The sequence below is a fragment of the Pelodiscus sinensis genome, chromosome 22, assembly GCF_049634645.1.
Source record: "Pelodiscus sinensis isolate JC-2024 chromosome 22, ASM4963464v1, whole genome shotgun sequence".
Lineage (NCBI taxonomy): Eukaryota > Metazoa > Chordata > Testudines > Trionychidae > Pelodiscus > Pelodiscus sinensis.
In genome coordinates this window covers 25,812,015-25,953,439 of record NC_134732.1, presented here as the reverse complement: position 1 = coordinate 25,953,439, position 141,425 = coordinate 25,812,015, and the positions used below count along the sequence as shown (strand labels likewise).

Below are 141,425 nucleotides of genomic sequence, written 5' to 3'. Positions count from 1 at the left end.
GCACACTCATCGTTCGGTCAAAGTCCAGAACACGCGTTTTTCTGGAAGGTTCTCTCAGTCTGAAAGAAAAGGCTAACGGGTTGACGCTGGCAAGGGCGAATGGTTTCTTGGCTTGCCAAGGATTTTCAGAGAGGTGTATGGTTTTTATATTCTTTTAAAGACGAAATTATAATATTTAAAGCTTCTTTTAGTTAAATATTTGAAATACACAATAAAAATATTTAATGTCAAATTTAAAAGCGGAGCGAGAACATCTGCACTGACAAGACAAGGAGTCCCCCAGTACACTGAGGCAGTAAGCGATGGACACGCCGCTTTCCCTGGTTTTAAATTTTGTACCTTTAGTGGCACAAACATTTGCAGAACAGCAGCACCTGTCCCGGGAGGCTGCCACAGGGATTCGCTAGCAGAAATACTGGCGCATCACAACACCTCCGTGCGGTAGGGTCAGTCCATGTTACTAGCACTGAAAGGGCCAGAGGCCGCGCTCATTCACACGGTGAAAAATCAGACCCAACTTTTTCGAAATTAACGGGACAACTAAGCGAGAGCAAATGCCAGCTCCTAGCTGTTACAGGGCTGGGCCGCGGTCATCCAGACGGTCTGCAGCCAATGGAACCCAGGCGGCCGGAGTCCTGCTGCCAACCGCGTCCCGGACTGGAGTGCAAATACAAAACTAGACACACTCGGGAAAGGGAACCACGCTCCAAACGTGTAACAGTGATGGAGCCGCCAGACTCCTGTGGAGTAACGCACTGTATCCGCTGCACACTAGATGAGGGCGGCACAGCCGGAAGTCAAACCTCTCTTGGAAACCGGCCTCTTCCTCCGAGCGCTCAGCTCACAAGTGCCCCTGGGCTGCCAGGGTCTGGCCTCGTGTGCACCGAGTGCTCGTGTTTTCACGGCTCCGCAGACAATCCGGCTCCAGGCAAAAGGTGCCTGCTCACAGATCTCGGGTTGCCAGGTGTCCGGTTTTCTACTGGACAGTCCGTTTTTGGGGCCTCTGTCAGTCCTGCTCTCCGCCGGCTGATTTGCTCCCCCGCCCCCACTTAGCTGGCCGGTTGGTTGATTCTCCCCAATTTCTCCTCCTGGTCTTCCCTGGCCAGTCCCTCCCCACCCCCGCCGCGAGCTCTGCCTCCTGCTCTGCCTCCTGCTGGCCAGTTCCTGCTCTTGCCCGGACAGCCCCACTGCACCCCTGCCAGCCCTGCGTCTGGCGGCCAGTTCTCCCCTCCTCCTCCTCCTCCTCCTCCTCCTCCTGAGCTCCCCTGGCCAGCTCCACCGCCCCCCCCTCGATATCCCGCGGCCAGTCCTGTTCTGGCCAAGCCCCCCCCCCACCAACCAGCCCTGCTTCCTGTCAGCCCCCCTATCTCCCTCAGCCAGCCCTGTTGCCCCCCCCCCCCGTTAGCTCTGTTTCCTGGCCCCCCCTCCTCCCGGCCAGCACTGCTCCCCTCCCGGCCGGTCCCTGCCCCCCTTCCGCCATGAAGCGTGTCCGGTATTTTTTTTAGGACTACCTGGTAACCCTACACAGACCACGTCAGCCTGGGTGTGTGGCACAGACGCCACGGGGCCGTTTCACTTTGGCAGTTTTAGGGTGGACAGAGACGCGGCACATACTGAGTGTAAAGAGCAAGTGAGCGCGTCGGCGGAGCCACCGACTTCCGGATGGGAGGGATTGGAAAGGCCTCGTCCTGGTCCCCCAGCAGCCCACGCACAGGGCTGTCTACCAGCGCCCAGCCTCGGCCTTGCCTCTGGCCCTGGGAGACCATTTCCCCAGCCTGAGGAAAAGCCCCCTTCCCTCCCCGGGCAGGAAGAGCAGGGAGCACCGCGAGGGGCAGAAGGCCCAGCTGGCCGAGTGCCCGCCCAGTGCTGCTGCGGGTGGGCTGTGCCGAATGTGACGGGCTGGGCCCGGAAAGGCTGGCTGGCAGACAAGTCCGGGGCAATCCCCTGGTGAGGGTAGGTGTCGGCAGGCCCAGGCCTTAGCCTTGTCCCGCTGTCCTTCTCCACAGGCAGGCCCCGCGCCTGGCTCTTGGTGTGGCTGTTTCCTGACTTCTCCAAGCTTATCTCGGCGCCTGGAGAAGGGCACCCGGCGACCACGACAGGCAAACGCTATTCCTGGTAAGAATCCCAGGCGAGCCACACCCGCCCATCACTGACCATCCTGGGTTAGCATTCGAGGGCCAAATGACTCGTAACCACTGACGGTCCTAGGATACGGCCTGGGGGAGGCAGGGTCCCAGGCGATGTGTGAAACTGGCTCGAGTCCTTCCCGGAGGGATGCAGCCAGGGAGCAGTGATGGGAAACCACTAGGCCCCTTAGTCTGGGCTCCACGAGGATCAATTCTCTCGCCAGCCCCATTCGGTATCCACATGTGGCCAGCAGATGACTCAGCCAGACAACAGCAGCCCCCCCTTGACTCTCTGCTCTGTGTGTCTTTCCCCAGACAGGACCGCACCACGGCCCCAGGGGGCCCAGCGCTCGGCTCGCGGAGAAACAGCTGCGGAAGCTGAGCTCTGGTGAGACAAAGGCAATGCTGGTGGGCAGAGGAAAGTGTTCGGAAGCGTTTCCAGCCATGCGGTGCAGGACGACAGCGTGCTCGGGTACCACAGCGAGGAGCACGGTACGGAACTCGGCACACGGGGCCGGCAGCTCTGAAGCAGATCTGCAGAGCTCGAGGGGTAAGAGTCTACGCACAAGCACAGAAGCAGCCCCACCCCACTCCCCCGACACACATTCCCCATCCTAGGCCGGCTTTCTGTTCCTGGTGTGCTGGCTGGCTTGGAGCAGAGCACCCGGAGTCCGTTGGCTGGAGGAGGCTTGCTGGAAGGTGGCACAGTGAGTGACAAGCATCTCTGGAAAGCCATGGGAAGGCAGCTCGCATGGGCTGAGGGCTATCGGGAGTTGCAGTGCCCCTGGCTTTCCATGCAGTCAGATTTCACCAGAGCCTCCCCAGCTACAAGTCACTGTTTCTGCTTCCAGACCTGAGTGAAGGCAGAAGGAGCAAAGGCTGGGGAAACCGAGGAAAGCAGTGACCCTTCTTAGGACTCCGGCAGATATTGGCGGGTGTGTTTGGCTCTCAGTCACTGGGCAGTCGGTCAATGGCAGATTAGGATTGCAACAAAGGGCACATCAGAAAGCCTCTGAGGATAGGACAAGAAGCAAGGGGCTTAAACTGCAGCAAGGGAGATTAAGGTTGGACATCAGGAAAAACTTCCTGCCTGTCAGGGTGGTGAAACACTGGAATAAGTTGCCCGGGGAGGCTGCGGAATCTCCATCCCTGGAGAGATCTAAGCGCAGGTTAGACGGACGCCTGGCAGGGATAGTCTAGACAGCGCTGGGTCCTGCCGTGAGGGCCAGTGACTGGACTCGATGCCTCGTGAGGTCCCTGCCAGTTCTAGTGTCCGTGATTCTCTGATGACACACTCGTGGAAAGGGAAACGTGCTACAACGTTTAACAGTGATTAAGTCACTAGTTTGGTGTCACTGAGCCCCTGACGGGAGCTCAAATTCAAAACTCGACACACTTATGATTCTATGATTCGTGTCTGTAAAATCAGAGACAATTTACCCCTCCCCCCCGTGTCTCCCAGGGGCGCACACACAGGCATATTTCTAGCAGCCATCACCCATCAGCGGATATAAACAGCCGGGCTACAATACCCCCAGATACGACACAGCCAAGTGACGCATGGCGGGAGGGGACGTGTCACTGAGCAGCCACAGCAAAGCCCCTCTCGTGGGCTCTGGTCAGCCTGCTGGCCCACGTGGCTCAGTGCCTCTCTCCTCTCCCCAGGCCCTGCGGGATGGGGCTTTGGGGTTTCCTGTCTGAGCGCCGTGGGAGGAGCAGGCCGGCCGTGCTGGACGCTGCAGCTTGCACTCTGCACCCTTCCCCCGGCATGTTCCCTGGAACGTCGTCTGGTCGCAGTCTGCGTGTAAAGAACCAAGCCTTGCCAGGCTGGGGCTTTTAACTGCAGAGCACCTAAAGAAATCCCCCACTGCCCCCAGAGCTGCACCGATACTGCATGCTCCCTCTTCTCCACACCTTCCCTGTCATCCATTGACTCCAGTCCCAACGACGGTGTCTTCCACTGTCTAAAGAGCCCTTCCTGTCCAAGAACTAAGCAAATTCCTAGCTGCTGTGGAAGAATGGCTGCCCTCTCCCCCTACCCCCTTTAAGAGCGGCAGGCTGCCTGCAAATCTCCAGGCTCTCAGAATCAGCCTTGCTAATGAGGCTGGAGAAAAGACGAAGAATGACCCAGGGACACTTTCTAACTGGCAAGGCCCCATGGCGATCCCCACCTTTGCCTAGTTTGGCTTGTGCCAGACTTGGAAAACACCTGAGGATGAAACTGTGCCAAATGAATACAGCCCTGCAAACCCCCCGCCGTCCCCGGACCCCTGCGGCTGTGCATGCAGATATCCGCCGCTCCTCTGAGCAGCTACAGATGCACGTGCAGTTACACATTTTGTATCTAGAACCATGGGCGTCCGGTAGCCTAGGTGGGGGAGGGTTTGCCTTCCCAAACTGCCAGCCATGGCCCCGCCCGCACTCCGCCCGCTATAGGTGTTCTGGGGTGGAGTGTTTGCTGCTCCCAGCACCCTGCCAGGGCGGGGAGGCTGGGGTAAGTGCACACCTGCCCTCTCCTCCCTGTGGGGGATGGGGAGGGGACAGGGCCTCCTCAGAAGGGGAGGGGCTAGAGGTGGGCCTGGGGGGCTTGCCTCCCCCATCCCTACCTTCACCAACAGCCCATGGCTAGAACCCTGAAAATTGTGGCTATCCGCTTTAGAGCCCTGGGTATCTGCACCCGCAGATGTCAGTGTGGATAGCCACTGCTCCTTTCACGGATGCTGTATCTGCCCACAGCGCTACTAATGGACAACGGAAAAGCACTGGGGAAGGGCTGGAATTGGTTGCATTTTGAATGGCTGACAATGTTAAAATAACGTTGGAAAGAGTTGAAGTGCCTGGGAGCAGAGCTAAGGCGGCTCGGTGTGGACGTTTGTCTCAGAGCCCATTTTGAACGAGAACCCGTTTGTGACGGGGACCCAAGTATGCAGCTGCTAGAAATGGCAGCAAATGCTTCTGAAGGAGAACTGCTAACGCGGCCCAGCAATGCGGCCTCATAGCTCAGCTCCCGGGACTGGCTGCTGCAGGCCTGCCAAGGATGTGCTGATTAAAGAACATTTTGCAACCTATAAACTCGGTGCAGTTTAAAAGAAGCCTTTTAACCTTGGAGGTCTTATTTTCATTACTAAGCGGTTGGGAAACACCTTGCTTTCCGCGGTTTGATCAGCTAATTAGAGCGCTGACAATATCTCAGGAGCTGCAGATACTCAATGCTTTTAATAATAACATCTGCTGACTTCCTTCGGGCCCTTTTAGAAGAAATTAGGCGCAGGTCTGCATGCCAAGGAAACCAGGGATGTCATGAATCTGCACCCTGCTGGGAACCGTACACGGGCTGCAGAGCTAGCTCTGCTAAGCTCCACGGTTGTCTCCCCCCAGAGGCGGCAGATTCCGTTGGAACGCCCGGTCGCCTTGCGAGAGAGGGATGCTCACCTGCTGTTACCATTCCCCTCGCTGAATGGAGCCTTCGTCCTGGACTTGCCACAAAGTGTTGCATGTGGCCCACCCGTGATCTGGCGCCCCAGAAAGATCCAGAAGCATCGAGCCAGGCGCTGGGAGGTTTTTCAACCACGTTTTCTGGCTGTGGGTGTTCGGCTTGTTAGGGAACGCGGAGGGGGTTTTGTGGGCGAGATACACCCGTTCGACCCTGCAGAAATGTACCTTGTGTCAAGGCAAAAGAACAGCGGTGGCAAAAGACCCAGGTCTTGGTCCTCTCACTCCGCAGGCCCCTCCCTTCCCGCTGTTTGCAGCTGTAGTGCAGAGTGCGTCACGTAGCTACTGCCCCCCCGCTCCTGCGGGATGGGCTAAGGCAGGCGCCGCGTCTGCCCTGCCCGTGCTGCCTGGGGCGGTGGGATCGCTGTCCATGTGGTACTGGGCTCCCCCTCCCACTCTGCTCTTGCCTTACTCCCCTGGGATCAGCTGCGCCCCTGGGGCAGGCCCATGTGCTCTTTGCAGGGGAGGGCCCTGCTGGTGGCCCACAGCTCGATAACCTGCTCCCTGGCTATGGGGCCGGGGCTCTTGGCAAGACAAGCCCCAGTCCCAGAGAGCTCTCCCAGCCTGCGGTGGGCCGGTGCCGGCGTTTCGATTCCGGGCTGAAAGGGGGCAGCCCGGAATACAGACTGGGGGTTCAAATAGCAGTAGAAACAGGCCGCGGCTTGGACAGTAAAATGGGGACTAACCCAGGCCAGGCCCGGCCCGTGAAGTGGCCCCCATCTGTCTGTAAGGTCACCCCCTTTCTCCCTCCACACCCGCCCCACCCCGCCTGTTGCTGCTTGTCCCCGCTTGCAGCTTGCTGGAGCCTGGCCCAGGCTTTCAGGTGCCACCAGCTATGAACAGTCATTAATTACAGGCAGTTGGTGCTTTATAACGAACGAGCAGACGTCCCAGCATTGCCCGGGTCCTTCAGTGCAAGGGGCTTGGGGGGAGGGTGGTGCAGGAGTCAGGGCAGGGCCTTGGGGATGTGTGTGGGGGCAGGGCAGGAGGCTGGGGGGTGAGGAGCTCAGGGTGGGGGGGGGCCCATCCTGCACAGGCCTTTTCTCTCTCCCCAGCCGCCAGGGGCCTTTTTCCTCTCCCCCTGCTGGTGCTGCAGCCAAGGGCTGGGAGGAGGGGGGGCTCTGTACCCGCGTGCTGGCAGGCAAGATGGAGCTCCAGCCCCGCTGCCCCCAGTGGCCACTCCCATATCACATCCCTCCGAACAGCAGCCCCTCCCTTTCCATGCTCTGGAAACTTTCCCTTTCCTGGGGCTTCCGGCTGTCCTGGCACAACCAAACCCCGACCTGGCTTCAAGCTGGGAGAAGAGGAAGCCGCCTGCCAGATTTGGTGGGCCTGGCTCTGAGCGTTTGGGAGGAGTTCTGCAGCCAGGCAGACTCTAAACTACAGCTCCAGATCACTCTTGGCTGACCCTTGCCCAGTGGACGGCGGTGCTCCGGCCGGCAGTGAGCTTCCAGCTGATTGGCTTCCCTGGCTCCCTGGTCTGACACGCCAGGGACCCAGCAGCTGGCCCCAAAGAGAAGAAATAACCAACAGCCCCGAGAACGGGTTAGAAGAGGCACAAACCCAGGGAAAAGAGCAAACGTCTTGTCACCTGCCATTGGACAGGGACGTGCTCCGCAGACCCGCGTCTCAGCTCCTTCCACGGACACAGTCTCAGGCGCACAGTGTGCCGACAGGCGTGGCCTCACGTGCCCCCAGCCTGTGTAGCTAGAGTGCGCGGTTACACAACACAAGCCCAGAGCCACATTGGGGCAGTAACAGCGTGGGGGGCTCGGCTCGCTGGGGTGATCGCTGGGACCTGCTTAGTGACGCCGCCTGTGCCACAGTGTGGACATTTCAAGGTGAAAATGAAACAAGGGGGGTGTCGTGTTCCTCCCCCGCCCAAATCGCTGTCACACTGTAACGAGCTTGGCCCAGCAATTAGTACTGCTGCCGCCGGCTCTGGTCACAGCGAGAGTCTGTCTGACAAAATGCTCCAATTGGCTGTGGCCACGGCCCGTGCAGCGCCTCGCGCACCAGGTCTGAGGGGGACCGCCGGGTGTGTGGGGGCGGGGGCTGTGCCGCTCTCCGCGTGTCCTGGCTTATTGCCGGGAGCAGCCGGGTTTGTGGTCACTGACTTTACCGGGGCTCCCACTGCCTCCTGCTGGCGACAGGCCCTGCGGACACCCCCGCAGGCCGGGCAAGGCCTTTCCTCTCAGGGCGTCAGCTTTACTGGGCCATCGCCCGCGGACACAAACCCAGCCCCGGCCGAGCCCCACAGCTTCTCAGCTGCAGCCACAGCCTGCTCCAGCCCCGGCCAGGCCTGGGAGTGTCCCTGCGCCAGGGACCAGTCCTCTTGCACCAAGCCCTGCTCTCCTAGAGCCCTCCAGCCCCATGCAGCCCCCAGCGCAGCCCCAGCCCCCCGCTGACACCCACATTTCACTCTTCAGATGCAGCATAAGAAAGGGGGAAGCAATTAGTCAAGTTGGATCTTTGGCCTTGCTGCCTGCACGCCGTGGGTCTGGCCCTGCTGTGGCTGCTCGCAGGGTCATTGCTAGCTATCTGCCATGGGCCGTGGGTTGCTGAGTGGTTTTCTATAGGCAGGTATTACAATCCTAGGGCCAGAATGGGTAAATAGAACAGGCCAGAGACTCGGCCTGCACAGTAGCAGATGTACAGTGCATGCAGCAGAGGTTTGCTAGGGAGGAGACGCAAACTCTCCCCCAGCAGCTATTCCATTTCATTGCCTGCCTCCCCCCTCGGCTCCTGCCCTTTGGGGTCCATTAGTAAAACAGGTCTAATTATGCAGTGATTGTTTCCAAAGGGTACAGCACGGCCGTGCTGGGTTTCTAGACATGCTCATGCGTGGTACTCGGTAGTAGAATTAGTTGGCTACCGTTGTTCAGAATGTTAACACACACATCGATATCATCTCATTCCTCCTTGGAAGCATTTGGCGTCACACATGTGGCATGCCTAGGCACATACAGCTAGCGCATCCCGTAGCTACTGCACAGCCAGACCGAGAGCTGTTGCTGGATGGGCATCGCCCCAGCAAGATGTGACCACACATCATTCGAAAAATGAAATCTGAGCAAATCGGGTGAGAGCGCCTCCTCTGTAAGGCCAGTTTGCCTCCCGCCCTCCTTTTCTCCCTCCCTCCCAATGAAATTCTTATGAAAAGTCCAGAGCTAAGAAAGTCACAGAAAAATGCAGGCCTCCTGCTGCAGAATGCAGAAGAAAATCCATTGGCAGCAGCACGGTGGGCCCACAGTCCCCAGCAGGAAAGCTGCCGACTCCACAGTGCTGCATCCCATTGCAATGGTAGGACGCAGCTGGAGAGACGTACATGCCCAGATAAGCTAAGGACAGCAAGCCGCGCGCTGTCCGAAAGGATGCTCGAGGCATCTAATGTGTCATGGGCAGCCACAGCCTATACTGCCCACGAGGTTCTGCAGGGCCGTGTACATTGTGCACAGAGGTCGCTGGGTTAGCCTGTTTCAGCAGAAACAACAAGGAATCCTGGGCGCCTTAAAGACTAACTAACTTATTTGGGCATCGGCTTTAACGGGCGGGAGGTGAGTTCCAACCCAGGAAAGGTGGCCCAGGATCCTGGTTGGACGTTGCTTTGTGTGCAATAAGTGTAACAAGTTGGAAATTAACTAAAACGATGCTCTAGTCACCTCTCTGTGTCGTTAGTGAGTTCATCAGTGTTTGCTGGGGCCAGCATTCTGAAAACTCCAGACTCTGGGACCAGAAACGCTGGGATGGATTAGTTCTAAACTTCATCACAGGCAGTTGCTTTTAACAGTCGCTCCCACAGGCAACAATCGCACGACACAAGTAAGTCTAGCAAAATAATGTTATAACAGTCAAAATCCCATCAAAAGGCATTTTGCTTTACCAAAGCCATACAGCAGCTCTTGCTTCCCCTGTGAGCCTTGGCCAAGGGACAGAGAAGACGACTCCGGGCACGTCTACACAGCAGGGCTAAAGTTGAATTAAGTTACGCAACATCAGCTCCCTCAATTGTGTAGCTGAAGTCGAAATAGCTTAACGCGGGGTTTGGTGCTGGCCACACAGCAGGAAGTCGAAGGAGGAACACTCTTCCTGCAACTTCTCCTACTCCTCATGGCACGAGGGTTACAGGAATCGGAGTAAGACGTCCGCCAACTTGACTTATTTTGAAATCATGCTGCTCCGTAGACGCGCATTTTATGATTTTGAAATAATGTCCGGTATTCCGAAAGCACGCAGCTGTGTGGCCAGACCTTCAGAGTAAACAATGCTGGGACTAGAAACGCTAAAGTCAAATACTAGAAAGCTCTAGGAAACAGCAGAGATGCAAGCAGTCACTTGGCCAGACCCTTCCCCAGACAGGACAACAGACGCAGAGCAAGGCTGCCCTTTTCTTTTTTCTCCCCCTCCCCCATTTTCATTTTAAAAATAATCCCCCTGCCCCAAATAACTGAGGACAATGGAAATATTTTCCCGAGGATTTCCAGTTAACCCGAAAGCCACGGTCTGCCAGAAACACGCGTCAGTGAAGCCGTAGGTGGGCTGCAACAAGCCTCCTGTGCAGGCCGCTGGATGAGGGAGCTCCCAGCGCCTGGCTTGCCCAGGTAGGCGGGATTTCTGCGCGGGAACGGCAGAGGATGAAACGGACGGTCTCCAGGCCGCTTGGGAAGGAGAGCTGCAGATCTGCCGTGGGTAAGGCCTTGCTGAGCAGCCCCTCTGGACTTGGGGCTGAAGCCCTCGTTATAGCAGCGAGCAATGCCCGACCGAGCCATACTTGCGCCCCGGGCAGTGGGCGCGGCGCATGCGCAGCTCCACCCCTGGGTGCGCGGCGCCTGATTGACATAAGGGGAGCTGCGCCCCAAGGCGAGAAGCACATGCACGGCCCTGCCTCCAGGCACCAACCTATGGGGGCGCCTGATTGAAGTGGAAAGGGCCGCCGCACGGCGTATGCATGGCCCCACACCCGGGCGCGCGGTGCCCCTTACCACTTCAATCAGGCATCCCCCATAGGTTGGCACCCCGGGCAGCTGCCCGGCTAGCCCCGCCTTAATCCGGCCCTGGCAGCGAGGGAGAGAAAAACTAAAGAAGGGTTTTGCTGATGGGCTTATGTGGCAACGGCTAAGTAAAGTATCGTAGCCTCATTCAATGCGTCCTCAGCACAACCTCTTAGGCTAGGTCCACATGCACCAAAGTTACCTAGTTTGACTTAATGTTAATGCAAAAAGCTCTCTTTGCTGTCCCAGGCTAACCGGGCCGCTAATGGCTAATTGAGATCAATACAATCAATTAATAATGATAATTACACTAGCTTCCACTGCAATAACACTGCAGCTTACAAAGCACTTCCTGGGGCCCAGCAAATCTTTTCTGACCAATCACTACTTAGAACCGAAGGGGCGGGGGGGCGCATTAGCAAACGGGAGTTCTCCGTAAAAGGCACTTTCCCCTTTCTCCCTGATGAAGGGGAACAGCCAGCAATGCTCCTATACAAATGGAGGGGGGAGCTTCAGCCCCCCTCCCCCAAATAGTGGCTGAGGGATGGGAGGCTCGGGGCTGAGGCAGTCCTGGGGGTGGGGCGTTGCACACCCCAGCCAGTCCCTCTCCCCGCCTGGTGATTCTGTCTCTTTTCTGTTTGGTTTCTGAGAAGCAATCCCATTCCAGGCACATTCAAACCCTGACCTGGCTTTAGGTCCGAAGAGGAACCTCTATACTGAATTTGGGGTTCTAGCTCTTACCGGTTAGGAGGGGCTCTTAACAAACAGATAGAGGGACAGACGGACAGACAGACAAACTCTCAACTATATAGTAGATTAATGAATCCCAGTCTGCTACAGTTACATCATTTGCATTGCTATGGAGCGCACCCGCGGAGAAGTTTTACCTTTTTGTGCACCATACTTGTTTTAAGTCTGTCCAGAGGGTCATGGTGGGTTTGGACTGAACCTCATTAAAATCAATGGACAATGGACCAGCCCCACATGGTACAAGCCTATAGCTAACGAGTCTCACGCTGCGGGGTGGCCAGCACTTCAAGTAGGCAGGCCAAAATCGTAATCAAAGTCACTCTGTGATAATTACCTTGGGTTTCTTTATTAACCATCGTCGCAAAGTTTCCTGTGGGACATTCCTCTGGGTGCGAGAGAGAGAGGAACCTGCATCATGACCAGTCATTCAGCACGAGAACAAGGAAAACGACAAAACAGCACAGACCCCACAGAGCATGTTGGTGGGAAGCAAGTAAAACAATGCCTGGCAAAGCAGCTGGATGAATTCTCATTTTAATTTAGATCCAACACTCATAAGTCAAACTACAAAGTGGTCCCATTTGGGGTAGTCTCACAGTTTTGGGTTTAATCAAGCAAAATTCTAGAGGTCAAATTTCACCTTGGGAAGAAGTATGTCATTAGACTTCCAAGATTTCTGGTGGAAATAAATATAACTTGAACCTGTGTTCTCTGGAGACTTACACCATGATTTGATTAGACTTTTTTCCCCCATGACATCTAGCCCATTTTATTAACTTCTGCTTTGCTTTTAAAGGAGGCATCTACTGTTATGCTTCTCTGAAGAAGCTCATAATGTTATAATTCAAGTGTCAGGACAGATTAGGTTAAGCGTACAGTATAATTCCCAAAGGAAAACAAACTTCAAAACATACTCTATTTGCCTTGTAACAGGTCATGGATTGCATGAGAGTTGAACGTGTAATTCTGTCGCCTAATGTGTTAAAGTTGGCATGAATTTTGTTCTGTATGCAAGGTGAGAAATTACTTAGCTAACAAAACATTTCGTTTCCCCCTCTTAGCGTTCTTTCTTTATGAGATTCTGAATGTGACATTTTCACAAAAAATCCCTGCACTTATTTGTGAAATATGTATATTAAAACCAAAACACATCAAATGGAAAGAAATCACAGATGGTTTTATTCACAACCAGTAGAATTAATGGCCTTCTCTACTCTTTATAAATATTGGAAGCAGATGAGTTCATTACTATTTCACTCTAATAAAGAAAACCTGCTTTATTTTGACAAGACATCTACTTATCTAGTGTTTCTTTTCAATAACAAACCTATTTTCTTTGAAAAATGAAAGAAAGGATGTGAATAAACAAAAATCTACCTGGCCGATTTGACAATTAAGTTTAAAAAATTAACTTCATTTCTGAAAATGGAATTGGAGGGATTTTGAAAATGAAGCTAATTTTCAAAATAGAAAGGTTTGAAATGTTTACTTTGTGGTTGTCTTAAATTTTTACATCTTTCAACAAAGCAAGCAGAAAAGTGAAAACATCTGAAAAGGCTTTTGAAAAGAAGAGAGTCAGCACTAGGCTGGATAAAACTGTGGGCTCCTTTATCTTTAAGAAATCTGCACACATGGAGTAGAGTTTAAGAGTTTTTTATTTTATTTTTTTAACTGTGCATTCAAACATTTCCTAGTTTTGTTATATTGGGTTTGTCAGATCTTCAAAGTACTGTTGGCAGCCTCTTTTGCAATGGAATAAAACATCTTACCCTAGGGAGGCAAAAGCTGAGTCATTTGTAACCCCAAACAACATTCACTGATGTGGTCATCTTGTTAGTCATGGAAATCCTGTGTTATTTCTATTTATGCTTCTTTCAACACTTATTAACTGAGAAGTGAGAGGGCTTTATATTAAACTGCTAAAGATGTTTTCCTCTCCAGGGCCATGACAATCCGTTAACTGGCTTATCAATCATTTCAGAGAGATGTGCTACAAAGGAAAATATCTGAATATGTCCCCAAGGCAAGTTAATTTTTAATACTGTTGGAAAAACAAACAGTTGTGAACAAACCAAACCGACCTATCAAATCCCCAAAGTGCATGTCCAGTCCTCCAGAGTTCTCGCTAAGTCTCTTGCATGTAGTTCCTTTTTTTTCTCTTCAAAATAAAGACCCTTTGGGGGTTAAAATTTGGGAGGCAGTGACATTTTCAAAGACAAATTGCAGCTCTCCGTGGTTTGAGTATTAAACAGAGCAGAAGTCTGCCACCAATGTTCAAATTCATTTATTACATTTCCTTAGAAAACAAGCCACAGAATCAAAGACAAATGCAAATAAACCAGATCAAGTTTCACTTTGCAACACTTGCTCCAGGTACCTATTTGTGCAAGCAGAATGCAAACAAGTATTTGTATACACTGGTGGCCATGCTGAAGATAAGGCCTGCATCCAAGTGAACGAGTAATTCATTATCACTATTGATTATAGGAACTGACAGCATTGCAGCATTGTGCCCTTGAGTCCATAGCGAGCTGTGGTATTTCGTGTGTGCGCCTGTGTGGGGTTTTTTTTTCTGGCAACTAGTATGAGGCTTGCCAAGTTCCAGATCCATCAGGAGTGGAATGTGAATGGAGTTCCGCCAGCCCTTCCCCTCCTGTCCAACCCCCTTAAGCAGCCACAGACGGAAATCGTCCCTGATGGGTCAGAGCAAAAGCACGTCTCTGACTCAAGCCACCGAGCTCTGGGGTCTGCTCCCCTGCGTCCCGGGGGGAGGAGTTTTACCGTCTGTCAAAGGAGGAAGGAATTGAGGAGGAGGGACTGAAACATCCCACAGAGAACAGCACTTCAGCTGCAGGGGGAAGATGATTCCAGGAGCAGAGATTTATGGAGCAAAAGGGCTTCTGTTTTTAGAACCCAAGACCATTCTGGGTGCTGGCGCTGGCGGGGAAGCGCGTGACAGGCCCTGGGGTTTTTCATCTCCAGTGTGGGATGTTCTGCAGCAGCCAGGAAAGCACCTTCTAGGGATGAGTGCTGCATCGCAAGGGGACGCTGTGATCTCCTACCCGGACACACCCAGTCAGCGCTTGTCTACTCTCTCTGCCACGCAAAGGAGGGAGGTGGCACCAGCCTGCCAAGTGACCCCCGGACGCAGCGAAAAGCCTAGAGGTGTCCCCCATCCCATGGAATAGAAGGGCAGGTCCTAACCACGGTCTGGTAGTTCCCTCTTTAGGAGCATACCCCGCAACGAGCCCAGTGGCAACAGGCTTTCTGACCGCGCCACGGGGCAGGTTCTGGGAAATACCAGGGAAAGGCAGACAGGCCTGGGTTGAAACTTCCCTCTTCTGGAAGGTTCAACAAAAATGGCAACATTTCGGACACGCTCTGTAGGGAAATGCAAAGAGCCGAGGGAGACTAGGAGAAGCCAGGAGAAAACGGGCCTTGGTCATTCTGGGGTCTTGCCTCACGAGCACGCGAGCAAAGCAGACACACAAAGAAGAGTCTGAATGAAAGCGACTTGCCCCCGGACTTGGAGACATTTCTGCCTGCTCCTTTCGCACTGACATTCTGTGGACTCTGCCCTTCCCTGGCCCAGAAATGCAGAACCTCCCCTGCCGAAGGGCTAGACCAGGGGTTCTTAAACCTTGAGACGGAGGATCACCAAACACGTCGACTCTCACCAAACAATCATTTCTTTTTATGAGGAACATCAGGGATTTTTTGTTGAGCAAAAAAGCCGAACAAACAGGGGGTCGGGTGAAAAGGGTCGGGGGGAAGTTATTGGGGGAAAAAAAAGTCACCCCTTTAAGGGCGGCCATTTTAAATTCTGCTGTTCCCGCGGCACACCGGTGCGCCCCAGAACAGTTTAAGAAACGCTGGACTAGAGCCAGGCCATTATGACTAGCAAGCGTGAATTGCCCAGAGGTGCCCTGATGTTTGCAGCCGTTACCTGGGCACAGGCAGGACTCAGGGTTAAGTGCATCATCCGGCTTGTGGGGGAAGGACTCACACATGGAACAGACTAATCCTGCTTTACGTCCCTTCCCCTCCATGCCCCCGCCTCCCACTGGCCTCCGCATGCCAGCAAGCGCCCGGGAGGCCCCACAGCCATTCTAAGATGAAGTTTCTTATTTTTTGGTGGGGAAATGTTGCTAATTTGAAAGGGGGGTTATAAAAGACGTCTGAGGAGACTCTCCCAGAGCCAGGACACCTGGTGGAATGCAGAGGACGCTAAATATCTGAGCTGGTGAGAGCGAGTGGGGTGGAAGAAGCCGCCAAGGGTCAGAACTTACCTGTCAGGCTGGGTGCAGCTAGAAGTAAATCTCTGGCCCGAGAGGCAAAGCTCCTTCTCCGGCGTGGCTGGAACGTTTCCTGCTCGACTCCGGGCAGCCTGTCCTGCCGGGCCCCCGGGGCTGGAGTTTAGCTGCTGCCCGCGCACAGACATCTGCCGAGCGTGCCCAGTCGCTGATGCCCGTCAGGTGGGCCGGAGCTGTTGAAAGGAGCGGGATTAAGCCCGTGATGCTCTCAGTTAATCTCTGCTGCCAGCCTCCAGCCTGGGCCCTTCCTCTGCTGCGGGAGGCTGACGGCCAAGGCAAGCTGTGAACATTTCCCGGGATGGAAACGGGCGGCGGGAGCCTGGCCCGGCAGATCACCCTGTGTCCCCTGGCATGGCCCTGGCACATTTCCCAGGCTGGACTCTGGGGCTCAGGGGAAGGCTCCAGTTGTTCTGAGGGTCTTGAGGGTGCTCCTAGTCCTCCCACTCCACCGGTCCCACCCCAGACAAGGCCGCTGTGCTGTCCCAGCATGGCGCGCCAGGGCCACTGTGGGGAGTAGTGTGCACTGGGGGGGGGGGTTCTTCCCTGGCAGGGGAGACTGTGGCCAGGGGACAGTGCTGGCCCTCGTAGACACTGCACCTGGGAGATGCCACCTGCAACCCACACTGCTGTGCTCATAGACTTTAAGGTCAGAAGGGACCATTATGATCATCTAGTCTGACCCCCTGCACAGCGCAGGCCACAGAATCTCACCCACCCACGGCTCACCTATAGCTCAGATACTGAAGTCCTCAAACGATGGTGTAAAGGCCCCAAGATGCAGAGAATCCTCCCGCAAGTGACCCGTGCCCCATGCCACAGAGGAAGGCGAAAAACCTCCAGGGTCTCTGCCAATTTACCCTGGAGGAAAATTCCTTCCCGACCCCAAATACGGCGACCAGCTAAACCCTGAGCATGTGGGCAAGACTCACCAGCCAGACACCCAGAAAGTTCTCTATAGTAACTCCTATCATCCCTCCATTGACCTATTCCCACTGATAGTGAAAGGTCAATTAATTGCCAAGATCATGTTACCTCATCAAACCATCCCCTTCATAAACCCATTGTTACGGGGTCCACAGGCCCACCCCGGCCTGGGCAGCCCCGTTGCCCCGGTTGCCGTCCCGGACGGTCCCAGTCTCCGTGACGCGGCGCCTGGTCAACCCTCCCTTCGTTCGCCCAGACGATCCCTCGAGCGAGGTGGTGAGGGGGGTCCGGGCCCTCCCTCTCTCCAGACCCCAGCCCAGGGCCCTCAGGCGGGGGCCCTCTCCCCCCCAACCTGGCTGATGGGGCACGGAGCCGCAACGCATCAGCCCTCGGGCTCCAGTACACCTGCCCTGGGCTGCTTCCTCACGCCCTCGCTCGTCCGCTCACCGGCCGGCTTGTCCCGCTGCCTCCTCGTGCCTCTCAGTCCCTTCCCCCGACGTCCTCCTCCTCGCCTCCCCCTCTGCCTCTGCCTCTGCTGGTTTTATACCTGGGGAGGTCGCCGCCCCCGCCCATCCAGAGCACCCACACCTGCGTTCACCCGCAGTTCCAGCTTCTCCTCCCCAGCTGTTTCCACTCACCCCCGGCGTCCTCCTTGCCTCCAGCAGCAGTGGGGAATAGGGCTGGCTGGGGGCGTCTGCGGGGCCGCCCGCCCCGAGGCTGGTAGGATGGCGTTCCTCCCCCGTTGCCCCTGCCGACCTTAGCACGGGGGGTCCTTCTCCCGCGGTGCTCGGGACCGCGTTCGTGGAGCTGCCGGCCAGGCGGCGCGTCCCGGCTACCCCGCCGACCGCGTCCCCGGTGGCGGCGGGACAAGCCGCGGCGCTCCTTTCTGCCCCGCGGGGGGGGCACCCTCGGTGCGGGGTTGCCTCACCCCGTCACCCCTCCCCCCGCTGCTCGGGGCCGCGCCGGCTAAACCGCCTGCCGAGCGGCGCGTCCCGGCTACCCCGCCGACCGCGTCCTTGGCAGCGGCGAGAAAAGCTGCTGGGGGGGGCACCTTTAGTGCGGGGTTGCCTCACCCCGTCACACCCATCTAGCTTAATCTTGAAGCCAGAAGGGTCTTTTGCCCCCGCTACTTCCCTTGGAAGGCTGTTCCAGAACTTCCCTCCCCTGACAGGTAAGTTCTTCACTCCTCTGATGGTTAGAAACCTTCGCCCAACTTCGAGTCTAAACTTCCTATTAACCAGCTTGTATCCGTTTGTGCTGCTGGCACCTGGGGAGAGACCCTCTGGCCATGCCCTGACCGCCCTGTGTCCAACTGTTCTCCTGGCTCTGCCTTGCAGCAGACCTCCCGCCCCACCCGTATGCATCTGCTGCGGGCGTCTCTGGAGTGACCCGGGGCTCCCCCTCCCTCTCTCGGCGTCAGCTGAACTCCCAGTCCCTTGTGGCCGGCGACTAGGCGTGAGCACCAGGTTCTGGGCACGTATCACCACGGCTACGGCCCAGCGTCACGCCCCCTGCGCCCTGGAACCCGCACCCCCAGGCAGCCCCGCGTCGGTCCCGGCTCTGGCACGGATCGCTCCAAACAACCTGGAACCCCGCACTCACCCCCTGCGAGCGGTCAGCTGGGCCGGAGGAGCCGCCTGCAGCCGCAGGGGACATGCCACGTGGTAAGTTACCCTCACCAGGCCGCAGAGCCACGGACGCTCGGGGGACACTTATGCCACCCTGCTCCCCACGAAATCCGACCAGCCCAGAGCGAGAGGGGAGACCTCTTCACGCCCATCGCTCCATACGCAGGTTCCTTGCAATGCTCAAGTCTCAGCAATGGGGCTGCTCCCACTCCCTTCGGGAGCCAACTGTCAAACGGCTCCCACCGTCGGAAACGTTTCCCCACCACCGCGTCCCTCGGGTGCGATCGAAGCCTTCCCCCCGGGCAGCAGGGACTCAGAAGAGCTGGGCCCTGCCCCACAGCTCAGGGCAGGGCCGTAGGTCAGCTAATGCTACAGCTCGGCATCTCTCCAGGGGGTCGCATTTGCAAAAGGCCCGGGAGCGCCGCCGCGCTAGTCACAGCACCTCTTGGCCGGCAGAGAGACTCACGTTCTGGCAGGGACTCACCTGCAGCCGCATGCAGCCTGGACTCCCCCCGTCTGTCCAGTCTCAAACAGGAAACACTGGCTCTGCGGGTGCCGTGTGGGTGCTGAAACGCTGCAGCGCTGTCCTCTGGGGCGAAGCAGCGACCAGGGGACTGGAGGGAGGCGGAAGGTTTGGACGTAGCGAATTCTTGCTGATTGAGCTTTCTGGAATGGCGACAAGTGAACCCACCCCAATGCACAGAACGCTCACTAGTGCTTTAATTTACACTTGTGTTGCACGCCCACCATACCGAGCAGGGTGCACTGCGCCATTTCAGCCACTAGAAATCTGCACCACGAGGCTGGCGCTTTCCCCATGGGACAGGTCATTGTAAACCGCAATAGTGTGAAGCCTGGAGCGTGTGGTACAGCAAAGGGGTTCAGTGCAGAATGGAGGGACGCACAGCACACCCACAGCGACACAGAGACCCTCCGTTGTTAGACTGTTTCAATGGCAAAGCCAAGCCCCAAAAAGTTTGGAAAGGCCAGATACATGCTTGCCCGGGCAACCTTCACTTGGCCCCTTCGGGCTTGGTCTATAATGCAGGTTTTAATTACAAGGACGTGAACGTCGCTACATTTTGTAATTAATGAAGAGACTGTGCACTGGAGTGTTCACCCAACACCCTGGCAACCAAATCCCACCGGGGTCTCCCAGGGACAGGAAGTATGTAGATGATTCATGTGACTCACCGATCTCCTGCGGGGTGGGAAAATTGTATGTCTTCTGTTCTGCTTTACCCGCATTCTGCCGTATATTGCATGTTACAGCCATCTCAGGTGATGACCCAACACGTTGTTCATTTAACACACACAAGGATGTACTTCTTCATACAACACACCGTCAACCTGTGGAACTCCTTGCCAGAGGATGTTGTGAGGACCAGGACTTTAACAGGATTCAACAAAGAGCTAGATAAATTCATGGAGGTTAGGTCCATCAATGGCTATTAGCCAGGATGGGTAGGAATGGTGTCCCTGGCCTGTGTTTGTCAGAGACTGGGAATGGGCGACAGGGGAGGGATCACGTGAGGATTCTGTTGTGTTCACTCCCTCTAGGGCACCTGGCACTGGCCACTGTGGGCAGACAGGACACTGGGCCGGATGGACCTTTGGTCTGACCCAGTCTGGCCGTTCTTATTTTAAGGAGGCTTTCGCTGCAGACTTCACAAAATGCAAAGGTGCCAATGTGAGATTTCTAAAGCTACAACACTCAACCCAAGGTTAAGAATCTGAACTGCTGTCCCAAACCAGAGAGGGACGCGCTGTGCAGCATGTTTTCAGAAGTCTTAAAACTGCAACACTCCAGTGCAGAAACTACCACATCTGAACCACCAACCACGAAAATCAGCCTTTGGCTGATGGCATTGGACACAGAGGATGAAAACGAACACGTGTCAGTCTGCACTGCTCTGAACCTGTCATCGGTCAGGACACATGTTCCCTGGAATGGTGGTTGCAGCATGAAGACAGGTACATCTTTAGCACATCTGGCAAGTATCTTGTGACACTGGCTAGGACAGAGCCAGAGCCATCCTTACCCCTAAGCAGAATATGCAGTTGCATAGGGCACCTGAAAATTTTGGGCACCACTGGGTCTTAATATCCTTTGCCCCCCCTTCACAGGCATTTGTCAACTTCAGATATATGCTGAGAGTTTCTGAATTTTCTATGTGAGTCAAAAGGACCTTAGTTTAACATTTATTTTAAAAATATTTCTTTAGGATGTTGCTGAAGATTATAAAATCACATCTCTAAAAAGTCATCCCTTCCCTCCCCCGCGGCCATCAGACACAGGGGGACCAACTTAATAGTACTGTGTTGGGCCCCGTCAATCCTAAGAATGGCCCCAGACAATGCCATGCAAATGCAGGATCTCACTTTCACCGATGAGCAAACAAGACATGGGCAGCACTATCTCCTTTAAATGTAAACAAACTTGTTTGTCTGAGTGATTGGCTGAACAAGTAGTAGGACGGAGTGGACTTGTAGGCTCTACAGTTTTACATTGTTTTATTTTAATGCAGGTTTTAGGTACATAATTCTACATTTGTAAGTGAACTTTTGCAATACAGAGACTGCACTAGAGTACTTGTAATGATGGGATTGAAAATACTATTTCTTTTGAGTTTTTTACAGTGCAAATATTTGTAATAAAATAAATACAAAATAGCACTGTACAATTTGTATTCTGTTGTAATAGAAATCAATATATTTGAAATGTAGAAAACTTCCAACATATTTAAATAAATGGTATTCTAGTCTTGTTTAACAGTATGATTGATCTCATGATTAAGAACAATTTTTAAATCATGCAATTAATCATGCTTCATTTTTAATTGCTTGACAGCCCTGGTCAGGATCTTGATTGCATGCCTGACTCAGAAGAAAGCAACTTTGACAATAGAGTTTCCCTTAAGAGAGTGCATGGGCATTTGTCCAGATGTCACTCAACGTCCCTTACAAGCCTCCTGGACAAATTCCTGGGTTTTCCCATGGGACCTCCCATCCTAGGAGTGATGTATCCCAGCACAATTAGCTTAAGAGACTAGCAGAATCGCTGCTTCCCAAGGCAGAGTCCCCCACCCTGTTAGTATAGCCTGTCGTCTTTGTTCCTAGATTTGTGGCTCAATATTGCCTCTCATTTTTCCATCCATGTGCGGAATCAATTTTACTATGGGCACCAATATTGAGGCGACGTGCAGAAAGGCAGGAATTTAAACAGGGGCCTAGCCCTGTGATCCTCACTTGAGCAGAAAGTTTTGCTTAACTAATGTGGGCAGCGTGTGGCCCGAGAGGTAAATACTTTCAAAAATCTATGATCAGCCGATTGAAACCTGGACTGTCACCTTCAGGCTGAACAAATTCAAAACCTCAGTCCACTCGCTGTCCAGCAACGTCCGGGTGGGCAGCGGGGCCTCCGCGGGCTGCACCAGCTCTCCCATCGAGCTGATCTGGCCCGTGGAGGCCTTGCTGCTCCTCCCACCTTAGGACAATCAGGGACCGGGGAGGTAGGAGGGGTAGCGCACAAAGTCTCCTCCCGCCTTGCCCCCGCCCTGCAAGGCGTGTGTGCTTAGAAGTGCTGCGCGCTCCTGGCAGGGTGGGAGGAGACTTCACGTGCCCCCTCCCCAGGGCCTGATTGACCTGTGGGTAGCGGGGGGGAGGGGGGAGCATGCAAAGTCTCCTCCCACCGCCACGGCCTGGGTGCCTAGAGGGAACACCCACTATTCAGAACAGCTGGTGGCTCTGCTGCGGGGGGGGGGGGGGGGCAAAGACTTCGTGCACTCCCCCTCCTCCAGATCAATCAGGAGCTGAGGGTGGGGAAGCATGGAAGTGTCCTGGCCCCGCCCCTTCCAGGGTGGCCCAGGGCCACTTCAAAAATTACTGTCCCCATTCCCCCCGGTGTAAAGTCAATTGTTCAATCTGTCAGTTTGAAAACAAAACCTCTGGAGTATAGTTGTGTAGTGAAGTGTCTCTACGTGGTATTGTAGTTGCAGGAAATCTGCAAACAAAATCCACATCCTTATGTACAAACTTTGTAGCTGAGACCTGCTAGCAATGCACGAAATCGGAAAATCAGAACCCCTATTAATCTTCTTTCAAGTGAGTTACAGACACAGTGCATATATTTGAAAGGAAATTTCTCTACTACTAAGCGGTACATACACCTCATATTAAAAATACATATTACATTTATATTCAAAAGGAGAAAATTACTTGCTTCTAACAGAATGGATTGTAAAACGACATGGAGCTTATAGAAATGCAGTCTTGTTACATTATCTCAGTGGGCTACTATTTCTACAAATTGAACTGATGTGCAACATTTGCCAACTTATTCAGCAAATTCATGGGAGTTTTTGCAGCAAGAGCAGGAGTTAGCGTACAATGGAGAACCCAAACAGACTAATGCCAAACTCCTTTACTTAGAAAGTGTTTTGTGCACAGTTTAAAAATTCAAAATCTAACAACATACGTACCCACAAAGATCAGGCTTTCACTGCAAAACTTCATAACCACTTTCTTTGGATGTGCAACTTGTTTATCTAGACTCTCTTGATGATTATCTACAGGTTGGTAGTCCTTAATTAGGTTCCAAGTGGAAACTTGCAACTATACAGAAAAGAACATCTTCAGTTGCTTTTAGTTCTTCAGCTTTTTTTAAAAACCCAAATTACGTGATTTTTAAAAAGCACGGACTTGTGCCATTAAATCACACAGAAAATAAGGGCTGGTTTGTTGGTTTTTTTGTTTTGAAGACGCAACAGTTGACCATTTAGACTATGTTGCAGGAGAACTCTTGATAGAGTGGATTGATTTAGTACAACTTTTTTGTTTCTTTAAAGAACTTGGTAACTACGCTAGGATGTGTACACTCAGGTCAGATGGCCTAAGATGTCGTCACCATGGAAACCACCAGCACAACTGGTTCTGTGTCTATCTCCACACAGACTGACCCATGCCTGGATTTTGTGGGAATTGAGGGTTCTTCCTCACTCTTAGGACTGGTCCTTCCTGGTCAGAGTTGAGCTCTGCTCCTAAGGACGTGAGAAGTTTCTTCCACTTCATATTTTAAACCCCCCCAAAAACCCACTAGTGAGAGCGAGCTGGTTAAAACAAACTTTTATTTAGTAAATTATATTAAGAATACAGACTAAGTTATCACACAATGAAACATCCCTTTGTAAAATACAGGAGGGGGATCTAAAATAAATATAAAAAGTCATAACATTCATCAGATTAATGCACAGTAAATTCACTTCCAATAGCCCAACAAACACGCAGCATCTTAAAAACATTTCACAACTGCATCAAAGGTTTTCTTTTCCACTTCTATGACAGGACAGTTAAAATTGTTGCTGTTAGGAAATCGTTCCACAAAAAAACAACCCAGACAGAATCAGCCAGTTTGGTTTCCCTGTCTCAAACGAACAGATTAAACCGAGCAGCACTGCATTTCCCCTGGGGACGACTGTTATGGCTCAGGATTACCAGTGCTGGAGCCTGTCCCGGTAGCCACAGAGCACGCTTTACCTTCAAGGGGTTCTTCGAGCCTCAAAGGCTGAGGTAAGAGTTGGAGCAGCAGTGTGAACACACCCTCCTCTGCAGGTGGAATTCAGCCCTGTGCGAAGGAACCAGGGAAAATCTAGGTATCGCTTATGCCCCACTTAAGCTGTTTTGAGGACATATAGGCCTATAGCTGGCCCTCAGCACAGGGTAGATTCTACCCTACACGCCCGATGTGAAACTTGTAACCGGGACGGTAAACCCTGGAGGAGTCCGTGTGGGGCACAGGGCCCGCCTCACTCCGTGGGAAGCAGGAAGTACTTTGCTCAGCTCCACGGGATGAGACTCCACCAGCAAAGCTCCTCACGGCCGCTGAACTTTTTTTGAAGGGGCAAAGCCGAAGGCAGGAGGCAGCCATCGTGTGGAGCTGTTTGCCCTCCGCTCTGCGGGGCTCAGCAAGAGGGACCGGCCACACCAGTCCCGTCAGATTCAACAATGGCTTTGAAGTTATAAAAAAGTCATTTTTTATGGCTGTTACTCTTCAGCTGGTTTAATGGCCCCCCGCCCCCACGGAGCCCCAGTCAGGACCTTGCTGCTGAGAAGCACGCCCCTGCTCCGAGGAAGCAGCCAGCTGGGCTGGACACAGCTCCCCTCGCCTGGGGCCACTCAGCAGGAGATGCAGGTCCTCAGTGTAATTCGCCCAAGGCGGAGTGTGCAGGTGCAGGCCAGGGGAGGCCAGGGCAGAAAGAGGCTGAAGGGAGCGGGGGGCAGGTGGAGGCAAACAAGTCTCTGCCTGATGAGACCAGCTCGGCCTTCTGCCTCCATGTCTGGCTTTGAGGAACGAGGAGACTGGGGAAAAGTCAAACAAACGCCGCACCACAGGGCTCGGATCTCCAGCCACGAGGGCCTGACCCCCAGCGCGCTGCTCCCGACAAGGGCCGAAGCAGCCACAGGAGGCCTAGGAGCAGACGAATTCCACGTGCAATGGGGGAAGGGATCAGTTCACCGGCCACACTGGCTGTAACGACAATGTCCCGGGCTACCTTCCTCTGGCTAAAACCCTTCCCTCTATGGCTACCAACGGGGTTCACAACCTGGCCCAGGCACCACCCGAACACGTTACCTGCCCTTTGCAACGGGACCATCTCTGGGAAGGACGCCTGTGACTGACAGCCCCCCCCCACCCCCCGTCTTTCCCAGCCCCGGCTCCTTGGCAGGGCCAGGAGACTTCAGGGTTATCTGCCAAATCCATTTCTTCTTTTCCCAGTGGCAGCTGCCCGCTCCTCAGCATCTCGGGAGTGATGAAGACAAAGTCGTTACAGGCAGGAGGACCCAGCCCTTCTGTTTTACATCCATTTACCCCCTCTCCTCTCCAGACCACTGGCCAGGGCCCCCGCAGGCTCCGAGCAGGGTGGTGGACACGCACCCCCCGCTGGGGCTGGGCGCTTGCGCTTTGCAGGGGGAAATCCAGGGCCACTAGGAACCGGGGACAGCCCTGCATGGAGGCATTTGGAATTAGAACATTACTGCTCAGTCATGAAAATCTGCCTACTGGAATACCGACGCGATGCCTGCAGGCCTCAGACGGGGAAAGCGCTAGCCAAGGAGCGCCAAAGGCAGGCGCTTGCAGCACTGCCAAGCCACACCGTGACCACAATCCCTGCTCCCGGCTCTCACGCCGCGCCCGCTTGTCCAAGGAAACACGCACAGCCGCGCGGGCAGCGCACAGGCGGCTCCCACCCGCCAGCCTTCGCTCCTGACCCAGCAAACTCCACGTGGCCGCCACCCTCGGGCAGGTCCGCAGCTGTGACTGGTGAGCCGCACAGAAGCGCAAATGGGCAGGTCACAGGCTCTTTTGCAGCCTCTCTCCGCCAGGCTGCGGGGGTGGGGCCCGACTGTACAAATCCTTGCCCCCGTGAGACACCGAGTTGATGCCTGGAGCGAGCCAGGGCTCAGCGGATTGTCTCCCAAGGGGGCTGAGGAAACCGGCACGTCACTGTCACCACGAGCTCAGTGGTGCCCCGAGAGCGGAGCGCAACCGAGGCACCGCGAGCGACTCCGGCCCACGGGACAGCAGAACCTCCAGGGACACTGCAAAGCAGCCCCAGCATTTCAGCCGCGCCAAGGCAGGGCGGCTCCCACAGCGCCCTGTCACGCCGAACGCTGCAGCCTCTGGCCGGAATTCCGGAGGCCGCCAAGGGAAGGCCCAAGAAGCGACTGGCGGATTGAGAACCACAGAGACTGGCTGAGCGCCGCTGCTCATGGGCCTGCCGCCAGCAGCCTGTGCCGCCCTCTGGAGTCCATTGAGACAACGGCTCCCCGGACACCCTCCCCCATCACCTGGCGGATCGAGGTGGCAGAACCCTGGACCCTGCTCTAGCTGCCCTAGTGTGAAATCAGAACCCGCCAGTTCTCCAGCGTCAGAGGGTGGGGAGGGGCAGCTCTGACACTGGCCATCGCCCTGAGGCCAGGACACACATTGCCAAAACCTCGACCTTCCTCTCGGTACATCCCCAAAGCTGCCCTCGGCTGAGGCTGCTACAATGGGCAGTGGCAAGGCGGGAGACCCCAGAGATGGGCGGCAGCGTGGTGTGAACCTGCACAGAACGACCGGGCGGGCTGCGCTAGCTTCTGTGACACGCTCGTGGGCGGACGTCCCCACCATCAGGCGGGTCTTTGCAGAGCCAGGCGGTAAAAGCTGCCTTTGCTCTCCTGCAGCAGGAGGTAAGAACTAAAAGCCACTAAAAGAAAGGAGCATCTTCCGGGAGCCCCTCAGTGGAGGCCAAACATCCCGACCCTTTTCCAACCACAGACTCCAATCCTCCCAGCACGGCGCTGGGCTCTGTTCCTAAGGGACAGGCTGCTCTGGAGACTCACAGCGGGGACCAGGCTCTCCTCACAGTGCTCTGGGGCTTCCCCCCGCAACGTGGCGCAGTGCTTTGAAACCGGAAATGGGTCATTGGACAAGAACTATTTTACATCTGTACAAATATGAAACATACAAACCACCAGTACAAAATCTACTCGGAGTCAAGGTCCCGTTAGACTAGAGAACTCGGGAAAGTCAAAAGCAGTGCAAAGTGGGTCCGAGTAGCCCAAACCCAGAGCTACGAGACCAGTACTTCTGACTGTGGCCGTTGCATTGGAACGGGGTTAGCCAACCTGTCTTTTACAAGACCACAAGTTGCACACTAACACTTACTTCAAAGAAATACCGTTTCGCTGCCGCCACGGAGTTTTGTTCCACGGCAGACTGGAAAAGCAGCACAGAGCTCAGACGAATGCTTCTAAATCACTTATTACAGCAAGAGACTTCACCCTAAGACATGCACTTGACTCCGGAGTGAGCCAGGGATACCAACCGTAAGCATGCTGAGGTCAGGGTTTAATACAGGGGTGGGCAATAACACGGCGGAGGTCCGCCAGGCTCTCTCCGGGGGGCCACTGCTGCTCTATGTACCTGCATGGCCGTGGGTACCAGCGGCTGCGAATCACCACTCCTGGCCAATGGGAGTGGTGGGAAGCGGTATGGACTGGGACACTGTGTCCTGCAGCTCCCGTTGGCTGGGAACGGCGCCCTGCGGCCAACGGGAGCTGCGATTGCCCGTAGCTGCGGCCAGGCATGAAACATGGCGGTGACCAGCCAGGAGCTAACCCTGGCAGACTGGATCTTGCCAACCCCTGGCTTAATGCATCAGACGCTTGCCCAGAGGCTCTCTCTTGGCCTTGTCCTATAGAGTGAGGCTTTGGCACGTCGCTCCCTGCGTGCAGCCACGTGCAGGGACGGGCACACGGAGCTCGTCCTCTGGAGCAGCTAGCAGGGGCAAATGTTTGCAAATGGCCAAATAACTGGCAGGTTCCAATGCCCACGTCCTGGCAAAGCTGCTGGGGGCTGGGCGAAGTCAGGATGGTGCTGCAGAGGTCTGCCTGACCCACCATCCATACCCGGCCGGAGAGAGACCTGACACTTGCCACGGCCCTGTACTTCCAGGCAAAGCACATGCCACCTCTTTGGGCCGGGCAGAGGCGCTGCTGAGGTCTCGGTGCTCTTCGAGCGGCTCCCCCTTGCCAACGGCGTGGGGCGGATCCCACGTGGAACCGGGTGAGCCGTCCTGGACACTGGCCTGAAAGCAAGAACGAGCCCTGGAGGTCTGGGGTGCATGTGAGCACAGGGGAGCGGCCGGGGGTTTGCCAGCAGGGCTTGGCACACTAATCACAGAACTCTGAAAGGCCCCGGAGGGCCGACCTGACGGTTTTGTTGCCAAAGCAGAGAACCTGCCGTAGTCCGGGGGCAGCTGGGCCGTTCATCCCACGGAGGCTGGGGCTAGCGGCTGCCTCCTCAGCCTCGTGTCCGCAAGGTTCTGTCCTGAGCTGGGCTCCCGGCAGGGACCGAGGGCTCCCGGCTTGCGGCAGCCGGCACCCTGCGGCAGGGAGAAGCGTCAGTCGGACTCTGGGGCACTCCTGACCGGGTGGGGCGCCTGCAGAAAGGGGGAGCGCCGTCCGGCTCTCGGATCAACACGTACAAAAGGAGCGGGGGAAGCGCAGGACGGAAGGCAAGTGGTTAGAAAAGCGTCCTCTCTGCAGAGAAGGGCTCCAGTAACTGCTCCTGGGGGCTCGCCTCCCCTCAGTAGTATCCGTGCGCACGGGCCGCGTCTCCGGGGAGCCGGCCTGCCCTCGCTCCTCAGGACTGAGGCGTCGGCGGACAGCGGGTGGGGCTGGGGGGCAGCCTGGCCGCAGCGCTCTGCTCGGTCCGGAAGCTGTAGTCGTACTGGAGAGCAAGACAAGAAGAGACCAGCACAGGGTGACAACCATGCGGGGGAGCGGCCAAGGCTGCCGACGAGCACGGGGAGGCAGAGAGCAGCATGTGACCTCTGGCCTCAGACCCACTCGGTGCAGGGTAATATGGGGCCGCCCCTGCTGCAGCCCCCGAGCGACGTGCCCTGCAGCACCATGCAAGCCCCCCACCCCCACCCCTGCCCAGAGCTCCCCAGCCAGACCAGGGCTCTGCTCCCACCCGTGGGGGCCACCGGAGGACACTGCAAAGCAGCAGGCTAGTCTCCCCAATGCCACAGCAGCCCGTTGAGTGAGAGGAGCAGGGGGGTGTCCCAAGCCCGGCCGATTCTTCCACTTTTCCCCCTTAGAGCGGCCCTCCAGGCCTGTGCTAAGGTGACAGTCAGCGGGGGCCCTGGGGCGCCGCTCCGGCAGGAGCTGGCTGGGCTGCAGCAAAAGCCGGCAGGGAGCTATTGCGTGGGCGGGCGGGGACCCAGGGTGCAATCGGCAGGACCGGTAAGAGATGCTCAGTGACTTGCACCCCTGCAAGGAATAAAGCAAAAGAAGTTTTCAGGTGGTGGGAACAAAAGCTCTTCAGCATGTTGCAGCCCGGTGCATGGCCGAGCACCTGGCTGGCGCGGCCCGGAGCCAGCCGAAACACTCTCAGGGTTAGGGGGATGCAGGGAATTCCCTCCCGACGGAGCGGTGCCCTGCGCGGCGCTCCACTGGCCATGCCACAAAGCGGCGAGCGAGGAGAGGAATACGACTTCCATCTTCCAGCCGCACAAGCAGCCACAGCCCAGGCCTTTTCCTGAGCACAGGCGGCCGGTGGGACCCCGGACGCACCTCTGGCCTCAGTCCCCCAGCCTGCACTGATCCCAGCAAAGCCCTGAGCCTCACCACTGGCGGGGGAGCTGCACGCGCATGGCAACACTGCCATCTCGTGGTGAGCCGTGGCTCTCACACGCCCGACACGCAAATACCCTGCTCTTCCGTGGCATCGCTCAGCCCAGGCTCTGCAGGGACCTGCAGCGAATCAGGCCCCCGGAGCACCCGGGCAGGGCACGGGCATGGGCATGGGACTTCCCCAGTGCGAGCGAGGACTGGCTCCCCTCCCCCGGCCCTCGCTCGGACACCGGGGCCCGTCACACAGAGCAACCCAACGAGCTGCGGATGAAGAAGCCGCTGCTGAGTCCAGACACACGCCCCCTCTGCCTGGGCACCGCGGCCGGGGGACAGACGGGAGGGGAAAACGCCAATCACTGAAATGGTTCAGCGTCCCGTGCCACGCGCACGGCGGTAACCTCGGCCCTGCCCTGCAGAGCACACGCCGGCTCGCCCGACTGGGCCCTGGCGGCCAAAGCAGGTTTGATCCTGCTCCCTGGGCGCCCTGCTCTCACACGAGACAGCAGCACAGCGCCCGCCCTGCCCCAGGCAGCCCAGGGATAGCGCACGGCGGCTCGCTCCTCCTGCCTGGCTGATCGCATCGGCCTCCCGTGGCCCAGGCCGCGCTAGCAGCCGATCGCCTCGGGCCCCGTGCACAGGGCTGGCTCAATCACCAAAGGGCCTGTGCCCTTCCCGTTCTCCAGGCCTCCCCCCAGCCCTCAGCCCTGCCCGGAGCACGGCGCCTCCCCCCGCCAGCCCTGCCCGGAGCACGGCGCCTCCCCCCGCCAGCCCTGCCCGGAGCACAGCGCCTCCTCCCCCCCAGCCCTCAGCCCCGCCCGGAGCACGGCGCCTCCTCCCCCCCCAGCCCTCAGCCCTGCCAGGAGCACGGCGCCTCCTCCCCCCCAGCCCTCAGCCCCGCCCGGAGCACGGCGCCTCCTCCCAGCCCTGCCCGGAGCACGGCGCCTCCCACCCCCAGCCCCCAGCCCTGCCCGGAGCACGGCGCCTCCTCCCCCCCAGCCCTCAGCCCCGCCCGGAGCACGGCGCCTCCTCCCCCCCCAGCCCTCAGCCCTGCCAGGAGCACGGCGCCTCCTCCCCCCCAGCCCTCAGCCCCGCCCGGAGCACGGCGCCTCCTCCCAGCCCTGCCCGGAGCACGGCGCCTCCCACCCCCAGCCCCCAGCCCTGCCCGGAGCACGACGCCTCCCCCCCCAGCCCCCAGCCCCGCCCGGAGCACGACGCCTCCCCCCCCCAGCCCTCAGCCCCGCCCGGAGCACGGCGCCTCCTCCCCCCAGCCCTCAGCCCTGCCTGGAGCACGACGCCTCCTCCCCCCCCCAGCCCTCAGCCCTGCCCGGAGCACGGCGCCTCCTCCCCCCCCAGCCCTCAGCCCTGCCCGGAGCACGGCGCCTCCTCCCCCCCCAGCCCTCATCCCTGCCCGGAGCACGGCGCCTCCTCCCCCCCCAGCCCTCATCCCTGCCCGGAGCACGGCGCCTCCTCCCCCCCCAGCCCTCATCCCTGCCCGGAGCACGGCGCCTCCTCCCCCTCAGCCCTGCCCGGAGACGACGCCTCTTCCCCCCGAGCCCTCAGCCCTGCCCGGAGCACGGCGCCTCCTCCCCCCCCAGCCCTCAGCCCCGCCCGGAGCACGACGCCTCCTCCCCCCCCAGCCCTCAGCCCCGCCCGGAGCACGGCGCCTCCTCCCCCCCCAGCCCTCAGCCCCGCCCGGAGCACGGCGCCGCCTCCCCCCCAGCCCTCAGCCCCGCCCGGAGCACGGCGCCTCCTCCCCCCCCAGCCCTCAGCCCCGCCCGGAGCATGGCGCCTCCTCCCCCCCCAGCCCTCAGCCCTGCCCGGAGCACGCGCCTCCTCCCCCCCAGCCCTCAGCCCTGCCCGGAGCACGACGCCTCTTCCCTCCGAGCCCTCATCCCTGCCCGGAGCACGGCGCCTCCTCCCCCCCCAGCCCTCAGCCCTGCCCGGAGCACGGCGCCTCCTCCCCCCCAGCCCTCAGCCCTGCCCGGAGCACGGCGCCTCCTCCCCCCCAGCACTCAGCCCTGCCCGGAGCGTGGAACCCCTCCCCCCACCTCCCAGCATTGCCCGGACCGTGGGAACCCCCCTCCTCCCCAGCGCTGCCCGGAGCGTGTGGTGCATTGCTCCAGCAGCGATCTGAAGGGCCCTTTGCCCCGCAGCGGGCAGGCCGGCACATGTCTCCGGCCAGGCTGGACGCGAATCTGAGGTCAGGAGATTCCCAGCAGGTCCAAGAGAAGGGCCAGTCTTGGGAAAGGCCCCAGACCTTCATCCCCACGAATCCCCCTTCCCCTTCCTGGCATCAGCCAGGGCCGCGCTGTGACTTTTGTGGGCCCTAGGCAATTTTGCCGTCATAGGCCCCGTCCTCCATAAAAAAAAATATTAATTTTTTTTTCTGTTTTAGGCAAAATTTAATAGATTTTCGTGGGCCCTAAAAGTTTAATTTTTTTCTGATGTGAGAAAAAAATTCAAACATTTTCTTCGACCCTAAACGTTTTTTTTCTTCTGATTTTAAAAGAAATTAAAACATTTTCGTGGGCCCCTAGAAGTATCGTGGGCCCTGGGCCCTGTGCCTACTGTGCCGAACGGATAAGTCGGCCCTGCCCCCCGCGCACGGGGCGAGCCGGACGATTCGGCCCTCGTTGGCCACACGCTGCCCACCAGCCGCCAGCCACATGGGAATTTCCAGGCACTAGGCACCGCGCGTGTCTCAGGCCAGCGTTGCCGTGTGCTCCCCGCCCCGGGCACGCGGCCCTGCCCCGACGAGAGCCTGGCGCACGTGGCTGAGCCCTCCATGGGCCACGAGAAGCAAATGAAGGCATCTAGTCCCAGAGCAGCCCGGCCCCAATGACAGCCCTGCCCGCGGCGCCCAAGGGGGGAGACACTCAGAAGAGCCCCTCGGCCCAGGACTCGTGCTCGACCCACGTGGGTCGCTCCTGTGCGGAAGCGGGCCTGGCTTGTCCTGCCGCCTCAGGGCTCAGCTGGGCTGTTGCCGCCGTGCTGGGGGCCGAGACCCCGGGGTGACTCTGCGCCCCTTCCTCTTGGCCACCCCCCTGGGTCAGCTGCTCCTCTGGGCGGCGACCCGGCACAAGGAGTGCTCAGAACTGGGGCAACCGGTCACTGGAGGGCTGCCAAGGGGGCAAAGGGGCAGGAGGATCCATAGGGTCCGACTCCGTTCCAGCGGCACCTGCTGGGAGCCAGGTGATCCGAGCCTGGGGATGGGCACAAAGCTGGTGGGTCTTTGGCTCCTTCCCTCCAGTGCCACCAGCAATCGCACAGGCCAGGGTGCTGGAAGGACACGAGCCCTGGCCCAGAAAGCGAAGGACGCTCCCATCCCTCCCCTGCCTGTCTGCGCCCTGCACAGGTCTCTGGGAGGGGGCCGTTAACATCCCCGTGGCAACGCGGGCCAACGAGCCGGCCGCAGCGCAGCAGCAGGCCAGCCCCCCGAGGACAAAGCCGGGAGGCGACTGCCCGTGCACGGAGCCGCACAGCGCCCGCCGGGCTTTCGTGCCAGGCCACGGGAGGGGCGCGCAGGCTGGGCATGGACCCCTCCTTCCCACCAGCGATTTCGGTTGGACCCGGAGAGCTGCAGGGCCTGTGCGGGAGGCGTCTGACGGCGAACAGCCTTCGCCAGGCTAGAGGCGGATCCCGTACCCGGAGCTATTTTCATCTGGAATGTAAGCGCCTCAGGGCAGGGCTGCCTCTCCCGGGGACCAGCTGGTGTCCTGTGCATAAGGAAATAACCGCGTAGGCGTCCGGCAGGGACGACCTCTTTTCTGTGCCTCCATCCAACACATCAGGGCCCCAGCACCAACAGGCATTTGGGGGGCCACCGTCTTACCAGTATTTACTGCCGCTCCGATGACAGCAGTGGCAAGCCATCTCCTAGCTGCAATAAAAGTTCGCATCACTAGATGGTGCTCCGTGACCACTGATTACCTTGCGGCAAAGCCGGCTGCACGTTAACCTTTGCAGAAGGCAGCTGAAAAAAGGCGAAGGGAATCCAGGCAGTACCGGACTAAGGAAATTTGCTGCCTAGGCAACTGAGAAATGAGTGTTTAGATGCCAAAAACCGAAGTAACTCCTGCCTTATTCACCTTACAAAGGAAGTGATTTATGCCACGGCACACAGCGCCCACGTTCAAACCCAGTGTGTGCAAGGGAGGATGTGTCAAGGAGTCGTCTTCTCCACGAAAGCTTTTTAATTGGCAAACATGTCTTCATTAATTTTACCTCAATGTCGTGATGTCACAGCTAGCACTATCAGCCCCAAGCTAAATAAGCAATAAGCCTCATTTTTCAACACACAAACACATAAAGATGTCAGCTCAAACTGTTTACTAATTAACACTTAAAAAGACACAAATTAGATATGCGTGGCTAAGAGCAATTATAATCAAGACGAATTTCTCTAGTCATTTGGGAACTGAAAAAAATGCCTAATTGCTGGAACCAATGTTTTAAAAACTGAAATCATGCCAGTTAGCAAATATGTTCATTTAAAGAACATTTCAAGTGACTACACTCTGGAGAATTGACTACAAACAGGAGAACAAGGAAAATATTTCTGGAGAAAATTAAGATTTTAAACTCTTGCAGATTTACAACTTCTTCATTAAAATGTTTGCAAAGAGCAGCCTATGAAACCCTGCAGCAACTGACTGGTTAAATCAACGGCCCTCCCTGTCAATGCTAAGAGAATGATTAATGTCGGATGCTCACTTTACTAATTAGACTCTCCCCAGTCTTGTAGCTACACACGGCGTTGAAAGGGAGCGGTGCACCCTGCTCTGCAAAGGGCGAGGCGGCCAGCGGTCATGCGCTGCTGGTCGTTAGGCTGCGGGATGGGGGCGCAAGGCAATGCAGCTGATAAGCTGCTCTCCAGTCTGTGGTGCTCCAGGCATGAATGGGACCAGGCCACACGTGTCACTCTCCTGCACGCGATGGGTTGGGACACCCCTGCCTGGCTGTGTCATGCACCTGCATCACGGCACAGGGCACCTGCAGCGCATGACAAAGAAGCAGAAAATCCCGGCCTGGCGCGGAAGGAGGGGACAGAGCGTAGACTCTGCTGGGTGTCAGATCTGGACTGACCCCTGGCTCTGCCACTGCCTGCTGGCCGCCCTCGGACAAGTCGCTTCTCCCGTCCGCTGGCTTGTCTTCTCCACGTAGAGTGTAAGCTCCCTGGGGCAGGGACTGTCTCTACAGCGCACAGCACAATGGCAGCCTCCTCCCAGGGGAGGGGTCCTCTAGGGCTCTCGACAGCAGCGGGAAGGCTCGTGCGTAGCATCAAGGAGAAGGCTGTTATCACAGCCTGGAGAACGGCTGCTACAGCTGGCACATTCCACTCTAGAAAATGAATAATCATTCCTGAAATTCTTTGGGAATATTTCCGCCTGGCAGGCAGCTCCAGGGAAAATGCTCTCTTACTGCTGCTGGAAATCCAGCAGGTTTGCTGTAATGGAGCTATTGCTTGCAAGGGAAATAAAGCTACCCAGAAATTCGCAATATTTATATGCGCATCTCTTTGTATGCAGACAAGATGCTTCATCAAGGAATATGGGCTGCATAATTAAACTTTTCATTACTCTGAAACACATGCGGCCTGTGATGGGAGAAGGCTGTTGGGATGGAGAGATCCCCTGCATGGCAGCACAAAAGGAGAGCGACGGGCTGGCACGCTGAAACGGCTTTTGACCCCACGACTCTTTGGAACCCTGCTTCCGGGCCTGGAGGGCTCTCCCCCAGCCAAGTCTTGCACCGGGTGCTGGGGTTCAAATGCTGCTGCTGAAATCCAACATCTTCTGACTCTGCCACTCTGGCAAGATGGACAGAACCTAGCGGCGAAAGCTTCCCTGCCCGCTGCCCATCCTAGCGACAGAGGCTGGCAGCTCCGGCCCACGTCAGGTGCAGCTGCAGCACCTGGTGCTCGTCAGGCTTTGCACGGACCAAGCCGGCCTTGCACAAGTGGCTTTTGTGCCTCACGATTAGATGCTGTTTGGGGCAAAGTTTATCTCGGTGCAGCAGGCTCTGTGCACCACGGATATCCCATGTAGGCCCTCAGCCAGGGAAACGACACCCTCACGCTGCCACTGCTCACTAGGAAAGGCAAAATATACGCCGTCGCCTCACTCGAGGAGCTCTCTGCGCGCACGTGCCCTGGCAGAGCAGGTGGCTGAGGTGGGGCAGAGCTGCAGGGCGGAAAGGTCTGAGCTGCCTGGACACAGGCACGTTGCTAGGGACACTCTTAAGATATTCCATCGTCACATCGCCCGGCTGCTAAACCCTGCCGCAGGAGGGCACAGAAACATCACCAGTCTGGATGCAAGGCTCAAACCACAGAAACATCTGCCGGAAGATTTGTTAGCTCAGAGCGTCTTCCTTACTATGGAAATAAACACGAGAATTCCTAACGTGCCATAAAAGAGCTGAGCAATAAATCGCTGGCTTCTGTTGTAAAATCACCTCTAATCTGCATGTGACACTCCTCCCGTGCTTATGGCACCTGCAAATCAACCCCAAAGGCGCAGTCAGCTGAGGAGCTGGGGAGGCCACGACAGGTTCAGAAGTGTTGCTGCGCCACGCTGATTCCAGCCTTCGTTCCAGCCATCCTGCTGTCCAGGAGCCTGCTTGCTGGCAGCACAGCCAGGAAACCCCAAAGGAATGGGGTCTTACTGGCTCCATCTTACAGACAAATATCCCCTCAAAGGGAAGCTGCCTCTGCATATCCGAGTGCTTAATGCTGTGCAGTACGGGGCATGCACACACCAACACGCTGCTGCGGGACAGTGGCAGCTACACAATGCCGGAGGTGGGCAACACTCTGGTTTGCTTCCGGTCGCCCCTTCCTAAAATCTCACAGTAGTTGTTCCTAGTGGCAAGTTCCGTTCCCCATCACACTGAAAAATTAGGAAGCAGTTTACCTGGCCCTGCTTAATTGAACTCCGCGGGTTGCTGAAACGGAAAACACTCCCGCAACCAGCGCCCTGTTCAGGGACACGCGGCGCTTGTCAATACGCGAGAAGGGAATGTTAAGAAAGAGGGACGTCTAGGCGCAGATTTTGCCGTTGGAGCCAACGCTTAAAGCGTCTCCTGGCACAAATCACAAAAGGCATTTGCAATTTTGAGCTACCTTGTTCGGCTTAACTCACTGTTGATTTTATCCACCAGCAGCGACCCGGCCAAGCAATCTAAACTCTTCCCGCAAGGGAGGCACCTTGCAGCTACACGCGCACAGATCTGCCTGTGCTCAGAGTCCCATGGGGCCACTTACCTCCTTTTCAATTTCTGCCAGGGATTTGATCGTGATGCCCAAGAGATCAACTTGCTGCATCTGAAAAACAAACCCACAAGCACCCCACCCCAGAAACTTGTTTAGTTTTTAGAATAATTCAGCAGCTACATTCTCTGTCACTGGAGAGCCAGAGGCTTCGTCCCTAAAAGTGTGAGTCACCCCAAACCCTCCCGCCCGCACACAGGCAGTGACTGCAGAGCTTGCTTGTAACTAGGGTTCCTTGCCATGACTAACAGGGTTGTTTTGAAAAAAACAACCAATGGTCTGGGAGCACTTTATAGACGAGCAAAACATGTGGATGGGAGCATGAGCTTTCCTGGGCACAGCCTGCTGCTTCAGATGACCAGAGTTAGGAGTTTGGGATGTGAACACTCGAAATAAATAGAAGGAGGGGGGGGTGAGAAGAATAAAGGAGGGGGTAGGAGACAGAGCATCAGTAAGTATCTGGAGAATGGGTACTTAAACCTAAGCAGATAAACCTAAGTACCCATTCTCCAGATACTTACTGATGCTCTGTCTCCTACCCCCTCCTTTATTCTTCTCACCCCCCCCCCCCACTCCCCTCTCCTATTTATTTCGAGTGTTCACATCCCAAACTCATAACTCCGGTCATCTGAAGAAGTGGGCTGTGCCCATCCCATCGACATGTTTTGTTGGTCTATAAAGTGCTACCAGACCTTTGGTTGTTGTTTTCTGTAAGGGTCTGTCTACACTACCACCCTAGTTCGAACTAGGGTGGTTAATGTAGGCTACCGGAGTTGCAAATGAAGCCCGGGATTTGAATTTCGGAAGCCTAGTCCGAACTACCTAGTCCGTGCCGCGTGTAGCTGACATTTAAAAATGGTGGCACTAGCGGACATTTAAAAATGGCGGCGCCCAGCAAGATGCAAATGAAGCCCGGGAAATTCAAATCCCGGGCTTCATTTGCAACTCCGGTTGCCTACATTACCACCCTAGTTCGAACTAGGGTAGTAGTGTAGACATACCCCCACAGACTAACTCGGCTACCCCTGACGGGTTGTTTTAAACTAGCAAATCCGTCTGTCTTCCTGCCGCAGAATCACGTCTGTTGCCCCGGGGGTGACAAGCCAAGGAGTTTAGATGGCGCTGGTGACATTCGCCCGACCACACTGACCATATGGTGGCAACGGTGTCACAGGCTTAGCATGGCCTATGGGCTTTTTGCATTTCTCCTGGCAGCTGCAGGTTCCCGTTCTCTGGGAGCACCCGGGGAAGGGAGTAACGGGCACGAACGATCCCAGACAGACAGGAATGGCTGCAAAGCCATCCCACAGCATCTGCACTTTATCCAATCGCCAAGCTAAACAAAAACGGTGCCACGAACACCAGAGGCAGGACGTGACGAGCGAGAGGCAGCCGCCTTGTACACTGATGAAAGAGCTGTTGTTAGTGGCCCTGGACGGATGAAGGGAACGGTGATGGGATGTGGCATTTCGTGGCTCTGGGTTCCTGTCCTGAAGTGGCCCCAGGCAAGCGGTGCACCGACGTCTTTCAGTGGCACCTATTTTGGACCCTCTAAGCACGTCACAAACGCCACCGCCACGCTAGGGATGGACCAGCTCTCCGCCGAGCATCCCTGCAGATGCACCCGGGGCTGACCCGGACGTGCGCCCACTCCATTCCCAGATGCAGACACGGGCCAGTGCAGGGAGCGTGGGAAGCTTTCGCGGTCACTGCCTGTATCCAGGCAGCTGGGCCGGCCGGGCAGACCCTCCACGCACCCCGGCACTAACCTCACGTCAGAAACGGGCGGGCAGCATCCGGAACCGGGGCACACGGCCCCGCCCGGGCCAGCTTTGGCCTGGACAATCTCTGGCGCCAGAGGGAAACGGGAACACTGAAAACATTTTCTTAGCCATGTTTTTCTTGCCTGGACCCCGGCGGCGGCCCAGCTGTTGTGTCATTAGGCCACAACAACCTCTCTCAACTTTCTAGCCTGGGATTGGAAAACAGGACAGCACAGCCTGGCTCCCCAGAAACGGGAATCCTGCCAGCGTCGCCATGGCAACCTCACGAGGCTGGGTCAGCTCGTTACTTGCACTTCCTGTGCAAAACCCCCAGCATCCCTCGTGCTGCAGAGCCCCCGGAGGGTGCATGTGACGCACGGTCCCCGAGGCTCCGCCCGGCACGCGCTGCTGTAGGCGCAGGCCCAGCCCAGATTTCGATGGCGCTCAACCAGCGTGTCAGGTGGGTGTGCCGGCCTGGGCTCCCAGCTCTGACCAAGGGGTGGGTGCCGACTGGGCCCTTACCTGTGCTCAGGAGCAAGGGACACATTGCAAGGTGACGGGCTCCCACCCAAGAACTGGAACCCCTCTTTTTTAAACAAAGGACAGCAACGTGCTGGGTGGATCCGATATCCCCGGGCCATGGCCCCTGGGCAGTGCCTGGAGAGGCCTTTTCAGCCTTTATCGAACATTGGTGCAAGTCCCACTGCGGCTCGGCCCCGCGCTCTGTGCGTTATGAACAGCGGGGATGAAAAGACCTCTGCCTCTCTCTAGCGCCCAGTGTGTGCCTGCACCCCCAGGTCACTAGCATTGGCCTCCGTTCTGGGATCCGATAGGACAGCGCCACCTCCATGCAGGGAAGGGACAGGAGATTTAACGTGGCTTTGGCAAACCAGGTACCGGCTCATGTATAACACATACGGACAGAATGTGCCCCGCTCACCGCTCTGCTGGCAGTGCCAGAGGGTTCAGCTAAGAGAGGAACTGGCTTTTAGGAACCATCGGGCAAACCAACCCCCACAGGTCAAAGCAAAATGTTTTCAGGGCACCTCTAATCCCGGTGAGGGGCCAGCTCCAGTTCAGGACTATGCACCAATTACGTCCACCAGTTTCGCTGCCTTCCTTTGTGCACGAGGGTGAACTTTACCCTGCAGAATAACAACGGCCACTTACCCCATCAGGAGCACAGGCGAACTTGTCTGAGATCATAAAAGGCACTCCATCCATGGCTGAAAAACAGAGATGAACCGAGGGTTGAAATCTCACATTGACACTCTGGTGTCCAGTAACAACCCGCGCTTGCAAAGGCGTGCGAGCCGCATCAACACTGGGCAAGAGCATCAACCAAGCGGCAGCCAATCGCTCTCCCAATCGGACTGCCAGTTCGCAGCACAGGTATGTTCCTGTAACAGCCAGGATCATTCTGGCCCAGGGTCTAAGAATTTGCTCCCAGCTTGGTTGGGCTGCATCCGGAACCAGCCTCTCCAGAAAAGAGTGTCTGGAGTCCAGAAGAAATGCAGATGGCTGGAAAGGGCAGACTTCCATTTACCTCGTGCGTGTAACAGTTTGCATATAAACGGCTACGTAACAAGAGAGCCCCCAGCAGAACACAAGGAACTAAGATCCCACGGGCGTATTACCAGGAAGGGTTTGGAAAAGGCGACTGGAAATGTGTTTGCAACCCTTAGAAAACATCCTGCCACGAGAGATTAAATAGAATCTCCAGCTCTCCCGTCTGCCACTGCTGGAAACATTAGACAGTAAATAACCAACTGCAGCTGTAATGCACCAAACACCTAGTCCCCATGGGAAGCAGATGCCAGCGAAATCCCAGAGTATTCAACACCCGGGGGTGGCTAGCTGTGCAGAGTGCAGCCTTGAGTCATGGTGCCCTAGCTCTCTTGGGTGGCAGCGCAACCGTAGGAGTATGGGTGGGTTTTCCTATGCTTTAGCTCTTTTCTTTTAAATCCGAGTAAGGACCTTAGCTGCACTGTACCTGGCTTTGCAACCACAGAGAAAGCTCTGAAAGGCACTGGAGCTCAGGTGAGCAAGTGTATTTTTGGAATCTGCATCTTTCAGCAATTCCCATAACATTCTGAAAAGGGCACGTTTCCAAGTCTTCAGAGGGGTTATAAGTTCTCCACCCTGGTTATCTGGTTCAACCCAGCCTCTCAATTTGCAGCAGCAGTCAAAAGCAAGCAGAATGTTAGCAAACTAGGGATAGAGAGTAAGACAGAATAGCTGATTACCTCTGTATAAATCCATGGTGCACCCACACCTTGAATCCTGTGTACACAAGTGGTTGCTCTATCTCACAAAAGATATTGGCATTGGAAAAGGCTCAGAAAAGGGCAACAAAAATGATCCCATATAAAGAGAGATTAAAAAGATGGGGATTTTTCAGTTTAGCAAAGAGGAGACTAAGGGGAGATATGACAGAGGTCTATAAAATCATGACTGGTGTGGAAAAAGTGAATAAGGAAAAGTTATTTACTTGTTCCCATAATATAAGAACTAGGGGTCACCAAATGAAATTAATAGGTAGCAGGTTTAAAACAAACAAAATGAACGTTTTTCTTTAAGCAGTGCACAGTCAACCTGTGGAACTCCTTGCCAGGGGATGTTGTGAGGAACAGGACTTTAACAGGGTTCAACAAAGAACTAGATACATTCATGGAGGTTAGGTCCATCAATGGATATTAGCCAGGATGGGTAGGAACGGTGTCCCTGGCCTCTGTTTGTCAGAGGCTAGAAATGGATGACAGGGGAGGGATCACTTAAGAACATAAGAATGGCCGTCCCGGGTCAGACCAAAGGTCCATCTAGCCCAGTAGCCTGGCTGCCAACAGTGGCTAGTACCGGATGCCCCAGAGAGGGTGGACCGAAGACAATGATCAGCGATTTGTCTCCTGCCATCCTTCTCCAGCCTCTGACAGACAGAGGTCAGGGGCCCCACTTCTATCCCTTGGCTATTAGCCTTTAATGGACCTAACTTCCATGAAATTATCTAGCTTCTCTTTAAACTCTGTTATAGTTCTAGCCTTCACAGCCTCCTGTGGCAAGGAGTTCCACAGGTTGACTATGCGCTGTGTGAAGAAGAATTTTCTTTTATTAGTTCAAAACCTGCTACCCATTAATTTTCTTTGGTGTCCTCTAGTTCTTCTATTATGGGAACTAATCAATAACTTTTCTTTATCCGCCCTCTCCACACCACTCATGCTTTTATAGACCTCTATCATATCCCCCCTCAGTCTCCTCTTTTCTAAACTGAGAAGTCCCAGTCACTTTAACCTCTCTTCACATGGGACCCGTTCCAAACCCCTGATCATTTTAGTTGCCCTGTTCTGAACTCTTTCCAAGACCAAAATATGTTTTTTGAGGTGAGGAGACCACATCTGTTTCCCTGTTGTGTTCACTTCCTCTGGGGCACCTGGCATTGGCCACTGTCAGCAGACAGGACACTGGGCTTCATGGACCTTTGGTGTGACCCAGTCTGGCCGCTCTGATGTTCTCTATCAATTTCAGCTGTGAGAAAAAGCAGACGTGACCACGTCCCCAAAGCAAGCGTAAGGCTCGCAGTGGTGGCCTCTACCTTAACCCCAACCAGGTATTCTCCTGCAAAGCCGCAGCCCCTGGGCATGGGGCAGTGTGTGTAACTTCAGCCAACACGGACGAGTTCAGGTCGCTGCAGGAAGATTTTCATACACGGACCAGGGGCTTTATTTAAGTTTCTCTGACCGACTAGCCCAGGTGGAGGCCAGGTGTTCCAACAAACAGATGAGATACGGCAACAGAGCCATGCGGGTTCAGCACGCCCTACCCTGGCAGGAAGCCGCCTGGGCCAGCCAGACAACGGCTGTTGGTAAACAGATGAAAGAAATGACCCAGCTCTCGGCTGAAAGTCCCTCGAACACAGCAAAGCATCCCTAGAAATGTGTCGCTGGCCTCCCTCCGTCTTTGACACTGTCGTTATAAAACCCGCTGATACACAGCACAGAGCAACCCAGCAGCTGAAAGGGAGGGTGTGCCAAAGGCTCAGTAGCACAATTAGCATTCTCCTAAACAAACGAGCTTCAACAGAGCTGTAATTAAGCAGGCCTGTAATTAAGTATATGCCCTTTATCATAACGATCATGCTTAAAAATGGCACGCTGCATAGAAGTATGTTATTAATGCTGTAATCCCAAAGTGAAAGCAGCATACATAGGAATCAGCGTGTCAGACCCATCACTAGGCTGTTTGTAAAATACATTAAAGGGAAAAATCAGAAAACAATGAGCTCATTCAGCTGTTCTTTTTATAGGCAGGCACCAGAAGTCGAGGATTTGAAGCACTAACCGATTCAGGAGAGTTTAAACAAATAACGCACCGAGCTCTCCTGCACCAGTCCTGTTCGAGGGCAGGGAAGCTGGGGGAAGGTCAAGTGTTTTCTCCCCCACCAGCCCTGTACCCGTGTTTGGGGAAGGTGGGCCAGTCTGCATTGATTGCCACAGGGTTGGAGCCCTGCTGGACGCAGGCTGCTCTCCGACCAATCTCTGCTAAGAAAACAGCGGATACAGCGGGTAGCTTTCCCCTCGCTTCACGCCGGGACTCTTCTGTTCCCGGGCGTCTCCGCTGCGCTGGAGTCCTGAACTCACCCCGCCTGTTCATCTGGGCAGGCTGAACATCAACACACGAAGTGCAGGTGGGACCACGACTCTTCCAACCGGGACACCGTGCAAGAGCCATTTTAGATGCTGGTTTTTACACGGACGTTCCCCAAGCCCAGCCTTGTGAGTGGCTGTTACAATTTTGGGGCATAAGCCCAAATTTCCTCACTGGAATCGGAATCTCAATGGCCAACAGGACATTTGATATCGGGAGGTTTGATCCCACCCCAAGACTGAGTCCTGTTCCCTTAACGCTGCCCACATGGACATTTTGCGGGCGAGGATTTTGGCTGAGCATTTCCCCGGCACGCCCAGGGCAATACGGAAGACTACGTCCTCCCTAATAAAGCACAAGGACTGCAGGGAGGCGGGGAGGCTGCCAGGATGTGAGTGTGGAGCAGAGGGCAGTCAGCTGCCCCGACCCCCGGAGCACTGGCCTGGCCCCTAGGACTTGGCAGATGGAGTCGGTGGTTTCAGTATGTTTTCCACCCAAGCGGCAATCGCGAGACGTGGCGCATGGTCACGTTGCCACGTGGGGCCCGACTCTCCCCTGTCCTCCGACTGCCGACGGCCACCCTCCAGGAGGAGCCAGGCAGCACTGGGGCTGCTGTGCAGAGTCCGATGCCAGGGGAGCGGCAGACGCCGGCCCTCCAGGGTGGGGTTCTTTCAAATCACCATTAGCACCAACGCAATGCTCCTGGTGACTCACCAGGGTCCAATGGACGTCGATGTCAACGCTGCATGACGACCGAGCAGCCCACAGGCAGGGAACTCGGAGCTGCAGCTGCCATCCACTGGGGAGGGGCCGCGTCGGCCCCCAGCCCCGGGCGCGATTCTCTCAGGGCCGCAGGGGGAGAGCCGGGTCAGTCAGACTGACGTTCCAGGGAATCCCAAGTTCTGTGCCCGCTGCTCCAGCGCTGCACTGAAAAGAAGCGTAATCCCCAAGCTCCGAGTCCTTTCCCTGGTGCTTTGCCGAGCTCTTGGCAGGCTGTGAGGGGCCCGGGCCGCGCTCAGGGTCTGCATTCCGATGCCTCTTTTCAAAGCCATTAGCAACTCCTGGGCCAACGCTGCGCTCACTCGGCCAGAGGCTGCGCCAGTCTTTCGTACGGACGCACTGCGCTGCCCTCGACAGGGCCCAGCAACACCAGGAGTGGTGCTAGGGGCGGGGCAAGGAAACTCTTTCCAAAGCTAAACCCAGCGGATCACCATAGAAAGGGGCCCCCAAGTTGGCTGGTGGAAGCAGCATTCGCAGTGGCAGGTTCAGGGATCTAGCCGCCAAGTGTTCACAGGCAGTTTAAAAATGAAGGAACCACCGTGACCTTGCACTTGGCTAGTGCTCGTTACCTCTCGCTCCCAGGAAAGCTTTTCTGCTGCCCCCCACACTTGCCAGGGCTGCGTTAAGATGAAATGGAACAGTCATTAGGAAAAGGAAGGCTCCCACACCCGGACGGACGTGCTGTAGTTCTGCATGTGGCTCCTTCTGCCAAAAGTTTAATATTCAGGACATTAGGGATGTTAAAGGTGACCGGGTTCCCGGTTAGCCTCGCCCTCAATGGGCAATGCTTCCTGTTAACCAGTAGCCACAGGGCAAGGCCACGGGCAAGAGGCTGCTCCGGCCCTGCAGTGGGCCTGCCATGGACACGGGTGGCTGTGGCGGGGGCTGGGAGCTGGCGGGAGCCCCAGCACAGGGCTGGGGACAGAAGTTCCCCAGCCCGGGATCCTGCGTTAGTCAGTTACGCTAGGCAAACTGATTAACCGGGTTTCAACATCCCTCTGGGACACGCACGTGAGCAAAATTCCCCTCCCTCCCGCCTGGGCAAAAGACGGAGGCGTCTGTCCAGCACAGGCCTTGGGTAGGCCTGCATCTTCCTCCGGCTATCCGAGTTAGCCTGGAACCTGGCCGCTGGCACGACAGCCCTTTTACTGTTGCACGAGCAGCCTTGCTATGGATGATCGTCCCCGATCAGCAAAGTTCTTCCCAATTCTTGTTAAAAATTAATATTTTCCTTGGCTGTGTTTGCAGTCTCAGAGGTCACGGTCCACGGTGACAGGACCGACCCACCTCTCGCATTCCTCCTTGGCTGGCTGTTGCCGACGTTCCCCTAAAACAGTGTCCAAGAGAGCGACCAGCCAGCCGCTGAGGGGTTCATTCTAACTCAGACAGGCGAAGGGAAAACCTAAGAAGTTAGGGTATGTCTACACTACAAAGTTAGTTCGAACTAATGGACGTTAGTTCGAACTAACTTTAATAGGTGCTACACTAGCGCTCCGCTAGTTCGAATTTGAATCGAACTAGCGGAGCGCTTAGTTCGAACTAGGTAAACCTCATTTTACGAGGACTAACGCCTAGTTCGAACTAGCTAGTTCGAACTAAGGGCTGTGTAGCCCTTTAGTTCGAACTAGTGGGAGGCTAGCCCTCCCCAGCTTTCCCTGGTGGCCACTCTGGCCAACACCAGGGAAACTCTATGCCCCCCTCCCGGCCCCGGACCCCTTAAAGGAGCACGGGCTGGCTACGGTGCCCGTGCCAGGTGCAAGCCTGCCAGCACCCAGCTAGCAGACCCTGCACCTGGCACAGCACAGAGCCACCCACCCGATGCCCCCCAGCCCACTTCCTCTTGCCGGGACCAGGCTGGCGGCTCCCGGGAGTTTGCCCTGGACCGCAAGAGGCGGGCACCTTCCTGGGCTAGTGCGGACATCGTGGACCTCGTCCACGATCTCCGCACTAGGCACAGGAAAGTGGCCGTCTAGGGCAGGAGAGCTGCCAGCCTGGCCACCCAGGACCAGGTGTGCATGAAAATCAAGGGGGTCCACTGAGACCCCCGACACTGAGCCCTGAGCTTACAATGGCCGTACTGGGTCAGACCAAAGGTCCATCTAGCCCAGTAGCCTGTCTGCCAACAGCGGCCAACCCTAGGGACCCTGGAGGGGATGGACCGAAGACAATGACCAAGCCATTTGTCTCGTGCCATCCCTCTCCAGCCTTCCACAAACTTTGGGCAGGGACACCACTCCTACCCTCTGGCTAATAGGACTCCATGGACCCAACCTCCATCACTTTATCTCACTTCCCTTTAAACTCTGTTCTAGTTGTAGCCTTCACAGCCTCCTGCAGCAAGGAGTTCCACAGGTTAACTATTTGCTTTGTCAAGAACAACAACTTTCTCTTACTAGTTTCAAGCCTGCTACCCATTCCTTTCCTTTGGTGTCCTCTAGTCCTTCTTTATGGGAACTCATGGTGAACTTTTCTGAATGCACCCTCTCCACCCAACCCCTGCTTTTAGAGACCTCTATCCTGTCCCCCCTCCGTCTCCTCTTTTCTAAGCTGAACAGTCCCAGTCTCTGTAGCCTCTCTTCATCTGGGACCTGTTCCCAACCCCTGATCATGTTAGTTGCCCTCCCCTCTCCCAGCCTTTCTCTTCCGCTCTCCCACCTCCTTTTCCCAGTCTCCCCCAGTTTTTTTTCAATAAAGACAGAGTCAATGTTGGAAGAAACGTTATCTTTATTTTGTACATCAATAAGAAGGGGGGCTAAGGAAGGGTAAGTGGAAGGAGGTGAGGGAGGAATGGGGTACGAGCCCCCGATGGGGAGGACTGGGCTGGCTCTGCGGGCTTCTGGGGGTGGAAGTTCTCCTGCAGCCCCCCAATTCCCCCTCTCCCCAGATGGCAGCCTGCGGCAAGTGCAGCTGGGCTGATGGCCGAGTGGTGTGATGTGCCCAGTGTGGGCACTCAGGGCACTCCAAGCCAGAACTTCTTTGCAAGCGGGGCACCCCTTAGAACTGTGTGTCCGGGGTGGGGGTCGGGACCCTTTAAGCGCAGCCCTCGGCTAGCCTGAGACAGCATCTCCATGCTCTAAGTCCTCCTTTTATGCCCTGCCGGCACTGCTTCCGACCATCCTTAAGCCCTGTTCAGAGTCCACTCAATGTGGACTTGCTAGTTCGAACTAGCAAAATGCTAGTTCGAACTAGTTTTTAGTTCTAGACGCGTTAGTTCGAACTAGCTTAGTTCGAATTAACTAATTCGAACTAAGTTAGTTCGAACTAGCGCTGTAGTGTAGACGTACCCTTAGATCTAAGTGTCAGCAAATCTTGAGGACTGAACATCTAGGACTCTTGGAGAAACGGAATATTTCAGAGACAGGACAGATCTGAAACAGAGCTGAGTCTTGCACATTTCTGCTTCCACGTCTTCATGTCTACAACTGAGTATCACACCGCTGCACACAGCGGCGAGGGGCGTGCGAGGTGCTGCGGGGAAGCAGCATGTACGGGGGTGTCCCTAGGGAGCCATCAAGGGAAAGAACAAGAGAAAACGGGCTCTCCCAGGGCAAATACATCAGTCCCCCCGTTTTTCAGGAGGTGCCAGCAGCTCTTTAATGACTCTGGCTGGTCACAGACCTGTTCAGCTGGAGCATGGGCACCTCTGGAGCTTCCTACGGCTAAGGAGAAAGATGGCTCCCATAACGTAGGCCATGTCTTTGAGAAACCAAGACGAATGCTCTCCCTTGAGACTAACCAGGGAGCGAACTCTGGGCAGGCTGAACAGCCGAACAGCCAAGCTCAGCCTGCCAGAAACCCAACCCAGAAATCCTTATTTCTACCGATGCCGCCGGATGGTGTCAGCGCCACCGCTCCCTTTTCCACCCCTCGCCTCCTTCCCCCGGGGCTGGGTGCTGAGCTCCCATTTGACGCTCCCAGACTCGTGCAAAGATCTAGCGAACTCATGCCAAGGCAGCGACTGGCTGCAAGCCTTCCGGGGACGAGCCATTCTTGGCCAACTCACGGCTGCGTTACAGACCTCTCTCTCTCTCGGGAAAGCACCGCAGAATTCAGAGGCAAGAAATGAAGAGAGATCTGCTGAAAGCCCGTTCTAAAGTCCTACAAGACTGAATAGAGAATGGTGTTCTTCCTAGGGTTTGGAATTAGGGATGTAAAGGGTTAACCAGTTATCCCATAAGTATCACTTTTATCGGGTAAGCCCGGCTGGGCGGGAGCAGCCTCCCCACAACGCCAGACCAGGCCCACGTGCTGCAGCCCAGCCAGGCTCTCGTTTAACCAGTTAACTTTAACGGGATTTCACGTCCCTAGTTTAAACAAACATCCAATCGAAGGTGAATAAGCCCCCAGTAAAACCCACCTAACGCTGTCCTGGCAGGGCAGCATCTTCCAGGCCAGAGCTGTGTACACCCTATGCTATTTTCCACTCAGTTCCTCAGGGCGAGGCATGAGTCCTACAGAGATGCTCATGCTCGTCTCCATTATGTGCACAGTAACCACATGGATCCGAAATGCATCAATTTCAGTATCTAAACACTCGGCCTGCGCAAACCCGCGTGCTCAGTGACCGGAACCGTCTCTCTTCATCCACCAAAGATCCCAGCATTAGATGCCAGCAGTTAGTACATCTCCCCCCCCCCCCCCCCCCCCGCCGACACACCCGGCCTCGGAGTGCACCAGTGTCACACCACGCCGGGAAGGTGATTTCACCGCTGGCACGTGGGCCCCCTGCACTGGGCAGAGGCGGGCACTTTTCACAGACAGCAGACCTCTGAACGACTGTGCCAGAGCAATGGCTTTTGCTTCGTCCTCACCACACCTTGACTGGAACCAGTGAACCCATCCCCAGAGGTTTTTAAGACCAGGCCGGACTAAGGGTGTAAGCGACAAGCTGAGTCGCTACTTGACTACTCACTCTCCCCCCCCCCCACCTTGCTGCCTCTGTATCAGAGGCAGCAGTGGGGGTGGAGGGGGAGCAAGAGCTGGTGCTGGGGGGAGCCGGCTTAAAAGTTTCTTAATATGCTTACGCTGGACTGACGGCTGCCAGGGACAATCCAGGTTTCCTTGGTCCTGTCTCAGTGCAGGGGGCTGGACATGACGACTTCTCAAGGCCCCTTCCAGGCCTACACTGCACTGATTCTATGTCCTAGCAGCCACATGTACTCTGTATCCAGACACCATTTCCCTGGCTTGCCTAGTCTTTGCCTAGACGGATCTGACAGGCATCGGGACAGTATCTCCTCCCAGGAGAAATGGGGGGGAATCATCTAAGTCTCAAGGTTTTCCTTCTGACACTAGGAACTGTGAGGCCGAGAAACCCAAACCTCTCCTCCTAACATTACAAGCCAGGCCCCACTCCCGGTGGGAACCCAGTCTGGGAAAGGCACAGTCCCCTGGCACTGGGAAACGGAATTTGAAATGCAGGGAGAGAAACACGGGACAGTGGCTTCCTTCCCTCCGTACAACTAGGCCCACGGCATCGGTCTCACGTTCGGGAGGTGCCTGCGCCCTCTTCACATTAAAACTGAAAAAGCAAAAAGGCGTTTCTGAAAGACATTCCCCTGCTGCTGATTGCGTCGCCGGTGCAGCTCCTCCCGCAGGGCCCTAACTCAGCGAGCCCATTCACGGGCTTTGGAGAAAGGAGTTCGAGAGCGCAAAGTGAGAATTCCACTCCTAGAAAACCTGACGGAGCAAATTTCCCAGAGACCCTGCCCCGCCCCAAACAGGAAGGAGCAGATGCCGGAAGACGGGGCCAAAATGACACTCTCATTTCATGCAGAACAGTGAATTCATTTCTAACTGGCCTGATACGTCTCCAGGTGCAATTTGCTGTAAATTATTAAGATTGAATATTAACCTTTAAAGGGCATGTCACAAAACTAAATCCTATAAATACAACTTGTGAGCTCGCTTCTAAATTCTCTCTTTAATGTGAACCCTCCTCCCCCAACCCTGTCACCCGTTTTTGCCCGTTGTGCGATACATGCTGCCTTCTTCCTAATGCTGTAGATTCCAACTAAACTTCAGTTGTCAAATTAGTAATTCATCTTCTGAGAATAACTATATTTTTAGCAAAGCGACCAGATTTAAATACTCAGATCTGCCAATGCTACCCTAATTTAACCGCACTGACGAACTTTCATAGGCGGCATCAGCTTACATAATGAATTTCTAGATGACAAAGAACTTCAGACTGTAGTTGACTACACCACTCACTATAATAAGCACTTCTTCTTTTCCACAATGTGCACACACAAGAGGACTCTAAATAATAATTGCTGTGATTATCTTGAAAAATATGTGGCGATTAATAGCGATTATAAAAATCCGTACAATTGTTCACTGCAAGCACCAGCGATCAGAGGCCTCCTTACAATGGCCATTAATGAAGAACTTTAGAACAAAGAGCATCAAAACTCAAGCCAATCTTTGGACCATTTTAAAAACGAAGAAAATAGGATTTCAAAGATGTCCCATTTTAACTCTTTTTATGGGCCCTTTGTGAGAAGTTCTGAGACACCCTCGATATGGTGCACGTGTCATTGTGGTTCACAGCACCAAGTTCAACCTGTTATTTATGCAAATAATTAATTACTCTTGTATCCATCTAGCAGTTTGTCATGACACATTAATGACTTGATAGACTTCTATGAACTAGTGAACACAGAACAGCAGAGCGCTTTTATCGTCATTTAATTTAAAAACGATCCTGTGTGAAATTATCTAGTCGTGAGTGATGGAAGCATAAAGAACAGACTCAGCAAAGCTTCTTTTGGATCATTGCTTTATTAATGGTAACGTCAGGGAAATGAAAAATGCTAACATTGTCATATTTAGCTCCTGGGTATAGATGAATAGCTGCTTTAGTGCTTGGAGGGTTCCGTGTGCACACTGCAGTGAGCACTAATCCGTCACACCACTGTGGAGGGAGATGCAGCCACGGAAGAGTTGACGTACCCAGAGTCCCAAGCAAATAACAGCCACTTCTGCGCTGAAATTCTCACCCTAGGATTTGCGGTTTTGAATTTCTTGTATTTTTTTTTTTTTTTTGCATAACCTTTTACAAAGGAATTTTCAGTTGCTGATATTAAAAACCCCTTGCAAAAACATCCCTCCTTATTGCTTGAAAATTAAATATCACTAATCTAATAGAAAAAACAGCGAATATATTGCTGCCACTTGTAACGGCCAAGTTATCTTTGTTTCTAGAAACAGCCTGCTGCAGGAGTACAAAACTCTGGGAGCCCCTCCCCAGATGCGAAAGCCTCGTGCAGCATTTGTGTTTTACAAAGATGAGCATCTCGGAAAATAGCATCAAACAGTCTCATTCCAATGGCAAGGCTCCCCTGGTTAAAGAAAACTTTATTTTCAGCCAAACAACTACCAGAGGGAAATAAATCTTCATTGTTTGCCTCGGGAACTTGGGAATACGTAGGAAAAAGTTCACGATCAAAACAGGATGCTGGCAATTCAGGAGTTCAAATCTGGCAGCTCCCTGGACGAAGGAGCACACTCCATTGTGAAATTAAAAAAAAAAAAGACACCATGCTTTATTTGCAGACACCAAGGACAAATGCTAAAAGATACTGCCTCACTACCATTGAATACATTGCGCAAGTACTCTGGGGCAAGGACTTCCGTATGTCTGTACAGTGCCCCATGCAACGTGGCCTAGATCTTGGCTGCAGCCTCTTGGTGCTAGCCATACAAATAACCCGGCCCATGAACTGGAAACCTGGCTGCCAGCTGTCTGAGGATGGGATTTTCAATAGAGGTGAAGGGCCCAATGTACTCAAATCCCACTGCAATGCAAATGAGAGCCAGACACCCAACTCCCTGAAGCTCCTTTGCCACTCTCAGCCTCGTAGGGCGTGCGCAGGACTGAGCGACCAGGGCGATATGTCTGCTGCGACCATGCAGATGGCTTTCCCCTTGGAAGATCCTACTCTCTGTAAAGATGATTATTCATGAGAGGGTGATGATACGGGCTCAGGGCTGTGCAAGGGGACAGGACAGACTGCAGGGGACTCAGAAGAAGAGGAGAAGTGAGGGCTCCAGAGCAGAACAGGCTGGCTGCCGACAGACAGAAGCAGGGCGTGTGCGTGAAACTCGGCTTCTGCTAGAGGCAGCAGAGCTTGGACGAGCCAGGACACGCCAAAGCCATGCAGGAGTAACGCCTCGCTCCGGCGCCAGGCACGCACCCCCAGCTAGTCCTCGTGCTCAGGCCAGTGGCGCGGCGGCTGGGAGACCCAGTAACCTCCTGTGCTGCTAGCTGGAGAGGGAGGCGAAGCAAGTGTGAAGGCTAAAGGGGAGCTGGAGAAGGCAGCAGCTCAAGGGCCAAGTTCTGCTCTCAGGCGGCTGGCACAGGCCCACTTGATGTGCCAGGGGGGCTAGCGACTCTCCTCAGCAGGCAGGACATGGGGCCTCACCACACCTGCCAGGCTCTGGCAGCAAGGAAGCTGCACTTCAGCCTCCTCCTCCCTTGAGAACGCTCCTTAGACACCTTCCTCTGTCCTGTCCTGCAGTGCCTCGGAGCCGGGCAGGGCCACGAGTGCTCTCGACTGCCGCTGGGCTCCGTGGAACGGTCGTCATGCCCCAGGCCGGACTGCGCCCGCGCCACAGGCAGTTCTTCCGCAGGCGTCGGAGCACGAGGCTGTGCAGGGCGGGGGAAGGGGAGCAGGGGACACGTTCTCCGGCTCTGCCGTCCAGCACACGTGGCCGACGTGCACAGCTTCAGAAAACACCTGGTGTTTTCCATTAGCCCCCGTGGGTGGGAGCAAACCCTGCAGTGCAGATGGGGCCACAGCTGTGCTTTGCGAGTGGACTCGTGCTGCCTGCAGCTTTGCACCATTTGAAGGGACTCGGCGAGATCACTCCAGCGTGCCAGGCGGCTGCGGCCTGTTGAGGAAGGCCTGTGCAAGGCGCATGGCAACCCCTTCCCTCGGCACACGCCTGGAGAATGCCGTAGGGACGCAGCCAATGGGCTCCACAGACGTTCCCTGGGAGAACTAGTCGAATTTAATGGATGATGCGCCTCGTGGGGAAAGCACCATCTCTCTGCCCGTGACAAAGGAGGCCTGGCCCTTCCGCCCGGCTCTTCCGCCCGGCTCTTCCGCCCGGCCCGGCCCTTCCGCCCGGCCCTTCTGCCCGGCTCTTCCGCCCGGCCCTCCCACCCGGCCCTTCCGCCCGGCCCTTCCGCCCTGGAGAGGCACCGCTGAGGGCGTCTGCTCAGGGTGAATTGTTCAGACTCGGGCTCCTTACAGCCCCTGACTGGAGACCTTCCCAAACAGGCCACACACCAGTCACACAGAGCGCTGCAGCTGCCGGCCTTTTTCTTTTCAAGCTCCCAATCCAGCTCCTGCTTTCTCTTAGCAATTTCTTCATCTGCCTTCTCTCAGCAGCTTCCTTGGCTCGCTTCGGCTCCCTTTCAGCCACATCTCTGGCTAGTAACCATTCCAGTTCTGGTTTAGAGACCCTCTTCCTAAAGGCAATGCCTCTCCCCAAGCACAAATCCCTCAGAGAACTTTTGCCCAGACACTCATATAATCTCTGGCTCATCGCAGCGGCTCTTTAACCAACCAAACTCTCAACACCAAAAATCAAATTTAGACAGCATGGGGTCCTGATCCAAAGCTCAGCTGACCAAAATCTGTGGATCCTGCCGACTACGCCACTGACACGGACCGGGCCAGGTCTGAGCACAGCTGAGGGCATCCGCTCAGGGCGAATTGCTCAAATTCGGGGCTCTCTGTAGCTCCTAGACTGGAGACCTTCCTAAATAGGCCACACACCAGTCCCACAGAGCGTGTCAGCTGCCTGCCTGAAGCCTCACGAGCAAAACCCCTCCGACATCCCAGATGGCCCCGGGCCTCATACACAGGAGAGGGGTCTTAGAACCCAATCCCACCTTCCCCGAACAAGTTATGTCCGGTTCCAAGAAACCAGCCACAGTTCCCAGGTCAATTTACACTCTGGATCTTACCCACAAATCACGCCGAGCCAATCCTTTAGCATCTAACATCTAAAGGTTTATTACTACACGAAAGAGAAGCACGAGAGTGAGGTTGCTAAAGTATCCTACATTACATGCATCAAATCTCCCAGTTTCGATTCAGGCTTGCAGCACAGATGTTATAGCTGCTGGCTTAAAAGTCCTTGGTGCACATCCTATGCCAGGATGGGTCCATAGTTCTTCCTGGCTCGTGAATCCCTGCAAAGCTGCATCTGGGGTCAGGAGCAGATCTGGAGACCTCCATGGAGTCAGCCACATTCCATATTTATTCCTCCAAGGTTTCTTCCAAGCTGGCTAGAGTCACATGGCCAGTGGCCAGGTGTCTCTTTGGCCTCCAGAGATCTATTGTTTCCTGGAGACTTGCTCATTAGCATGTCCATAGGCAAACATTCCTGGCCCATTACTCAACCACATAGAGAGAAGCTTCCAGTCTCCATACAGAGTACATATTCATAACTCCACACGCAGACATTATGCAGATATATGAAGAGCAGATACAGAACCAGTAGAAAGTAAGCTTTTGTTTGACACCTCACATGGCTCCCTTTGTACCACTTTTGGGGCGAACACCCCCCCATGGGTGCAACAGTGACCTGGCTGCTCCCCTCAAAATCCAACGACACGACACTTCTCCATAACCTTTGTCTTTCGGAACAAAGTGGTAATTTCCAACACACTGAAAGCTTTGCTTCTCCTCCACGTGTCCTGGTCAGGATTCTGCTTTCAGCCAAGTTTCAGTGCTTTACTACACACATGGAAAAGACCGCAGCACGCCACGGGAAGCGATGAGAGAAATGGGGTGGGATTTCTGGACAGCAGAAATTATTGATAAAAATGGAAAAACACTTTCCAGAAACCTGCGGTAGATCACAAGGAGGACAGGAGTTTTTCGGCATGAGCCGCATTCTCTGTCTGATACTGTGAAGCCCCCTACCTCTGGATTTCTGCCCATGGTTTTCCAACATCAAGCCTAAGTAGTTACCCATGTGAGTTTTCCTGTGCTAAGGTGGACTTCCTCCCAGATGGACTGCCACCAGCATACATTTGCATATAATTAACAAGGGCAAAGCAGCAGCAACCGCTACCAAACACCTTGCTCATCATGAAGGCCTGTCATTGCCAGAGGCTGCGCTCGCTGATCGATGGGCTGAAAGAAAACGCCAGCACTCAGAAACAAAGAACAGTCCCCAACTGCTACGAAACTGACCCCAGTGTATTGTGGGCCGCCTCCCGCGTCTCTCCCAGGCAACAGAGCAGCCCTCCTGTAAATAATTTCCCAGCTCAGGAGAGGGGCAAAGACAAAGTTGCTCCCGAACCCAGTCGGCTTCCATGACATGACAAATAAGCTGCAGCCTCGCAGTGTCTCCAAGACATATTGTAGTTTGCTTTGCTGTTGGGGCCAGCCATCTGTGCCATTCCTGCAGAGGCTGCCTTCGCAGGCTGCTTGGAGAGGGCTAGCAAGAGTCCGTCCGTCCCCGAGCAGCTCCACAGCCCCCTGCAGTCATCAGTCAAACGGCCTAATGAGAGCAAGCGGAAGCAGCCCCGTCCCAAGGAGCATTGCGGGAGGGGAAGAGCTTGTGACCTGCGTGAGGAGCACAAGGACAGCCCCGTGCTTTGGAGAGCGGGCGGCGCAGGCGAGCTGCAAAGGGAGCGGAGGGTTTTCTCCAGGATGCCCGGGCTGGTCTTTGTTCTGGGCTATGTAAGGCAAAGCCGAGTGGCTGAGGTCCTGGCCCCAGCGCCGTGCTGCAGAGAGCTGAGGGTGGGCGCTCGGCTCCGGTGCAAGCGAGAGCAGCAGCAAGGGCAGCATCCTCACTGGCACAAGGTTCATATTGGACAGGGAAGGATCGGGGGAGTCCTGCCTCTAGAGCGCCTGGGACATGGTCTCCCTGCTGGGGATGGTAACGGGCAAGGGCCCGCGGGCTAGTCCAAGTACTTGTGCGTGGCCCAAATGGCCTCAGGAGAGCCAAGAATCTGGCCCCAGCATGCGAGCGGTGGAGAGAAGAGGGTCAAACGCAGACCTTGTGTCCTGACCTGTCGCGACGGGCGGGGCACTCAGACAGGGCGGGATCACTGCAGGTGTGGAGCCCCTGCATCAGCACCAGCCTGGTCAGCCCAGGGGCAAGCCGGGGGAGAAGGCACGAAACGAAGCAGCTTGCAGGCCCCAGCAGGGAAGAGACGCGTCCCCGGGGAGCGCGCTGCATGCTCGGATCCCCCCTCGCTAGCAAAGAGGGTGGCCAGGCCTCTTGTTAGAAGAACCTGGAACATCTCCCCAGCCACAGGGGAAATACCTGACTTGCCTGTTAGTCTCTCCTTTAATCCTAGTGCTGAATGCACTGCCGGGCCGGCTGCCCCAGGCACTGGCCAGAGACCCCTGAAAGCTCCGCACCAGGCTGCTGAGCTCAGCCTGTTCCTTCGTGTAAGCGTTGGACCTTCACCAACGCCCAGGCAGGCCAGTTCACCGGATAATGGCCGGCCGTGTGACCGCGGCAGAATGTGACCAAAAACGGGTCTTGCCTGGAGCCAGGCACGCTGCACTGGTGGTGGGTTTTCAGGTCTGTAGCCGGTCCCCAAATGAAAACTGCCCTGGCCGACTTCCCCTCTTCGAGACAATTTTGCGCTCCAGCAAGGAACAATCCTGCAACAAGCTCAGTGGAATCCCCATGGACGAACCTTCAGAGGAAGAACAAGAACCGTATCCACACATGAAGCAAAGCGCAATTTCCAATTCCGGCGCCATAAACCCACTGGTGGGTGCGTCCTTCACCTGAGGAACAACAGAGAACAGGAGCAGACAGCTCATGGGAGGCCACACGAAGGCTGAGACCTGCTTGGCAAACCAGACACTGGAGCTGCTGCAGATACTGGGGGCCTTGGTAGCTCCCCCCCCACGCCCGCACGAGTAGTTGTGCTGAGTGGAAGCCTTCGTGACTTCCGAAAGAAGGCTCAGTGTGCAGCGAGCACTGACAGCACGGGGTTTCACCTTTACAAAAAGGAGGTGGTGGGGTCTGTCCTGAGCTGGCTGCATTATTATTAAAACATTAAAATGCCTTAGAGCTGCTCTGTCTCGGGGTTGCACCGACGTGCTGCAGCGCGGGCAGTTCCGTCCAACTATCGGAAAAAGCAGCCCTGGCCTTGATTTTGTTAACACACAAAAGTGTTAAGTGCAGAATGGGGATAGCCACGCAGCCCCCACGCCAGGCGGCACCCGCCCCAGCAGCAGGCAGAGAGACGTCAAAGGGCAAGTGTTTGCCACGAAGACACTGATGTGATTCGTTTTTTAATAACTCCCCCTCCCCCGCGCCGAGCTGCAGTGACCTGGGGAAGTGTCAGGCTCTGGCAAGAGCCCCTCATCAGTTACACAGAGCAGGGGGCGCGGGGCGCATGGGCTGGCCCTCCGCAGAGACGGACGAGAAACGGCGGCTCAGCGGCCAGCCGCGCGAGCCTCTCCCAGAGCGGCAGGAAGCGGCGCCTTCCCCCCGAGCCTGACCCACCGGCCTGGGAGCTGGGGACGAGCGGGGCCTTTTCCAGCTACCACCAGCGAGCGGGAAGCGTAATGAGACCGAGACGCCTCGGAACTCGCTGGACGTGCACGTCTCTGTCGGCCCGCTTGGTCTGAGATCTGAACGCCGGTGATTCAGGGCGGGAGGAGGCAAAGGCCTCTCTCTCCATGAGCCGCGACAGAGCGCCTGGCCTTCGCGTTGCTTCCAGCCCCTCCGTTAGCCCTTGGGTCTTTGGTGCATTGGGGTACAGGCGCCTGCCAGGGGGGCGTGGCTTTCCCTCGGCTCTGACCGATACCGTGTAGCGCCTGGCTCAGCGGGACTCGCCTTTGAACCAGGGCGCCTCATCCAGCCAGATGAATTTGCAGGAGAGGAACCAAGGCCCAGGAGTAACCGTGGCCACACTTCAGTCGGACGCTGTCCCCACCACTGCGCGAGCCCCTTGTAGCCCCGCACGAAGCGCAGCGACGTACTGCCACTGGCGGGCTCCCTCCCACGTCCTCGCCCAGCGGAAGGCAGTGCGTGCGGGGGAGCGTTTTGCTTGGGCAGGGCTCCATTTTGGAGGCTGTCACCTATCGTGCACGTGATGTTCGGCGTTTATGGCACAGCAGGCTGGCGGGAGACGAGGGAGCGGCCCCCACTGGGACGCGTCACGCAGGCCTTCCACAAAGGTGAATGGGAGGAACAGCCACACCCGAATCTCCCTGAGCAGCGTGGGGGGCTGAACAATGCCTTGGCGGGAAGAACCCGGCCACAAAGTGAGCTGCCCCGTGACATCAGCAGAGCAGACCGGAGCGTTCCCACAGCTCTGGGCAGGCTCATCCCTGGGCCGGCACAGGCCTGGCCTGCCGTGCAGCAAGGGACCAGACCCTCTTCCCGGGAGAGCAGGAGTTTTATTCCTTCGCACGTCCCTCTGCCCCATCTCCAGCACGAAGGCCGCCTCGACCCGGAGACGGGCAAAAGTTCAGGCGAATCAGTTACCAGGCGTGAAGCCAAAGCTCCAAGGCCGGCCACCCCCTCTGTGCGATCCTGCGACCAGGGAGCAGCAAGCCCTCCGACTGCTCCGGAGAAGGAGGAAGTTCCAGCACCAAAGGATGCTCCACTGCAGAACGAGAGCAGCCACAGGGGTCCGGCAGCTGATTTCCCTGCCTCTCCCTGGGTGCGCAGGCCAAACAGCGAGGGGACTTTCCTGCTGTGCCCTGTGGCCTGCCTACCGGCTCCTTCGGTGCTCGTCCAACCCCCCAGGCCAGGGAAGGAAAAGCCTGAGGGGGAGAGAACAGAGCTGGGTGCCCCAAGCCACGGTGGGGCCCGGCCGCAGGGTGGCGAGTTCTGGGGCACAAGTGTCAGAGGAGGCCTAGAGGCTAGAAGTGGAGACAGGCCAGGCCAGCCCCAGACTGTCGGTTCCAGAACTTGGGCGTCCACACGCCCGTGAAGCAGCTAGGAACTTGCAAAGCACTCTGGGTAACAGACTTTAGCAGCGCGACCCCGCCCACCCAGCTGCTGCATTCGTGTTCAAATGTCTGTAACCACAGCGGCCGGTACAAGGGCCCCGAGAAAATCTCCGCCATTGGCCTGTGGCTGACAACGCAATCCCGCCGCGAGAGCCTGCACGCTGGAGCCAGCGCCACAGCGCGGCCAAGGGGACGCAGCCAACCCATGGCCAAGCAGCACTGGGCGCCTCAGGCCCAAGGGCAGAACGTCCCCAGCGAGTGCCCACGAGACACGGCTGCAGCGCAGGAGAGACGTCAGCAAGGCGGTACACAAGGGGCTGCAGAGACAGAGGGGGGCACCTTGCTTTGCAAGTAAACGGTGGATTTTGAATGGTCAGAGCCACCAGAGTGGGGGTGAGAACACGATGGCTTCTTGGGGATGTCGTCATCCTCCTCCACCCTGGGCCGCATTCGCCCACACGGGCACCAGGCCGTCCTGGGACCAACGATGCCTAATGGCCCAGCAAGCTGCACGCTGGAAGCTGGAGTTTTGAAAATATTTTCAGTTGTAAGTTTTCTGAGTCATTTAGAAGGGCCACATACTTCTAGCAGGTAAATGTCATTTGCATATGTAAATTATATCTGAAGACTCCACACCATTAATATGATTACTAATTATATAATAATAGTCACCAGTCTTCACACAGATCAAACTTACAGTTTTGTAGCTATTAGGGAAATTGTGCTTTGTAATTAAGATAATCCTCATTTCCAGATGCTAATTATCTATATAATAATTAGCCATTTTTGCTACTGCAAATTAAGGATTTGCATTCTTATTGGTAAAGGAGTTGCTTATCACTTAAAGGAAAGACACCCCAGAAATCCTCCCCGCCCCATTAAAGGTGAAGAGGTAACTCCATTTTTATCCGTCTCATTTGTGAATGCAAATCAACCTTGATGAATCAAGTCAGAGGGAAACGTGCCCGTCTCAGAGCATGGGTGGCTGCCGATTGCAGCCCTCCTACCCTCCGAGGAACAAGAACATTCACAGGCCACAAAAATCTCTCAGCCAGATGCAGCAATTCATCTCTCTGCTGCAAAAGCAACACTCAGGCCTAGCGCAGCTTTCGGGAGGGCCCTCCGGAGCCTCTTGGGGCCAGGCGGGCATTTGGCTTTCATTCCCTGGCCATGAAACAGGAGCGAGCTGCTGGCTAGGTAGGAAGAACAGAGCTGAAACAGCGCTTAAAGAAAACAGGGCCGCCGCCATCGCTTGTATTATTAAGTTTTCCGTGCTCACAACAGCAGTGAAAATAAGCTGGCACCTTCGCATGGTGACTAATGAGGTCTACCTGTGCGAGAACAGAAGGGCTGACAGCCAGCAAAGTCTACTTGGCAGGATCCAACCTGAGCTGCGATACATTCATCATCCGCTAAACCAATCCACCAATTCCACACCACCATTTGTCATTAATTATGCTAATCAGCAAACCATTACTCTCTGATGACACCAGAGCACTTATTAGCTAGTTATGGCTTTTCAAATGCACAGCTTATTGTGTATGCAAGGGCTGTGCATGCATTAGCCCACAGGGAAGGAATGTCCAATTATGAAAAGAAGAAATTTGCTATTATATTCTTCTAACAAACCAATTTAGTAATTACAAAAGTCTCTGAACTCAGAAGGGCTTTTTTTTTAAAAAATAGCAGAGTTTAGCAACTGAAACAAGAGAGTTCTGTTTGCAATAATTCTCTGAGAGATGGAAATAGAGAGACATTACTGAAATGAACAGATTTTGTTACTTATGCATAAGTCATTTCTGCACCCAAATTTTCAATGATCACAAAGCCTTAGAATATTTTAGAAAATGGTCTTGTGGCGGTCTGTTTTTTAAAAGTACCTAATTTAGTTCTATAAATATATTCTTGTTGCTATGAGCTGAACGAATTTGTGCACCGTTTTACAGTTTGTTCATAGTGGGTCCAGGATATTCAAACAGGGAGGTGGGAAAGTGGCATCCTCTGTGTCACGTATGGTTATATGAGAAACAATCATGCCCGCTAACCCCTAACACGCCCGGGAAATACAACATATGATGAGAGGCCTGAATGACCTTGCAGATGCCCTGTGTAGCGTACACCATAGGAATACATGGGAACGCACAGAAGCACCTTTTAAAAAGTGAGATCACTGCCAGATCCCTGAAAGAGTTACACAGATTCAGGAGACTATTTGAGGAACCAATTACAAATAACCAACAACAGAACCAACCCGGCTGGATTAGCCAATCCATTTACAGATTCTAACTTGTTTAGTTCGCCGTGAGAATCAGACCTCTAGTTTTAGAAGCTTAATATGTGTTAAGAGATCATTAATATCATCAGAGTAAATGGGCCTATTAAAACATCTTTAAGCAATATCTGCACATAAATCTCCCTAAACTATATTTAATGACTGTACTTAAGATACATTATATGCAAGTCTTAATGAGACATTAGATAGCATTTTAAAGATTAAAATTAGAGAATCCACATAAAGCCTGTCCACCCAATGTAGCCTTAAGCTATGCTGATGAAAAGCATTACTACCAAATTATTACTTCATTAGAACAAATATTTTCTAATCATTTCTGATTTATACCATTACTCCGATATATAATAGCTATATAGAAAACAATTTTCCAGTTGCAGGGGGGGAAGACATGAAATTTTAAGCCTTTTAATGGCTGAGTTAATTACTTGTCTTTTTTTAGTGAGTTAAAATAAGCACTCTTAAAGACCATTTCCTGTGTCCCTGATTTTCTAATTAAATTCTACAATCTACATTTTTTAAACATTTTGCTGTTTTGCTTTTCAAAGATTAGTCAGATTCTTTAAATCCAAGCATGATAACATGCTCAGCCTTTTTATAAATGTCTAAAGGTGACCGTTCAGGATTTCCTGCCCAAATTTGTCCTATGTAATAAAAAGCAGGCCGCAGAAAAACCCAATGCTGTTTAGCTCCCGCTGCCGGCTGACACCAGAAGTGAACGAGCACTCTGATGTAGAGCTGAGCATGCTACTTGATGTGGCTGTTTGTTCTGCTTTTAATTAACACAACCCACCTCCTCAACTTGTCAAATGAAGAAAAAACCAGCTACCCTCCGCCCAGCCAATGTCACTCTCATAAAACATGGTGATCAGAGCCACCAAAAGAAAAGCTTCACGTCCTGCCTGTGCGAGCGCAGGACAGACAGTGAAAATTAACGAGACAGCGGGGCAGAATCGGGCATTGTTCTTTGACAAACCTACTACAGCTGACAGCCGAGTAGGAAGGAGCGCGCTGTGCGCTCTGGCGCCACCGCTGCACCACTGGATACAGACGACAAGGCTGTAACGGGAAAGAGCGCCTTCCTGTGCACGGCCCACTTTCCATCAGCGAGGGGACAGCCTCCTGCCTTCCCTGCCGGCTGAGTGGGGGAAGACCGGGGCCCTTCTCCCATGCACCCCCGCCTCCCGCAAGAGCTGGCCCCAGAGAAAGGCAGCGACCATGCCACATGCCAGTGTCGCAGGTTCTGGGCTCTTTGCGATAATCTGACAGTTCAGTCAACATTAGACATGAATCCCAATAACCTCATCAGCAAGGGGTGTTGTGTGTGTGGTTTATTCTCCATAAACAGCTTCCAATTAGATACATGAAACCCAACCCCCTTTAATAAATGCTTTTCAATTATGAAATTATGCCACTGAGTGATCCGGATTACATTAATCAGGGGGAACACCGCCACTGACACCTCTCAGTCGGGCTCAGTGCATGACACTCAGATGACTGCATCTCCTAGCAAAAAGCCCCACACAATTTCACCACCCGAGTCATTAAAAGAATCCTTCTTTATTAGGCGAAATCTGTAGCAACAAGACTATTTTCATTTGTTCTGCCCAGATCTTCTATCCAGAAGAGAGAGAACATCTCACTGTATCAATTTAGCATTTTTAACCATGTGAATTATGCATTCTTCAGAAATAACAGCCTGGTTCTCTACACCAGAACTCCTTTTTATTAGTAGCACAGTAACGAACAATGAGCAATGTGTCCTATTATTCTTTGTCAAATCACAAAATGCTCCATTAAAGTAACTGTGCTGGTCAATGTAATATAGTAGATTAAATTCAACTTCTGTGCAAAAACCACTGTAAAACAGCATGATAAGAAGGCTATAAAAAATTTAATTTTACTCCAAACTCCATCACAAAAAAAAAAAATGGTGTGAAAAGTAATTTTGCATAATCAGTACACGCCATCTGGAACAATTAACTGATTTCTATAGAACTATGAGGATCAGTCATATCTGCTTATTAAAGATCAGAAATTATACAAGTAATAAATCCTTGAAAAAACTAAGCGTACTCCCGCCTGTCAACGCTATTTTAACTTCAAATACTGAAGAACGCCTGATAAGGCTGAAAAGAAGAGATTAATATATGCAAATTACATCCAGCATTTAAAATCCCCAACAACTGTCTCCGGTTTTCTGTCCCTTATTGCTGCCTTTATGTTTTATTCATACACCAACTCACCTGTCACTTCATAAGCTATAATATTATGGGGGTATTATTAAACAGCATAAAGCCGTACTTTAATTGGAAAGCTTCATTGCATTTTCCAATTATTTGGAGTAAATTAAAAGCAGATGCACATAGTTTAATAAGGAGTCTAATATCAGTTCCGGGAAATCAAAATTCATTGTCATTACTATGCTGTGATAGTTTTGCAAACTGTACTCAATTTCAGAGGTTTTCAAAAGAAAATCTGTCTATGCAATCTGTTAATTGTCATTCGGTTAATAACTGTTTAAATATCCAAACTACACAGCAGCTTCCGATTAAAAAAATTAAACTATGGTACTCATACAAGCAAAACAAATACACGGCTGCTTCACTCCTCCAGCAACTGGTACAAGATGGAACAGCCTGTCTGCATAGCAACAGGAGCTGCCGCGAGCACATCACCCAGGTATGCTGGCCCCTCGCTGACAGCAGAGTCCAGCTCAAGGTCTCTGTCCTAAGAGCCCAAGCGGCCTCCAAAGCACTGCTGGTCTCATTAACTGCGAGGCACTGGAAACACAGAACCGTTGGCCAAAGAGGTGGGCGTATGCAAGTTCAGGATCTGGAACTCGACTCCAGAAACAAGCAGGACAAAGGACTTTGTCGCCTTCTGAACATCATGCAACATCCTGCCTCTCCAAGTTCGCTTCCTTTCACACCCACCCCGCCACCTGGGGCAGTTCCTGCTCTTTCTGCGTGTCAACGCGTGGGAGGAGCTGGGACAGGAGTGAGATCAATCCCTGGCCAGCGAGAGAAGCAGACAGCCCCTGGCCTAACGGATATGGGCCTGGGGAAGGTAGTCGCGCACTCCCACCCAGGCGGCAGCTTCCGGCATTAGCAGAGACTCCACTCCGGAGAGAGACACCCAGGCAGCAGTGCGGGAGCAAAGCCGTTCGCTTTGCCTGTGGAAGCACACGCCATCCTCTACAGTTTCGTGGCTGACAAACAATAATCTTCTTTTTACACGGAATCGACTGGTTTGAAAAGCAGTCGGGAGGACACGGACTGTCGCGGCAAGCCACCCGCAGCAAGAGGGCTGATTTCAGGACACACGCACTCACTCTTACAATACTAGTCAATAGTCCCCGGGGGTAGGGGAGCCTTTTACACAGGACCTCTGCCTCCCCCAACAGCGGCTGGCTAGAAGCGTGCAGGTCTCTCTCCGAAAGGGTGGGAATGGCAACGGGTCCAAACGAAGGCGGACTTGAACCTCGGCCCTGAGAGGTGGTTTCAACAGAGCCCAACCCTGTGGCGAATGCCGCCACTGGCCTATTATTACGCACTCGCCGATTAAAGCGCAGCGCCACACACTTCAATCTGGTTCTGCGTCTTGTTTTTGGAGAGACACGTCAAGTTCAAAAGTGGGGATGACAAAATGCAGCACAGGGCCTTTCCTCTAGAGAGCGGCGCGCACTCACGTACCTGAACAGAAGAAGGTAAATGCAAAACAACTAGAAACTATGTTCAAAGATGAAGATAAAAGCAATTCTTGTGCAGTGATCCAAAAAATAGCATCTTTCTTTTTTCAAAATTACCTGTTTTAATACAGCAGACACACTGTGCCAAGTGAACCATTTAATTATCTGCAAAAATGATGAATCAAAACAATAGTTTGCAAAAATAAATGACTAACCTCTGATTAAAACGTCTGTCCTCATTACATGCACATAAAAGATACAATACCTTAAGCAAATGTATAATCGAGGAGACGTGGCAGTACCATGGCATGGATAACCTGACGTTTTATAAAAGGAAAAAAGCAGCCGGGGGGGGGGGGGGGGGAGGGCTGACATGTAATGAAATATTTAATATTCCGCTCTTTCTAAATCTGGAAAGCCAATCAAAAAGAAACGTTTTCATGTGGCGGGTACAGCGAGCTCCCAAATCCTCTGAGCCAACAGCAAGTCCAAAGGAGCTGAGAGCAAAGCCAACCCAGGCCGCACTGCTGGTAGGGAACGGCGTTCTACAACCGGACTGTTCAGGACAGGCTCTGTGGCCCTGCGGTGGCAAAGCCTTTCCGAGGCGTTTTGGGGAGAAAAGGCAGATGCCACACTCAGAGCCGTGTCACGGCGAGGGGCTGAGCCAAGTCGAACTCTGAGCCAGGGATGAAGGCATGTGGGAACCTGAGCTCTGGCAGCGACTCCATGGCTTATAGAGCTACTGAGCACCTCCTTCCTGCACGCCTGATGTCCACTCCAAATGTGCCCCACAGGCAAAGGGGGGCAGCTGTCCATCCATCCATCCATCCACCCACATTTTCAAGAGGCTGCACATCATTGGGGACCTGACAACTTCCACTGGGCTGATGAGAAGTTCTGACGGCTTCGAGCCAGCCTCATTCCCGTGCTAGTGCCAGGGTTGTTCTCAACACCGGATGCGTTCCCAGAGCCGGATAACTGCAACACACCTGGGAGAGGGAATTCCCAGCTACCAGGATCTCCGTTACCTGTGTGGAAAAGGAGCGTGGCATTTGTGCCATGAATCCGTTTGCTTTGACGGTTCCCCAGCTCAGAAATGCACCGCGTTCCCAAGGGCTTTGCTGCCTCCAGCTCTCTCCGTCACAGAGCGGTGTTGGGACGATCACACGCTCCTAAAACTCGTTTTATTCTCTTCCCTCCACAGAACTGAATCGAAGCTGCCGAAATTCTTCCTGCTTTAGACACTGGACGCCACCAGATCCCTGCAGCTCTTGCTCCGGAGTCTGAGTCTAGTTAGTAAGGGCAGGTCTTCACTGGTGGCTGGATCCACGGGTCAGCAATCGATCCAGCACAGGCTGATTTAGCGCAGTGTTTCTTAAACTGTGTTCCCTGAGCAAGTCGCAGGCAGGCCGCCACCTCCTCTCTGCTTTTGTTACTTTGTTTTCTGCTTTTCCTGGTGCCTGACGGAAGCCCGCTCGGGACACACGGCAATTAAGGGGGCTGCGACTGCATTTCTGCTGGACTCTCTCCCCCCCCCCCATTTTTTTTTTTTTTTTTGCTTGACAATTTTTTGTTGATACCCTAGGTGTTCCACATTGAACAGATATTACTGTTTGGTGTTCCATGCTCTCAAAAAGGTTAAGAAACTCTGATTCAGCGAGTCTAGGGGAGACACGACAAGCTGACTGCTGATCACTCCCCAACAGACGGAGGAGAGCGAGGGGAGAGGGGTTTTGACTGACCCAACGCGGTTTGGACCCCACAGGAAGTTGATCTAAGCTACGTCGATTTGAGTGATGCTCCTAACAGCTCAAACTGTGTGGCTTAGATCGACCTGTCGCGTGGCATAGACCTGCCTTGGTGGGGCGACAGCGTCTGTGTGGGGCTAAAGCGAGGCCACCAAGCCCCCCAGCTCAGGACAGCCTGAGAGAGAGATGGAGGAGGCAAGAGCTGGGTGAGCGCTTCACCGACTGCCCCCCATTCTCAGTAGAGCTGGGGGACAGCCCACAGCAAAGCCAGCCCCTCGCTCTGTCCCAAATGAGCTGCGAGCAGCCTGGGGTCCCCTCTATAGCGGAGCGCAAGGGAGGGGTAGCTGCAGGGAGCGCCCCGTTTCAGGCCCGCGTGGCCTTGGCACATGCGAGGGGCAGCTGGTGCCTGCTCTAACTCTCAGCGCTGGTGCAGTCTCTTATTTAGGCCCAGCAGAGCTCAGCTCGCCCTGGCCTCTGCCGTGCCCCTTCCGCCCGCACCCCAGGGCCGACTCTACCGGCTCTTCGAACGAGGACGTTTCTCGTGGGAGCCTCTGGTTGCTGCCAGGCCCCACGTGCTGGGCACCCAGGTCCTGCTAGCCTGGAGACTCCAGCCCCGAGAACCTCAGGGCACTTGGCGGGTGCTCCGGGTGAACGTGTCACCCCGTGGGCGGCTGGCCACGCCTTGCGGAGACTGTTGTTTTGTCCATTTGCCGCCAGTCCGTTGCTAATTGCGCAAGGTGAGCGGTGACTCGTTAGCTCTGCTCTATGGCGCGTCGGCCCACAGGCATCCATCCCCAAGAGGGCCCGCCCGGCACGGGCCTGAGGCTCGCTCTCTCAGAGGACGGTTTGCATCCCACGACTGCCGTGGGACGAGGAGGGTGCCGGAGAGGGCAGGAAACTCCAGGCCCTTAGGAGAACTAAGCTTTGCGGACACTTCTGGCAGAATTTGCTCTGCTCTCAACCACATGCGACGTCTCTGGAACGCAGGTGAGGACGCAGCAGTCAAAGGCATCACAGCAGCAAAAGGACCAAAGCTAGCTGGGGCGTGTGGGACTATCCCGCCTCCCAGAGGTGCTAGGAGAAGCTCCCTTCTGGACTTATCAGGCCTGACGCGAGCGGCACTCTTGCCAGCTGCATCTGGTCCTGGGGGAGTATTTCCTGTCTTCTCACAGGCTGCCCTGTCTCCTCGGGCACTTTACAGCGCGGTAACTTTCTGGCCAGGGGTGTGAAAACACACCCTCCCCCCAGCACACCTTTACAACCCTTGTGGAGGTGGTTTTGTGGCGCTCTCTGCTCCAGTGCTCCTTCCCTGGCCACACTCTAAGTTTAAAGCCCCACTCCAGCTGCACTTTAAACTCTGAAGTGGAGACAAAGCCTCAGCCAGAGAAACTGGCCAACCCACAAGCGAGCGGGCAAGCAAGCCAGAAACCGGGCCCAGCACAGACTGCCAGCACCCCTGCCCTGAGGCACGGCTCCGGCACTGGGCTCCTCTCAGATGGGTCACTGACGAGTGGTGTCAGGGCAAAAAACCAGCAAATTCTGCGACTCCCTTACGATGATCAGCGTGGCTTCACCTGTAGCTGGCTGGAGCCTGATGCATAAACCAGCCAGGCATGCAGAAAAGAGTTCTCTGCCTAACAAAAGGGTTCAGCCCTGCCGGAGCTGGAGTCATTCATTTCCTCAGACAACTGTGAAACAAACCTGTGGAATAACGACCCTCTTTTCAGGGATGTGACCGATTGATTCCATCTTGGCTCGGACCCACAGGACCACGTGTGGCCGAGACCTTCCGTCTTCAGTGAAAGCCCCCAGCTCACTTCCAAGCAAAGGGAACGCAAGCCCACCACGTATGCAAGAACAGAATTGGGCATTTTAGAAAACTGCTGCTCAATCCGGGCTTAGAAGCCAGAATGAAGGAAAACGTGGGGTTCAGAAAAATGAGGAACTATATTTAGTTGCAGCCCACTTCACATCCAGGTACCATCCTCAAGGTGGGTAAAAGGCTCCGAGTGTAAGTCTTGGTCTAGGCCACAAATACCTGGCATCCAGATTTGCTGTCACCTCCCAACTCTGCAGAACTCTGAATATCTAGTTACAGATCAACTTACTGAAAATAGTACTTTGCCCAAATACTGTCCATGCTGGCTCCATGGACGCTTTCAAGTGGATCTGTAACTAAATCACCCACCTGCAAACGCAGAATTCAGGAATGGGGGCAATTTCTTAACTATTTTTTTTTAAAGATTTATTTAGTAATTTCGTCTCTTACTTCCACTGTCAGCAGGCAATGCACTTCTGGATCCTGTGCGACGAATGCCATCACAGACCCCCACACATGGGTGCCACAGTGTCTTTGACTTAATCCATTTTAAAGGACATGCATGGAAATGTTTTAATTATTTAGGGTTGATTGCCAGCATGTGCTCTTTAGAGGCGGTCTGACCGACCATGTATCAAAGCGCGCTCTGCCTTTCCACAACCAGCAATTCTCAGATTTTAGCCTCCTAGAGCATCGTAAGATCCTAGAACCACAGAAAATCAGAGTGGAAGGGACCCCAGGAAATCATTTCATCCACCCCTCTGCTAAAGGCAGGACCAACCCCAACTCAATCATCCCAGCCAGGGCTTTGTCAGGCCGGGACTTCGACACCTCTAGGGATGGAGAATCCCCCCCCCCCCGCCCTAGGGAACCCAGCCCAGCGCTTCACCCGCCTCCTAGTGAAACAGTTTTTCCTACTATCCAAGCTAGACCTCCCCCACTGCAACTTAGGACCATTGCTCCTTGTTCTGCCATCCGTCACCACGGAGACCCCCTTTCTTCGAACCCCCTTTCAATCTCAGCTGTGTCCGAGGTGAATCAGCAGCAGCACGGTACCTGAAGGTTTCTTCTGCCGCCTCCCCCCAACCTCCAAGAGCAGGGTGCCACTCACTGAAACCAGCATTTTGGCCGAGAAAATCAACTACGGTGAGACACAGTCTGTGTGAACACAAATGCACCCAGGGGGACTCTGGCCACACGGGATGCCCATTCTGATGGCTCCGCCTCCCCTGTCAAACCGTCTTTGGTCGGCATGACAGCAGGTGCCCAAGCCCCAATGCTACAAAAGTGCTGGTGAACGAAGCTCCGTCTGGCACAGGGTGATGTACAAATCCAGCCTCCATAAGCGGCTATGGGGGAGCCAGGCACAGAGCTGTGTACACACTGAGCTTGTGTGAAATGGGATCCAGAAGCTACTGGCAGAGGGTTTTACTGACAATTGGATGCAGCCATTTCCCCAAGGGTGACATAAGAACGGCCGTTACTGGGTCAGACCAAAGGTCCATCTAGCCCAGTATCCTGTCTGCCAACAGCGGCCAGCACCAGGTGCCCCAGAGGGGGGGACCGAAGACAATGATCAAGTGATTTGTCTCCTGCCATCCCTCTCCAGCCTCTGACAAACAGAGGCCAGGGACACCATTCCTACCCCCTGGCTAATAGCCTTTTATGGATCTAACCTCCTCTTTAAACTCTGTTATCTAGCTTCTCTTTAAACTCTGTTATAGTCCTCGCTTTCACAGCCTCCTCTGGCAAGGAGTTCCACAGGTTGACTGTGTGCTGTGTGAAGAAAAACTTCCTTTGTTTGTTTTAAACTTGCTACCCATTAACTTCATTTGGTGTCCTCTAGTCCTTCTATTATGGGAAGAACTAATATATAACTTTTCTGTATTCACCCTCTCCACACCACTCATGATTTTATAGACCTCTATCATATCCCCCCTCAGCCTCCTCTTTTCCAAACTGAAAAGTCCCAGTTGCTTTAACCTTTCTTCATATGGGACCCGTTCCAAACCCCTAATCATTTTAGTTGCCCTTTTCTGAACCCTTTCTAAGGCCAAAATATCTTTTTTGAGGTGAGGAGAGACCACATCTGTACACAGTATTCAAGATGTGGGCGTACCATAGTTTAACACAGGGGCAGTAAGATATTCTGGGTCTTATTTTCTATCCGTTTTCAGAGAACTGTCCACGATAACTCCAAGATCTATTTCCTGATTTGTCGTAGCCAAATTAGCCCCCATCATACTATATGTATAGTTATTTTTTCCAATGTGCATTACTTTACACTTATCCACATTAAATTTCATTTGCCATTTTGTTGCCCAATCAGTCAGTTTGGTGAGATTTTTGAAGTTCTTCACAGTCTGCTTCTGTCTTGACTATTTTAAACAGTTTGGCATCATCCACAAACTTTACCACCTCGCTGCTTACCTCTTTCTCCAGATCATTTATGAATAAGTTGAAAAGGATTGGTCCCAGGAGTGACTCTTGGGGGACACCACTACTTACCCCTCTCCATTCTGAAAATTTACCATTTATTCCTACCCTTTGTTTCCTGTCTTTTAACCAGTTTTCCCCTGGCTGGATCAGCCGAGAGCACACTGGGATTACATGTGTGTGAATGCACACCACATTATTTCTCGGCCATCACAAATAATTGGCAGGCCAGCCTTTGGCTCCTGGCACACTCGGCGGGCAAGCTCCCACACTCGCCTCTGCTCCGGAGGGGCTGACCGGGTAGAAGAGGAGGCTTTAAAAGCCAGGCAATTTGTGCCGCGGGATGCCAAGCTCCTAGGCAGAAAGCATGGCGAGTCCTCTGCACAGCGGATCTCACCTGCCCCGCCTAAGGCCTCTCCCGGAGCAGGGAGCCGTCTTCCCGCGCCACGCCGGAGCGAGGGGGCTTTCTGTGACGCGTCACGTAATTCAAAAGGTTTATGTTTCAGTGACACATCCCCCAGGGGCATCAGCATATTGGCCTGAAACACACTGTTTATTAACTTCAGTGAGATAGCTCCAGTGGTATTAAAGCACAGCCAATTAGCACAAACTGCGGGAGTATTTGCACTCCTAAATCTCGTTCTTTCTGAAAGGGTTAAAGCTTATTATTAGCATATAATTTACAGGTCCTTTCTCCCAGGAAAGAAATAATGCACAGTAAATGCCACATTCATTTTAATAATACATGTTCCAGTCTGTGCCCAACATCTGCACAAAGGTAAAGCAGACAGATTTTTGTGACATGTCCCACTCTCCCATCCAAACACAGGCTCTTTGTTTCTTAAGTGACGGAAGGTTTAATCAAGAGAGCAGGCAATTCATCAATCGGAACAAGGCTGCTCGCACGGCCCTGACAGCACACACATGGTTTTATACGGAGAAAACCTGGCCACCTGTCAGCAGCACCTTTTACATCAGGATATACAAAGACGCCGGGCGATCAATCCGCCAGCCCTCCCCATTCATTTCTGCGTTTTCTTATTAGATTTCTCTTGATGCGAGATGTTGTTCTCGGTCTTTGCGGGGATAGATGGCGAGACCAGGCGCGCTGTGGCTGTTTGTACACTATCATACAAATTTATATGCTCTCACAGTGACTTATTTCTCCTCTCTTTGAGCACCATTATTATAAATAACTTTTCACCTCATCCAGGAATTTTCCCTGTATGCTATTATCGATGGCTGCGTGAGAGGGCTCTCTCTCTCTGTCCTTGTGGCTTTGATAAGCCACAGCAATATGCTCGGGGAGGCTGGGGTCTGAAATGAAGGCGATATGTAGTCACAACAACATCTTAATTAAATTGAAGGCCATGAGAAAGGGCTGTGCTGTAAAACACTGAGCAGCCTTTGCCGACGGGTCTGTCTGCATGAGGCGGCCATTCGAACACGTCTAATAAAACTCTCTCCGCTGTTTGGTGCCACGCTCCCCACAGCACGAGGCCCTTTGCAGATCCAGTCAAATCCCCCGGCAAGAAAACCCGGAGCCCCGGTCTGGGGGGAGAAAACCGCTGTGAGAAGAACAAGTGACTCCAGACAGAGGCCCTGATCCCGCACCAGAGCTCTGCGCAGGGAACCCCGAGCAGCCCGCGCCATATTTTTCCAACTTATTTATTGCTCTAATGTGCCATCAAAAATCCACTGTAGTTTATCCTACCACCTGGCGTTTAATTGCTGAGCCTGAGCGAAAATGCTCAAAGAGCAACTAACTAAATCAACCAACTAAACAGAGAACTTGCAGCTCTATCTGCCCCTTACGTCCAGATCTGCAGCCAGCGCTAGGCATGTGAATGAGCAGTCGACTAGCCAATTAACTGAGAAGCCTTGCTGCCTCTGTATTAGAGGCAGCAAGCGGGTGGGGGGGGAGGGGAGGGAGAAGAAGAAGAGCAGGAGCCAGCTTAAAAGAGGCTCGCCATGGGCAGGGGCTGCTTCATGGCAGCATCCCCTGTGTGGGGGGGATCCAAGCTCCCTGCAGACAGTGGCCGGAGCAGCCTCTCTCACCTCCTCCCCACCTCTAGCAGCCTCTATCCGGAGGAGCTGGGACCCCTGCAGACAAGGGCTGCTACCACCCTGCATTGCTGCCTCTGTCTCAGTGCAGGGTGACAGGCAGCCAGTCCATGAGGGGACCTGGTTTCTAAACCAGCTCCCGCCTGGGACCCCACACTGCTGCCTTGGGTACAGAGGCAGCAGCGCAGGGTGGCGGGGGGCTCTTCGACTGTGGGGCCGGAGCACACTGGCTGCCGGCCCTGCCCCTGCGAACTACCGAATAGCTGAGTAACTGCTAAGAATGTATGTGGTTAGACAACCAGTCTATTACCCCCTATCTAACATCCCTAGTCAGTTCATTATTACTGGAATAACGGCCAGATCCCATGTTGTTGTGCCAAATGTAGCAAACAGAATGTTAGGAACCATTAAAAAAGGGACAGAGAATAAGACAGAGAGTATCTTATTGCCTCTACATAAAACCACGGGACACCCACATCTTGAATACTGCGTACTGCGTACATCTCACAAAAGATATACTGGCATTGGAAAAGGTTCAGAGAAAGACAACAAAAATGATGAGGGGTTTGGAATGGGTCCCATATGAATAGAGATTAAAGAGACTGGGACTTTTCAGCTTAGAAAAGAGGAGACATGATAGGGGTCTATAAAATCATGACTGGTGTAGAAAAAGTGAATAAGGAAAAGTTATTTATTTGTTTCCATAATATAAGAACTAGGGGTCACCAAATGAAATAGGCAGCAGGTTTAAAACAAACAAAAGGAATGTTTTTCTTTAAGCAGTGCACAGTCAACCTGTGGAACTCCTTGCCAGGGGATGTTGTGAAGACCAGGACTTTAACAGGATTCAACAAAGAACTAGATAAATTAATGGAGGTTAGGACCATCAATGGCTATTAGCTAGGATGGGTAGAAATGGTGTCCTCAGCCTCTGTTTGTCTGGGAATGGATGACAGGAGAGAGATCAAGTGAGGATTCCCTATTGTATTCCCTCCCTCTGGGGCATCTGGTATTTGGCCACTGTTGGCAGCCAGGACACTGGGCGAGACGGCCCTTTGGTCTGCCCCAGTCTGACTGTTCGTATGTTATGTTCTTAAATAATTCTGAGGGCAGGGCTTGGCTCTGTATGTTCAGATGTTCAACGTATGCACCGCACATGCTCTTTTTATTTTATTTTCCTTGGGACAACACGCACTATTTTCCTTCCAAATACTTTTTTTTTTAAATCTAGACCAATTGGCTGAAATGATCAATATGGGTGCCGGGGATAATTATACATATTATGAAATTGATTAACTGCCCATCTGCTATTTAAGCAAGGACTAAATTAAACGGCACTGGGAGGAAAGCAGATATTCAAAAATCATTAATTATTTGGAATTGCTCTTGCTTTCCTAGGATGACGTCAGAATTGGGGGTTAAGAGCAGTTCCCGTTTCAGTGAAAGCCAGCCCTAGAGCCAGCGCCTCTCCATCACACCATTTGCTACCTAGCAATTCTGCGCCATTGCTAACGGGAGCCTGCAGAAATCAGATGTGCTCCAGGTAAGCGGATCAGCTGTTCGGCAGCCATCCCTTTGAACCACGCATCCGCGTGATTCAAAGGGGCAGCCGCGGGGAGCTCGGGGTCAGCTGGAGACTCCCCAGCTGACCCGGGCTCCTAGCGGCAAGCAGTGTAGCATGGAGTCCGAGGTCATTGGGGGACTGAGTCCCCCCGGATCCCGGGCTCAATGGCTCTGAAATGCACAAGAGCCCCCGCCGGGAACAGTTTTTGCTTAGTGGATAGTCGACTAGTCTTGATGGCTGCAAAGCTGCAGCTGGGGAGGACCCAGGCTCCGAGCCAAAGGCTCTGCAGCATTCTGCTCTGCTCCTCACTAGCACAGGGATCGGCGCCGAGGCGGAGGCTGCATCGCGGAGCCCAGGAAGCAGCTGGGGACGCAGCATTTCCTGCTTTCCCAGGTCTAACCCCGAGGGACTAAAACGTCCAGGGTCTGTACGTTCTCCCGGCTCTTCCTCGAGTAGCGGCCGGACGGGACTTTCAGCCCCTACGATTCCCACCCGACAGTTCTCTCCTCCCCGCTTGCAGGAATTCTGCTCCGGGGCAGCATCTTCTGCACTCTCTCCGTGGGCTCCAGCCCTTGCACGGCAAGGAGCAGGTGCGAGGCCTGCAGCAGGTGGCAACCAGAGCCCTGTCTGGGCAAGCACAGAGCCATGCAGGTTCCTGTTCCCAGCCTCACAGCCCGACCCGACCCAACACCGTGCCAGCACATGACACCGACTGGACAGGGAATTTCTGACCCGGCAGCCCCGGGCTCTGAGACGGAACTCACCTGGGTAACAGTGAAGCACACGGAGGGAACCGTCCCAGACGGCCCCGCCCACGGCTGCGAGAAAGCAGCGGGGGTCAGAAGACGCACAAGAGGGTCCTGCCCGTACACAGGATGTCTCATGTAACAAGGCCTTGTCTGGACCGTTCCACAGCTGCAGCCGCCTGCGTAAGCAGTGCAGCTTGTATCATAACGGGCCTGCAGGGGCCTGGCAGTTGGGAGGAAAGGGACATGCTGTGGCCGAAGCTTGTGCACACACGCAGGCCTAGTGCTCTGCCTGCCTCTCCAGGCCTGTAAACATCTGGAGACACGTTCGGGTCTCTGCGACATGGGCCATTTTCCACATGTGTTCTGCTGCCGGACACAGAGCCCCCAGGAATTCCTCCTGCCCCGGGGTCTCCCCAGCAGCTCGCAGGCAGGAACAGTTTTTCTCCATCCGCCTGTTGGCCTCGCGCGGTGTCAGGACGTGAGAACTCACGACCTTCTCTTCCCCCCTCTCGCACTCTCATGTGAGCGTAAGGACACGCGTTCCCTCGCGTATCCTAATCTATCAGGGCAGAGGAGTAATGAGAAAAACCAGTCCTGACATGAATTATGCCATTGTTAGAGTCCCTATATTGAGGAACCTGACGCTGCAGTTTTAGCGAGCGATTACCTTTTAAACAACTGTGTGATTATGGTACATGACTTAATGCCATGTTCCCATATTAGAAGCGTCACTCACCATTAACACAAAGATCCTGCGAATGGCACAGGTTTGAGACTTTTTCCTTCCTTATGATGCGCAAGCATTAATCTCTCCTTCACCCACTGAATTCGTGGCTGGTTTTCCTGGGGCCCACCCAGACCCGTAAATCCACCATGGCCAGGCGAGGCAGTCGGCGTCCTGGCCAGATTTTGGCACAAAACGATTTAAACATGGATGTTCTCTTTTGGTGAAAGTGGCACAACTAAGGGAACACTAAGGCTAAGCTGGTTTTCACCAAGGCTACCACAGCATAAAACGTAAGAACGGCCACACGGGGTCAGATCAAAGGTGCAACTAGTGATCATCCAGTGATCCTTCCCGTTGCCCATTCTCAGCTTCTGACAGGCCAGGGACACCATTCCTTCCCCAGTGGCTAATGGCCATTGAGGGACCTACCCTCCATGATCTTCTCTAGTTCTTTTTGGAACTCTGTTACAGTCTTGGCCTTCACAACATCCTCTGGCAAGGAGTTCCACAGGTTGACTGTGTGTTGTATGAAAAAGCAGTTTTTTTGTTTGTTTTAAACCTGCTGCTTATTAATTTTATTTGGTCACCCCCTAGTTATTGTGTTATGAGGAGTAAATAACACTTCCTTAGTGACTTTCTCTACCTCAATCATGATTTTATAGACCTCTATCATATCCCACCTCACTGTCTCCTTTCAAAGCCAAAAAGTCCCAGCTTTATTAATCTCTCTTCATAGCGCAGCTATTACATACCTCTAATCATTTTGTTGCCCTTTTCAGAACCTTATCCAGTGCCAATATATCTTTCTTTAAGATGAGGCAAGCACATCTGTACACAGTAGTCAAGAGATGGGTGTACCATGATCTTGTATTGAGGCAATAAGATATTTTCTGTTTTATTCTCTCTCCCTTTTTAAATGATTCTTAACATTCTATTTGCTTTTCTGACGGCCGCTGCCCAGCGAGTGGATGTTTTCAGAGAACTATCCACAACGACGCCAAGATCTCTCTCGAGTGCCAACAGCTGAGTTAGAGCCCATCATTTTACACATACCTAAACAACAGGCTTAGAGTTTAAAGGCCTCAAATGAATCTAGGGAAAAGCACTTTGAGAAAATCTTCCAAGACTGACCTGTAGTTGGTGGTGCTGGGTAAGATTCTGTCCCGCCCCCAAGCACGTGTGTGCAGTGTTCATGTAAACAAGACCATCCTCTCCCAGAATACACAACGCTGGCCAGTGGTCTGCAGGCCCACGACGTGCGTTATTGCTGTGGCCTGCAAACGGCTTCCAGATGAAGCTGCTTGTGGCTGCGAAGCGACCGACTCTCAGAATTTACATTTGTAAAAAGTGCCCCCTGCCAAGCTCCTCGCCGCGGTGCTGGGATTCCAGCCTGGGATCTGAGAGCCACGCTGGGCTGCCAGGGAACGCTGCGAAGGGCTCAAACCCGAATGGGGCAAGTCCGTCCCTGGCTATCGGTCAAAGGGGGGAATCGCTCGATTGCCCTGCTGCGTTCAGACCCTCAAGCCTCTGACAGGGCGCTGGGCAGGAGACCCAACGGTCTGACCCGCTCTGGCCATTCGGGCATGGCTTCCGGCTCAAACACCACCACGAACAGAACACCCTGGAGACAAGAGCCCTCCCGAAAGGGGCCTGCTCAGGGTCGGCCAGGCTCAGTACCAGGGACAGCAATATGCTGGCTGGCATTTTCAGTTCTACACAGGCACGGTCTCAGTCCTTGCCAGGGCATGTCCAACCCTGCCAGCGCTAGCGAGAGAGAAACATCGGGGGGAACATTCACGCACATTTGTTTCCACACTGAAATCTGGAGACTTCTGAGCAGCTCTAGCGTGTGTAGGCCCACCCCAATTGGCCGACACTGCCATTTCTGGATGAAGAGTCAATGCAAGTCCACTCTCCATCTATGATTAGTCCACCCCCACCTTGGAGAGTCAAGAAATCTGGGGAAAGACCGTGAAAGGCCCCAGTACTCTGAAGAGTGAGATGCAGGCCACTCTGGAGTTTGCAGATCACGAAGGGAAAGAGAAGAAGGGGGGAAAGGCTAGAGAGGTTGTGAAAGTGACAGGTCTAGTTTTCGATTGATCCCAGAGGTGGGTAGGGAATTCTACCCCACGCCGGCACACTGCACACCAAGGCTCCAGGAGTTTGTTTTATAGTTTTACTTCTGTCAGGTGTGGGTGTGCTTTTTGGGTGGGGTTGGGAAGAGACAGGAGCAGGGTGTATGCGGAAACTGGGCTTATCACTGACAAGTGTGCTGTAAGTAGGGGAAAGAGAAGGGTTTTATGATGCACTTGTGAGGATCAGGGCAAAGGGGGGAGAGAAAGAGAGAAGCAGAGAAATCCCTCTGCTGGCACCACACTGACACTCACTGCTATTTCACATGCCACATGTTTTTAATGCTTGAATGACAGAAATCCAGGAAGTCCAGTGCATGGATCTCACACATCTTTGGGGTTTTTTGCAGCCAGGACTGTGCTATTCGGTTTACACGGGGAAGTCAATTATTTTTTGCCAAGATCCAAGTTTCTTGGCTAAGGAATAGTCAAGGTGCAGAATGCAGGGAAAATAATAAAAAGTAATAAAGATAACGATAACAATAAGTAAATAAAAAGAATTGTGGGTCTGATCAAAAGTGCCTGGCAGACCAGACTTGACCGACAGTCCACCTGTTGATTACCCCCGATTAGACTTTCTGACTCAGCTCAGTATAAACAAAGCGTGCACTAGCTTACCTGATATGGCATACAAATTTGAGTGCTGGTGTTCCAAGTCGAGTCGGGAGCTGAGACTTTTGCCTCGAAAGCTCGCGGGAAGCGTCAGAGATATGTGCCTAGGGAAGAGGGGGGAAGGAGATGGCATTACTACAGAGCAGGGAAAGATGCTGCTTTCCAGACGGCCCTTGAGAGACCAGCTCAACCTGCCCCAGGAAGCACCCCATGCCGCACAGGCCATGGTGGGCCGGGGCAGCAGCGTCAGACCCCTCCCTCACTCCTGCCTCCCTCCCCCTCCCGCTCCCCACACTTTAAAGCCTTTAGTTCAATCTGAACTCCCGCGCACACTGTCCATCAAAGAACCCGCAGAAACGAAGTCAGGGCCATTTCAATAGCTCAGCATTTAGGAAATATGAGGAAATCCTACCCAGGACAATGGCACAGAATGGGCTGCAGAAAGCAGGCAAGCTCCCCAGCAGCCCTCCCCCCCCGTCTGCCACAGGCTCCAGGAGCTCCTTGCCCTGTTTCAGAAACCAGGCAGGGAATCGTGGCCCCGTAACATCTGCTTCATAATCCTCTGCTGGGTCCTAATGACCATCAAGGCTCCTCCAGGAACGGCAAACTGACCAGCGCCCCGACTCACTGCACTGCCGGTGGAAGACGGGACGGTCAGTGTCGCCATTTCTCCGGCCGAGTGACCACAAGGGAACATTTTATTTGGTCCCCTGAATCAGTCTTCAGACTCGATTCAATTAACACGGCCACTAACCTCAGCTAGAGACCGCTTCCTCCCAAGCCACAGAATCCATTTCATTTGGAAAGATTTGCTAGCCGCTGATTTCTATGCTTTGATTGGAAATTCAAGCTTTTCCTTTTGAATGTAAATCTAGATTTTCTACTGCTGAGTCTAGGTCTGTGTGAATTTGTATTAAATGTTCTCATTAATCTTCTGGACCCAGTTGCCACATGTAATGAAGATGGTTCTCCCTTCACAGCAAAGACTTAGTCTAGCATGAAGGGAAGAGGCAGCAGCTGTCCGTTTCATACATGTAGAAGCTACATAAACAAGGAAAGATCCTTTGTGGGGCCCATTCACCAGAAAACAAGCGAATGCTTTTCCCATCACAAATGCCATATTTAAAAAACGCCAAACCATCATGTACTCTCCAAAGAATGTCGGCCTTGTCTTCCAGGCTGAGGAACTTCTAGTTAGTAAATATCGGTTGGCAAACAGCTCCCTTTAAAAACGGGACCTACTCCTACAAGCAGAGAAACGGCTTTAAACACAACGCTCACGGGCAGAACCCGTGAGGAGAGCCCAGAGTTGAATTAGTGCAGCGGTGGGCAGCCGGCAGCCCGGCGGGGTTGTGTGTGTGGCCCACGAGACATTCTGGTTCCCGTAGGCCACGCACTGGGTGGGGGATTGTGCTGGTTTCCATCCGCATCGTTTTTTCCGGACCGGTTTTACGAAAGTGACACAAGGGCAGGTGAAGTCGGGGCGTGCTCGGTGCACACAGCACTGACTGGGGGAGCCACGCGCTCCCTCCGCATCCAGTCCCAGCGCTGCCACGGTCCACTCGGCACGGCCCGCAAGCTCCAGGCACACGAGCGAAACTCCCCTCTCCCAGGAGAACGTCTGGCTTGTGCCAACCCCATGGGAAGCCCACTCACGTGACCACTCCGGTGCCCATCACTGACTCAGCGTGACCCTCCAAACCTAACAAAACGGCCACGGGAAACCATGTTCAAATTGCTACTGACAATGCCACCCGGAGGCGGAGCGGGGGGAGCTCTTGGCTCGCTCCAGCCCAGTCACGCTCAGGGCCGAATTAAGGGGGCGGGGCTAGCCGGGCAGCTGCCCGGGACGCCAACCTATGGGGGGCGCCTGATGGCAGCTGTAAGGGGCTCCGTGCGCTGGGGGGCAGGGCCGCGCGCTGGGGGGCAGGGCCGCGCGCTGGGGGGCAGGGCCGCGCGCTGGGGGGCAGGGCCACGCATGCATCGCGTGCCCGCCACCCGGGGCACAGGAACGGCTCGAGCCGGCCCTGGTCATGCTGCTTCTATGCATTACGCTCGTTTCCCTCCATTCCTAAGAAATCAGCCCGGAGTTTACTGACGAGCCATCCGGACAGTTAACAGAGAGGGACGCCAGTCTCTCTTGCCCCCGGTGGGCTCTGCCACTTCTTCCACACGCGTAAGCAGTAACCCCAGCGGGGGCCCTGGGGAGAGGGCCAGGCAGCCCGCCGAGGGGGCGTTTGAGCGATACCATTTCAAGGGTTACTGTAGCTTGAATACATCTTGGAGTCAGCCTGGGTCTTCTCCCTGGGGAGAGCACCCTTCAGCCACCTCTTCCAAAAGCACCCCGGCCAGCCCGCATTGCGGGCGCGGGACACACACACCCTAGCAACCCGCAGGGCGACCGAGGATGGGCCTAGCACAAAACCAGCCCCTTAAAAACTAACCCATTTATTTCCAGCCCAAAAGGCTGATGCCCGGATACATCTGTCCGTCTGTAAGGTGCACCAGGACTCCTCAGAGGTTTTGCTGAAACAGACTAACACGGCGACCCTCTGAAACCGGCCCACCCGAGGAATTCCTACTGTAGCAACAAAACGAGGAAGCTGCAGGGTCACAATCTTCCACACCCCCAAGAGCCTTCAAAGAAGAAGTTCATTCAAGCCTGGGGTTGGGCCAAACCTGTGCAGCACGTTGGGGTTCCCCTCGATCCCACACCCCCGGAGCAGCCAGAACAGACCCACCAGCCAGTAGAACAGAGGGGTTATTGCTCCTCCGGGATACAGCCCAGCACAGCACAGATGTGATGTGGTTACAGGAGTCAGGGCCAGGATGCCTCAGACCCCCCTTGAGATGGGGTGCCTGGCCCCTTAAAATCCAAGCCCCTCCTTAGTCTGTCTCCTTCATGGTTCCAGCCCAAGACTGACCCTTCCCCCGAACACTCACTTCCTTAGTTCCCTCGCTGCCCTCAACCGGTCTGACCGGTTGGGTCTCTGTCTCCCTGATCTAGGCAGCCCCCTGCTGGGCAGTGCTCACAGGCAGAGGTCAGCAGGGGTCGCCCACAGCACAGCAACCAGCAAGGAACTGACACTACAGCACAACATGTGGGTGAGTCGGTGGGAATCACACGTCACGCACGGAGGGGCACTGGGTCACAGAGCAGACAGCACCCTCATTATGTCACAATACCCAGCGGACAAAGAACCCAACTACCCCCACCAATTCCCGGCAACTCACACCAAGCACCAGGTTTCGGACCTGTGCCAAGCTGGCGTGTACATTGCAGCCCAGTCCACAGGAGCGTGGCAGCACACCCAGCTCTCGGCGCGTCTCTCTGCGCCATCTTCCTTCGACCTAACCCCAAAGAGCAGTGTTACGCTCTGAGCTTCCAGCACTCGTCCGCCCCTCGGAGGGGCGAATCACGAACATTAAACCGGACACACCGTTTGAAACGTGCTCTCGGTGACCACTCGAGCCCGAACTCTGCTTCTCACATGCTCATGTGCCGTGATGAATGTCAGCGGGGTATTAACATAATAATCCTGAACCCTGGGCACTGTCTAGCAGGAGGCGGTTTCCAAATAAATAGAAATGTTTTTGGATTCTCTCCCCCGTTCACTCAGCACTGTTCTTTCGGAGAGCCAAATGGAATCTCATCACTTAGCGCAAAACCAGGAGCAGAGCCTCGCCACGGAGGAAACGGAGCTGCAAGGGAACAGGGCAGGAGAGAACACTGCTTGTGCAAGATCAGAACTTTCCATTCTAATTTTAAAAAATGTGACAGGGTGGGGTGGGGGAGAGGAAACACAAGTCTCATTTATTTAAATGAATGCAAACATTTGGCCAGAATCAATATAACGTATACTGCCTAACTTGATTGCATAATGAATTTTCCTTATGGGTTGTGAAAGCCAAATCATTTTGCATTGTAGAAGGAAAAAAAAATAGACTGCCATTGAAAAAAAAGCAAGAAAATCCCAGTTACAAACTCCCCAAGTTCCTAAACACACAGTGTGAAAGCATGTGCAGCTCCGTAGCATATGGCAAATCAATTACTAGTTTAAAATTTAAAACAAAAACATGGCAAATGTGTTGCAGAAATAATCAACAACAACGGTTCGGTTTAGATTACAGTGGCCACTAGAGTTTTGAATACAATTAATCATCATTCCAGGCAATGGGAAGCCATATTGACACTTATTCCTCATTTGAATATTTAATTAGGGTGAAGTTCTTCATCAAATTATCCCAGAGCTGGGAGGAAAGCCTAGAAGATTTACACAATTGCGCCTTTAACCCGTTCCCAGCTGCTCACCTGTGAGTGAAGAGCCGGCAGCCCACTCCCGCGGAGGAAGGGCACGTTGACGCAGGAACCGTGCGGCAGCCCTTTATCGGGAACACGGGACCGCCAGGCTGGCCCGACTCAGCCATGCCAGACTGGGGGGGCGGGGCTTCTCAAACGCTATTTATGGGCTCTGGAGGGCTCCGGTTGCTATTTGGGTGCGAGAGTTTCCGCCATGCAGAGCCTGCGCACGGACGCGGGCTCCCTGGCAGGGCACAGCCGGGTCTGTTGCTGTGCGTGTGAAGTGCCCTTCGATGGAGGGCGTGGGGGGCTCCCGGGGCAGATGCCCAGGCCATGGTAGGGAGGTCCTGGCCATGGCGAGAGCACTTTCCTGCAGCAGCTGCCGCCAGGAATGAGTCCGACACCCCAGCCTGGCTTCATGCCCCCTGGAGGCCTGGGGCGGGGGCTGTGCAGTCACTTCCCTGCCCGGCTCCTCGGTCAGCAGCACTGGGGCGCCTGGCCCTGCCCGGGCTCAGTGCGTATTTTCCGGAGAAGGGGAGAGGGCGGCGGGGCTGGGCCCAGTGGAAAGTCGAGGGCGAGGGGCAGCTGCCTCCCCCTGTCGTGCTACCCCCAGCATGCTCCACTCGGGAGCCCCGTGCGAGCTGCCCACAGGCAGACGGCGGTGGGGGGGAAGAGACGCTGACGCTCGACGGGTCGTGAGGCGAAGGGGCCGCTTGCGCCCGGCTGCGCGCTCTCCGCTCTGCCCCAGGCACTGCTGCCGCTTAGCGCCCGCGCCACGGCCCTACAGGGCCCGTCCTGCAGCCTCTCTGCTCCGCAGCCTGGGAACGCGTTCCTCTTCCGGGAACCTCAGGGGCGGGCCAGGGAATGGGACAGGTGGGGGCCCGAGGCCAGAGATCCCGGGCCCAGCTCCTGGCTCGCTCTGCCTGGCTCACGGTCACAGCCGGAGTCTGCACCTGGCCCTTTGGTCCTTCCTCTCGGCAGCGGTGCCTTGCAAGGGGGCTGCAGAGGGTGCGGTTCACCAGGCAGCTGCAGGCCAGCACGTCCCAAGCCCTGGCTGTTATGCGGGCGCCAGGCCACCTTCTCCCCAGGACGCATGCTGCTGGCGGCCAGCCGCTCTGCCCCGTCTGCTGCCGGCGTGGCGCCAGTGCTGACTCACACAGCCTCGGACGAGCACACCCAGGCAGGCGCCCAAATGCTGGAGGAGCTCAGGGTGCGGGACTAGGGCACAGGGGTGGGACCGGCACGCGCCCTGCCAGAGGCTGCTGCTCAGCCAGCTCTGTGCTGATGTGTCGGCGCTGGCGGGTTCCTAAGAAAGGCCTATGCTGCCGGGGGCGGGCGACGCCCGGCGTGGGCACACGGCCTCCAGCCAGTGCGCTGAGAACTGCAGCGTGGCTGTTGCAGTGCAGGCAGTGGCTTGTGCGAGCCCCTGAGCTGGGAGCCAGGGGGCAGGTGGGCTCGCACGGGGTGGCCAGCCCAGCCCCACGCCGGTACGGTTAGCAGGCTAGCGCGAATGGAGCGAGCGAGTCTGTCTGCCCGTGCTAGGAGCACCCGCCCCGGGGCTCAGCAGGATCAGGGCCCCGAGGGCAGGCTCTGGGACTGCGGAGCTGGAGAGCCTTGGGGGCCTCCGTCACGCATCTCTCTCCTGGCGCCGTCGGGAGAGATCTCAGAGCACGGCGGGCGGGAGCGGCCACCCTCTCCTCAGCGGGCCGCATAACCGAGACGGTCTGCCAGGCCAGAGCAGCTGCGACCCTAGAACGTGCGGGGGGTGGCGACTGCACCGTAGCAGCGCCGGGATTGGCTGCAGAGAGCGCGCCCGGCCAATCAGCCCGCCCCTCACTTCACGTGTGTGTCACTCTAGTAACACCCGTCGGAAAAACCGGCGCGGCCAGAAAGCAGTGGAACCTGGCAGCCCCGCGCACGGGCAACGGTAACCAACGGTCTTGTGGGTCACACACACAACTCCCGTGGGCCAGCGACTGCCCCCCTCTTTGCACCAGGACCCCTGGGTGCCCCTTCCTGCACAGGCGCAGTCAGGCCGCGGAGCCGGCACAAGCACTGTCCTCCCTCTCGGCAGAAGCCCGCTCCTCTCTGGGATTCTGAAAGTTTCCTCTGAGCGGTACATTCATCCATATGAGAAAATCTCTTTTAATGAGGAGTGATACAGTTACTAACTCTCTAGAGCCACAATTAGAGCAAACTAATTGAACTTGTGTTTTGACACACTTTCCAAATTCACGGGTGCTGCGTGACATATTCACAACAGTGTTGCTGCACAGCCATGGCGACAGCAAAATCATTAGGCTAATAACGCTTATTTGCATTCTTATCATGCCAGCCGCATGCCATTAAATAGTGTTTCAACCATTGCTCGTTTACTCTGAAAGTTTCCACTGAACGATATTAACAGTAATTATTAGTACTTTAGCGAAATCTCTTATATTAAGGAACAGCAACTCACATTAACATACACTAATGCCAATTATTTTTCTTCGGCACACACACACACACACACACTCTCAAAGTGACAAGGTGGACTTGGGAGAGTAAGGAATGTCTACTCCACTGAGACCGGGAATCAGGTTTTCAAAGCAATTTTCTCGAGCGCTAGCACATAAAACCAGGTGGATTTAAGATGGACCCTCTGATAAACAGATTCCGGAAAAAATATTTTCTACAACAATTAACTATTGACAATTCCAGAACAATTCACGGTGGTATCCAAACAACCACTCCGTGCAGGTGTGATTTAACCCTTCTCTCAGCTGCTCTTTCACTCACTAAGCCCATGGAACGCTGCAACAAAAACGGCAGATGACAGCTAAGGTCGCTACAGCCGTCCAAGTGGTGTGTGTCGGGCACATAGTGGGGCCAGTTTTCGGAGGCTTATTGTCGAGGCACTCACACCAACTGGCGAAGGGTTGTCCAGCGATTCCAAACAACAGCTATTCACGACTGTCTGCATGCAGATGACAAACTGCTTCTGCAATTAGGAAGCAAACACTTATCACGAGTAACAAAGGAGTGAGGGGAAATGCCAGAGAACAAAGGAAGCTTCATAACTCACCCCCAAAAGATCCACAATGGCCACCAGAATAAGCAGCAGTGGCTTTAGCTGCCGGTCACATCGGGTGCAACTTGGCATAGGAGTTGGTCAAGAGACAGCACACGGACTCATGCTGTTTAGTGTTTCGATGGGTAACACTAACCGGGACTGCCACGGGGCGCGATTCCACCCTTTATGGGGGAAGAACTGGTCATGTCAAACGTACGGAGCCACGCAGCGACATGGCCACCGGAACCGGCAGCATCTTGGCCTGTTCTCGGACGCGAGTCCCTGCACTGCTCCCAAACCGACCTCGTGGGCACCAGAGCTGGAAGGCTGGAAACTGCCATGGGCATGGCCCTCCTTCCAGACAACCGAGGCCGGGGTTGCCAACCCATTACAGACAAAGAGCCAAAAGAGTGGTGGATACAGTGCACAGAGCCGAGGGAAAGCCCAAGCAGGCTTCCGCCGACCGCAGCGTCAGATCTCGTGGCACCAAGTGGCGCCCAGCTCAGACAAGGAGAAAACGGTCAGCGCAGGGACCATGGGAACCGCAATTTCCTTTGACGAGCCGCATGCGACTCACGAGCTGCGGGTTGGCAACCCCTGACCTAGGTTAATCGCACACCCCCAAGTACACGCTCAAGCCCCCGACCCACTGCCGCAAACAAGCCACATCTGGGCCTGGCCAGTGTTTCAGCTCATTCCAAGCTGCCAAAGACCCGTTCTGCAAAAACCACAGAGCTGGGGGTGCCCGACTCCTACGTCTCGCAGCCCCTAGGCAGGGAGAAATTCTTTCAGGCCACACTCAGCAGCTGGGCAGGGGGAAAGGCACACGCCCAGGGTGCTGGTGCAATGCACTCAAATTCAGCGTGACCTCGCTTCTGCTCACCCCGCACGGTGGAACACGGGGCACTAGAGTCACCGCTATCTTCCTCCAACCAAAATAACCACTTCTAAGCAGGAGCAAATGGAGCAAAACCCGACCGTCCAAGCAAGCACGCCTGGCTGCCATACAAAACCCGCCATCCAAACTCGAGTGTTCCTCCCACAGCTTGCTCTACAGAGAGGATGTAAGATCAGCTGCATTTCAAGCAGCAGAACAGAACAGCAGCCAAACAGGAGGCAGAGGGAGAAGAGGAAGGTCCCACCAAGCCTCTGAGTTTAACAAAGCCAACTTGAAGTTGTGAGCTGGAGCCACTAAAGCCTTGTGCACCGAGGACTGCGTCGGCGAGCGACAGCCTGGGGCGGTAAGTGGGGCGTGTTTAGGAAGCTGCTGTGTTAGATGAACAATCTCGGTCTCTGTAGGCTGCTGTGGGAAGAACAAGCAGCGTTCCACATCCTTCCTCTCTAGAATTGAAACTGGGCTGCAGGGAGGGAGCGGGGACAGAAACTCTCAAACGAGATGAAGTTAGGCCGCCCACAGTGACGATTTGAAATACTATCAAACCAGCCAGAACACGGCAAAGCCCAAATCCACAAGCCTCTCTCAGAACTGACACTTCTGCTTGCAAAACGCACCCTGACTCAGTCTGAAGAGGCGAACACGGGACCCAAACCAAAGCCCCCGGCGTCGATGCAAAGACTTCCACTGACTTCCAGGGGGCTGCAGGGCCAGAGCCCAAATCGCTAGACGCAGCAGCCTCACTCCCACAAAACGCTCAGCATTTACAAGGCCATTTCCCCCAAATCACACCCAGGAAAAGCGCTGCTGGGCATTCAGACAGTAAGGGACGAGAATCAAAGATCAACACACTCTAGAAAAGTAAGAATGGAGAAAGTAACTAATGGAACAGCTGCTCCCCGAATACACCCTCCCATACTTGGAGGTGGAAGCCCAGAGTAGATGCGAGTGGAAGAGACTCTATGAACCAGCAGAGCCCGCAGAGGTGTGAGAAACGGTCCCCCAAAGGGTGCACGTAACAACTAAGCTCGCTGCTCCTCTGCATGAATCCCACAAGCGAAGGTCCCTGGAAGCTGCCTGCCCGCGCAGTCACACGGCGGTGTCCTGAGCGCCGCTCAGACGTTCAAAGCTCCCATGTAGGCAGGGAGCTCAGCTGACCGACGGAGGGAGGGGCGTCGTCTCGCTGAGCAAGCAGCTAACCGGGGCTTCTCCTGCTTGACACTGAGCAGCTCCCAGAGCAGGTGAAAAGGGAGAGAAGCAGGGAAAAGTGGCTGGGGCTGGAAGACAAGGGGGGAGCGAGTAAGTAATTGGCTGCGGGAGAGTCAGAGGGGAGGGGAGTTTGGAGAGAGTCTCGTCTGCGCAAGGAGAGAGAGAGGCAGAAACGTAGAGGCAAAGGGCTGGCTGCATGGGCCAGGTGGAGGAAAAGGGGGAGGGTGGGTGTTGGCATCTGTGCCGTGAGGTGGAGCAGGGGACAGTTTGTGTGGGGTGTCTGACTCTCTGCAGTCTGCTCTGGCTGACGGGGTTGGGGAGGGGCGAGCAGGCAGCATGGGGGAGAGGTGGAAGGACATTTGCACAATCCCATTTCAAACAAAGTTCACATGGGTGCGACTGGCTTACGGCGAGAAAGAAAACGATTCTTTTAATGACATTTCTGGAGTCTTGCAGAATCTAAAACTCTGATCTGAATCATTTTTTAAAATCCTGTGTTACTCATCAATACAAGGTAAGCTGTATTGCACTGGGGCCAGATCTTTGCTATCTGGTAGAGCTCTGGCCCTTAGGAGGCAGAAGTAGCAAGTACTAGCTTGAGCAGTGTGGGGTAGTGTAAGTTCCGTGCTGGTTGCTGTGCACGTAACAACGCAAGCGCGGCCCAGCAGGGGGCGCCCTACCGCCCCAGGGCAGTGGCTAAAACCAGTTCTACAAGTTACGGGAAGAGGCCGAACAAAGGAACTGGGGGGCTGGGGAGAGTCAGTCTTGAGCTGGAATCATGGAGGAACCAGTCTGAGGAGAGGGCTGGAATCCAGGGGCCTAGGGACCCATCTCAAGGGGTCTGAGGTATCCTGGCTCAGCCTCCTGTAAACACCTCACGTCTAGGCCGGGCTGTATCCTGGAGGAGCAATAAACCCCTCTAGTCTACCGGCTGGCGGAGTCTGTTCTTGCTGCTACGGGGCTGGAACGGGGGAACCCTGTCTGCGTCGTCACAAGGGGTTAGAAAGGCGGATGATACATGTACTCCAAAGGCAGTGTCAATTGTCTTATTTGATTTCATATTAAATATCATAAGCATTGCTCCTTGTTCAATATCCCTTGCTTCAATATATTTTCTTCCACACACATGGACTGCTTTAAAAAGTGTGTGTGTGTTTGGGTGTGCACCACCAATACAAACAAACACACAAACACACACTACCTCAATACTGGTGGTGCACATTAGAAATTTCAACCTGCCCAAGGATAGAAAAGTTTTCAATTAGCAATAATCGCGCCTCGGAGTAACCTCATTGGCTACGATACGGAGGCAACACTGACCGCGAGCCGGTTTCAGTGATCCCAATGGCTGTGAGCCTTTGCAAAGGACGCCCTCTAAAGAAAAACAATCCTGGGAAGACTGAAGCATCTTTAGTCTGCAAACTCCCTAACACCGTCAAACCAAGCAGAGTCAATCAACCCTCTCTGACCCGCAGTTAACGTCTCAGCTGTTCTGTGGGCTCCTCAGGGCTAGGAACCGCTCAGACAGTTTCAACAGTTTCTCCTACTGTCATCTAGCACTAAAACGTACTGGACTTTACGCCGTTTTTGGCGCTTCTTCACGTGGCAGAGCTGGCCGCAAGCCGTGCAGGCTTAGTGCACGTTCCGCAAACCTCTGCCAGGAAGTAACCCGACATGCCAGCCTGCCTTCCCCCTCCGCTCTCAACATGTGCCTTGTGCGAGGGGGCACCTGTCACAGACGCACCTCTTCTTGTAACGTGCTTCCCGCTGTACCGGGGGGGGGGCTGGGGACCATGCTTCCTCCTGGAAGTGCCCAGTCTCCCGCAGGGGCACCTCGTCAGCCCTGCCAGCCTGGCCTCCCCACAGCTCCCAACTGAGCACACCCGCTCTCCGACTGCTGGCCCCACGCCCCAGCGCACTCAGGTTAAATCCCAGCAGCTGCTAAAAGGCTGCGGACATTCAAGTGCTTTTCACAGTAAGAGTGACTTGAACCGTGGGCCCAAAGAATACAGGCCGGGCTCACGCCTGATGAGCTCCGGGGCTGGTGTGCACGAGAGATTCGGCTGCTGGTACCTCTAATGAACGTGTGTCGAGTTTTAAAACCCAAACAAAACTGGAGACAGTTTAAAGCTTCCCTGTTCCATTCACTCCCTCTGTGAGAGAGACCGGCTCAGGACTGCACTGAGTTTAGTTCTCTGATGCCCCACAGCGACGGGTACCATGTTACTGACTCCCACCCCTGCGCATTATCTCTCCCTGCAGAAAGCCGTACATTAACCACAGCTCAAACACCGTCACTAAAACCAACATTGCCCCCTGATGACAGTCCCGTCACAAGCTCAGCTACGTGCAGGGCAGGGGAACAAACCGCGTATTTCCAGCATGCGCAAGTAACTCTACCATTCAAAATAGAACCGGGGAGGAAAATCCACACACGCTGCTCCAATTCCAAGAATTCACATCGCCCGCCTGCTGCCCTCCGGCCAAGCCCAGACTGAGCTCCCCGGGGCCAAGAGCCACCCCTGTGCCGTGTTTCACGACGGGAAGCTCACAACGGCACAGACACTGTCCGTGCTCCACGGCCAGAGGAAAAGGCCCGCAGGCTGGGGAAGGCTGCACGCCCCGTGCGAGGAAGTTACAAGGTGCATTTCCGACTTGCCATTAATGACACGGGCATTTCTACCGCTCTCCGATTCATTAGCTGTAACAACAGTGTGCTCTGGCCGTCTAGCTCCCCCCCACGGACGCACCCGGGGGACTTCCCAGGGAACTTGCACACTCACTAGTCACCGGGAGAGGGGCCGTGTGGGCTCACGGCCTTTATTGGCAGGACAGGAGCTGCAGTTTGCAGCAGTGCACACTCCCCCCCCGGCCTTTCCACTGCCCCCCCCCCCCAGAAAATTCAGCCCCCAAAGCCCACAGGATGCTCGGGGAAGTCTGCTGGGGGTTTCTGTGTAACCCACCCACCGGGGAGCAGAGCGAGCCCCTCCAGCCCCCTGCGGATAAACGTCTGCCAGAGAGCGGCCGGCCGAAGGGGCACCAGGGACTAGAAGCAAAAGGCTTCTGGTCTCCAGGCCTGGCCACTTGCCTCGCTCATTGTCAGGCCCAGAGGAGACGAGCCAGGGTCCCAGCGCCCCGGTGGCGAGCGGCCGGCTCCTAGGTGCACAGGCGGGTCGGAGCCCTTCCAGCCAGCCCGAGTGGCCGTAGGGCAGCAGAGCTGAACCCCAGACAGCTGCACCCCACGCCCCCTTCCACCTCACAAGCCATTAACCTTTCAGGTGACGGCCCTGGCGCCGGAGCTCAGCGTGGAGCCGCTGCTCCACCTGCCAGCAACAGGCGGAAGCTGTGCCTGGAAGGGGGACCGCGGGTGACACATCCTGTGCCATCGCTGTTCTCCCGCTCCCAGAGTCGCCGCCACAGACCGATGACAGCCGCACGCCCACTCCCGGAAATTCCGCCTGTCGCTGCAAAACCCCCAGCAGCGCAGAGCGACGCCCGGCGCGGAGCCGACACAGTCAGCCGCCTGTGGGAACGGCTCCACCGTAGGCGCCGGCCCCACCGTGGGAAGGCACTCGCCAGCCAAGAACCCGCACGCCCCGAGGGAACGCAGGGGCTGGGACAGGCCTCCGCAGGCGCGGGGCAGCTCTGCCTAGGCCGGCCAGAAGACCCAGCTCCCGCCCGCCCGGCGGGGCGGAGGCTCAATTTACTGAGAGCACCAGGGCAGGGCAGAACGCCAGACCCCCCTCCCCACCGCCCTGCAGAGCTGCGGGCTGGGCCAGCTGGGCACGGAGCTGTCACCAGCTTATTCCCTAAACACCGAACACGTGACTGACCCTCCCTGGCCACGTGGGCCGCGCCCTGCGATCCGCCGGCCAGTCACGCCCAGCAAGGCGAGGCCCGTAGCTCTCACTCTTGGGGAACCGCCTTGCCACCGGCGAGGGTGCAGCCATCGCCGCGCAGCGCCAGAGACGTGACACCCACCAGCCCCCTCCGCAGGGCTGCATCTCGCTCCTGAGCGCCAGGGCGCGGCTTCGCAGCTCACCCACAGGCCTAGGGGAGCCCAGCAACCCTCCACATGCCACATTCCTGCAGCGGGCTGCTCCGGCCCACGGAACGGGCCTCGCGCCGTCGCCTCTCGCAGGAGAAGCGGCCAGTGTGCGGCGCCACGCTGCCCGCAGCACGAAACCCCTGCAGCGATTCGGCGTGCGTCATTGGAGGTCGCGCTCATGGCACACGCTCCCGTTGGTGCTGGCGGCTTGGTCTCAGGGACCACCGGCCCAGGCACTCGGAGCAGGGACCCCCACGGACCAGAGAGCGCCTGAGCGACAAAACCAACATCCCCCCTCCTCCTAGTAGGGAGAGGAGGGATCCTGGGTGCAGCAAGCAGGCCAATGAACAGGGACGTCCGTAGAGCAGAAGGACAGTTTCATTCCCACCACAGTCTTCGCTTCCTGAGAAACCCAGCGAGGCACTAAACCCCAGAGCAAGAGAAGATGGATTTCTGAATGGCCCTTCCTAGAACACTAGCACTGGCAGGGACCTTGAGAGGCATCGAGTCCAGTCCCCTGCCCTCACGGCAGGACCCAGCACCCTCTAGACCATCCCTGCCAGGTGTCTGTCCAACCTGCTCTTAAATATCCGCAGCGATGGAGATGCCACAACCTCCCCAGGCAATTTATCCAGTTTCACCCCCCTGCCAGGCAGGGAGTTTTTCCGAATGGCCAACCTGAGCCTCCCTCGCTGCAGTTTAAGCCCCTTGCTTCCTGTCCTATCATTAGAGGCCAAGGAGAAGAATTTTTCTCCCTTCCCCCTTTAGGTACTTGAAAGCTGCTATCCTGTCCCTCTTGTCTTCTCTTTTCCAGACTAAACAAACCCAGTTCTTCCAGTCTTCCCTCAGAGGTCATGTTTTCTAGCCCTTTCGTTGTTTTTGTTGCTCTTCTCTTGCTCTTCTCCAATTTCTCCACATCTTTCCTGAAACGTGGTGCCTAGAACTGGACACAATGCTCCAGATGTCCCCAGAATGAAACCAGATGTATGAAGAAGCGCCCCCGTGGAATATATTGGACAATAAATAATCAATGGAAGAAACCCAGATCAGAATAGATGCCTTGAATGACTGGGCTCTGCAGTAACTCACTGCGGTGCCGTTGTCTGTGCGTACATCTCTCCAGGGTTAGCGAGCTTCCCGCAGCCCTGAGCTCTCTGCCTAGTGCCACCATGTCGAGGTATTTCATAAAAACGAGCCAGAACCAGAAGCGGATCCTTTCAACTCTCTGACCAAGCTAAACGCTCAATAACACGACTTGCGTCCTGGGCTCGTCGGTGAGGCTGCCTTGGAGTCCCTGCTTGTTCAGAAAAGACTTTTGCTGCTACTTCTGGAATAAACCCGCACGGACTAATATGGCAAACGGGCTGCAAGTGCGCTCCCTTATCTCAACGGGCATGTTAACATACCAAGTTACGTGGGACTATCATCTTCCATGGACACTACGCTTGAATAAATCACTCCCCTGCCAAAGTGTGAATACAGCGTTTCAAGTAACAGACATTTCTCCTCTGAACCTGCCATGTTTGCAAGGAGCGGCTTTCTAGACATTTCTATTTCTAAAAATATATTGGACAATAAATAATCAATGGAAGAAACCCAGATCAGAATAGATGCCTTGAATGACTGGGCTGTTTTCATTCCAGCGTAAGAGTTACCTGCAAATCATACACGGGGCATGAGAGCAGCGCCAGCTACAGACAGGTGCTTTTTACTAGGAGGAATTAATGTAACGTTCAATTATTCCACTGCATACTGGCTGGTTTAACTCAGCCAAATTAGAATACATTTTATATTGACTATTTTGACATTTGTTTTATTTGGTGAGTAAAACAAAACTGATCCAATTTCCTTGCAGCCATTGTAAACCATAAACTGTACAACAAGAGGTTATAAAATATATAAGCCTTGTAAACACTTCTCTTCAGACAGGCGCTGATGCTCGCAGCTCCAATTCTGGCCCTGTTCCCAACCGCCCCGGGACCTGCGTAGGGCCCTCCCTGCTCGGCCATCAAGAGACCCTTCCGCACCGAGTGATTCAGGACAGCCGTGTGCTCGGAGCATGTCCCCGTCACCACAGCGACTTGCCTGCAGCTTCCTCACGGCCAGAGGGAAGAGGGTCACAGTAACGTCTCCCGTAGATCTCGCAGGCCTTTGCTATTTATGCAGCGGGTGGAATTTTGAAACAAGCCCAAGGCTCCAGATAAAACAACCGGCGAACTCCTGCAGGGCTCCTGGTGCTGATCTGGTCTTATATCCCCACGAGGGACCGTCAGCCCCACAGCTCTGCACGGGGCCTGGGTGCAAGTGGGGGTTTGCAGCAAGGCTGCTCCCACACAGCACGAGAGAAACAGCCCAGCTTCCAGGGACGTGACTGGTCCAAAACAAGCCAGAGGGGACAGCTGAGAAGTCTCCACAATACACTAGGTTGCAAGTACGCTTAGGAGCCTGGGAGCAGGCCAGTGCCCAGATACGGGCCTTAACTGGGATAAAGTCACCACACCCCCCGTGCCAAGCCTTGATGGGGCAATTGTAAGACTGCCACTCTTGCAAAGGTACAGAAAAGCAAAACCGCCAAGGATACCGGCAGCATATCCTACCCACGCAGTTCACTGAACTGAGTCTCCACAGAATTCCCACCCTGCCAGTCTCCTTCGGATAAGGTTGCAGGATACTTTCACAAAAAATACTGAACATGGCGGGAAAAAAATTGGTTGAGCCAAAAATTCCCCACACTTCCCCTGCCACCTGGCAACCCCACCTTCGGAACGCAAATCCCAAACCTCTCCTGCAACGCTCCACGTATCTGCCCCACGCTGAACAGGCTGAGGAAAGCCCGGCCCACCGAGGGGTCTCGGGAGGACGCGCGGTGCCTGGGGGCCGCCGGGGCTGAGTTCAGAGGGACTCACCATTGCACACAGCGTTTCTTTGCTAAGTGTAGCCCACACCCCTAGTGTGGGTCACTGTGCCACGCCGGGGCACTTAGCCCACTGACAGCGAGGTAAGAACAAGGGAGCTCCGCAGCCTAGGCGGAGCCGGCTGGCTTTGTAGCTCAAGCCGTAGAGGCTCCGACACTAAGCTCCGGAGGGCCCAGGTTCAAATCCGCCTGGTGCCAGCTACACCAGCAGCTCTAGGCCTTGCTCTGCAGTGCCTGGTGTGCTGGCCCCGCCACCCACAACTGCAGCAGCAGGGCTTAAAATTGCAGGTTGGGCCACAGCTGAGAAGAGGGAATCTGGGGATTAGGGGGAAACCCGTCCCCTGCTCTCACATACGGAGCCTGCAGGATCCACCAAGGGCACGAATGGCCCCACTCCAGTTTCTCGCGGGGGGCGGGGATGGTGGGAGCAGCGGTCTAGCCTGACCACTGGCCTGCTCCCGTGCCGGGCCAATGGCTGCCCGCAGCGACTGCTGCCGTGCTCGCTCTTTGAGACCATTTCACCCCTTCCCAGGCACTGACAACTTCTCAGGGTGGAGCGCGTGCTCATTTGCACTGGGACCGTGCCCGCTGGCTGTGGCGCGGGAGGCAGCTAGAGAGAACGCTGAGAAGAGGCAGAACCTACCTAGGCAGGTTGGGCGCTGGAGTGGAAGCTGGTACTTGAGAAGGAGGTGTCCCCGGCTGCGAGGAGTCATGGTTGCGTGGAACCCGGCCCATTCGGTACCAAATGCCCATGCTGTTAAGTTCCCTTTGCAAGGAACAGAGAAGTCATTAGCAAACGCAGAGCGCACACGGGATATCGGGGGCGAGTTCCACCCAGAAACAGAAACATCACTGCCACAAAGGGGAGCTCTCCCCCCGAGCCGAGTAACACTTTCCCCATACATCTCACCTTCCCTCAGCGATCTCAGAGCTTTTTCACCATCGTTAACACTTGCAAACTCCCACTGGCTTACGTAACTTGCCCGGGCACTCCGTAAGGTTACCGTCCTACTGCAAGCCAATTTCAAAAACCAGCTCGAAAGGGAGGCTGCAGAACTTAACTTCACTTACGAGTTGAGGTCTAAACCAAGCCCGTGCGTGGACGGCCCGCCACATCCACATCCTAAGGACGTACAACCCGAGCACGGGGTTCTTGAGAGCACTTAGTATCCACTCATTCAGCTTCCTTTGGCATGGACACTCGAACTGACCATTTTCTCTTTTTTTCCCCTTTCCCCCCCGCCGGGATCCCTTCTCTTCCCCAGCTACTGATTTGGAACCTAGGCCCCTTACACTCCCCTCCTCGGAAGAAGCGGATTGTGCCCACGAAAGCTCCTGCTCCCATCTCCATGTTCTGTTCGTCTCTAAGGTGCTGCAGGACTATGGGTTATTTTTTCCGTTACAGGCTAACACGGCTCCCCCCGGAGATTCCTGAAGGAAGCCGCGGTGCCTGGGCTTGGGACTGGGGGTATAACAGTGGAGTCGATTAACCGACAAGCAAAAGCGTATCGGTCAATGCTACAGACTATACCCATGTCCTCCCACCCCCTGTCAGCACACGTGTTAGCAGGCTGGCCAGCAGCCCGGTTCGGTCCCGGCTCGCACTGGGTCCTGGACCTGCCCCTGCACCGGCTCTGCATTTGAAGTGTATTAGGAGCCGGGCGGGCAGGCAGCTGGCTCAGTTCCGACTCGTGCCGGGTCCGGGAGCACAGACCCCTCCCCCGGACAGGGGCTGCCCGGGGACTACAGCCCAGTCGACTAACCGATGAGAATAAACGACATTGGGACGTGCTGCTGGAGGAGGGGCTACTTACCCTATGAACGTGTACTGTGGAGGGGCCTGCTTAGCCCTGCCCAGAATTCGGATATCGCAAATAGCCGCCTCCGTCGAATCCCGGGGGATGAATTTGATGCAGAGCCTCTTCTTTCTGAAAGCCATTTCCTCTGCGGAAGGGAGCCGGGATTAGAGGCTGGTTTTTATGCATGACCAGGGTATAAAAGATATTTATTGCAACTTCAGAGCTTAGGCAGAGACTGGTGGCAGGAACAGGAGCTGGGCTGCAAATTAAGCGTGCCAAGCCGTGTGCTGCTGCAAGGGGACAGCCTAGCGCAAGCCCTTTCGTGTGGCATGCAAGATTTGTGATTCAGCGGGACTTGGCGCCACCCCATCCTCTCCAGAGCAGATTAGACACTGCCTAGCACGCAGAATTACAGCCTCTGCAATAGTCTGCCAGGCAGCCGCTCCCGCGTCCCGGATCTCTGTACGGCGCTCAGCATCACCCGGCATTCCCCTTACAAACCAGCCTCGCTGCCCAACCCTGGATCCAGGGGCCCCTCCCACGTGGCCAGTCTCGCAGGGCAGCACACTGCATTCTGGGACGTGCCCCCTCGCCAGCCTCCAATTGGGGCGCTCCGCAAAGCGTGGCCGCTAGGGACAGGGAGAGGAGACCGGCCCCCAAGGTGGCACCGGAGAGCAGCCCGCCCGCGGATTCCGGTCTCCTCGCGAGCGTCTCTCCCGAACCCGTCTACACTGGGCTCTGCACCGGAGCAGCTGGCGCCCCTCCCCCGCGGATTAGGGATGTAAAAACCACCCAGCAGAGTTAAGGGGTTAAACAATCTGATTAAACGGTTGATCACAGGCTGCGGGGAGCTGCCCCGGCCCCACCACGGCCCAGGCAGTGAGGACTGCTCCGGGCCCATCACCCACACGGCCTGGCTGGCTGGACCACGTGGCGGGGGGAGAAAGCGCCAACGAACCGGTGACCAGGCTAACTCTAACCCCCGGGGAGATGTGCTGCAGCACTTGTGCCATTAGCGTCCGGGGAGTGAGGCTGGATTTACAGGGCAGGAATAACCAGGAAGTCACAGTCGCCTCGGAAACCACGAGGGGTGCTCGGGCCGGATGGTCTCCTGCTGCAGACGCTTCCTGGAGACACTTTACGCAGGCGCTCACCACCCTGCGGACTCCGGCAGCCAGAGAGCTCGCTCACGGGCTTGCGCAGGCCACGGCAGCAGGCGCTGGGCACCCCTAGGAGCCCAACAGCAGCGAATCCTCCGCTGGGCCCGACCCCCAGGGAGGCAGCGGCTCGCGGCTGGGGACAGCCAAGCGTTTCGTGCGCACTGAGCTCCCGGTGCCGCACGTGCAGGGGCCCAGACGTGCACGGTGCCGTCCCTCTGTCCACAGGCGCAGTGCAGGGTCAGCCCAGGGCCTGCCGGCTGGTCACGGAGCCCAGTGAACGTAGCCCAGGCCACTCAGCCAGGCAGGCCTGGACCTCACAGCCCTTTGGAGAGAGCTGGCAAGGAAGAGCGGAGTCACCCCTGTGTGGCGGGCAAGGCCCGGGCCAGTCTGCAGCCTATGGCTAGGGGACAGCCAGCCTCCCGCCCCACGAGCCACAAGCCACTGCCCGCCTAGCGCTGGCCCTCGTAGCGGGGTCAGGAGACCCACCGGCGCTCTGGCAAGGGACTCTGCTTTTAAAAACCTGGCAGAGCCTCTCTGGGGGAGGGCTCCTCATTCCTAAGAATGGCCAGACGGGGTCAGTGTCCTGGCTGCCCACAGTGGCCAATAGCAGGTGCCCCAGAGGGAGGGAACACAACAGGGAATCCTCACGTGACCCCTCCTGTCACCCATTTCCAGACAAACACAGGCCAGGGACACCATTCCTACCCATTCCTAATAGCCATGGACAGACCTAACCTCCATGAATGTATCTAGCTGTTTTTTGAACTCTGTTAAAGTCCCAGCCTTCACCACATCCTCTGGCAAGGAGTTCCACAGGTTGGAAACACTGTAAGCAATGGCGAGAGATGCTTCTGTGGACCCCAGCTCTCCACGCAGGGCTCCCAATTTGCTCAGCACTGGGGGGCATCAGGCACCGACAGGAGAGGGGCCTTGTGTAGACAGGAGATAGGAGCAGTTAATGGAAGTGGGGGAGAGAAGGGCTGCGCGCCCAGGACACATGCCGGATCCCGCAAGGAGCCGCCTGGCGGGACTCGTCGGAGGTCTGACGCGGCACAAAGGGTCCTTTTTCAGCAGGCTACTCAGGAGAGACCCAGCAGCTGAGCCTGCCGAGCAGGTAACCGAGAGAGGCTCTGCCGGGTCTGTAACAGCAGCCCCCTCTTGCCAGAGTGCCTATGGGCCACTGGCCCCGGGGCACTGAGCTGCAGGGGAGCCTGCAGCAGGTGTACTCTGGGCTCAAGCAGGTGGAGATGTGGGCCAGGGAGGCTGGGAGCCCTCTGAGCCCCCAGCCCACCACTGCCGTCCACACCAGCAGTGCCCGAGCCCTGCCTTTCCGCAGGAGGGGAGCAGGCGCCTCCCTGTGGGCCCCCCCCACACCACAGCTCTGCTGCCCTCACAGCCGCCCCCGCCAAGGGGGCAGTAAGGGCCACGCCCGGGGGCAGCGAGGGCAGCTCCGTGGGAGGAACGCAGCACGAGTCTGCGCGGCCTGGGCCCGGGCTCCCTTCCTCCCTAGCCCCGTGTGACGTAGTGGGGGTACCTTGCTGGTTGTGAGGCTGGGGCTGTGAGTGACCCCCAATGGCTGCAGCACGGCCCAGCAGGGCAGGGGATGAGTCATTACGCAAGGGGGCTCTGAACCTGTCTGACCAGTTATCTCCCAGGGAGCGGAACAATGGGAAGAAGGGGAGTGGAGCCCTGGCTGGGGGCAGGGCTGGAAGTGAGTGAGTTAGTGTCTGTCTGGGATCATGGAGGAGACAGCCAAAGGAAGGGGCTGGGATTTAGGGGCCCAGTCTCCCCTATCCCAAGGGGGGCTGAGGCATCCTAGGCCTGCCCTGTAACCAGATTACATCTGTGCTGTATCCTGGAGGAGCAATAAACTCCCTCTGTTCTACTGGCTGGGGGAGTCTGTCCGTGCCATTACAGGGGTGCAGGAGGCAGGGAAACCCCAACGCGCCGTCACACCCAGTGACCGCCTGCCCCTCCCAGCCGCGGCGCGTGGGGCGGGCGTCACTGCAGACCGCACTCACGTGTGTCGACTGTCTCCTGGATGGGGATGAAGCCCACGGGCAGCGTGTCCTTGATGTCAATCAGCTTCATGTCGACCAGGACGTTGCCCAGATGGCTCTTGGGAGAGAGGAGAAACGCAGGAGACGGTGACACTCTGTAACAGGCTCCTGCCTTCCCTGGGCTCACGTTTCCTGGGAGGCAGGGGGCTTTCGGAGAGGCGGATACCAGGCCCCGGCTACCAGCTCCTGACAGGCGGCGGGTCTGTCCACGAGTCCCCGGCATCTCGGGACCAGCCGTCAGCCCCCAGGGACCGGGCCGAGTCCTGCTGCCGCCTACACACAGGTCACAGCGCCGCTCGGGCGGCCCGTTCACCGGGCTCCAGTGACGGAGGCGAGGCTGGGCCAGTCCTGAGTGGCGCCACAAGTCCACGTACCCCAGCCCGGCCCCTGGCTCAGCCCTGCCACCGCGCAGGCTGGGCTTGCTCCCCACCCCTGGCCTCCCCTTCTGTGCCCCAGTCTCTGCCTGTTCCCGAAGTCTAGCCCGGCCCCTGAGTGCCGACTGTCCAGCACCTACCCCGCGCCCAGGGAGTTCACCAGCATCTTCGTGCCACACCCGCCGCGGTAATGCCCTGGGGGAGAGACTCCCCAATTCTCTTGCAAAAGCCCTCGTCCCAACCTCGCAAGCGAAAGGAAAATCGCCACCCTCCTGCGAGCACTTGGCCTACACCTGGAGCCGGGCGGACGCTGGTATCCATGGCTCCTCTTTGCGGATACCGATGTGGATGCAGGTACCTGCGCCGGGCTCCACCTGCAAGCCCCGTGCACGGTCCAGCTGCGAAAGCCACAGGGTGTTTATAGAATAGCAGTGGTGGGAACTGCTATGGAGAGACGTCTCATGCAGACACAGCCAAAGTTATTACATGCCTCTGCTAATTAATATTGAATACGTACGGTGCCAGCTCCAAAGCCGACAAGCTAGCTCCTAAAGATCACGCCATGTGGAATGATAAATGTCATTTGGAATCCATATGAATTCTGAACTGGCGCCTTGTTCTATTAATCAAGGATTGAAGAGCTAAAAAACAATTTACCCTGACAGCCTCCACAATTGTTTGGAGACTTCATTTCCTTTGCAGTTCTCATTAAAGCCAATATTCCTCCGATATTCTGGATTCACACGTGAAGGAAAACAAAGACTCTTCCGCGGCCACATGGCTTTTAGGAACCACAATGCAAAACGCAATTAAAATGTCATGCTAAGCCAGGAGAGCCCGTCAGTGCATTTTATCATTACTTCCTGCAACTGCCAGGCCCAGTTTTTATCTGGGCAAGGAAAATATTTCAGGCAAACCACGGCTTTGAGTGGTGCTCACGGGGTGCACTGAATTGGCAGGCTTTGAAACGTGAGCAGGTTGATTAGGGGCTTGTCATCCTCAGAACAGGTTTTGGTGACTTTACTAGCGGTGCAGCGCAACCTAAACGGTCACCGTAGCGATGCTGAACACCAAGAAGCTGATTTTCTAAAATCTGGACGCGTCCATTAACATGCTGCCCAGGCAGGGTGCCTGGGAGACAAACGGTCTGGGCTAATGCGTCTTTCATGTTTTATTATCCCCCGCCTGTCTGCCTGACACTAGCAGTCAATGTCAGGGAAACAGATGACTCCTCTGCCCCCGCGACGCCAGACACACCACGGCGAAGCTCGTCAGCTCTCGGAGTGGCCGGAGTCAGCGTGGAAGCGATGGAGCGAGCCCAAGAGTGCAGCACACCGTTCGCTCCAGTGGAAGGGGTGAAGAGCCGCCTGCCCCCAACACTTACACCCCAACAGGTGGAAACTGTCAGCGGCTGGGGAAGGGGAGTTTCTCTCAAAGGTTTCCTCACCCAGCTGAGAATGACACTCCCAAGGGGAGACAACATGAGCGAGCCCCGCGATGAGGAACGGGCTCAGCCCTGTCAACGGGCCAGTGACAGGGCGAGGGAGGCAACCCCGTGTACCAGCCCCACCCCCGCCGGTCAGAGCCGCAAGCGTGTGAGCGCCAGCGCCTGCCCCTCGCCCCAACAGGAGACAGCCCCACAAGAGCAGCTGCCTCCGCCGCCGTCTCTACCGTGCTGGGGCCGACAACCCTGCAGCCCCGCGCTCAGCTACGCCCCGCATGGCCAGACCAAGGTGCCACGGCTCAGCGAGCCCTGCCACTCCCCCAGGCCCGCCCGCGCCTGCCGCTCCCCCCCCCAGGCCCGCCCGCGCCTGCCGCTCCCCCCCCCAGGCCCGCCCGCGCCTGCTGCTCCCCCGGGCCCGCCCGCGCCTGCCGCTCCCCCCCCCCCGGGCCCGCCCGCGCCTGCCGCTCCCCCCCCCCCGGGCCCGCCCGCGCCTGCCGCTCCCCCCCCCAGGCCCGCCCACGCCTGCCGCTCCCCCCCCCAGGCCCGCCCACACCTGCCACTCACGCACTCCCTGTCCTGGGCCCACCCGCGCCTGCTGCTCCCCCGGCCTGGCCCCATCCGCTGCTCCCCTGCCCCACCCATGCCCGCTGCTCTCCCCTTGCAGACTCACTTGAACGCTTTCCTCGGCACCGTAGGCACAGGTTCCCAGGGAACGCGTGCCGGGTGCACTGACCCACTGGCCGAGAGTCGGCTCGGCAGCCAGCCGGCTTGTCGCCCAGGCCCGACACCCCAGGCTCAGCGCCACCTCTGGCGTGACAACTCCTGCTGCAGGCACAATCACTGCCCCTCCAGCCAGGCCTGTGCTCCCTGCGCTCTGCTGCTCCCCTTGATCCAATCCCGGGCCCGGCCGGAGGATCCTGGGCCTTTCACGGCAAGAGCCACGATCCGCCGCCAGGTCTTTGTATCAGCACCTCGGAGCGCCAGGTGCAGGCCGGGGCTGCCTCGCGCTCCACTGCCCACAACCCTGACTCCCCGCTCGGGCGCAGCAGCAGCGACCCGCACGAGGAGGGCTCGTCGCACCCGGGAAGCCAAACCAAGTTCTTCTCTCCAGAGGCTTTCGATTGACTCAGCTGACGAAGGGCCAGCCGGGGCCGGCCCAGCCTAACAACTCCCCACCCCAACGACGTGGTCTGGCCACAGCGCCCCGAGTCGGGCTGGTGTAGCTGCCTGCTGTGCCCTGGGGACGCACGACGTCCCTGGCGCCGCGCTGGAAGCCTGTTGGGCACAGGCCCACAGAGCTGCCGGAGTCCCGGGGATGCTCAGGGGGGCAGGGAAGGCTGAGGAAGCGCGTGAGGAAAACAAGGCTGACGTTCCGGACCAGGAGACATGGGGCGGGGGGGGAGGGGGGAGAGACATTTTGCTCCTCCAGATTCAATTCTTACTCTCACTTTCAACGTGTCAGCCGCGTAGGGAAATCCCGGCAGCGCTCGCTCGGGCCGTGGCAGGCACGCCCGACGCACGGCTTGACACACATTCCCCAGGCTCTGCCCCCATTTCTTCGGCTGCAAATCTTTCTGCACGTGGCTTTGCCGAGAGCAAACAGCAGGTGAAGAGAGCACACACAGCCAAGATCACGGCAGCGCTGCTTGGCGACAAACGCGCCCCGACTGGGAGAAAATCCTGCCTGAATTACCCTGCTCCCCAAAGCCAGAGCACGCCCGCAAAGCCCCAAACCGCCCACCACGCAGCCAAGGGACTTACATTTTCTTTCGAAAACGACCTCGTGAAGCACAGGTACCGTGTGACCTTGGACTTGAACAAGCCGTCCTTCCAGAGGTCAGCATCCAGGCCATCCGCGGTGTGCGCCACCTGCACAGGCGAGAGCGGGAGAGGGGACGTGTGGGCAGGACTCCTTCCTCACCCCCTTCCCACGCGTGCCGGCCCCATTCACTCCCAGCTCTTCCGGTCACTTCGCAAGGGAAAGTGGAGGGACAGAAAAAGCCCCAATTTCTACAAATATTGGTTCCAGGGAGTCCGTCAATTAGAGATTCCAATAAGGACACGGCCACTGTGGGTCCAGCCTTGGTACCGTTCCATCCCCAGCACCAGCCAACGCGGGCAGAGGCCACGTGCCAGGGACGCGGGGAACTGCGCTCGGAAAGGAGCCCCGCCCCCCAGGCGGGCAGGAGGCTGCTGGTAAGGGACCCTGATGCACCCGGCAAGAGGGCTGGGTGGCACCGGCCAATCGCTGGGCAAATGTTTTTCACTAGTTTCGCCCTCGGCCAGAAACGTGCGTTTCCAAAGAACGCGAGTTTAAAAAGTCTCTTTGGCCCGCGGAGCCTGCCCCTTGCGGGCCCGACCGCTCTGAATTCCTGGATGGCCCCGCAATAATTTGCTTCCTCCAACAGCCACCCCGGGCTACAGCTCTGCATCCAGACCGGACGTTCAGTCCCGTCTGCTGTTTGGAAGCCGAGTCGTTCTCCCGAGGCGCCCGGCTCTGCAATCGTAGGGGGCTCAGGACACGCCGGTGGCTGCAGCTTCCTTCCGCCAGCCCCCCGGGAAACAGGGCCCCGGGGGATCAAGCTCTGTTAAAAGGCAGGCGACTGACAGAGCGCGCCCAAGGGAAACCCACAGGACGTCTGTCCGGGCAGTAGTCCCCAGTGATGGGGCCGGCCAGGGGCCATTGGCATAAACGTCCCCTGCCCCACGCTGTGTCAGAGCAACGGACGGACACGGGAATCGTTTGCTGCTTGTTCTAGGTCACCCTTCCAGCGTGGCTCTAGACAACGCCTCTATCTTCTGCCGTTCTCATTTCGGAGCAGGAAGAGCACTTGCTGCAGTTAATCTGCATTGACTTTTTCGGCATAACATTTAGCTCGCCTTGGGGCCTTCAGCACCCGGCCCTTAAAAACACCCATGAGCTGAGCAGATCGATCTGGAACACCCGTCCCTGGGGGCAGCAAACAGACCAGCAATCGTCAGCACAGGCCCATTTCAACAGCTTTTACGTGTCCCTCAGCAGCAGACCCAAAGAGGGAAACCGGTTTGCTTCTTCCCTCAGGCGTGGCTGGGAGTGCAGAGTTAATACTGCTGGGAGTCGCGCCACGGAGGAACGTCTGCAACGAGTCCACGGCCTACGCCGATAAAAGGGAATCAAAGGGGCCAGGAAACTCCGTCCGAGCCGCTGGTAGAGAGGGTCAGGGGATAGCGGAGATGGTCTGTCTCCGGACGTTTCCGAGTCGTCCTGCCTGGCCAGGCCTCTCTAAGCCCAGTGACAGAGGACCAGGGGAATCCACCTGGGCTGACACCCCAGGTCCCCATGGGCGGAGCAGGACAGCTGAAGCGAAAGGCAGCTCTCACACGTACACACACCCGCCTGCATCTTCCCTGGATAGCCCCTGTGTTTTCTCTTCCTCCCAACACCGAGCAAAAGCTCTTCCCCTCTGCAGTCTGTCACTGGCCCCGCCCCAGCCACGGGGAGTACTCTGCTGGTCTGGAGAAGGCTGGGAAAGGAGAAAGACAGGGCCCCCAGTGCCTGGCCCCCTGCCCTGCGTGCCCCCGCCATGCCGAGCCATGGGGAGTACCCCAGCAGCATGGTGAAGGGGGGGAAGCCGGGAAATGGGGAAAGACAGGGCCCCCAGTGCCTGGCCCGACGCCTGCAGCAGGGCAGCGACCAGAGGGAGGTGATGGATGGAGACTTTGTGTACAGGAGCATCTCACCTCTGACAGGCTCCCAGGGCTGCAAACCAGCAGCAGACCAAGACCCAGAGTAGCATCCACTTGGGGGATGCCAGGGGGTCACTGGACAGTGCACCCTGGCGGGATTACGGGTAACCGGCCCGGCTGGAGCCGCTGCCCGCCCTCGGTCTCCTCGCAGCTCTCTCAGGCCAGCTTCACTTCCTGCGAGGGGCGGCCGGCGCCTGGGACAGACCCTGCGACTCAGCTGTCGGACCCGGGTGCCAGTCACACGGGACGGAGGGGGCCCCTCACAGGGCTGCCTGAGAACAACAGGCCTGCTCTGCTGGTGTCTCCGCCAGCCCGGTGCACCGAAGGAACCAGAGAATCCCAGAGCACCAGGCCTGGGAGGGGCCTCGAGGCCAGTCCCCCGCCCCCACGGGGGGGCGGGGGGGCCGGGCTGCCTGGGCAGGGTACCTACGTTTGCCACGTACAGCCAGACACAGAACACGTCCCTGGGCTGGGGTGCTCATCCTCGGGAAAATTCTTGTGTTTCCAAAGCAACGTGACCAGTCGACCCAAGGGCTCGACAGCCGCGTAGCTCCCACATCTGCCTGTCTCTGGCCTCCTTCCTCTGCATCCGAGCAACTCTGCCAGCTGCCCAGCTCCCTGCCAATGGCCCGTCTGCGGCCGGCCTGCTGCCGGACCGGCTCTCCCGGCAGCCGAATTCGCTTTCCAGCCGGCAGCTGAGGTGTGGCGTGGACCAGCCGATTCAGGAGTCACTGACCAGTGCGGGGCGCTGCCGGGGTTACCGCATTTGCCTGCCACGTTAAGTGCTCTGGGTCAGGCGCTGTGCAGGGGAGGAGCCGCACTCACGCGACTGCACCCGGAAGGTGCGGCTCCGGCATTCCACAGCGCCACCGGGAGGGGGGCGGCCGGTACAAAGCCCAGAGCGTGTTCTCCGAGATGGGCGCACAAGCCACCAGCCCGGTCTCCAGGGGAGACGCTGCTCTCTGCGAAGCCAAGGACAAGCGAACGAGACTGACGAGGCAGGAGCAGCGCGACTCACCACGTCGTAGCCAGTGGGCGCCCGGTTCCGCGACGCCACCACCCCGACTCCCGTGATGGGATCCATCGACACGTCAGGCAAGGCCTCCGAAAGGTCGCGCACCTCAGGCATCGTGGGCTGCGCCTGGAACCGGGAAGCAGAGTTAGAGGAGAGCTGCCCTGCTAGACAGAAAGCCCAGCCCGTCCGCAGGCCCGGCATGTCTGCTGGACACCACCCAGCCAGCCACGGCCACAGCCACAGTCACACGCGCCTTCTGCTCAAGAGCAGCCGCGCTTCCCAGCCTGTCTAAAGAGGCGTTTGCTTGTGATTAGACGTTCCATTTGCACCCTCTCTGGTGCCAGGGGTTCGGCCCAACCGCCTCGTCCGAGACGACCTGGCTTGTTCCCAGAGCATTTAGCCTGGGCGGAGCCCATCGCGAGCCACCGCCCAACTGTAGCCAGACAGGAACCCCCCTGTAACATCCATTTTTGCTTGCCTGGAGCATGCAGGGCACACAGAGCAGAAGGCCCAGGCTGTGTGACCGTGTATAGCTGTAAACAGAGATGTGCCAATTGCTGACCAAGAGGCTGCCAAGGAGTGCCCTTGACTTAACCCATATTGATAGGAACACGCAGCCGTCCGCGGGGGGAGGAATCTCTCGCCCAGTAAAAAAATGTCTAGTGCTCACAATTTAGTTCTCTCTCTTGCAAGTGTAAATTAACTTGAAACTTGCTTGTAAGAACTGGCGCCACAAAACGGACCAGTACAATTCGGCCTCTTAGATAAGAAAGAGGATACGGGCCCCCAGGGGTATAAAGATGGGTCCAGCAGCACATTTACTCTGAGTGTCAATCTACCATCTATCTGCTGGTCGGGTTAGGTGTTTGATCTCCCGAGGTTCCAGAGGGGACGCCCACCTCGTATTCGTCTTTCCTAGGAATTGAGAGACCGGCCCTGGCCTGACACGCTGGAGTCGAGAGGCACAGAAAGGGGTAAAAATTGTACCTGGATGTGGTCCTTTGTCTTAAGTGTACACATAGACTTAGAGCTCTTTAAAGATTAAGCTGTCACTTCGTACCATTATTTCTATTTTCTATCTTTATTTTCTTTGTAACTATTTTTAAAATCTGTATTTGCTAACAGTTAAGAAAGAGAGCAATAGCCATTGTAACCATATGCTTTTATAAGTCTTTTTAATAAACCTGTAACTGTTTAAGTTTTTAACCTGACTCCTTCAGTTGCTGTAACAGAACCAAGCACAATTTAAAAGAACTTCAGCCGGTCATAAGGGACAGGTATAGGAAGAGCTTGGGCGTTTGGATTTGTGTCACTCCCAGGTGACAAGTCCGTTGGGGCACCTCTCAGTCTTTCCCTAAGGCTGCCCGTTGCGAAGGAATCTTGCATTCTAGCAGCTAAAATCTGAGGTGTAATAAGCTCTTCCTATAAAGGGGCGTCTGTTGGCCTGCCGGCCACCCTCTGCGACAGGACCCTGGTCCTAGCAGTAAAGACACGGACGTTAAACCTTTTCTCGAAACACACACACACACACACACACACACACACACACACACACACACACTGCCCTGACCGTCGGCTGACACCAACAAAAGGCACAATGGGCCCCTGGGACCCGGGGCGAGGAGGAGGACTGGGGGGGGGAAGGAGGGAGCTCCTTGGAATGGCGCTGTTCCCTGCTTCCCCCCCAGATCAGTAGCAGGCTAGCAGGTTCCACAGTGAGCCCGCCTCCCTTCGGGGCTTAGCTGGAGCAGGTCCAAGACGTGTCTACATGGCTCCTGGTTCACACGGCCCTGGTGCCAGCCAGCAGCCAGGACTGCGGTGGGGAGTCCCGCCCCACACGGAGGTGCAATGGGGCCCAGCTCGGAGGGACCCGCACACACAGGGCCTGGGCACAGCTCGGTTTGGAGGGAATGGGCAGGCCCGAGGAGGGGGGAGGGCTCCGTCCGAATTCCCGCCAGAGGGAGAGGGGCCAGAGCCAAGGAGCCAGCAGAGGCAAGTCCTCCCTTGCTTCCAGGAAGGAGCGCGCCAGGAAGCCAGCCCGACGCCCGGTGCAGAGGCAGCCCTGCGCGGACGAGAGCCGCACTGCTGGGGAGCCAGACAAGCGGTGCACAAAGGTGCCTCATTCCAGGGCCTTTTCCACAGCAGTTAACCCCCCCCCCCCACACACACCCATCATGGCTGGTGACTTGCTGCTTCTGAGGCAGGTCGGGTGCTGCGGGGAGCAGGGTATCGGCTGCGGGAATTTCCATTTGGGACCCTGGCGCGTCCCCCGCTATTTCGCACACGCGCCGCCGTGTCGCCCTCATCTGAGGAGAAGGACGGCAGCCCCGAGGAGAGAGAGGCTGCACCCCACGCCCAGCCGGCACCGTCCAGCAGGCAGGTCTCCCACCGCAGCCACCCCAACCCACGCTCCCGCCTGCCCTGCACCATTAACAGTCCCTAACTGAAGGCTGACGTGTGCCGTGCTGCGCAGCAGGACATGAGCGGAAGCGCAGACTAGGTCGTCCGCACACAGCGCAGGGGTTTCCTGATCAGCACGTTCCCAGGCTTAGCGACTTACGGATGCCGATCGATTTCTTTCGCTATGGAAGAAACACGGACGTGAACGTCTCAGGGTGAGCCCACACTGTGGCAAAGAGCAATAACGATTCCCTGACCCCCGACAGGAAAAGCTACACGGCGCTCTCAGCAAAGGGGGGGTCTATTCCTCTCAGGTTTTCTCATGTCACCAGCTACTGCTGCCTCCAAAGGGGACCACAAAGGCAGGTAGCAAAGAGGCAGCGCTGGCCAGCAACGGGCGAACGCAGCCTTAGCCTCAGTGCTGGCGCCAGCGCTCGGCCTGCTGTAACGCTGCAACGGGTCTTTCTGTCCTCCCACTCGTGGGAAACTCCTCACCATCCCCCTAAGCAGCTACCGCGCCTGGGACTGGCCATCGCTGCAGGCTCTCCGCTCCAGGCACGTCACAGGAACGGAGCCGAAAACACTCCGCCTTAAAAGAACAACCAGCCAACCAGCAAGGCCACGATTTTCAAAGTGGAGGGGGAACCGAGGCCTCCGTTTCAGCGAGCGCGGAGCATCTGCCCTTGGAAAATGGGCAGCCCCCCCCTTTGGCGCGATTCAAGCGGGGTGCCCAAAAATCTTTACCAGCTTTGGAAAAATCTTGGCTCCCGCTACCTCCCCCTGTGGGCAGCTAGGAAACCAGCGGCACAGCCTTGCGCGTGGTTTGTCTGACGCAGGGAAGCTGAGAAGCGATGTAGTCGATAGAATTTTTATCAACGACGCAATTAGCTGATAAGGGAAGGTGCTTAGAGCGCTCGGTTCCGGCTCGCGCTGGGTCTGGGACCAAACCCGGCTGCATTTCAAAGCGCGTAGTCGACAGCACTAACCAATACGCTTTTGCTAATCTGTTCGCGGACGACCCTGTGACATCCCTAGTCTGAAGCAGCCTCACATCCTCTCTAGCACGCCAAGCAGGGCCCCTTTGCTGCAAACTGCCCCAGTCCCACCCGGCTCCCAAGAGCAGCTGGCGTGTGGCGGGGCGCTGGTACGTACCCCTGGGCTGCCCGGCCACACTGCAGGGGATCCCTTTGCAAACCAGAGAAACGTGGGGGGTGGAAAACGTCCAGGAACCTTTCAGAAACCGTTCGCCACTCTCCTGCCAGCTGCAGAGTTCGGCCACATCGCAGCCCCTCGCCTGCCCCATGCTTCCCAGCAGTTTGCCATTAGACCCCCCTTACGAGTTCCACGCAGCCCGGTCCCAGGGCCCCTCTTGGAGCAGGGGGCCAGAGGGTCTCCCCTTCCCCAGCACGGCTGGCCCCTTTCCACGCCCCGCAGAGCCGGTCAGCACGGCCCACCCGCTCCCACAGCAACGCAGCCCAGGTGCCTGCGGCTATGGAACCGCAAGGATTCCAGGGAGCCGCTGGCCCAGATGGTGCTTGTCTCTGCCTGGAGGTTCGGGTTTCCCCCGGAACTGCGGGCGTAGGGGAACAGCTGGCAGCCGGCTGGCCGCCGTGGTCTAGGAGAGCCGCCGAAAACCATGAGTGGCACTTTTCTGGAAGCTGCAAAGCCCCCGAGCTGCGAGCGTCGGAGGAGAAGCGAACTTCCCCTGCAGTCCCAGCGAGACCGGCTCCTTGGAACCGCGGTGTCCGGTGGAGCTGAACTTTCCCGGAGTGTCTCGTGAACACTGTGCGTCTCGCCCTCGCCTGCACCGTCAGCCACGGGCTGAACACACTTGCAGCACCCAGGATCAAACACATCCTCCTGCCCCTTAGCAGCCCCCACGTCGTTCGCTGGGGACGCTGCAGCAGCTGGACTCTTGGGAGAGGGCGATAAAAACAAAGTTCCAGCTTTCGGCACGTCGCGGGTGGGGGGCCCTTCCTTAGGCCCACGTCACGCTCTGGGTGCCGGCCACGTGCCCTGCACGAGGCTCAGCGGCGGGCGCAGGCAAAGCAGGGCAGAGAGAATGAAGGCAAACAGCTGCCGGCCCCCGCCCAAACCTCACAAGCCAAAGACACCAGGCCCTGCGTGTGCAGCCCAAAGCCCACACGGGAACCAGGCGCCTGCTTCCGCACGGTCGTTCTGAGAACCTGGCCCACGCGTCCCCGGAGAGAACGGCAGCAGCATCGGGCTCTGCCCCTCCAGGGACCCGGCAGGGGAAAGCACGGGAACCGTCCACACGCCCGGGGGACGTGCCTGGCGGGAAAGGTGCCCCGGCCTGGTCTGCCCTGGGACGCTGCAGGGCTGGGCCCACGGCTACGGGCCACGCCACGCTGAGCGTCCAAGGGGGGTTTCCTGCAGGGCCCGTCCCCCGGGAAGTCTCCAGCCGGTGGCCTCGCTGCAGCCTTAGAACAAGCGACAGATCCGGGCCGGGGGAGCTCCGGGACGCAGCACTTGGCATTCCACCCCCGCCAACACAGACCTGCCCCGGCGGGGAGGGGGGCGCAGCCAGAGCACAAAGCGGGTTTGCGGGGGCCTGTCTCCCAGCACGGGTGGCAGGAAACAGCCTCGGTCCCCGCTTGGCACCGCGCAGACAAAGCCTTTTTGTGCTGGGAACAGCAGAGGGAAGCAGCTCCAGGACCAGGCCTCGCCCCGTGGCGCTGGAGGCTGCTGGCTGCTGGCTGAGTCAGAGACGCTGTCTCGGGGCTGGGGGAAGGACGCGCAGCAAAGGGGAGGCCGGGGCCTGGCTGGGCCCACCCAGAGACTGCGCGCAGGCTCCTACAACAATCCATGGGAAGCATCCCCAGACGGGGTTAGGCCTGACAATATGGGCCCGACCCTGCTCCCCTGGTACCCAGGAGCAGCCCCCCACCTACTGCCTGCTGTGGGCCGGGGGTGGGAGCAGGGGGGCTGACAGCGGCCGGGGTGGGGGGCCTGGTCTGGAGCAGCGTGCTGCTGGGATCCCGCGTTTAACTGGTGACTGGGATTTTACACCCCTAGAGCGGTCGGACGTGCATTCGGCCGCAAGCGGGGCCCGCTGCGCACGGCGCTGCACAGCCGGAGGGACGTGCAGGCTTCCCCCAAGGTGGCAGGGGGTGGGAGAGGAGGAGAGACGCACAATAACCTCACAAACCCGGCTGTTCGCCCGCGCTGGAGGGAGGCTGGCTAGCGCCTCACCCCCATCCTGCTGCAGAGAGCTCGCTGGCGGTGCTGCACGCGGACCATGCACCGAGACCAACCTGGGACTTCCAGACGGCGCGCCGGCAAAGGGGCAAGATGTCAGCGATTTCACCCGCGGACACCACACATCAGCTGGGCCGGACGCCCGGAACCGCTGGGCTCTGAGCCAACAGACCGCTGGCCGGGCGAACGGAAATGGCCCACCGCCCGTTCCAGAGACAGCTTCGGCCCCAAGAGGGGGCGACCCAAGAGGACGGAGAGGGAGGCGGGGGAGCAGCAGGGTTTGCAGGTCAGAATCTCTCCAAGGGGGACGTGGAGCAAAGACTCAGGGGCAGAAGTCGCCCCAGCTGCAGCAGGATCCCAGGCGGGAGGTGGTACAAGCTCACCCTACAGCGGGTAGGGGTTTAGCTCTGGGCCCGTCCTTATGCCCAACCCTGCAGATCACCTGGGCAGAGCAGCACGCAAGCCGGGAGACGCTGCCTCTGTTCCTGGGACCTGCCCACGGTACCGGGGAGTCTCTCTGCCCACAGAGGTAGAGGAGGAAGCAAAGTGCTCTCAGGGTTCAGAAGCAAATTTCTGGAAAAAACCAGGTCCTGGCGGAGGTTGCTCCGGGTGCTTATTATTGAATCAAGTCACATTGGCCAAGTAGGTCAAAGCCGAGTCTGGTTTTTTTCCCAGCTTCCCCCACGCGCCTGCTCTTCCCAGCCTTTGGTAACTGCCCGTATGTCACAGATCAACCAACACGGGGCTCGCCCCTTTGGACTGGTCTGTAGACACATGCCTTCCCCTTCCCCTGCCCGCCCGGTCTCTCCCACTGGAATTTCATCTTCACCTGCACTGGTTTACTCAACAGGAACATTTAGAATCGACCGTGTGTGCAAGGACACAGGGCAAGCATGTCTGCATATGCTAAAGCTGAATCTGTGTTCATTGAAAAAGGGAATATGAAGGGAAACTAGAAAACAAAGTTTTGCAAATTCAAAACCAAGCAACTTGAAGAAGAAAGTGTGCAAGAGGGAAAACGCAGCACTCAAGAGGCACCGGCACAGCTCAAAATGGCATTTTCTCATGGCTTCCTCCTTCAACCACAACTAACTTGTTACCACAACCGAAGCACAACGCTCAGCAAAGATGAAACTGAAAAAGTAAAAGCTCCTACCAACCTCCTGTGCCAAGGGAGAAATAAAGCTACAAGAGATAGAGATGGCTGCAGCCCTAATTGCAATGCTAGTGGGAGATTGTTTGCACATGCTTTCTAAACTTGAGGGTAGCTATTGATAGCAGCCTTATTTGCATAGCAGCTCTCAGCTCAAAGGGGACTACACAGCACCACATTCCGATACACACACAAGCCCTTCCACCACCACTAACACACAGCCACCTCTGGGGTGTAGCGCAGCAGCTGCTTAGTAGCTCACCACCAGTTTTACAACAGGGCAGAACTTTGGGGTGGCGATTGGCTTGAGGGTCATGGGTAGTCACAATTTCAGCTTCAAATGTCATCCCTCAAGCAAGCTGCCATGTTGCATTAGGGCTTATCTACACTTGAACTACAGGAGGGCTGCACTTTCAGTACAACTGTCACCTGCACAACAGTTGCACAGCTACAGTCTGCAGCACGGATGGGAACGTGGGCTGGTCTAATCCGAAACAGGAACAGAAATAACTCTCAATTACAGCTCACACCTGCAGTTATGTCCGTGTGCGAGTCCTCATGCAATTTTCTTTGTCAATTGCAGAATGAAGCGGGACACAGTCCAAAGAAAGGGGCCGCACAGGGACGACTTGCCCGGATAAGCGAAGGTGTGAATGCCAACCAAGCTAGTCCCAGCTCAGTCATTTCGGTTCCTGGGCGTGCGGAGACAAGCCCTAAATGATACAGGAACTGGGCGAAAGCCTTAGATTTGGTGCTGCCAACAGCTGTACTCAAAGAGACAAGAACTATGGTCAGCGCCGTGACCCCACAAACCACATCAGCCTAAGCTTTATACATTCGACTCCGCCCAGAGGAAAGGATGGGTAAGGCCCAGTCCTGACGAGAATGATGACAGCTCACTCATAGCACTCCGGTCAAGACAAGCCCAAACTGTTCAGTCGCCCAGTGGCTCTCAACCTTTCCACGCAACCAGAGCCCTTTCTGGGCTCGGCTTTCTCTTCTGCACCCCCCAAGCTTCACCTCTCTTAAAAACTCCTTGCGTACAAAACCAGACATTCAAAAACAGACGTGTCACAGCACCTTGGTACTGAAACATTGCTTATTTCCTCGTTCTTAGCATAGAATTACAACTCAGCCAGAAAAGAAATATTGTCGTTTCAATACAGAAAGCGGTATAAATAAGTCGTTGTATGAAATGTTACTTGGTACTGACTTTGCTGGTGCTTTTTTTGTAGCCTGTTGTAAACTAGACAAATATTCTAGATGAATGGTTGTAGTCCTTGCAAGACCACTGTGCACCTTGTACACCTGCCCCCGGTTGAGAACCACTGCTTTAGCACATGCCAAATTGGTTCAGTTGAAACCTCGGGCTTGTCTACACTTTCCAGGGGATCAGCATTGCTGTGATCAATCTCCCAGGGGTTGATTTAGTGGGTCTAGTGAAGACCCACTATGTTGACCCCTGATCGCTCTCATCAACTCTGGTTCTCCACTAAAAGAGAATCATGAAGGAAGTCAACAGGAGATCCCATGGTAACTGGACCTAAGGTACGTCAACTTCAGCTACGGTATTTACATAAAATTATAAATAAATCACAAATTCAGGGTTCCCTTTTTCTCCCCGCTCCAGCTCATCTGAAGAATCGGGTTTTGCCCACGGAAGTTCATGATTCTCTATATTTTGGTTAGTCTTGAAGGTGCCACAGGACCACTTGTTGTTTTTAAAGTTAAAGACTAACATGGTTACCCCTTTGAGATGTGCAGAAATTAGGTTGACTTAGGCCCATAGTGTAGACCTGCTCCTACTGGGGAATCTATGCTTCACCGTGACAGCTCTGGCACCTGCTGAAGTGCAATTTGCCTTGCCCTACAAGGGCGTTAAGTCTTGTTTACACTAAGAGGGGTTTGAAGTTATTTTTAGACCAGTGTCGCTCAAGAGGCAAAGCTGCCCCCAAGTGTAGACATGGTTATACTGGGATAACTGTGCTTACACCCGTTCAGGGAATTGACATGAGCTCTCCAGGTGTACTAACAGCTACACTGGGATAACAAGCACAGTCCTCTGAAGAAGCGGGTTGTGCCCACGAAAGCTCACGAGACTCTGTGTGTTTTGTTCGTCTCTAAGGGGCTGCAGGACTATTTGTTGTTGTTTAAGTTTTTCCAAGCACAGCTGTGTTACAAGGAATCACCATGACTAGCCCGGCTTTGCAGGGCTCTCTGAAGGCGGAGGCTGGCTGTTAGGCAGGGTAGCTTACATCAGGCTGGCTGGCCTGGCCTACCACCACGTCAGACGAGCCCAATGCGTGGCACAGGTGCGTGGAGCTGGAGAACCTTCCCGAACACCAGAGCAGAAGGACTGAGTGCGAGCGACGAAAGCCGGAGGGGAATAAATGAAGCTGCAAGGAGCCAGCAACGCCATCGCCTGGCCGAGCTCCAAGGTACGTCACCCCCTCTGCTGGGAGCGACCCCCGAGAGTGGGGGAGACAAACCCGGAAATCACGAAACACACACTGGTGACACTTGAGCCGTGTCAGCCCAGCCGGGCCGGGCCGCTCTGCAGCCTCACCACAACGCCCACTGACCAACTCCCAATGGACGCCGGGGCCACCAGGCCTCTCGCAGAGAGCTGACCGTTCCCGCTGCCACTGGCCCACTAACTGACGTCTGCTGTGGCTGGTGCCACCCCGGGGGGCCCCTCCAGAGCACAGTGCGAACCCCCAGCACAAGGAATCGCGTAGCCGGGACCCCAGCGCGCCCCGTGCAAAGGGAGAAACGCTCCGAGATTGGGGGCGGCCAACGAGCCCTGGGCTTGGTCTCCCTAGGCCCGCGGGCCCCTCCGCAGGCCAGGACCAAGCACACGGCACGGCCTGCGGGTTTGCAGAGTGCAGGGCGAGGAGGCTTCTTCCCTACGCTCGGCTGGAGAGAGGGTGGCCAGGCCAGGGAAGCTGGGGAAGCAGTGCTGCACTTTGGGGTGCGACAGGCCCAGCCCCCCAGCCCTGCCATTTGCCTGTGACTGGCACACAAAGAGCACAGCCGCTGGGAAGCATTTGCTGTCCACGAACCCCGGCAGGCTCCTGTGGGCGCGTCCCCCCCATTGTTTTCCGGGGGGCTGACTGGTGTCAGTGCCGGCCGCGGGGGCTGGGGGCGCGAGAGGACAAAGCCAAGCGCTCCAGCCTGCTCCCCACGGCCTCCCTCGCGCGCACCGAGCCCCGCCGCAGCCCGGGCTGGGGAGCCGGCCCCGGGGAGCCTGCGGAGGACGCGGCCCGGAGACAAAGCCGCGCCGGGCCGACCCCCCGCCCGGTGCCGGTCCGTGCGCAGCAGCGGGGCGCGGCCCGGGCCGGCGACACTTAACTGTTGCCCGAGCGGCGGGCGGCGGCGGGTCCCGTCTGCCCCGGCTCAGGCAGAAGCAGCTTCGCATCGCCCGGCCCGGCCCGGGAGCGGCGGCCCAGCGGCGCGGGGCGGGAGGCGGCGGCCGGGCCGGACCCCGCGGCGGCGCCTTCCCCGGCGGGAGCCGCCCGGCAGCAGCTGCGGCCCAGGCTGGGGCGGCAGGAGCCGGCGCGGCGGACTCAGCTCCGGAGCCGGCGCGCTGCAGCGCCCCCCCTGCCTCCCGCCGCCCGCACTGCGCCCGGCCGCGGCCTCGCCCCTGCCCCGCAGCGGGCACGGGGCTGGGCGCCGGGCGCTGCGCCCAGGGCGCACGGCGCGCCCACGGCTCCCCCGGCCGGCCCCTGCGCGCCCCGCGGCTTACACACCTCCATGGCCCGGCCGGTGTCTCCGCCCCGCCGGTCGCCAGGGCAAGGGTCACCGCGGGACTTACCCGAGCCAGGGCGGGCTGGCCTGCGCTGCCGCAGGAGCGACGGGAAGGGGCCAGTCCCGGGTCTGCGGGGGCTGGGGCCAGAGACGTGGTTTTAAATGACCTTCCTGTCAACCCAGGGCCAGGCCCGGGAGCCCTCTGCTCCCCAGCCTGCCTCTTCACTGCCCGCAGGAGCAGGCTGGGAGGGAGCTGCACAGCAAATCCAAAGGGCAGCATCTTTTAAGGCCAATGGGCTGCGAGGACGGAAGCCGGTGCCTAGCTGCACCGCTGTGTGCAGGGGGCTGCCTCCGCCCTGGACCCCTGTGCCCAGGAATCTCCTCTCCCCCCGCAGGTGGGCAGGACGCTCCGGACCATCCCGGCAAACTTGGCCTTGGTGAAGTTTAGGAGGAAGCTGCCCCCACTGGGAAGGCACCAGCCAGGTCTCTCTTCCCCTTGCAATGCCAAGAACCTGCTTGTCTGGGCAGATCTCCTTGCATGGCGCCGTGGGCCCCTGTAGCCCAATTCTGGTCTCACATGGCTACTCATGAAATAACCCTGGTCTCCCCTCTGGTTTCGTTTGCTCCAAGGCACCCTGCCAGGTGGCCCTTTACACTCTGATCTGCTCTCACCTGGATTGGAGAATCTCTTCAGTTCGTTCTTTCACAGCCCTGAACCGCGTCGCCAAGTAACTTCCCTTTCCCCACTGAGGAAGTGGGCGGTGCCCACGAAAGCTCAGGAGTCGCTCTCTGGATCATGGTGCGTCTCTAAGGTGCCCAGGCTTGCTCGCTGGTTTTGAAGTTACAGAGTAACCCGGCTGCCCCGCTGCGGCTGAGTCTCCGAAGCGTTCTCTGCTGACACTTTTGCGGCGGATTGCACCCATTCCAGTGCTTCCCCGTGTACCCCACACGTGGTTCAGGGTTGTGGGGGTTCACAGCTGACCTGCTCCAAATGGGCAGCCGCCTGCTCCTGTGAGCTGAGAGTGAGAAAAACTCTCGGGTGCTGTTCCCACGTCTGCCGTTCCTTAGGCTCGGGGCTAAGTCGGTTCCCTGACGTAGGCCTGGCAGTGGCCCCTGTAATTCATTCGCATGTGCACAGTATTGCAGAGCCTTGGCTGAATGATGCTAGAGAAACGACAGGTCCTGGGAGCAACAGAAACGCAAACAGGGAACCCTCGCCCACCGCCGTGGATGTGTTCTCGCAAAATTCGCGAACACTGGGAGCCACGGCAGCCACGAACTCACTGCAGGAGCCGGGAGCTGAGGGGAACGCCACGGCTCCTGGCAGCTGTGGTAAGTTCCCCGGGGCTCCCTGCCCCCTCCCCAGGCCAGAGAAGACACGCGACTAGTGATTCTGTGAATCACGGGGGTTTCCCGTATTGCTATAAGAGCAACTAATGTCCGTGTCTTATTGCTCCGGGGCGCGCGGTCGGATGGGATCAGTCCCTTGTGCTAGCCAGGCTGTTCCCACTGTGGGTGCCTGCCAGTGACAAAGGATCCTGGACGGGCGGGTGACGAGCAATGTCATTACCCAGGTAGTTTTGAAAGCTTTTGTATGGGCCGCTGGACATGGACCAAGCGGAGATCACGGCAGAGCTGCTTGGGAATAGCGATCGCACTGGAGTTCAATGTAGCGTCCCTGGGAGGAGGGGGAAGAGGGCACCACAGTAGCCCAGCAGTAGCATTGAATTTCAGAAAGGGGAACTACACAAAAATGGGGAAGTGAGTCAAACAGAGACTGAAAGGCACAGGGCCTTGCAGCTGCATGGAAACTTGTTAAAGCCCCTGGAATAAAGGACCAGTTTAAATGGATGCTCCAAATTAAAAAATAAAGAGAACCAAAAATGTGCCACCGTGGCTAACAACAGAGTAAAAGAAGCACGGGGCAGCAACAAGGCCTCCTTCAGGGGTCAGATCCGAGGAGCTGTCCCAGGCTGAGGTGTCAGTAGAGGAGATTCTGGAACAAACCGATGAATTAAACAGTAATAAGTCGCCAGGACCAGATGGCATTCACCCAAGAGCTCTGGAGGAATTCAGATGTGAAATTGCAGAGCTGCTAACTGTGGTCTGTAACCTACCGTATAAATCAGCTTTTATAGCCAAGTCTAGAGGAGAGCTAAATGTGACACCAAGTTTTGAAGTCTCCATAGGCGAGCCCAGCACTTCCGGGCAAGGGAGCCTGTTTTCAGTACAGGGCAAACGGGTTGAAACTGAAGAAGAGAATTGTCAGACACAGAGATGAACATAACTTCTCAGGGAAGAGTCAACGTGGGTTGTGTGAAGGGAAATCCTGCCTCACCGATCCGCTGGAGTTCTTTGAGGGGGTCAGCAAGCATGTGGCCAGGGGACCCAGTGGATGCAGTGTCCTTAGACTTCCAGAAAGCCGTTGACAAGGTCCCTCACCAAAGGCTCTTCAGCAAAGATCAGAGGAAAGGCCCTGTCATGGGAGAAGAGGGAAGGCCCTGTTACCACCCTCCCCAGGCTTTATGCAAATTGGCTTCTTAATTGAATATGCATAACTCTGAGATGCTTTAGGCAAAAGGCATAATGGGACATATTTGTAAAGTTACAGTCGCTGAGTGTGTCTGTCCTATTTCCCTGTGTCATTCCTGTGTGAGGTTAGAATTACGAGCGTGAACCTGCTTTACTAGTGGTACGTACGGAACCGTAATGGCCCAGTGCTCAAGGTAACGATCTATAAATAGATTTGTGTTTCCGCTATGCCCAAACTGTGGTTGGTCCTAGAAAGACGTGACCAGGCCGCCTGGTGCTGGACTCCGTCTTGAATCTGGTCATTTTCCACGGGGATGACTCTTGTCCTGGCGAAAGCCTACACACGGGATGGAAAGCAATCCATCTTTTGTCTGCAGCTGGCTTTGAAACGGCCTCCCCACTGGAAGAGGCTGCACATGAAGAAACCTGAAAACAAGAACTCTAAAGAGCTGTACACCCAGGCCTGAAGAAAAAATCCACTCTTGTCTCGGAGCATTTGACCTGCACTAAGGGCCAGGGTGAGGAATAGACTTGGAAACCATTGATCTTGGTGTATTAGGCTTAGCTGGCGTGTTTTGTTTATTTTGGCTTAGTAACTTGCTTTGATCTGTCTGTTTTCACTTGCAAACCCTCAAATCCTCCTTTCTATACCTAATAAAAACCCTCTTGGTTGTTGTAAATGGAATGATGTGCTGGTGTAAAACCATTTGTTACCGGGGAGCAACCACCGTGCAACTCTCCCATTGATAAAGCCAGCTGACCTCAGGAGCTTCCTCTGCGTCAGATTGCACAGTGAGATGGATTTATGTGGAGGGTTGGTCTTTTGGGGGGCTCAGCGTGCCTGGGGGCTGTCAGCAGCCCTGGAGCTGAGCTGGGTCAGTGTCTGTGTTGCTCTTCAGGGGCTGTTACCCCAACTCTGAGCCTTGGCTGGGGGAGCCCAGAGCTTCTGGTGCAGCAGCACAGGCTGGGGGGGTGCTCCAGAGGTCAGGTAGGTGGGTGCAGTGACATGGTCAGAGGGGTGGAGTGAGCTGGGGGGCAGCCCCAAGAGGACCCTGTGATGGGACCATCGCACCACTCCTGGATTGTAACTGGTTAAAAATAGGAAACAAGGGTAGGAACAAATGGTCCGTTTCTGACGGGAGAGGGGACTCGGGGTCGGGGTCTCGCAGGGGCCTGCTGCCTGTTCATTTCATCGGGTGACCCCTAGTTCTTATGTAAACAAGTAAGTAACTTTTCCTTAGTCACGTTGTCCACACCGCACACAGCTGGACCATTGCCCCTCCCCCTGCCCCGCCCCCTTTCCAAGGACCTGCCCTCTGCTCACTCCACCCGCAGTTCACTCTCCCCCACCTTACTCCTGGCCCATTTTTTCAGGGCTGGGGCAGAGGGGGAGGGTGCAGGAGGGGGTGAGGACTCCAGCTGGGGGTGTGAGTTCTGGGGTGGGGCTGGCGGGAGGTCCAGCATGCAGGAGGGGGCTCTGGGCTGGGCTGCAGGGGATATGGGCTGTGGAAGGGAGGTTAGGTGCAGAAGGAAGCTGTGGGCTGCAGGCTCGGGGAAAGGGGTTGGGTGGGGGAGGGGGGTCAGGACTGGGGGGATGGGAGGGGTCCAGAGTGCAGGCTCTGGAAGGGCGTTTGGGTGGGGAAGGGGGGTCAGGGCTGGGGGGATGGGAGGGGTGCAGAGTGCAGGCTCGGGGAGGGGGGTTGGGTGGGGGAGGGGGGTCAGGACTGGGGGGATGGGAGGGGTGCAGAGTGCAGGCTCTGGAAGGGCGTTTGGGTGGGGAAGGGGGGTCAGGACTGGGGGGATGGGAGGGGTGCAGAGTGCAGGCTCGGGGAGGGGGGTTGGGTGGGGGAGGGGGGGTCAGGACTGGGGGGATGGGAGGGGTGCAGAATGCAGGCTCGGGGAGGGGGGTTGGGTGGGAAGGGGGGTCAGGACTGGGGGGATGGCAGGGGTGCAGAGTGCAGGCTCGGGGAGGGGGGTTGGGTGGGGGAGGGGGGTCAGGACTGGGGGGATGGGAGAGGTGCAGAATGCAGGCTCGGGGAGGGGGGTTGGGTGGGGAGGGGGGTCAGGACTGGGGGGATGGGAGGGGTGCAGAATGCAGGCTCGGGGAGGGGGGTTGGGTGGGGGAGGGTGGTCAGGACTGGGGGGATGGGAGGGGTGCAGAGTGCAGGCTCTGGAAGGGCGTTTGGGTGGGGAAGGGGGGTCAGGGCTGGGGGGATGGGAGGGGTGCAGGGTGCAGGCTCGGGGAGGTGGGTTGGGTTGGGAAGGGGGCTCAGGGCTGGGGGGGTGCGAGGAGCGGGATCGGGGTGGCACTTTACCTGGGGGGTCTCCTTGGGAGGGGCACCATTTCTCTCGGCTCCTGGGGGGTCGTGGTCATGTGGCTCTGTGTGCGGCCTCTACGGCTCCCATTGGCCGTGGGGTGGGGGCAGCGCGCAGAACCCCAGGGCCACCCCTCCACCTGGAAGCCAGAAGGGCCTGTTGCCACTTCTGGCCTGGGTCTCACACAACCGAGCAGAGAGGTTGCCCCAACCAGCCCTGCCAGCCAGACTGCACGGCCCCTTGTCGACTGGGCACTCCCATCGAAAACCAGAAAATGGCAACCCCAAGCAGCAGCCAGACAAGCGAACAGACTATCGGGAATCATTAGGAAAGGAACAGATGAGAGAAAATATCCTGCCTCCGCGGTAAGCCCAGCTCTTGAATGCTGCATGAGATCCCCTGCCCAGACAAAGATAGATCAGAACTGGAAAAGGTAGAGAAAAGGGCAATAAAACTGCTTAGGGGCATGGAGCAGCTTCGTATGAGGGTACATGAATCAAACTGAGACGTTTCAGAAATGACAATGGGAGGGGAGAAGTTCGAGGTCTAGAAAGTCATGAGTGGTTTGAAGAAGAGTAAATATTTACTCTTTCATAACTTGAGAACTAGGGGGGTCACCAAATAAAATTCATAGGGAGCAGGTTTAAAAGAAACAAAAGGAAGTATTTCCTCATACAACCAGTGGAACTCCTCGCCAGAGGATGTCATGAAGACCAGAACTTTAACGGGGTTAAACAAAAAGCTCGATACATTCACGGAGGATAGACCCGTCCGTGGCGATTAGCCAGGATGCGCAGGGATGGTGTGCCCGGTCTCCATTTGTCAGAGGCTGGGAATGGGCGACAGGGGAGGGGCCACTGGATGATGTCCTGTTCTCTTCACTCCCTCTGGGGCACCCAAGCGTTGGGTGCAGTCAGACGACAGGATGCTGTTCTCTTCTTCTTGTCCAGTCACTGCCTCTTCTGTTTCCTCTGCGCGCGCTGCCGATGCCTGGTACCGGCTGCTGTAGCTAAAGATGAAAGAAGATTCTTTGGAGTGGTGAGCGCAGAATGCATGTTTGGGGTAGGAGAGTAATTTAGAGAGAGGGAGCGAGAGAGATGGTGCCTGGTGGAAATGAGAAATATACGCTCCATACATAATATATGCCCCAAATGCCCTATTACAAATACAGAAAGATTTCCTGAACTGGAGAAGTTGATACACATTACAGTGTGTTAATGCTTCCCCGTGGAGATGCTGATACGGAGAGTCTTTAGTGTAATAATATTAAAAACTCAGCGTTTCAATAAGGCCCCCTCCCCTGCCTACCCTAGCCATGTGAAATCAGTGGATTCCAAAGGAAGAGCCTAATGGATGCTTAGTATCCAGAAAATCTCCCAGGCCAGGTTCTGGGCCATGGGTCCATGGATGAGCTGCACTAATATTTCCCCAGGGGGCGAGGTGGCCACGAGCCTGGAGTGGAGCATGAGAACAGCTCAGCTCCTTCCTCTGGGCCACTCTGCGCTGCGGGGTAGCCGTCGCCGGAAGAGAGCGTGGGCAAGGCCAAGAAACGTGGCTGCTTCTGCCGTGGCACGTGGAGCCCCGAGCGGCTGAGCAGGGTGCTGGCGAGGGCCGAGAGCCTTCGTAGGGCAGGACACCTTGAAACGGTCGCCGATCCTTAGGGGCAGGGCAAAGGCGCGACTACACCCTTTCCTGCCGCGGGCTCTCAGGCCCTGACTCCGCCAGCACCCGCCCGTCTGAGCCACGTTGGCACGTGGACCGTCCCATGGAGTTCATGGCGACTCTAAGGTGCACATGGATACGGTGCCGTGGGCACTGGGCATTGTCCATCGGCCCTTCTCTGAGCACCTGTCCTTCTTCCCTTCCGTTCAGGCCACGTGTGTGCCACATGCCCGTGCTGCAGTCACGTGGGTCGTGTCACACTCTTGTGCAAGTTGCCAGTGGCTAGTCAGCTGGGGGATTTCAGTCCACGGGGAGTGTGGCGGAGGGAGCCTGGAGCCCAGTCCCCCTGAGAGTTGAGTGTCTCAGAAGAATTCTCCAACGCAAGCAAGGTACCAAGAGGGGCTTGCCAGGCACCTGTCCCATTTCCGCCCATCGCCAGCGCCCTTTTCAGCATTTGGGCCAGGAAAGCACATCAAGGCGCAGCAGCTGAGCCTCGGGGCTGCAGGACAAGGCAGGGGACTCACACAGCGGCCCACAGGATGACCCTGTAGGGAGAGGAGACTGTGCCACTCTTAGCATTGGAAAAGGCAGCAAAAACGGTTGAGGGTTTGGAACGGGTCTCACATGCAGAGAGATCAACGAGACTGGGACGTCTCACCTTAGGAAAGAGGAGACTCGAGGGGGAGAGGATACAGAGGGGGGTTGGGCTCGGAGAGGGTCTTGCAGCCGGTGCTGGGTAGGAAGTGGGGGGGGCGAGGCTGGAGGAGCCGCCGGGCTGTGGGCCAGGTGGTGCGAGCCCTACGCGGTGGGGCAGGCGCCTTGTGGTGCACACACACGCCTGCCCAGACCCCACAGGGCAGGGGAGAGCCTGGCACCGCCCCAGAGAGGCTCTCCCAGGCCTCGGGGCCACGCACAGCCCAACCCCTCCCTGACACACACCCCGACTGAGTAGCCGAAAGTCTCCCCCCACTTTCCCCTGGGGGGACCCAGGCTCATCGATTTTGTGGGTCCAGTCCCGCAGTGGGGCAGCGGGGGGCTGGAGTGCCAGTGCAGGCTCCCCAATGCTGGGGGTGGCCCTGAGCCTCGGGGGCCAGATCCAGGCAAGTTGGGGGCCACATCCGGCCCCTGAGCCTGGGGTTCCCCTCCCCTGTGCTGAGGGGCCGTGGGTTGTACCATGTCCTGGGGCCGCTCCTTGGCAGGTGACCCCGGTTCCTCGCGGGGGGGGGCAGGGGCCGTTGCACACACAAGGGCACCCCCCAGCTGCCTGGCAGGATGGGGGGACGCTCGGGGCAGGGCCTTCCCCCGGTGACAGGGAGCCGCCACGTTTCCATCTCGGGCAGTTTCTAAAAACACAACCCTGGCCCGCCGGTTGCCAGGAAACACCCGGGAGAGCCCCGCGCCCGGCTTGCCAGGCCCAGGGCTCCTGCCGGGTCACAGAGAACAGAGGGAAACGCAGCCGGCCTAGAACCACGAGCTGCCCCCGGCGCGTGGCGCTCTGCCCGTGGGGACGGGTACTGCGGTTGGCACACGCCATTCTCTGCCCGTGGGGACGGGTACTGCGGTTGGCACACGCCATTCTCTGCCCGTGGGGATGGGTACTGCGGTTGGCACACGCCATTCTCTGCCCGTGGGGACGGGTACTGCGGTTGGCACACGCCATTCTCTGCCCGTGGGGATGGGTACTGCGGTTGGCACACGCCATTCTCTGCCCGCGGGGACGGGTACTGCGGTTGGCACACGCCATTCTCTGCCCGTGGGGACGGGTACTGCGGTTGGCACACGCCATTCTCTGCCCGTGGGGATGGGTACTGCGGTTGGCACACGCCATTCTCTGCCCGTGGGGACGGGTCCCGGGCTTGGCACACGCCATTCTCTGCCCGTGGGGACGGGTACTGCGGTTGGCACACGCCATTCTCTGCCCGTGGGGATGGGTACTGCGGTTGGCACACGCCATTCTCTGCCCGTGGGGACAGGTACCGGGCTTGGCACACGCCATTCTCTGCCCGTGGGGATGGGTACTGCGGTTGGCACACGCCATTCTCTGCCCGTGGGGATGGGTACTGCGGTTGGCACACGCCATTCTCTGCCCAGCGGGGACGGGTACTGCGGTTGGCACACGCCATTCTCTGCCCGTGGGGACGGGTACTGCGGTTGGCACACGCCATTCTCTGCCCGCGGGGACGGGTACTGGGGTTGGCTCACGCCATTCTCTGCCCGTGGGGACGGGTACTGCGGTTGGCACACGCCATTCTCTGCCCGCAGGGACGGGTACTGGGCTTGGCACATGCCATTCTCTGCCCAGCGGGGACGGGTACTGCGGTTGGCACACGCCATTCTCTGCCCGCGGGGACGGGTACTGCGGTTGGCACACGCCATTCTCTGCCTGCGGGGACGGGTACTGCAGTTGGCACACGCCATTCTCTGCCCGTGGGGACGGGTAATGGGGTTGGCTCACGCCATTCTCTGCCCGTGGGGACTGGTACTGCGGTTGGCACACGCCATTCTCTGCCCAGCGGGGACGGGTACTGGGCTTGGCACACACCATTCTCTGCCCGTGGGGCGGGTACTGCGGTTGGCACACGCCATTCTCTGCCCGCGGGGACGGGTACTGCGGTTGGCACACGCCATTCTCTGCCCGCGGGGACGGGTACTGCGGTTGGCACACGCCATTCTCTGCCCGTGGGGACGGGTACTGCGGTTGGCACACACCATTCTCTGCCCGCGGGGACGGGTACCGGGCTTGGCACACGCCATTCTCTGCCCAGCGGGGGAGGCTCTTCCTGGCAGCGCCCGGTTCACCGAGCTCTGAGCACCCTGGGGGCACCGCGCCCGTCGGGGACAAGGCCGGGACTCAGTTGCACAGACCCCAGCAGTTGCAGGGAAACACGGCCACACATGGTGGGCCAGGGTCTCGAACTCCTGGTGCGGGGGCCATCGGCAGCCCGAGCTGCTCCACAATCCCGTCCCCACGGGGCTGCAGGCACACGTCCCTGTGGCCTTGGGGGGGTGTTCGTATCCTTCCCCCAAGTGCATCCCCCACTCTGCCCCCCCGGATCTCCGCCTCCTTCCCTCAAGCCCCCTCCCCGAGGGATGCAGACACAGGGCTTGCTGGGGGGCCAGGCGTGGGGCAGTAGCAGGGATCGGGGCCCCCCACATTCTCCGCGGCGGCAGGAGCAGGGAGTGATGTGGCCTCTGCTCTGTCCTGCTGCCAGCTCCCAGGCCAGACCACCCCCCTGGGCCCTGCAGGCCAACCTGAGTGTGGGGGAGCGTCCCGCCATAGGACAGTTGGGGCCGCCGTAAGGGGACCCCCGAGCCAAACCCTCGCATGCACGGACGGCTCTGCACGCCCCTCCCACCGGCCACAGGGACGTGCCGGCAGTGGCACGGAGCAACCCTAACCCTGGAGCCCTGCCAGAGGGGGGGCCGTGGGGAGGGTTTGAGGCCTGGCCCTGGCTCTAAAGTGAATTGAGCTTGAGACGCCTGCGGTAGCCGAAGAATTAAGGAGTGACGTGTCCTCTCCCAGCTCAGTGGCAGACCGCGGCGTGTGCGGCCCCTCGGGGGGCGCGGGGACTCTTGCTGCGCCGTGTCTCACCTGCCCACCTCCGCCTTGAGCGCTGGAAGGGAACAAAGCCAGCTCAGGGCCTGGGCTGCAGCGGGAAGTGCTGCCGCCGAGATCCGGGGCCGTCCTGCAGCGCGCGCTGCGCTTGCTGGTATTGCAGCTTTGCACACCCCAGGGTATGTCTAGACTGCGGCCCCCTGTCGGCAGGAGGAGGCAGATTAGGCAGGTCAACATTGCAAATGAAGCGGGGATTTAAATATCCAGCGCCTAATTTGCATAAAAATGGCCGCCACGTTTTGCTGCCTCAGCACTTTGTTGGCAAAAAGCGGCAGTCTAGAGGGAGATCTGTCGAGAAAGAGCCTTTTCCCACAGATCCTGTAAACCTACTTGCAGCAGGCATAAGGGATCTGTCGCAAAAGGCTTCCTTTCTCGACAGATCCCCCTCTAGACTGCCGCTTTTTGCTGACAAAGTGCTGAGTCGGCAAACACGGTGGCCATTTTTTAATGCAAATTAAGCTCTGGATATTTAAATCCCCGCTTCATTTGCAATGTGGATCTGCCTTATCTGCATCCCTCTGCCGACAGAAGGGTGCAGGCTAAACATACCCCAAGCGTCTCCTGTCAAGCCGCCCCTCTCCTGGCAGAGCTCTGCTCCAGACTGGGCTTCTGAGAGACTGGTGGAGCAGCCCCCTGGCGCCCCGCACAACGCTGGGCAATGCCGACAGACAGAGCCCGCAGCGCCCGCTGCCACGTCCATCGGCCCGGCTCTGCCGCAAAGCAGGAAGGCGCACAAGTCGGACGTCAGACACGGCAACACACAGACCTGCAGCGGACGCTGGAAGAACCTGCCTGGGCACGCATGCACACACGCACTCACACATGCACTCACTCACTCACGCACGCACACACATACACACTCACTCACTCATGCACGCACTCACGCACATACACACTCACTCACTCATGCACGCACTCACGCACATACACACTCACTCACACATGCACTCACTCACGCACGCACACACATACACACTCACTCACGCATGCAGTCACTCGCACACACATACACACTCACTCACTCATGCACGCACTCACGCACATACACACTCACTCACTCATGCACGCACTCACGCACGCATGTACTCACGCACGCACATACACACTCACTCACGCATGCACTCACGCACGCACGTACATACACACTCACTCATGCACGCACTCACGCACGCATGTACTCACGCACGCACATACACACTCACTCACGCATGCAGTCACTCGCACACACACACACACTCACTCACTCATGCACGCACTCACGCACGCATGTACTCACGCACGCACACACTCACTCACGCACACACATACACACTCACTCACGCACGCATGTACTCACGCACGCACACACATACACACTCACGCATGCAGTCTCGCACACACACACTCACTCACTCATGCACGCACTCACGCACGCACATACACACTTACTCACGCATGTACTCACGCACACACTCACTCACGCACACACATACACACTCACTCACGCATGTACTCACGCACACACTCACTCACTCACTCAGGGTAGGTCTACACTAGCCACCCTAGTCCGAACTAGCATGGCTAATGTAGTCATTCGAACTTGCCAATGAAGCCCAGGATTTAAATACCCCGGGCTTTATTTGCATGTTCCCGGGTGCCGCCATTTTTAAATGTCCCATAGTTCGAACTCCCTGCCCGCGGCTACACCTGGCACGGGCTAGGTAGTTTGAACTAAAGCTCCTAATTCGAACTACCGTTACTCCTCCTTGGCTTGAACAAAGGCCTGAGCTGGATGGGCTGTTGCAAAACCTGCTCTCCTCACACTCAACACCCATTGGCACCCAAAGCTAAGCCGGGGGCACCTCCCACCCTGTCCATTAGCCTCCTTAGCACCCGGACTACAAGTGACAGGGCCTGCTTCTTCCCCTCCCCCTCTTGTACAAACTGGGAGGAGCCCCCTTTCTCTCCTTTCTGCTCAGCGGCGGAGGTGGGTTTGGCCACGAAGGCTCGTGAGACCGTGTAAACGTGTGTTAGTCTCTCAGGTGCCACAGGACCGCGTGTTCCTCTCGCCGCTGCTGGAGGGGAGCCGCAGCCACGCTGATTTCCTTGGCCTGATGCCACACTCCCAGCTCTGTCCCCTTTCCCCACGTCTTTCTCTTCAGCGTCTGAGACGAGAGCCGGCGCCCCCGGGAGCTCACGCCCTCACACCCTCCCACGCGGCTCAGTCGGAGGTGCCACTGGGCCTTGTTGGGTTTGCTGCAGCAGGGTAACACGGCGACCGCTCCGAAATGCTCCCCTTAGTTATCCGTGGGGCGGGACAGCTGAAGCCAATGGGCAGAAAGAGGGAAGGGCAGAATTTCACCGTGTTCCGCTATCGCGTCTCAGTGCCCAGGAGCTGTTGTGCTGAACACCCTTTCCCAGACGCTGGAGGGAAGTGCCCTCGCGAGCCCTGGGACGACCAGAGAAGGGGTGTCTCCCGTGGCCCCCGCTCTGACTGTAAAGTGCGCCTGTTGCACAGCAGGCGGCCTCGGGAAGCTGGTCTAGCGCCGCCCCGTGGGGGAGCTCGCAGCGGTGCCCCTGCGGGTCGCGAGCGCCGAGACCCGTGGCGCTGTGACAGGCAGAGCCACCCTGCGGCTGCATTCCTGGGGGCTTGGCAAGGCACACGCCTGCGCTGAAACCGGAAAGACCGAAGTGGCAGGCCACAGCCCACTATTTATATACCGGGATCGTAATATTGAAGTGGTCTGGCTATAACCTGGAACTAGTTCCCCGACAGCTCTGGCTCCGCGCAGCCTAACAGCTGTCTGTAAAACACACTGATGAATTGTTCAGACATTTCCTGACAGTTGCAAACAGTGACTGGGGCCCGGCGGCTGCTGCCCTGAGATCTCCATGCTCCTTGGGACCTCCTTTGGAGACCTCCCCCTTGTTGTCGGAGGGGATGCTAAGCAGCCCCCCCGAGGGGCCGTCAGGCCGGCTCCAGAGAGATCCAGGCGCTTGCCAGATTGCTGCAAGAGGGACGTTAAATCAGGGCTCAGTGTCATGATAGTGATTTGAGTTGACACAGTTTTCACCCCATCCACTTACTGCAGAATGTGTAACTGGAGGAGACTGGGCCTGTCATAGTTTACCTGAAAAATGTGGAATTTCTTGTAGCGCCGTTGACTAGTGTTGGGGGTCACGTGTCAGGCCCCAGAGGGCCCTCGGCCAGGCAGCAGCGGCTGTGAGTAAATAAGGTGAGAGGTGTAAACACGCGGCTTAGTCTCGCTGATAATTGCCTTCAGCCGGGAGCGCCGTGGTACCCTTTTGTGGCATACGGCCCTGTGAACAAGCTGAAGACTAGGTCTGGGCACAGCACGAGGACACACCCAGAGGCGTTGTACCATCGGTTTATGCAGGATGGGTCGCAGCCCCCGGCTGTCGCTCCTTTTCCCTGACAGAAGCCAATGTGCTCTGCGCAGGCTAACGGCTGTCTGGAAAACACACTGCTGGACTGCTCCCCCAGCTCCTGGCAGTTGCAGACGCTGTGCTGCGGCCGCGTCCTGCAGTGGGTCCGTGTTCAGCGAGGGCCGTGGACACGTGGCCTACGCTGAGGGCCCTCGCCTGTAGGGGGCGCCGTGAGCCGAGGAGCGTTTGGCCTGGACCCGGATCCCGACGGCAAAGCAGCCGGAGCGCCGTGTGCGGCATGCGAGGGCGGGACGGGACGGGGAGGTGGCTGTCTGGCTGGAGAAGGGGCAGTTCCATTCGCTGACCAGCTTGCCTGCTTTGTGGGGTGATTTCTGTGCAGTTTCCTGCCCTGCCAGGTCTCCAGGATGCCCCCCCCAAGTCGCCGTCACCTCTCTCTGCCCCCTGCACTCGGGGGTAGCGTCTGCTCCCCGTGTCAGGCAGGCGGGAGACCAACAGCCGCGGCCACAGCAGCCTTGGGAACCAAACCGCCGACTCGCCGCCTGGAAATGGCGCCTGACTTGTCCCGGGAGTCAGCAAAGAGCACGCCTGGCCCGGAGCACGTGTCTGAATCGGGGCTCGAGCCCCTTGCACCGAGCACGCTCCCAAGAACGCCCGTGGGCCCCGCCCCTCCTCCTGCAGCGAAACAGGCAGAGCGCAAAAGCTAACGATCCCTGGAACCGCCCCGCCCTGGGCAGCAGCCTCCACCCAGGCCTTACGGCCTTCTCTCTCGCCGCCACCGACGCTGGGACGCTCCTTCCCAGGCAGGGACAGAGCCTTTCCTTGCCTCCTAGCGGCTCCCGGCCGGCCCAGCCGTAGCCAGCACTGGCTGCGACTTTCCACCGCTGGCCAGCTGGGCCCGCTCAAGGCCGGGGAGGTGGGTTGCGCTGGCTCAGAAAAGGCAGCAGGGTCGCTGTGTTAGCCTGGAACTGACCAAAGCAGCAAGTAGCCCTGTAGCGCCTTGGGGGCTCACAAATATAGGAGCTATAGAGGATCGTGCACTTTCTGGGCAGTGCCCAACTAGGCACAATTTCTCGGATGCAGGCTCCTGCTCCGTAGCTGCTCTGCAAGAGCTGTTTTGGCACATTTCCAGGGGTAGCCAAGTTCCTATAATTGCTTTGTTATTGTGCAGTGAGTCTGAGACTTGCTATTGCAGTGTTGGGGTCCATTAATGGTTTGCGGTGATGGTATGTTCCTAGGATATCAGAGGGACAAGGGAAGGAGTGAGGTAACTGGTACAAAGACAAGCTGCCCACCTCAAATATCTACAAACAACGGATGACACTCTGATACCCGCCCCAATTGTAACATGGAGGTTTAAGGTTGGACATTAGGAAAAACTTCCTGTCCGGGTGGCCAAACACTGGAATAAATTGCCCAGGGGGGTTGTGGAATCCCCATCACTGGAGATATTTAGGATCAGGCTGGACAGACACCTGTCAGGGATGATCTAGACAGTGCTTGGTCCTGCCGTGAGGGCCGGGGACTGGACTTGATGATCTCTCCAGGTCATCAGCTCTTTGTCCAAACCGTGGGAAAAGCTCTGGGTTCTAGCATGGCTCCTCAACATGCGAACCTCTTCCTGGCCCACACAAAGGAAGCAGCTCAGGACAAGTGCACCACAAAACCAGCAATATTCCGTAGATACGTCAGGGATATTTTCATCTTCAAACTAAACCCCCTCATAGATTTGCACCACAATTTCGGTAAGTACCATCTGTCCATCAAACGCCCTCTAGAATCATTCCGTGCCAGCATTAACACCCTGAGCACCACAGTCGGCTTCCACAGTGAAACCCTGCAGATGACGACACACAAGGAACCCACGGTTCCCAGCACCTGCTTTCACAGAGCCAGGAATCACCTCAGACACTCACGCACCATTGGACGTGGCGTGAGGCGAAGGTCTGGCACCCACAAAGCAACATGCTTCAAACCGCCTTCGTCAAACGAGAACACGCCGCCAGAGAAGCAGATGACATCATGGAAGTGGCTACCCAAATATCCCAAGAGGTTTTGCTTTAATACAGAAAACGCCCCCCTCCCCAGCTGCACACCCCATGGCTACGTCTACACTGGCATGATTTTCCGCAAATGCTTTTAATGGAAAAGTTTTCTGTTAAAAGCATTTGTGGAAAAGAGCGTCTAGATTGGCAGGACGCTTTTCCGCAAAAGCACTTTTTGCAGTAAAGCGTCCGTGCCAATCCAGACGCGCTTTTCCGCAAAAAAGCCCCAATCGCCATTTTTGCAATCGGGGCTTTTTTGCGCAAAACAAATCTGAGCTGTCTACACTGGCCCTTTGCGCAAAAGCTTTGCACAAAAGGACTTTTGCCCGAACGTGAGCAGCGTAGCATTTCCGCAAGAAGCACAGATTTCAGACAGCAGGAAGTCAGTGTCTTGCGGAAATTCAAGTGGCCAGTGTAGACAGCTGGCAAGTTTTTCCGCAAAAACTTGCCAGTCTAGACACAGCCCAGGTGTTACCTGTTACCTGTGATACCCCAGGTGGGCAAGCAAGTCTAGACACAGCCCATGTGTTACCTGTTACTCCAGACAGGAACCCACCTGGGGAATCATCCAACAGCTACAAACCATACTCAGTGGGGACTCCGCCTCGGCCAACATTTTTCATGAACTCACTCTCAAGGCCTTTGAACAACCCTCCGACTGCTCCAAGCTCGTCGTCAGCAGCGAACTCTGCACAGACCAGGACTCCTCAACTCAAAGCGGCATCAGCCCGGCAGAACAACAGCTGCAGAACCGGCCGGCATAGCCCTGCTCCTGCGGCAAGGAACACAGCTCTCTAGACCCAGGGGTCCCACGCATGCCTGCCCCCGCAGCAGCGACGGGGGTGAAAGCAGGTTCGCTCGGTGCCCTGACTGAACCCACAAGGACCCGAGCGAGACACAACCCCTGTACCCGCGGGGGCAGGCGCTTTCCACACAGCGATCGCTCCAGCGCCGACCTCTCGGGTCCCGTCCTCAAAGGAAGCGGCACAGAAGTGGCGTCTCGCCGTTCAGATGGCTCTGCTAGCCCCTGGGTGTGAGGCAGACCCCGGAGTCGACTCACCCGGCAACGCGGAACCCGCCAAGCCCCGGGCTGCCCTAGGACGGCAGCGGTTCTAACAGGCTGGTGCCCTGTGGGGCCAGGAGAAGAGGCCAGGCAGCCAGGCGGCTCTGCTCGAATACCTGCCCTTCGCTGGGGCTCCGACACAACAGCCAGCGTCAGACGGCTGCCCCTCCCTCGGTGCGGCGCAGTGGCCAGGGAGGGACGGGCCACCCTGGGGTGACGGCAATGGGAGGAAGAGCCAGCCGAAGGTCTTGTGTGCCACTCCTTGGACTGAAATACGACTGATCTGGCCCATCGGTCCGTGGCTAGCCCTGGGCCTGACCCAAGGCCCTAAAGACAATGGAAGTCTTTCCACTGGCTTTGGCTCCTGGCCCCTCTTCATGGGGTAAATGTCACCCTCGTCTCAGCGAGGCCAAGGTAAGGACAGCACAAGCTGGGGCGGGGCTGCGGGTTGTAGTTAGAGGGTCTTGCTGCCATTCTGAGACCTGGTTCCCTCGGGAACACTTGCAAGTGTGACTGCAGATGGCCGAGGAAGAGCGCTCCCCCGGCGGGTTTGGAGAAACAGCACGAACCTGGGCCCTGGGGTTCCAGGACTTTTTGGAAGGGTGCTCTGGGGGTCTGGAAGAGACATTCGCTAGTCACTCCCATGCCATGGCAGCGGGTTTCGGGTCAAACTCCAGCTGGCCCAAACCCAGCCCAGTTCCAGATCCAGGGGGAAGCGCTGGGTGAAACGTCAGCAGCAAACCGGCAGAATGTCCGGGTCTCTGCCCACGCCCGGACTGTCCCTACAGCAGGGGCGAGGTGGTAACAGTCGCCAGCCCAGCTGCTTCTTTCAGTGTGTGGCTGTGGAGCAAACCACACCCACGAAATGGTCCCCAGTCGTCGTTGTCAGAAGGCTGGTGCCAGGGCGGCCTGGGTTCTGATCCTCCTGTGGCCTGGGGCAGCGAGCCCGTCACGGCGCTGAGCTCAGAGACAGCAGGAAGGGCAAGCGAGCCCCCAAGAGACTCCAGAGGAAATTGTTCCAGGGAACATTGGGTCTGGAAAATCCAGATCCCAGCTGGAGGTTACTATGGAAGCAGCGGTAGCGATGCCCCGGTGAAAGCTGAGCGGAGTTCTGCTCTCGGAGCAGAGATGCAGCTGCACGGACTCTGAATACGGAACGGCAGCTCTGAGAAGTGAGGAGACCAGGCGTTCATTCGTGTGCGTGAAAAGTCTTTTGGGGGATTTTTCTTTTTTGCCCCAAATAAACTTGCGAGCGGGACGATGTAGTTCAAGCTCACTGTGCTCTCACGCACTGGCTGCATGCGAATAATCGTATGCTCAAAGAGCACTTTTGGTGTCATTTTTCATAACGGAACATTTCTCCTTCTCGGGGGCTGACAAATAACGTTATCAAACCGAGAGTTCCACGAGGAATGCTCTGTGGGACTGAAGTCATGGGGGCTTTTTTGTGTTTAAAAAAAAGGGGGGGGGGACATTTCTGGGTGAAAGCTACACTAAGAAAACTTTCATTTCCCCTGGTAGTGTCCCGAGATCACGAGGAGGTGAGGGGAGGGATGAAAAAAACCCCTAAATGTGTCTTTAACAATCAGTTGTAATCTGGGACTACAAACTCCTTTGGATGTTAATCGTAACTGTATGCAAGTCTCGGAGGGGTGGTCATGTCAGTCTGGAACTGTGAAAGCAACTTTTAAAACAACACACGGTCCTGTGGCCCCTTAGAGACCAACAAGCCCACACGTACAGTATCGTGCCTGTATAGCTATTGCACGGTGTGGCTGTGGGACAGGGCTGGGTGCGTTAGCCAGGTGTTTCCAGATTTGATCGGGTTTGTTTGGAACACTTCTTTGGGGGGTGGGGTGGGAACATCCCGGAGTCGTTTCCAGCCTCCTGCTGCTGCCTCATGAGTCGCCTGAGCTCCAGCTCAACGTAGTTTTTGTCCGCGAGTCGGCAGGGTCACCAGCCACAAAGGTCAAAGCCCAATTCCCATTTCCCCCGTGCGTGGGGTTACTCAGACCTGGCTCAGTTCAGGGAGTCTCGGTCAGTGTTTCTCAACCTTTTTTTATCAAGTACCTTTTTTAAAAAAACTCTATAAGTCCCTCCTGTACCTACAGTTTTCAGATACACATTTTTTTTCTACCATTGCAACACATTTGCAGCGGCGGCCCGTCAATACAGGCGAACTAGGCAGTCGCCTAGGGCACCAAGATAAACGGCTGTTGAGGGCTTTGGAGGCGGGGGCGCCGATGGTGCATTTCGCCTGGGGCGCCAGTTGCCAGCAGCTCGTCTAGGGCCGCTCCTGCACGTCTGTTTAAACAACGTCATCGGAGCAGGCGGGCGATGAAATGTTTGGGTGTAAAAAGTACAAAAATGATAAAGCGCCGTGAAACTTACAAGAATTCAGTGTTCTCCGAATGTCAGTTGTGTGAGGTTCCCCCGACTTCTCTCGAGCACCCTCGGGTGCTGTAGCACTGGGTGAGAAACGCTGGGCTGAGCGGGGGCTGGGAGAGAGGCGCATGTGCTGTGTTTTCCTCCCCCACACCCTGCCGTGGGGGGGCGTGTTCGGCAGCGTGGGAGAGCGACGTCTGGGCCAGCGTGAGCCTACCTGGCTGTCCCGCGCGCACGGGCCAGTGGAGGGACGCGCTCGCCGTGCTCCCTCCGTAGCGCTGCCAGGGAACAGAGCAGCAGCCCCCGTCAACCAGAAACGGCCCAGCCTGACTCGTGTCCTGGCCTCGCTTGCCGAGCCCCGAGAGCCGGGTCAGGAGGCCGCAGGCGCTTGGCGTCCTCCCGTGCCCGCATGTCGGCTCTTCCTTGGCAGAGCGGCCGCCCCGCAGCGCTCATGCTGTGCCGGCACCAGCAGGCTCGCGGCTGCGCTGCTCGGGCAGAGGCCTCCAGCCAGACATCAGCAACCCTCGTCTCTTGCCTCCAGACGGCGTCAGAATGAGCCAGCCCACCCCACCGAGGGAGAGCGTGCGGCTCAGCTGCTTCGCTCTTACAGCATCCCGGGGCTGACAGGCTGCGGCTGGCGAACCCGCAGCCCTCCGGACCTAGATCCTCAGCCTCACGGGCCCCGGAGACAGGAGCCTGCAGTGTCACGTGGGCGGAGACGTTCCTCTCCCAAGTACGGGCAGCAGGGACTTGCCGGTGCGGCCGTGGCCTGCGTGTTTGCCGGTGTCAGCTCCACCATGGAGCAGGTTTCGGTCCCAGCCGCTGTATTCTAGCCACGCGCAACAGCGGCAAGGGCGCACCAGGCACGAGCTGGCTCGCACGGAGTGCAAAGGCGGGTCCCTCGCCCACTGGCCCGCCCCACGCCCAGCTCCATCGGCGTGGCCGGGACTCGTCTCTGGGTCTGTGCAGCGCCTAGCACGCCGGGGGCTGGGGCGACCCTTCCAAGCCAATGCGGGCCATGCCCCCCCGTGTCCACACAGCGAATGCCGATAGAGGGAGGGTTTCTGCACGGGGGGGAGAGGGGGCTGGCCTCACTCAGCTGCCTGGTGCCTGGGATTTTGTCCCACTCCTACCCGACAGAGCCAGGCCAGCGTGACTTCGCCGTGCGGACCAGGTGCCACGGTAAGACAGCTCAGAGTCGCTCCTACAGAGCCAAACACAACGGGAGGCCCTACCAGCATAAGTCCTACCCAGCGCCCACGCCCCCTGCACAGACGTCGGCATGCTGGGGGATCCTGCCATGGGAGCAGAGTCGCGAGGGAGGAGCAGCTGGGCGACCCTGGCCGCATGTGCCTGGCTGGGACGGCGCCTGGCTGTACTCAGAGCTGGAAAGGTCCCTGGCAAAGTCAAGGTCTCTGAAGTAGGGTTGCCAGGTGTCCAGTTTTGACCTGGATAGTCTGATATTTTCACCTCCTGTCGGGTAAAAACATTCAGAAAATACCAGACACCTAAAATGTCGGGTATTTTCTGTTTTTTTCCCCTGCCAAGCGGTGAAAACACAGGACATCTGGCAACCCTATGACACACTCAGCAAGCGGGGCCAGGCCCCAACCCCCACCCCACCCTGGACCCTCAGACCCCCGCCCCCAGACTCCCTGCTTACCTGGTTCCCCAGGGAAGCTGCCTTCTGGCTCAATCAAGAAAACAAGATGGCCACCAGCAAAAAGCCTAAAGACCTGAAGCAAGGGGAAGCGATGTCTCCCCGGGGTCTTAGTGCTCAACCTCTCCCCTCTCCCTAGCCCTATTCTGACTCTGCCTGCACTTAAAGGGGCCATGATGTTTTCATGCTGATTTTATTTTTTAATTTTTTTTGCTTAATAACTCTCGGGGTCCCCCTTTTTTTTTTTTTGCTCGCTTAACAACTTTGGTCTCCCCCCTTTTTCCTCCTCAGCAGAATTATTCCTGGTGGTTTTTTTGGCCTTTTTTTGCAGGGGGGGGGGTTGTATTTTTGGTTAAACCATCTGTCATCCCTACTCCAACAGGCAAGACAGAGCTTTCTTCCTACAGAAGTAACATCCCGGCTCTGCTTGACCCCGGCGAGGAGCGGAGAGCTACGTGGGGAGCTCCTCCGGCAGGGCTCTCTGGGGCAAGGGCAGCAGACCGGCTCTCCGGAACAGCCCTGGAGCAGGACATGTCAGCACCCACAAGAGCACCGGGAGCCCGAAGAGACCTGGCAATGTCCATGCAATCCCAGGTGCACCCTTCACCACGAGGGAGAGAAGGCAGCGGGTCAGGCATGTGACTCCCACCCTCCCCTGACTCCACGTGACCTTGGCTTCCACCAACGCCCCTCATCCGTGGCGCCAGCTACTTGGCCGAGCAGCTCTCAGACTGTCTGTTTGTGGCCCCCTTCGCTGGTCACTGAGCCCCGCCCTGGAAGTCAGCCGTGGCCGCCGTAGGAACCTGGCGCCGTGCCATGGAGAGCGGTGGGCTTAGTCCGCACTGAGAACGCTGGGGCTGGAATGAGACTTCGGGCAATAGCCGACTGTTTGCTGCAGTCCCCCCCAGGCACGAAGAGGAGCAATTCCAGCCACACCCGCCCGGGCATGGCCCCAGAAACCTGCGGCTTCCAGCCGGCCACACCGCCGTGAGGCTCCGGCCTCTATTGGCTGAGGCCTGCAGATAGCAGGACAACGGCCGGCCAGCTCCCGGCAGAACTCCAGGGCTCTCCGGGAACTGCGCCGGTTTCTCTCTCACGTCCTGGGCCGGGGCGATGGGCCAGCAGGCCCTGAGGGGTCAGAGCTGGTGGCAAGAAGTGGAAGCCGCCTGGCTGGTGCTGAGCAAGACCAGCGCTCTCCTGGCCCCCTGTCTGTGTGCTGCCCTCTGCCAGTGCAACGCGGATCCACGCCCTGCTCCGGGGAAGCTCGGCCCCAATCCTGGCGAGGCAGGGCCTGTGGCTGGAACACGAGCAGAGTAACGGGAGGCTAAAGCCAGTCCAGAAGCCACCACGGAGACCTGCTTGGAACTGGTCCCTTGGTACCGGCAGCCGGTGGCACCATCGCCCGTAGAGCCTGCAGGGCACGGCAGGGGGAGGTCGCCTGCTTAGGGCTCCAGTCGCCGGCGGTAGGCACAAGACACTCGCCGGGCAGGAGACGGAGCCTGGGCTATGTAGTACCAGGAACAGGTGAGTGGGGGGGCTGGTCTGTGACAGATGCTGAGCCCAAAGGCCAGGAGGATGGGCAGGTAGAAATTGGAGATGGGCTCAAATCGAAAAGCCGGCTCAGGACTCTGGGGAGGTTGGGAGTCAGGAGAGCCGGGCTCTGCCAGGAGACTCTAACTGCCAGCAAGTCAGTTCGCTGCCTCGTGCCTCAGTTTCCTTGCCGGTACAGAGCAGTCATTGCCCAGGGGGCTCTGGGGCTACCTGAGTCACTGCATGGAAAGCACGTTGAGGAGGGTCTGGGGGGGCCGCCTGCTGTTTGCTACCGGCACCCTCCAGACTAAACCAGAGAATGTGCCAGACCAGGGGAGGTCAAGACTGTCTGGCAGCAGCATCAACACGGCCACTGCTCGCTGGGCTCTGAGAAGACATTGAGGGGTAAATTAGAGACAGAAAACCGCCCGGAGCACGGAGAGCCAGGCCTGCGGGCTGCAAACAAACTTTATGGGACCGCGGGAAACGTGGCCGCCCCCGTGATAAGTGGCCATCTGGCGAACTCAAATCATGCTGGACCACGGATGTCGCTGGGCCAGAGACTGCGAACTAGAGCGGTTCAGCCCGTACTGCTGAGTTCAGGGTCAGATCCCCATGGAAAAAGGGCTGCACATGTGTGCACGCACACACACACACACGCTCACACACACGCACGCACACACGCATGTGCGCGCACACACGTACATGCACACACATGCACACACACATGCACGCGTACACACATGCACACGCAGACGCACACACGTACATGCACACACACATGAACATGCACACACATGCACACACACGCATGCACACACACGCATGCACACACGCGCGCGCGCGCACACACATGCACACGCGCACACACACCTCTCTGGAGGGTTCTTTCAGCATCAGAAATGTGCCTGAGGCTCTGACGGGAATGTGAGCGTTTCCTACACCAGGGGGCCTCTGGCGAGCACTCCTGCACGAGCAGGCAGCAGAAACAGCAAAGCGCCAGCAATGGTCAGAAGGGAGAACTGGGAAGCAGGTACCTGTCCCCTCCTGCAAGCGAGGGAGAGCAGTTCGCCAGCTGTCCGAGTCCCAGGGTAGCACCAAGGCAGAGGCCACATTCGCTAGCGCAGAGGAGTCAGTTAGCAAATCCCAGGCGCCCAAGGGAGCAGGAGCGATTGCATCCGGGCAGTTAGAAGATTACTGGTCCGGGCCATGTGTTTCCTGCCAGCCCTTCCCGGGCCCTGGCTGGTCCCTCCAGCTGCAGCACGTGGGCTGTTCCAGCTCTGGGCTGCTGCGGGGCGAGCTCTGAGACCGGCTCATGAGTCTCTCCTGCGCCATGGAGAGCCCCGAGGCTCAATGAGGAGCTCAGAGCCCTGAGGGCGCAGGCGAGTGCCTGGCCCTGGAACTCGGCACCCAGGTGTCATGCCCCAGAGGCCCACAGCAGGACGGCGCCGTTACACACCGTGGTCTGCGTGCAAATGTGCTTGTGACGGCCGGGGCTGTGGCAGAGCTGAGATCGGCCTCGTGCGAGAGAGCTCGTGTAAGGCATCACTGGGAAGGTGAGGAGTCCCTGAATACGAGTGTCCTGTTCGCAGGCATCATTTTGTATTGGAAGTTAGGAATATTGACCAACGTATTCAGGGCCAGCCTGAGCCACTTTGGTGCCCCGGGCGCACGGCGCATGACTGCTCAGCCACCGCCGCTGGCGGTGCAGGGCCCTGCGGCTGAGGGGGTGGGGAGGAAGCACATTGCAGGGGTTAACGCGGCCCTGCCCTGGGCGGCCTCTGCAGCCTGCAGGAGCCGGGCGTGCGACGCCCCCCATCAGTTGGCGCCCACCCTTTAGTCCAGCCCTGAATGTATTTCAGCTGTGCCGTTTTGGGTGCCACCCACTAACACAGCTCTTACCCTGGAAAGGCTGGGCGGGGCTCCCGGCCCACCAGCCAGAACTACGGGCTGCAAAGAGGGCTGGCCTTCCTGCAGACACTGCGCACTGCTCCTGAGCCACGGCCGCTGCACTACGAGCAACGTTCCCTCTTGTCTTTTCCAGCCATCTGCACATTTTTCCCATC

General features: G+C 56.5%; 1 protein-coding gene, 1 long non-coding RNA gene and 1 pseudogene across 7 annotated transcripts in view; 1 reads left to right on the top strand and 2 right to left on the bottom strand.

Moving 5' to 3' along the window:
* The window catches only part of LOC106732013 (uncharacterized), a 14,733-nt gene extending 9,091 nt beyond the window's left edge, over window positions 1-5,642 (top strand). Inside the window, exons 2-4 of one of the 2 annotated variants that reach the window (XR_012897211.1) lie at window positions 2,007-2,115; window positions 2,442-2,676; window positions 5,505-5,642. This is a non-coding gene — a long non-coding RNA (uncharacterized LOC106732013). Of the gene's footprint in view, window positions 1-2,006; window positions 2,116-2,441; window positions 2,677-3,791; window positions 3,996-5,504 lie in introns of those variants that run through there. The other variant, XR_001368254.3, reaches the window with a different exon arrangement.
* A 17,691-nt stretch (window positions 5,643-23,333) lies between these two features.
* Window positions 23,334-117,864, bottom strand: MVB12B (multivesicular body subunit 12B). 5 transcript variants are annotated; one of them, XM_075905741.1, is made up of 10 exons: window positions 117,839-117,864; window positions 106,651-106,773; window positions 103,668-103,775; window positions 100,050-100,146; window positions 96,884-97,013; window positions 95,713-95,835; window positions 78,658-78,755; window positions 39,612-39,667; window positions 36,673-36,732; window positions 23,334-28,500 (listed from the first exon to the last, which is right to left on the bottom strand). In XM_075905741.1, exons 2-10 carry the CDS (start codon window positions 106,759-106,761, stop codon window positions 28,414-28,416), a joined length of 870 nt encoding a protein of 289 aa, XP_075761856.1. In that variant the 5' UTR covers window positions 106,762-106,773; window positions 117,839-117,864; the 3' UTR covers window positions 23,334-28,413. The 5 variants fall into 5 exon arrangements, with proteins under 5 accessions (XP_075761856.1, XP_075761852.1, XP_075761855.1 ...); XM_075905737.1 differs by lacking the exon at window positions 117,839-117,864 and adding an exon at window positions 117,234-117,692; XM_075905740.1 differs by lacking the exon at window positions 117,839-117,864 and adding an exon at window positions 117,169-117,189.
* On the bottom strand, window positions 89,302-89,424 carry LOC142819383 (U4 spliceosomal RNA; annotated as a pseudogene).
* Window positions 117,865-141,425: the final 23,561 nt, after the last annotated feature.

Coding starts and splice junctions, on each gene's coding strand:
- MVB12B (XM_075905737.1), bottom strand. CDS start 117,446: ATGCTGCCCTTTGGATTTGCTGTGCAGCTCCCTCCCAGCCTGCTCCTG. Junction 100,147..103,667: donor GGTCGTTTTCGAAAGAAAAT/GTAAGTCCCTTG, acceptor CTCTCTCCCAAG/AGCCATCTGGGCAACGTCCT. Junction 28,501..36,672: donor TGGCAGAAATTGAAAAGGAG/GTAAGTGGCCCC, acceptor CTTGCTCTCCAG/TACGACTACAGCTTCCGGAC.